Source organism: Ahaetulla prasina, chromosome 11, assembly GCF_028640845.1.
Source record: "Ahaetulla prasina isolate Xishuangbanna chromosome 11, ASM2864084v1, whole genome shotgun sequence".
NCBI lineage: Eukaryota > Metazoa > Chordata > Lepidosauria > Squamata > Colubridae > Ahaetulla > Ahaetulla prasina.
Genome location: NC_080549.1, coordinates 14900740 through 15043987, shown reverse-complemented (window position 1 = coordinate 15043987; position 143248 = coordinate 14900740). Strand labels below are relative to the sequence as shown.

The 143248-nt window shown below is 42.6% G+C and overlaps 5 protein-coding genes and 1 long non-coding RNA gene across 9 annotated transcripts in view; 4 read left to right on the top strand and 2 right to left on the bottom strand.

Annotated features, from left to right (window-relative positions):
• ZNF185 (zinc finger protein 185 with LIM domain) overlaps positions 1–24004 on the top strand; it is an 80746-nt gene extending 56742 nt beyond the window's left edge. For both annotated transcript variants that reach the window (XM_058196586.1, XM_058196585.1), the window contains 9 exons: positions 952–1053; positions 3037–3120; positions 11788–11883; positions 16077–16166; positions 16896–16964; positions 19223–19303; positions 20136–20238; positions 21356–21454; positions 22264–24004. In XM_058196586.1, the coding sequence (XP_058052569.1) occupies positions 952–1053; positions 3037–3120; positions 11788–11883; positions 16077–16166; positions 16896–16964; positions 19223–19303; positions 20136–20238; positions 21356–21454 (724 nt within the window). In that variant the 3' untranslated portion in view covers positions 22264–24004. The remainder of the gene's footprint in view (positions 1–951; positions 1054–3036; positions 3121–11787; positions 11884–16076; positions 16167–16895; positions 16965–19222; positions 19304–20135; positions 20239–21355; positions 21455–22263) is intronic.
• Positions 24005–29074: 5070 nt separating this feature from the next.
• On the top strand, positions 29075–49237 carry LOC131205037 (SLAIN motif-containing protein-like). Of its 3 annotated transcripts, none has more exons than XM_058196849.1 (10): positions 29075–29134; positions 32213–32303; positions 34234–34963; positions 36443–36576; positions 37764–37913; positions 43321–43461; positions 45636–45950; positions 46058–46195; positions 46815–47136; positions 48036–49237. In XM_058196849.1, exons 3-10 carry the CDS (start codon positions 34254–34256, stop codon positions 48088–48090), a joined length of 1965 nt encoding a protein of 654 aa, XP_058052832.1. In that variant the 5' UTR covers positions 29075–29134; positions 32213–32303; positions 34234–34253; the 3' UTR covers positions 48091–49237. The 3 variants fall into 3 exon arrangements, with proteins under 3 accessions (XP_058052832.1, XP_058052834.1, XP_058052833.1); XM_058196850.1 differs by having other exon boundaries at positions 29102–29141; XM_058196851.1 differs by lacking the exon at positions 37764–37913.
• Positions 49238–51284: 2047 nt separating this feature from the next.
• VAMP7 (vesicle associated membrane protein 7) lies at positions 51285–70632 on the bottom strand. The gene is made up of 8 exons (XM_058196852.1): positions 70527–70632; positions 61042–61200; positions 60772–60829; positions 58124–58261; positions 56568–56658; positions 55671–55738; positions 53625–53717; positions 51285–53319 (listed from the first exon to the last, which is right to left on the bottom strand). The coding sequence occupies exons 2-8, from the start codon at positions 61185–61187 to the stop codon at positions 53251–53253; spliced, it is 663 nt and encodes a 220-aa protein (XP_058052835.1). The 5' UTR covers positions 61188–61200; positions 70527–70632; the 3' UTR covers positions 51285–53250.
• Positions 70633–70868: 236 nt separating this feature from the next.
• LOC131205053 (DNA-directed RNA polymerases I and III subunit RPAC2-like) lies at positions 70869–79844 on the top strand. Its single transcript, XM_058196898.1, has 5 exons — positions 70869–71015; positions 73537–73634; positions 76025–76101; positions 77667–77749; positions 79712–79844. Exons 1-5 carry the CDS (start codon positions 70971–70973, stop codon positions 79757–79759), a joined length of 351 nt encoding a protein of 116 aa, XP_058052881.1. The 5' UTR covers positions 70869–70970; the 3' UTR covers positions 79760–79844.
• A 4122-nt stretch (positions 79845–83966) lies between these two features.
• LOC131205054 (endothelin receptor type B-like) lies at positions 83967–121805 on the bottom strand. Its single transcript, XM_058196899.1, has 10 exons — positions 121612–121805; positions 115492–116050; positions 98334–98360; position 98128; positions 96646–96745; positions 96347–96551; positions 92133–92282; positions 90139–90272; positions 87024–87132; positions 83967–85830 (listed from the first exon to the last, which is right to left on the bottom strand). Exons 2-10 carry the CDS (start codon positions 115981–115983, stop codon positions 85687–85689), a joined length of 1362 nt encoding a protein of 453 aa, XP_058052882.1. The 5' UTR covers positions 115984–116050; positions 121612–121805; the 3' UTR covers positions 83967–85686.
• LOC131205056 (uncharacterized) lies at positions 121768–135667 on the top strand. The gene is made up of 3 exons (XR_009156706.1): positions 121768–121876; positions 126159–126274; positions 134538–135667. It is a non-coding gene; the product is annotated as an uncharacterized LOC131205056 (long non-coding RNA).
• The last annotated feature ends 7581 nt before the right edge of the window (positions 135668–143248 follow it).

The window sequence follows — 143248 nt, the reverse complement described above, 5'->3', positions numbered from 1 at the left end:
TCACTCAGCAAATCTGGCTTCCCACATTGTTTTTGTTGGAAACTGGATTGGAAGGTTACGAATGGCGATTGCATGACGCCAGGATAGTGCAACCGTCATAAGTACATGCCAGTTGCCAAGCGAATTTTGATCACGTGACCGTGAAGACACTACAGCGGTTGTAAGTGTGAAAACTGGTCATAAGTCAATTGTTTTCAGTGCCGTTGTAACTTTAAACCATCATGAAATGCATGCTTGCAAGTCAAGGGCTACCAGTAATGGGTTTCAAATTTTTTTACTACCGGTTCTGGGGGTGTGGCTTGGTGAGCGTGGCAGGTGGAGGATACTGTAAAATCTCCATTGCCTCCCCACTCCAGGGGAAGGTTACTGCAAAATCTCCATTTCCTCCCAATCAGCTGGGACTTGGGAGGCAGAGAATAGATGGCGATGGAGCCAGTCAGAATTTTTTACTACCGGTCCTCCGAACTACTCAGAATTTTCACTACTGGTTCTCCAGAACTGGTCAGAACCTGCTGAAACCCACCTCTGAAGGGCTACCTGTAACACCTTGATAAACATGCCCGTCATTCCATTTGGAATGAATCCCAGAAGGCTACAAGGTAAAAAAAAAGAAAATAATAATAATGTATGACTTTTTGTGGCAGTTTAATGTTTCGCATTAATTTATGAGTGTAAATGAAAAAGCATAAAAATCTCCAATAAAATTGGAGGAAAAGGCTTGGGAACATATTCCGCAAAGTTTTTGAGGAACAGATTTGCCAATATTCTTATTTTTGTGGAGTCCTTTGTGCTCTCAGAGCTTGGTGGTTTTCATGCAGACCTTTCATTACCAAACTAGGTAACACCATCAGCACTGGTCTGATTAGCTAGGTGAGCATCAAGGACTCCGCAGTTCAACCCTGAGTTACAAATATTCTCTTCTATGGGGGGTGTTTTTTTTTTTCTTTTCAGATCTGAGCTACAGCCTGGGGAAAGTAATCTGAGCACCACTGGAGTCCAGTGTGAACTTCTAAGTATTCCCAAGAGGGAGGAATCAGATGTGGATATTTCCAGGTGAACTTTGGATTCAGTTAAAAAAGAAAAGAAAAAGAAACTGACTTGGGAATAGCAAAATGTTGTGTACAACAGATAAAGTTTTTTTAAAAAATTTATTTACATTTATATCCCGCCCTTCTCCGAAGACTCAGGGCGGCTTACATTGTGTAAGGCAATAGTCTCATCCTATTTGTATATTTATATACAAAGTCAACTTATTGCCCCCCCCCAACAATCTGGGTCCTCATTTTACCTACCTTATAAAGGATGGAAGGCTGAGTCAACCTTGGGCCTGGTGGGACTCGAGCCTGCAGTAATTGCAGGCAGCTGCTGTTAATAACAGGCTATCTTTAGGGACTAGCCTAAATATTATTTTAATTTGATATTTTAGTTTAACTTAGTTTTGATTGAATTTTAAACTGTATTAATCTATTTATAATTTTATAGTTTAGGGTTTTATATCGGTCGTTTGACCGTTTTTAGTTTTAAATTGGCCGGTTAAATATTTCATTTTAAATGTATTTTAAATTTATTGTGTACCTATGCGTTTTAATAAGGCTGTACACCGCCCTGAGTCCTTCGGGAGAAGGGCGGTCTAGAAATCTAATTAATAAAATAAAAATAATAAAATGAATAAAATCTTACAGCCTGAGCCACCCACGGTGGGTCAGGCTGTTTGCAGCAAAGTTTGCAGCAAAGGATTCCTGCTGGTTGAAATGAGGTACAATGTGATCATTTTTTGCTGCAAACTACAAGTAAAGGTAAAGGTTCCCCTCGCACATATGTGCTAGTCGTTCCCGACTCTAGGGGGCGGTGCTCATCTCTGTTTCAAAGCCGAAGCGCTGTCTGAAGACGTCTCCGTGGTCATGTGGCCAGCATGACTAAACGCTAAGGGCACACGGAATGCTGTTACCTTCCCACCAAAGGTAGTTGCGTTTCTCTACTTGTGTTTTTTACGTGCTTTTGAACTGTTAGGTTGGTAGAAGCTGGGACAAGTCACGGGAGCTGACTCCGTCACACGGCGCTAGGGATTCGAACTGCTGAACTGCCGACCTTCTGATTGACAAGCTCAGCGTCTTAGCCACTGAGCCACTGTATCCCTAAACTACAAGTAGCCCTTGCTTAATGATGGTAATTGGGACCATCTTAATGCCATCATTAAGCGAGGATCACACTGGATTGTTAAGCGATGATCCTGTGGGATCCTTCTGACTTCCTGCTGGCTTCCACATTGATTTTGCTTCTGGGAAGCCAGCCGATGGACGTGAATCACAAATTGTGTGATTGTGGGACTCTGCGGTGGTCAATTGCCAAATGCCCCAATTGCAGGGGTGAAATGCTCCCGGTTCAGACCGGATTGACTGATTTCCCTGCCCACCTCCCCATGCCCAGCTGAGCCACGCGATCATCAGAGGATTTTTTTTTTACTTTTAAAAGCATTTTTTCTTCAGGCGAAAAAATACTTTTAAAAGTAAAAAAAAAGCCTCTGATAATCGTGCAGCTCAGCTAGGATCATCAGAGGCTTTTAAAAGCATTTTTTTATAACCTCTTCAGCTGAAGAGGTTGTAGAAAAAATGCTTTTAAAAGCTTCTGGCAATCCTAGCTGAGTTACCTGATCGTCAGAGGCTTTTCTTTTCTTTTAAAAGCATTAAAAAAAAAAGTTGGCCATGCCCACCCAGTCACATTACCACCACCCCACCAAGCCACGCCCACAGAACTGGTAGTAACAAATTTTACGTTTCACTACTGCCCAATTGCAATCATATATCACAGGAGCGATGCCAATAGTCTCAGCTTCAAAGACTGGTCATAAGTACCACTTATTCCGTGTCATCATAACTTTGAACAGCCTCTGGATGAGCATCATCAAGCAAGGACTACCAGTCCTCTCTTTGGCAGGCCTTCTGATGCATCTGCCATACCTGTTTCTGCTCAAATGAGAACCACTGGAAGGGATTTTGATAGCAGAAGTAAATAGAGATTTCTTGTCTTCCTTGGCAGGTACAGTTCCTTTGTTACAGAGAGTAGAATTACCTCCCCGCAGAACCAGTACAGAGATCAGAGATCAGATGAAGATTCAGACAGGTAAGGAACTGGCTCTCAGCTCCTAACACCTTGGTGAGACACTGTGTTCTCCAGAGCAATTGTTCTGCTTTATTTTACATCCCATTAGAACTGCAGAAAAAATAATTGCTACCAACCTGCCTTCCATTGAGGACCTGTATACTGCACGAATCAAGAAGAGGGCCGTGAAAATATTTGCAGATCCTTCGCATCCTGGACATAAACTGTTTCAACTCCTACCCTCCAAACGACGCTATAGAGCACTGCACACCAGAACAACTAGACACAAGAACAGTTTTTTCCTGAAGGCCATCACTCTGCTAAACAACACTGTCAGACTATTTACTGAATCTGCACTACTATTAATCGTTTCATAGTTCCCATCACCAATCTGTTTCCACTTATGACTGTATGACTATAACTTGTTGCTGGCAATCCTTATGATTTATATTGATATATTGACCATCAATTGTGTTGTAAATGTTGTACCTTGATGAAGGTATCTTTTCTTTTATGTACACTGAGAGCATATGCACCAAGACAAATTCCTTGTGTGTCCAATCACACTTGGCCAATAAAATTCTATTCTATTCTATTCTATTCTATTCTATTCTATTCTATTCTATTCTATTCTATTCTATTCTATTCAACTCAAGGATAGCAGGTTTGGCTTTGAAATATCTTTCAAAGAATAGAATAGAATTCTTTATTGGCCAAGTGTGATTGGACAGACAAGGAATTTGTCTTTGGTGCACACGCTCTCAGTGTACATAAAAGAAAAAATACATTTTTCAAGAGTCCTAAGGTACAACACTTAATGTAGTCATAGTGTACAAATAAGCAATCAAATCATACTAGGAAACAGTCAATATAAATCTTAAGGATACCAGCAACAAGGTTATAATCATACAGTCATAAGTGGGAGGAGATGGGTGATAGGAATGATGAGAAGAATAATAGTAATAATAATGCAGACTTAGTGAATAGTTTGACAGTGTTGAGGGAATTATTTGTTTAGCGGTGTTCGGGGAAAAACTGTTCTTGTGTCCTTCAGATGGTTTTGCTGGTTAACTACCACAATAAAAATGAATAGAATAGAATAGAATAGAATAGAATAGAATAGAATAGAATAGAATTCTTTATTGGCCAAGTGTGATTGGACACACAAGGAATTTGTATTGCTCTCAGTGTACATAAAAGAAAAAATACATTCATCGAGAGTCATAAGGTACAACACTTAACGATAGTCATACTATACAAATAAGCAATCAAATCATATTAGGAAACAGTCAATATAAATCGTAAGGATACAAGCAACAAGATTACAATCATACAGTCCTAAGTGGGAGGAGATACCGTATCAGGGTATGGATGGACCATCACCTGTTGTTAATGATTGTTCCTCTCTTTCATTTCTGTGTCTCAAACTGTGTTGTCATTGGGACCCAAAATACTGAACAGAGAGAGAAACAATCTAATACATTGGAAAGCATATGTTGAATTGTGACTGTACATGATTTTAAAAACCTATTTCATCTTCCTGGTGAGGATACATTTTTCTTTTTCTTAATCCACGGTGATTCTTAGCTCATTGCAGCAAATCACCTTTATCAAATCTGACTCGATTCCATAGTTGCCTGGAATCGGTTAAAACAGGTTGTGTAGTTGTCAACCTGGAGATACAGTTCTGGGCCACATTTAGCTGCATACTCGCTTTAGGCGGGTTTAAGTTGTAGCCTGGTACAAGGTTGTGGCTTTTGCTGAGGGTGGGTTATTCTGTGTGGGTTCTCACACCAAACCCCCACTGAGGTGGGAGTTTGTTGTTGTTAGTTGCAAAGTTGTGTCCGACCCATCGTGACCCCATGGACAACGTTCCTCCAGGATTTCCTGTCCTCTACCATCCTCTGGAGTCCATTTAAGCCAGGGGTTGGCAACCTTAAACACTCAAAGAGCCACAAAGGTCCTAACAGGAAGCCCCCGTTCAATTCTGGAGCCGAACGGAAGTCCAGTTCCCCCATCATAGTCTCCTCCTAGCATGGCGTACTTTTTCCTCTGCTGAAGGGAAGTCCGGTTCCCCCACCATAGAGTCTCCTCCTAGCACGCCATCCTTTTTCCGCTACTTGTCCTAACCAAAAGCCTTATCAATTGTGGAGCTGACCAGCAACAGGGAGGCGCAGCAGATGGATGAAAAAGCCACATACGGCTCCAGAGACCCAGGTTACTGACCCGATTTAAGCTCACGACGACTGCTTCAGTGACTCCATCCAGCCACCTCCTTTTCTGTCATCCCCTTCTTCTTTTGCCCTCCATCGTTCCCAGCATTCGGCTCTTCTCCAGTGAGTCCTTCCTTCTCATTAGGTGGCCAAAGTATTTGAGTTTCATCTTCAGGATCTGGCCTTCTAAAGAGCAGTCAGGGTTGATCTCCTCTAGGACTGACTGGTTGGATCACCTTGCAATGTGAGGGACTCGCAGGAGTCTTCTCCAGCACCAGAGTTCAAAGACCTCCATTCTTTGGTGCTCAGCCTTCCTTATGGTCCAACTTTCACAGCCATACATCGCAACTGGGAAAACCATAGCCTTGACTATACGCACTTTTGTTGGCAGGGTGATGTCTCTGCTTTGGGGTGGAGGTAGCAAGTGACAAAACACATGTTGGGATGCAACAAGACATGTTTTATCATTTGGTGTCATTGCCGTTAGGAATGGACGTCTATGATCTTAACTAGAAGAAATGGAGAGATAACTTCCTTGTTGTCAAGAATGTGCTTGCTACATTGCTTGGTGGTCTGAAGTTCAGTTCCTTGATAGTCCAGCTTAAAAGCACTGGATGGCTCAGCACACTATTTTTCTATCCTTCAGTTTTATTTTAGTGGGGTTCCCTGTTCCTAGTTCTCATCTTCCTCCTTTGTTTTCTTCTCTTCTTCTTCTAGTTTAGATTTTAGATCTGCAAGGAGAGATTTCTAGATCAAACCTTGTTTCCTATTTGTATAACTTTTCAAAATGTAAGATTCTTCAACTCAATAACATCTCTGTATTAAAAAAAAGTCTTGTGGTTTCAATATATTTAAGTCTTAGTATTTCAGATTAAGTCATCTCTTTCTTTTCTTAGAGGGAATGCCTAGATTATACCAAAATCTGAAATTATTCATGGATAGAGGGTGCCAAATGTTAGAATTAAAATATATCCATGCCTTTCTGAGAGTAACACACAAAATCAGGTTTACTATTAGAAGAGCATTCACATACCTTGTGAAGTTTCACTAACAGATAATAGGAAATTATTCTACGATGCCGTTTGTCAATTGGTGCATCCTTTTTCTGGCATATTAACTTTTATGTTCCTTGTAATCAGTGCATTTGTTCTAAGCAATTTGGCTGTTGTAAGCATCAAGAGTGTTTTTCTTCTCTTGCATTGTGTTCCATGTTTGTTTCACGGTGTTCGATCCCTTTAGAACCTGAAATTAATTTTACTTTAGAGATCTTTGTTATCTTGATGATTATAGATCATGGCTTATCCTGAACAGGAGATGCCCAAAGAGCATTCTCTTTGCCAGTTGATCATAAGCATCTCCTCGTTAGAATAATTTTAATTGTGTCCTTCTTTCCTTTTGATAGAAAAACGAACCTCATGTTCACTGTCAATTGAGCTATGTTACAAGAAGTATGATAAGGCATGTTTTTAAGACTGAATGTATGGTATTTATTATGCATTGCTTATCCATCTCTCATTTCTTATTTTCTTCCCCCCCTTCCAAATTCTTCCCAATGGATTTTGGGGTTCTAGATTCCTCAGCAACCATGCTGTAGCTTTTATCTTCTTCCTCTCGAGTTCTTTTCAAATAGCCAAATATTTTTGAGTTGATATTTGAAGAATTGTTTTATACTGAACACATTTCATGAGAAGTAACTCATGAAATGGCCTACTTCCATTCCTATCACTGTTTTTTTGGAGTCTTCTAGCTCAGCCAGCAAAGCTGGCTGAGGAATTCTGGGAGTTGAAGTCCACAAGTCTTAAAGGGACCAAGGTTGGAGACCCCTGTTCTAGAGTTTGTTTTTCTTCTATAGGGTGTTTTCATTTTCTCTTTCCTTTACTATATTCTTCTTCATCGGAATTCTGAGCATATCACTTGGATGCTAGAGCCTTTGTTTTCTAATAACTAGCTCCCAAGTAGATATGGTTCGGATTGGAATCTTGGTTGCCTTTTCCATCCGTGTTAGCATCGTTAATAGTTTGTCCTTTCGCAAACTATTTGAAAATGGCTTCTTCGAACCCCAGGCAGATGTGGTGGGTTCTCCTTTCCACTCACCCTCTTTACATCTGGAGGATGCCACTTATTCCCAGATGCTTATTCCCAGAAATCTTCCATGTTTATGAATGACCTAAACTGGTAATTCATAAACTGGAAAGTAACCTTCTAACCAATTGTCCTCTTGAGAGAGAGAGAGAGAGAGAGGAACAGGATTTCTTCGGAGGGACTGACCTACTACTTTTAGCCAGGTTAGAAAACCCAATTTACAATCCTTCCTGTGTTGGACATTGGTCTCAGGATTTTTTCACATCCGGATCGCCAAGCTGGCCATTTTATCAGATCTTCAGAGTCTAGGAATGGAACAAACAGGAACAATCAACTTTACAACCACAGAATGTTGGGGTTCAACAACGGAATAGCATCCTGCTTGTACAACCAGCCGTTCCACAGCAGAAGGTAATCATCGGGGATCAAAAGAAGTGGGCCCTTCGTAGGGATGAGAAGATGGCCCAACGCTGTGGTGGGATTCAAATAGTTTAACAACCGGTTGTCTGCCATAATGACCGGCTGGGTGGGCATGGTCATGGTGGGCATGGCCAGGGATGTGTGGCAGGCAGCACTTGGCCTCCTGTACCCCCCTGGGAGCAAAAATGCACCGCACCGCCCCCGAGCCCTGTTTTGGGTCTAGTAGGCCTTCCTGCATCGTCCTGAGAGTGAAAATGGGGCACGTGGGGACTCCTGGAAGGGGCAGGGCGAGGCAGCAATTTTAACTACCGGTTCGTCCGAACTGGTTGAATCCCACCACTGGCCCAATGTCCTACTTTGGAGAGGATGTATATCTTCATAAGGCTTGGAGGGGGCTTTGTCTATTGAAAGGTCTCGTCAATCTGAACATCTGTCCAATTAAAGAATTTAGAAAAGGGAAAGCAGGAACCACCAAGAAGCTAATCGACATTTAGCAAAGGATAGCAAGCTATAGAGGCACATAAATTCTCCTGCCCCTGCCTTCCTTCTTAACATGACATCAATTGCTATTTGAGTCAGAGTCATCATTTCTAAACTTGCATTTTTACGCATCAATTAGCACTTTCAGGGTTATTATGGACATGTGGCCTCTTAGGGCATAGTAGCAGTCCTTTTGGGGTGATGGTCCTTGGATTACCTTCAGTAACAACAGGGGGAAAAATGATTTGCAAATAAAATCTGAGAACTTTGTACTTGGATATCTGGACCATTGTACCTTATTAAATTTTCAGAGTCATAAAAAGATGATGGGTCATAAATTACGTGGGTTCAGAGTTGGCTTGCTGTCAGGGTTCCGATGGATGCCCTAATTAAATCATGAGCCTCAAGCCGAGCTTCAAAAGAAATCCAGTTATTTATTAGGAGCTTTATGTCGGCATGTTCCAAGTGACCCCACATAATTTTTGACCCAATCTTGACCCTGTTTCCCCATTCCCCCCAGGGTGTGTCATCAGTCACATTTGCCAATGGAACAATTTCATGGGTTGTAGAGATCACTCCCCTCTGGCTGCTATGAATAACCCTGGGAGACAGCCTTGAGAGAGATATGTCTGGAATGTGCTTTTGTTTTTTGGCTGCCGTGCTGCTTCGCCGTTTCCCCATCCCCCTTGCCTATGGCAACTTGAGAGCAGGCCAGGGATGCATTGCAAGTTGACAGATGATTCTTCAAAAAGTGTTTGGGGACGACTAAGATCATGCTACCCCTGAATGGTAGTACAGTAGGTTAATTATAATTGCATTATAATTACAGCTGTGGTGGCGCAGTGGCTAGAATGCAGTATTGCAGACTAACTCTGCCCAATGCCAGGAGTTTGAGGTTGACTCAGCCTTCCATCCTTCCGAGGTCGGTAAAATGAGGACCCAGATTGTTGGGGGCAATAGGGTGACTCTGTCAACCACTTAGAGAGGGCTGCACTGTGAAGCAGTATATAAGTCTAAGTCTATTAATTGATACTTGTTCTTTATTGTAATTAATTTATAAAACTACTCAGAAACAGAGCAATATAAGTTATGGAAATGCATACATGCATATACAGACATGTATATGTAAGATTCTGATTTCCATCATAGGAAAAATCTGGTCAATAGCCACTCTAGAATTCTAAATTTTAGCGTTCTAGAATTTGACAGCTTTCTCTAATTTGGACATCCAGTCAGAGCAACACTGTTGAGATGCCGAGTTGCCTGCAAGAGTGCCAAATCTGGGGAAGGCATCATCATTATTATGGTTCATTGCACAGTCAGCCAGATGTTCGGTCTGGATTTGGCATTTCTGTCTAGTTATAGAGTCCTTTCCAAGGACCTGGGATAGGCAGATGTGGTTGTTTGATGGTGTTCAAGATATTGTCAAAATTCAAAATTCAATAAATAATAATAATAATTGTCGCAGGATGTAAGCTGTTCCAAGTAAAGGCAACTAGTGCAATTGACTGATGACTGAATTGGTCAATGCCGATGGTGTTCAAGTGGTGCTCCAGTTGTTTTGGGATCGCACCCAAGGTGCCTATTACTATTGGTGCCACCTAGTTAATAGTAGTAGTAGTAGTAGTAGTAGTAGTAGTAGTAGTATGCTGCCTAACGGGCAGGGACTCTAGGTGGTTTGTGATTGTTAAAAATGTTTAAAACAAAGAACATTACAAAACACAAAAATACCCGAAGACAAAGGATCAAAGAAGGCAAAGAACACAAATCCAGGAGGGAACAAGGAAAGGAAGAAGGGGGTTTCCATCCACCATGACGATGATCAGCACAGATCATCAGCAAAGATAATAAAATTCAGAAACAAAATGGTTAAGCTTTTGCGTGTTTCAACTCCTCTGATATTTATGATAACTAACGGGACAATTGTAGGCTGTGAAGAGTAATGAATGAAAAGGTTTCAAACCACACATTGTTTTAAGGTGTGTAATCTAAATGTCCAGAAGCCGATCCAGAAACAGTTGAGATTTCTAATGTCATTGTACTTTAGTAAACGACAAATCCCCAAAGTTTTAACTATCATATAAATAGGGGTGGACTTCGCATACTGTAGCAACCGGTTCGGCCAGCAGCGGAAAGATGAGCACGAGCGCATGCATGCTCGCTTGGCTCGCTCACGCGCCGTCCGTGCATGTGTGCGTCGTCAAACAACATGGCAGTTCACTCACGCGCACCATCCACGCATGTGTGCAGCGTCAAAAAACACAGCGATATAGGACGGGATTGCGCCGGGGCAGGTGGGCAGGCCCACCTGCTGGTCGCCACTACCGGTTCGCCCGAATCGGTCGGAACCAGCTGAATACCAGTTCTGCATATAAATTAAGATCTTTCTTAAAGCTCTAAAATGATCCGGCCAAGAAAAGGCTGTATTCCACGGAACTGCTGTTTTTAATTTTTTTAAAGTGTTTTCTTGAAGATTTTCCTAACAATTACAAGGTTGATCTTTGGTAAGCTCACACCTTCAGTGAAGTGTAGCAGAATGGCTTGCATTTTTTCCCCCCACATGATAAAGCCTAGCCCAGTGATAGCTAACCTTTTTGCCATTACGCGCCAAAAGCGGGGGGAGGGGGGAATGTCACGCACGTGTGTTCCCACACCCATAATTCTATGTACCCGCCCCCCCCCGTGCATGCACATGCTTCCCCCGGTTTTGGCATGCGATGGCCCGGTGGGCCCGGTAGGCCTGTTTTTCGCCCTCTCCAGGCTTCAGAGCCATTCTAGGTGCCTGAGGAGGGTGAAAACCTTCCCCCGGAGGCCCTCCAGAGGCCGGAAACAGCCCATTTGCCGACTTCTGGTCCCACCGGAAGTCAGCAAACAGGCCGTGTCTGGCTTCTGGAGGGCCTCCAGGGGGGTGGGGAAGGCCGTTTTTGCCCTCCCCAAACTCCTAGAAAGGCTCTGTAGCCTGGGGGCAGCAAAAAACAGGCCTTCCTTACCCTCACCCCTCCCCAGGCCCTCTGGAGGCAGGAAACAGTCTGTTTCCCTGCTTCCGGTGGGCCCAGTAGGCCCCGAAAGGAGCTGATCTCACGTGCCCACCAATATGGCTCCGCGTGCCACCTGTGGTACAAATGCCACAGATTCGCCATCACGGGTCTAGCCTTTGAGGGTGAGAAGAGAGAGTTCTGAATAGGAAAAAACAAACAAACCAGGATGTGCATTGTAAAAAAAGCCAAGTTTTAGTAAGTTAAAGACATTACTTTGTCTGAAACAGTAGAGCAGAGGGTTGGACTAGAAGACCTCCAGGATCCCTTCCAACGCTCTTATTCTGTTATTTTGTATTTCAACTAAGCTGAGTAATATTGAGAATAAATGTCTGGATCGTATTATTCAGAATTCTCTTTCTTGTCTGTTTATTACATCATTTCATTTGTTGTTGTGCTGTTTTTTTTTGTTGTTGTTGTTAAGACTTGAATTAACACATATCTACATTTCTTTCTAGTATGTCTTACTACCCCTTCAGAGATGCTGGGACTAGCATTCCAAAAAGCCATAGAGTGCCTTTTTATAAGAACATCTGCGACACAGAAAGTGGAAGGTAAAGATTAAGAATGTTAACTAATATGTGAATTATTAGAATTTTTTTTTTAAAAAAAAAATCAGGGCACCAAACCAATTGGGTGAGCTTGGGCCAATGGTGAAATCTGAACCGGTTTACTACCGGTTCACTGGCTGCGCATACCCTCACCATGCACCAAAGCACACAGCGGGATGATCAGCTGTGGCACACAATCTTTTTTATTTTTACTTTTAAAAGCATTTTTTCTACAACTTATAGATTGTAAAAAATGCTTTTAAAAGTAAAAAAAAAGGCTCTGACAATCACGCAGCTCAGCTGTGATCATCAGAGCCTTTGTTTATCTTTTAAAAGCATTTTTTCTACAACCTATTTGGCCGAATAGATTGTATCAAAAAAAATGCTTTTAAAAGTAAAAAAAAAAAGGCTCTGATGATCAGGCAGTTCAGCTGGGATCGTCAGAGCCCTTTTTTATCTTTTAAAAGCATTTTTTCTACAACCTATTTGGCCGAATAGATTGTATCAAAAAAAATGCTTTTAAAAGTAAAAAAAAAAAGGCTCTGATGATCAGGCAGTTCAGCTGGGATCGTCAGAGCCCTTTTTTATCTTTTAAAAGCATTTTTTACAAACTATTCGGCCGAATAGATTGTAAAAAAACTGCTTTTAAAAGTAAAAAAGAAGACTTTGACGATCGCGTGGCTCAGCTGTAATCATCAGAGCCTCTTTTTTTTAACCTTTTAAAAACATTTTTTAAAAAGAAGCAGCAAGCGGGGAAGTGGGCAACCGGGCATTGGGTGGGCATAGGCGGAGTGGAGGGTGGGGGAGGCAGGGATTTTTGCTATCGGTTCTCCAAACCACCCGCTACCATCGCTATCGGATCAGCCGATCCGGTCCGAACCTGGAGCATTTCACCCTGCCTTGGACCAGTCATTCTCTCACAGCCCCAGGAAAAAAACAGTAGTAAGCCGCTTCTGAAAACTTGCCAAGAAAACTGCAGGCGCTTGTCCAGGCAGTTGCCAGGAATCAAGACTAATTTGAATGCACCCCCCCTAAAAAGGTAACATTTCTCCTAAATTTAGGGTACCTATTTATCTACGTAACTATCCTACATGGTACGGCGGCCTAAGGAGTCTGGAGAAAAAAAAGGACTAGGGGTGATATGGTTCTAGTATTTGAGGGGCTGTCATAATGAAGGGACAGGGTGGCTCAGGGGCTAGGACGTTGAGCTTGTCAATCGAAAGGTCAGCAGCTCAGCGGTTCAAATCCCTAGTGCTGCCGTGTAACGGGGTGAGCTCCTGTTACTTGTCCCAGCTTCTGCCAACTTAGCAGTTTCGAAAGCATGTAAAAATGCAAGTAGAAAAAATAGGGACCACCTTTGGTGGGAAGGTAACAGCGTTCCGTGCGTCTTTGGTGTTGAGTCATGCCGGCCACATGACCACAAAGACGTCTTCGGACAGCGCTGGCTCTTCGGCTTTGAAACAGAGATGAGCACCGCCCCCTAGAGTCCGCAACGACTAGCACATATGTGTGAGGGAAACCTTTACCTTTTACCATAATGAAGAGAGGGGATAAAGTTATATTCCAAAGCACCAGAAGGCAAGACAAGAAACAATGGATGGAAACTGGAATTAAGGAGAAACTTCCTAATAGGGAGGCCAATTAACCAGTGGAACAGCTTGCCTTCAGAAGTTGTGGGTGCTCCATCACTAGAGGGTTTTAAGAAGAGACTGGACAACCACTTGTCTCAAATTGTACGGGGTCTCCTGCTTGAGCATGGGGTTGGACTAGACTAGAAGATCTCCAAGATCTCTAACAGCTCTATTCTGATCAAAGCCGCAGATTATTAATCTCCTGGTCCTGTTTTTACAATATCTCAAATAATCCTGTAGATGGCATCAGAGTCATTTATTCCTTGGGTGCTTTTAGTATAGATGCCTTTCCTAAAGTTTTAGAATAGAATAGAATAGAATTTTTATTGGCCACGTGTGATTGGACACACAAGGAATTTGTCTTGGTGTATATGCTCTCAGTGTACATAAAAGAAAAGATACCTTCATCAAGAATTCTAAGGTACAATACTGAATGATAGTCATAGGGTACAAATAAGAATAGAATAGAATAGAATAGAATAGAATAGAATAGAATAGAATAGAGTAGAATAGAATAGAATTTTTATTGGCCACGTGTGATTGCACACACAAGGAATTTATCTTGGTGTATATGCTCTCAGTGTACATAAAAGAAAAGATATCTTCATCAAGAGTTCTAAGGTACAATACTGAATGATAGTCATAGGGTACAAATAAAAATAGAATAGAATAGAATAGAATAGAATAGAATAGAATAGAATAGAATAGAATAGAATTTTTTATTGGCCACGTGTGATTGCACACACAAGGAATTTGTCTTGGTGTATATGCTCTCAGTGTACATAAAAAAAAGATACCTTCATCAAGAATCATAAGAAGAGAAGAGAAGAGAAGAGAAGAGAAGAGAAGAGAAGAGAAGAGAAGAGGAGAGAATTTTTTATTGGCCAAGTGTGATTGCACACACAAGGAATTTGCTCTCAGTGTACATAAAAGAAAAGATACCTTTATCAATCTCCACCATTTTGTGGGGATTCATTCATTCTACAGCAGATAAAGAAGATCCTGATCTCAGAACCTCCAGGATTTACCTGAATGAGTAGCTGCGTTGTTATCCTTGTGTTTGCTTGCACGTTGTTGACTTTTTGCAAGGAGAGAATGAAGTGAGAGGATCTTGCCTAGAAACCAAGTTTGAGTATCTGGGCGATAAACATGATATTTATCTGGGGTGAAATTCAGCAAGTTCTGACAGGTTTTGGAGAACCAGTAGCGGAAATTTTGAGTAGTTTGGAGAACCGGCAAAAACCACCTCTGGCTGGCCCCAGAGTGGGGTGGGAATGGAGATTTTGCAATATCCTTCCCCCAGGAATGGGGAGGGAATGGAGATTTTGCAATATCTTTCCCCCAGGAGTGGGAAGGGAATGGGGATTTTGCAGTATCCTTCCCCTGGAGTGGGGTGGGAATGGAGATTTTGCAGTATCCTTCCCCTGCCACGCCCACCAAGCCACACCATGCCCACCAAGCCACGCTCACAGAACCGGTAGTAAAAAAAAAAATTGAATTTGACCGCTGATATTTATGATAACATGATAACGTAACATCGGAAGTTGTGGGAGCTTCATCACTTGAGACTTTCAAGAAGGAACTGGACTGCCATTTGTCAGAAATGGTGTAGGGCCATGATGGCGAACCTATGGCACGTGTGCCACAGGTGGCACGCAGAGCCATATCGGTGGTCCCGTGAGCTCTAAAGCAGGATTTCTGGTCCCATCGGAAGTCAGCAAATGGGCAGTTTCTGGCTTCCGGAAGTGGGGTGGGGAATACTGTTTTGCCCTCCCCGGGCTCCTAGAAAGGCTCGAGCCTGGGGAGAGCAGAAAACAGGCCAACTCGGCCCACTGGGCCGTAAGCGGGGGGAAGCGCGGGGGCGGGACACATAGAATATGGGTATGGGCAAGCACGTGTGTGATTCCCCCCGCTTTTGGCACACAATGGCAAAAAGTTTAGCCATCACTAGTGTAGGCTCTCCTGCTTGAGGGGGGTGGCGGGTTGGACTAGATGACCTATAAGGTCCCTTCCAACTCTGTTTAATCTAATCTAATCTAATCTAATCTAATCATGGTTTAGGACCGGGTTATTTACGAGACCGCCTGTTGCCACTGATAGCCTCCCATCGACCTGTGCGCTCCCACAGGGTGGGCCTTCTCAGGGTGCCGTTGACCAAACAATGCCAGTTGGCGGCCCCCAGGGGGAGAGCCTTCTCTGTGGCGGCACCTGCCCTTTGGAATGAGCTGCCTCTGGGGTTGCACCAACTCCCCGACCTCCGGACCTTCAAACGCGAACTTAAGACTTTATTATTTCACCGTGCGGGACTGGCCTAAGCAAAAATTTTTAAATGAAAATTTTAATGGGTTTTATGTCGGTCTATGACCGTTTCAGTTTGATTCGGCCTACTGTAATTTGGTTTTTTAATTCTACTTTTAAATTTGTGTTTGTATTTTGTGTCGGTTTTAATATGGCTGTAAACTGCCCTGAGTCCTCCGGGAGAAGGGCGGTATAAAAAGTTAAATTATAAATAAATAAATATAAATAAATAAATATTATAAGTGTTCAAATTTCTTTCTCTTGCAGGAATTTGACTGATTCCGAGGCAAAAGATCTCCCTGCTTCCTTTGAACAGAAGAATTTTTCTAACTATGATTCAGATTCCTCGGCATCAGGGTAGCGTATACTGAAGAAAGACGGGGTGGGGTGGGGTTTGGGGTGGGGGAGAAACAGTTTCTTCTATCTGTCAGGCTGCCTCTGATTATATCTAGGAAAGAATACACCTTGACTTCATTTGTAAATAAAGAAAAGTACTTTTACTAGATACATCCGGACTGCAGCAGTATAAAGTTGGATCTGAGGCAAAATATGGCTAACATTCCATATCCCATCGTTAGTCCCTCCTTCCCCAAGAGGTCAGGCTGGTCTGGTCCAATGCCAGCTCCTTCTCGCCCCCGTGGTAATCTTCTTCTGCAGGACTCTGGCTGTAAATCATCTTAGGAATGCAATGTCCATTGAAAGCCGGCGGGCGCTCTAACATTCCTGCTGAAGTGAAACCATCAATCTCCCCTCCCTTTGATCTCATGTCAGACGACACTCTTAAAGGGCCCTCTCTACTTAACCTGAATCCATGAGCTATTTACATTACACATAAAAACCCCATTGCAATCTAACTACTGAATATCAAGTGTACAAAAGGATGTGAGAATTGGAGTGGAGGCTGACATTCGGCCCTCCTGCAACAAGGATGTTAGTCCTAGAAAAGAAAAGAGAAAAGTTAGGGTTCGTCAGGACATTTTTTATAGAATTTATAGAATTGTGCTATCTTTTCAACATACCAGATGCCACATTCCTTATTAACTTATTCGCCGCCTCTGAAATGTGTATCTCTTTTGTTCCCGTTAGCAAAGGCCTCCTCTTTGTGAAAGAATCCATCAAAAGCATGGAGCTGTCCTCCTCCCCACGTTACAACAGGTGAGATACCAAAGGCAAGGCAAGCCGGCAATTCTTTTTCCAATGCCGAAAAATCCCGCGCGACAATCAGAAGAATTTGCTTGCAATGTTCTTATTGGGCTCACACTTAGCTTTGGGTTCTCTTTATTATTTTCTCCAATTGTCTTCACATTAGTACTTTTTTGTCTTCTTCAGCATCTAAATACCATGCATGCCAATGGTCTCTCTGTGGGGGGGTCCTTGGTGGTCTTTGAGCTTGGTGGTTTTCTTTTTCTTTTCTTTTTTTATTCAAAAAGTTTTACAGAAAATTTCTCCCCCCCTTTCTCCCCCTCCCCTCCCCCCTCCCTTCACAACCCCCCTCCCCCCCCGACTTCCCGGAACGAGCACAAGGTATAGTTAAAAATAAAACAAACATATGCTAAAAAATTTCCATCCCAACTTAATTATACCCCTACAATCATCAATTCCTAACTTCCCCCGAAAACAATCAAAAATAATACATCATAATCATTCAAAAACAGTCTGATAACTCTTAGTCTGATATCTACGTTGAATATAGTCAATCCATTTTTTCCATTCCTTTAAGTATCTTTCTTGCGTATTGTCTTTCAAAAAGGCTGATATCTTCGCCATCTCAGCCAAATTGGCAACTTTCAATATCCATTCTTCTATTGTAGGTACTTCTTTTTTCTTCCAGTATTGTCCTATTAGTAATCTTGCTGCTGTTATTAGATTTAAAATCAATTTAGTCTCAATTACTGTACAGTCCGTAATAATTCCCAACAGAAAAAATTGCGGCAGAGCTTGGTGGTTTTCTTCAGAGGTTTCATTACCTAACTAGGTAATATCATCAGTGCTGGAAGGGAGTGAGAATGGAATGGAATAGAATAGAATAACAGAGTTGGAAGGGACCTTGGAGGTCTTCTAGTCCAACCCGCTGCTCAGGTAGGAAACCCTCTACCATTTCAGACAAATGGTTGCCCAATCTCTTCTTAAAAATTTTCAGTGTTGGAGCATTCACAATTTCTGGAGGCAAGTTGTTCCACTGGTTAATTGTTCTACCTGTCAGGAAATTTCTCCTTAGTTCTAGGTTGCCTCTCTCCTTGATTAGTTTCCATCCATTGCTTCTTGTCCTACCCTCAGGTGCGCTGGAAAATAACCTTATCCCTCTCTTCATTATGGCAGCCCCTGAGATATTGGAAGACTGCTATCATGTCACCCCTATTTCTTCTTTTCATTAAAGTAGACATATCCAATTCCAGCAACCGTTCTTTGTATGTTTTTTGTGGGGTAAAGGAGGAGAAGGACTTTGGGGTTCTTAATGCTGTTGGAGGTTGGTAGTTTTGTTACAGATATTTCATTACCAAACTAGATAACATCATCAGTACTAAAAAGGAGTGAGGTTTGTGGAGAGGAGGAGGAGGAGGACTATAGGGTCCCGAGTGCTCTCCGAGCTTGGTGGTTTTGTTACAGACGTTTCATTACCAAACTACGTAACATCATCAGTGCTAGAAGGGAGTGGGGATTTGCTCTTATTTTTATATCCCGGTGGCTTGCCCCATCAGAGTTAGTGGGAGCGTTCTTGGTGCTTCACCAAGTGGCCTCGCTGTCATCTTTCTGTGTTTCTGCAGAGGTAATTTATGGCAAGGGGTTAAATGCAAGCGCATGCAAAAGTAGGCAAATTGCTTTGAAGGCTTCTGGCCTTTTTCATTTTATTTTCATTTTTTAATTTATTTTTTGAATTTATATCCCGCCCTTCTCCGAAGACTCAGGGCGGCTTACATTGTGTTAAGCAATAGTCTTCATCCATTTGTATATTATATACAAAGTCAACTTTTATTGCCCCCAACAATCTGGGTCCTCATTTTACCTACCTTATAAAGGATGGAAGGCTGAGTCAACCTTGGGCCTGGTGGGACTTGAACTTGCAGTAATTGCAAGCAGCTGTGTTAATAACAGACTGCATTAGTCTGTAGAGCCACCAGAGGCCCTTTATCTTTACCCAATTCATCTTTAATTGAATATTTCCTCTTTGTCCAGCATTTTTTAATTTTGCTTTCGGATGAAATTTCTTTTCCAGAAAGACATCCTGGAATATTGCAGCATTCCATCAAACACTACGTGGTTTGTTTGTTTTTTTAATTTTTGGCTTTTCACTAATCGTGAGAAAGCACTGTTTCAGGAACGTTAAAAAAAACCCCAACAATATCTCCTGAATGTAATCAGTAATTTGCGATGTAACGATTAATAGTTAATTTCTTCACCCTTTCCTTCTCCAGTCGCAGCTTGGTTGACTTGTCTGAACTGGAGAATCCAAGCTACAGCAGTACCAGCTATCTGAATAACACATCTCCCAAAAGGTAAAGCCGACTGTTGGCTTGTTGCTCCTGTTGTGGTTTGATATAGGATCTCTTCCAAAGCAGACAAGTGCCACGCTTTCATCAACCAGGCAGAAATGGGATGGTACTGTGGTTCAACATCTTGCGAGAACCTAGCTATTGTTTTCTGTTGGGTGAATTACCCTTGGTAAGCGTTGTTGGGAAGTGTGTTCTATGGTTACAGAGATCATTTTTAATTTAGGTTTTTGTGTGTTGTGTGAATTCAGCTAATAATAACTAAGCAGAGCTTGCAAGCCTGAAATCCAGCACACACAGAATTTTATGAAGAAGTCAATGTCAGGCGCAAAAGATCAGTTCCATGCATGAAGGTCCAATTAAACTGATTTATTGCTACTTATGTCCATGCACAGGAATCTTCTCAACTAACACTTAGCAACTGGTAAGGATCAAGGGAATTCAAGGGAGCTGTTGGACTTAGTTAGTTTGTGGCTATGTAGGGATTCTAGGCTGATCCCTCTTTTGACTCCGCCCCCAGGTTTTGCTATTTCTTTTCCTATAGTTAGTGGTGTTGTTGTTTTTAAGTGGGAGGCCAAAGACAAGGTGTCCCCCTTCCAATTTCATACAAAGCAGGAGATAATGGCAGTAAGACAGTATTATTGGCGCACCTCTGTCTTCCAATACTTCACTACCAATTTTGCACCTTACTGATGGGAAGATTTGGCCATAAGAGCTCTTTGAGTTGCATGTGGTGTAGAAAGCAGTGTATCTTCTTCAACATGAAGCTGTATGAAATTAGAAGCATGTTGACCATTGTCTTTGGCCTATCGTCATCTTCCTTCCTTCCTTCTCCTAGGTCTTTGGAAGATATTTGTACTTCCTGTGGCCGAGTAATCCGCAACTGTGCCAAGATATCTATTGAGAACCTCAACATCAGCTGCCATGAATATTGCTTCAAAGTAAGGATGAGCCTGATAAATGTGGTATTCATGGAGCTATGAAGGGGCACCAGGTTGGTCTAATGGTTAAGGCACCAGGTTAGAAAGCAAGAGACCATGAGTTCAAGTCCCACCTTAACCATGGAAGCCCAGCGGGTGACTTTAGGCCAGTTACTCTCTCTGTTTCAACCCAACTCACCTCACAGGGTTATTGCTGTGGGATGTTCTGACCTAGGCTTCCCAAGAGCACGAAGCAGACTTATTGTCCTGACAAAAACCCCTTGTTATTAAGTTACTGTGAATTCCTCTCATTCACATCCAGCAAAGTCTTTCAAGGGAGAATTTACAGTCACAGACCTTATCTGGCTTGGAGAGCGGCCAGGCCGATATCTTCAAAACTTGGCAAGGAGACTCAGAGAGTCACGAACCAATTAAGCAAACTAATTGTCTCTTGCAAACTCCCCTCCTCTTTCACTCTTTATTCCCTATGGGAGGGGCCATTCACTGTCCACCTGTGGCTTTACTCCTGAGTCAACCCTTGTTCCTTAGCTGTTCCATTCTCCTGGCAGCTCTGCGCATGTGCACACTGGGAACAGGCTCCAGCTGTTCTCCTGCCCCACTGATGTCCAAAGGTAGCTGACAACTGTCAGACGGCCCTGGCCCCATCTCTGCCTCCGACGCAGAGCACTCATCAGAGCCTTCCCCAGACTCCAGGACTGGCCCATGTTCCTCCTCGCTGCCTGAGTCTGCCACCAGGTCTGCTGGCCGCTGGCGGCCCACAACGTGGGGAAAATAGGAGGAAGGCATGTTGGAATTGAGTTGAGTTCTTGATAAAAGTAATAAAGACGGGATACCAATAAATAAGTCGGGAGGAGAAAGTAGGTGGGAACCTTCACTCCTTAGCTGCATAATGGGATGTCCTCATCACCAAGTCTCACACTTTCTGTCTGACCCTCCTAAGCTTTAGCCTGTAAATTCATGCATGATCTGATTCAGTCACATGGCAAATACATTACAGATGGAACCACTGGTTGTTTATGAGTTGCCTAGCTGCAGAGCAGTATACATTTTGTATAGGCATGTAAAAGACATGTCCACAGCTAAGTAGAGGGCACCTATCTTGCTTTTTCTCTCGCAGTGCGGAATCTGCCACAAGCCAATGGGAGATCTGTTGGATCAAATCTTCATTCATCGGGATATTGTCCACTGTGATAAGTGCTACGAGAAGCTCTTTTAGGTGAGCATATTCTGCAAGGGTTAGAGATCTGGCGATATTGGAAGAGGATCCTGCCTAGAGCACAGAACGTAGAATCATAGGGCCAGGAGGGACTTTGGAGGTCTTCTAGTCCAACCCCCTGCTCAAGGCAGAAGAATTATGCCATCCAAGTCAAATGGTCGCCTAGTTTACTTTTGAAACCTCCCATGATGGAGTAGTGGTGAAATCCGAACCGGTTTACTATCGGTTTGCTGGCTGCACCACAGCTGTGATCGTCGGAGCCTTTTTTAAAAACTTTTTTAAATGCATTTTTTTTACTACCTATTTGCCCGAGCCGGTAGTAAAACAATGCTTTAAAAAAAGGAAAAAACAAGGCTCCAACAATCGCGCACCATAGCTGATCACACACACCCCGCGCGCTGTTCTATTTACCTTCCTTCCCATGCCTCCCTTTGGTGTGCACTGCATGAATGTGCACCTCACATTTGGTGCATGGTGCGGACTGCGCATGTGCGATCCAGTAGTAAAAAATGCTAAAAAGGTTTTTTTTAAAAAGTTCTGATGATCGTGCGTCGCTCAGCTGACATTTTTTACTATCAGTTTGCTGAACCAGTAGCCATTTTTACTACCGGTTTGGCCGAACCGGACCAAACTGGTAGCATTTCACCCCTGTGATGGAGCATCTACAATTCCAGGAGGCAAGCTACTCCATTGATTAAATGTTCTTGCGGTCAGAAAAGTTGTCCTTATTTCTAGGTTGGATCTTTCTTGAGCAAGCTTCTACCTGTTGCTTGTCAGCCTAGCTGTTCCCTGTCCAATTTTCTCCTTAGATCCCACGGATTGGACCGGTCTGCCCAAAGAGACGCCTACCTTCATCTGTGTTCCTGGGTTCTCCTAAGGACTCTTTGATCCAGCAAGCATCCTCTTCCCCAGCCATTCCTCCTTCCTCATCTTCAGGCAGGCCAAGTGGTTTACATTCAACAATGATGAAGTTATGTCATTGAGGATGCTACATCAGGAAGAGGATGTATTGCTGCCTGAGTTTCAACTGGCTGCATCTGGGGACTCCTCCTCAGTCTTGGTTGCTCGTCCAGGAGTCCTTCTGCCCTTCCTTCCATGATAGCACTGTGGCTTCATTCAACTTGGCCAGCAACCAATAAAACCAGGCTTTATAGCAGGAAGGAAGAGGAAACGGGATCATCTGTTTTAAAAAAAAAGAGGGAGGGAGATTCAGTCATTTTTATCAGGAACACATCTTATTCCATTTATCCCTAGGAAGTCTTTAGCCACAGCTAGGAAGCATTCAGTTCCAAGACACGTGCCTTGAATGCAAAGGGTTTTAAAATGGATGTGTAAAATGTTTTGATTCCAAAGGCATCAGGCACAAAACACCGGTGTGTGTGTGTTTTTCAGCCATTTCAGGAGGTTTTTGAGCTTGAAACACTCTAGAACAGGAATCTCCAACCTTGGCCCCTTTAAGACTTGTGGACTTCAACTCCCAGAGGGACTCTGGAGTTGAAGTCCACAAGTCTTAAAGGGACCAAGGTTGGAGACCCCTGCTCTAGAATTGTCTGAAGTAAGAATTTCGATGTTTTGCGCACCTCAAAAGTTTGCCTTCGGGAATCCCTGAGACCGAGGCCACGCATCAGGCATTGAGGTTATGTCTTCTGCAGGTTTTTTTATTTTTTTACCATGGGCTGAGGCTGATGGGATTTGGAATCCAAAGCGCCAAGGGAGTCACTATTTTGTTTTATCCTCGTTTTACCCAGAGAAGAAATTATTGAGCTAACTCAAATGTTTTTCAAACATGGCAAAACTTTTAAGATGTGTGGATTTCAACCCCCCAGAATTCCCCATCTAGCATGGAATTCTGGGAGTTGAAGTCCTCACAATTTAAAGTTCCCAAGTTTAAAGTTCCCAAATTTAAAGTTCCCACATTTGAATTCAATGGTCCAATTGTCCTATTCAGTATCAGGCAGCGTCTTGCGTCTACCGCTGCGGTATTTTTCCCTCCTGGGGAAAAATTATTTTATAAATATCATTGATTCTGTTTGAGATTATACATTCTTCATTGTTGGGAAATCAGTTATGGTTAATTTCTTAGCTATTTGTATCATATCTCTAAAGGGATAATAAGCGTATATGTGAGATAACATACTTTTTGCAATATTCTTGAGTTTTAATTCCTTTACACCTATTCTCTTCAGACTCAAGTGAAGAGACTTATGCTGAAGCTTTCAACTAGCTAGTAGCTTAATATATTTTTGTATATTAACAAAAAAATATGGAAGATATAGATATAGATATGAGGAAATATATATGATCATGTTTATGTGATGAGTATATTGGAAGTTTTAACAAACAGGAAGCAGAAGGGGAAAGATACATAGCCACACTTTCAGTCTCTGTTTTCTGCACACTATATCAATTTTAACTTGGATCATCGTTGCCTATTTCCAGATACCTGGGCAAAACAATGGGAAATAGGCTTCTCAAAGGTCAAAGCCTTTACTGTCATTGTACATATCCTGTATACACAAGGAAATTGGTTCAGCCTCTACTGGTGCAGCCCATCCAAGAATACAAGACAAGAAGAGTTAAATTCTCCCGAGTTAAAACCCTTAAATTACATGGAAAAACACTGTGGATGCTACTCTGTGTGGGAGCAGAGGCTCAACCTACAGCAGAATTAGCTTTGCATATTTTGGAAATAAATGAAGCAATACGCATTATAATCTAAAGAGGGAGAATGCTAGAACGTCTCCATTTACCCAACACTATGGTTTTATGAGATGAATATAGATGCTGCGCACAAGATTCCCTGTATTTTGTTTATGGAATATTGGGAGAGAGACGTTGAACATCTCCAAAGCCATTTTCTCTTGAATGCTGCCAAGGGAAGGTCTTCTCCATTCGATAGGAGCAACAGGTGTTGGGGAAGGTGTTTAATTCTTTTCTTGAAAGTCAAGGTAAAAAAAAACACAAAACGGGTATCAGAATTCACCTTCCCAACTGCTTGATTCCAGAACACCAACAACGCCAACAGATGTTGGCAGCTTGCTAACTGCAGCTATGTCACAATTTTCTCTCACTTGGTTCCCAATGGAGGCTTAGAAGCAGGACGCTCAGCCAAACAGGATATACTCTTTTTTCTCTTTCCCTCCTTAAGTGGTTTCCTTTGCTAAGAACGATGGTAGAAAAAAAAAATAGTTAAGAGGTGAAAAATGACATAAACTGGACCACATCCAGGGGTGGGATTTAGCCGGTTTGGGCAAACTGGTAGTTGTGACCTGTGGGTGACCCACCTGTCCCAGTGCTATGCCATCTTATTTAGCTGCATTTTTTATGCTGCGCGCAGGTGTTCGGCCTTCTGCGCAAAGCACATGAGCAGAAGGCCGCGCACGCTCACATTTCTGGTACTGGGGCGAACCAGTTGTTAAATTATGTTAAGCTCACCTTTGACCTCACCCTGTAATATTGAGATAGGAAGATTACACTCGTACAAAATGTTCCAAGACATTGAAATTTTTGTGGATGGAGAAAATCAAACAAGACAAGAATCTTTGACTGTTCCGTCGCAAAGCTGGGGGATAATATTTTGATGGCCTCCGGCAAAGTCGTATTTAGCTACATTAAATCTAATTTAATGAACAATTCCTACCTTCACAAGTATTTTTCCTCGGTGTGAAGCTATTGCCCTGCCCAACTCATCACCCTCCAGATATGTTGGACCCCTACTTCCATAATCCTCCATAGGGTTTAACTGGCTGAGAATTATGGGAACAGTAGTCTAACATTTTGGAAAGGCCTCTCAGTTGGGCAAGGCTGTTTACGAACATAAGAAAGAAAAAGAAAAGCCCAAGTCGGGTGAGGTCTGTTTTTTTTTTTTTAAGTAAATATTTATCTTCTCTGCTGATTTCCTGTTAAGGTAATTGTCCAAAGGTGGACTTTCGCAAACAGCACTTAAGAGTTTAACTAAGAAGCATGTGATATTTTAGACGGAACTGAACTGTCATTCTATTTCCTTGAGGATTTGTATCCCAGAAAGCTTTAGACAGGCATCGGTAGGTCATTACAAGAGTTTGTTTTTTTGTTTTGTTGCTGTGCTGTTTTTCTCTGCCTCTCTTTCTCTTTCTGAAGCAAATTCTAAATTGCCATGTTAGATTCTAATAAATATTCTATGTGGAAAATTGATTGGAGTTCTTCATTGAATGGTGTGATGTATTTCCCAATGCAATATTGGTTGGCATCTTAAGGAGCCAAAGAAGCCTGAGAGACATGCGTGGGTATCATCTGGGCACTGCCGAGATGCTATAAACCACTCTTCAATCAGCACAATGCTTGGATGATGTTACAAAAACACTCTGGATGACAAGAGACAGTCTGGCCAAAGACTTAAGGTTAGGTTTTTGTATTGTTGCATGTAACAAACACACAATTCCCAGTGGCACTCTCCAGGCCTGGGAATCCGTGAAGTTGGCAGTTCTAGGAATATTCAGCACACCAAGTTGAGTAAGGCTTGAAATAAACCATGGGTTCCCAGAAAAATTTGGATGTTCAGAGACTGCATAATTGTCTGCTGAAGAGGCTTTAATTAGAATTAGAACACTTAATGGAGCCTGGAGAAAATTGATTTGAATTTTATTCTCTCAGCATTCCCAAATATTTAAATTGAAGTTTTTAAAAACAAAACAAAACAAAAAAACTTATCCACAGTTGTTGAGTGACAAACAGAGGGGGAAAAGGTTACCTTCCAACACTATTTCTCTTCCAAATATTTGCTGATGGTGTTCTTGATGGGTCATAATAAGAATCATTCATTCATTCATTCATTCAATTTCTATAGCCTTCCATCTCAAACAGGTGACTTAGATCATAACTTCATGCAGATTTTGGGGGCTTTGCACCCCATCCCAATGTTGCTGAACCAGACTTCCAGCATTTCTTATTACAGACACCTCTGTTGGGGCTGCTAACAGTTCTAATTTATCCAGAAGGCCACAGGTTCAAGTCTCTCCTTGCTAGCCTCTGCAAATGCATTTTAATTTTTTATAACTTTTTACTACCCGCAGAGTGCATTTACAAAATGCGGTTTCCTTCTCCTCGTTCATTATTCTCCAAAGCACCTGAAGGCAAGAAACAATGGTTGGAAACTAATCAAAGAGAGAAACAACATTGATTGTATACAATTTCATATAGTTATTACATACTTACGGTTATATATATGCTTATATATCGTATAGTTATTTCATGCTTATGGTTATATATAATGTTGTGACAAATAAAATAAATAAAATAAAGGAGAAACTTCCTAACAGTCAGGACAATGAACCAGTGGAACTGCTTACATTCAGAAATCATGGGTGCTCCATCACTGAAGGTTTTTAAGAAGAGACTAAACCAGGGGTGTCAAACTCGATTTCATTGAAGGCCGCATTAGGGTTGTGTTTGATCTGGGGGGGGGGGCTGGCCAGCTCGACGTCACTCGTGTCAGGGGCACCAGTTCCGTTTTTGGCTGCGACAGCCTCCTGCAACCCTGTGCCAGTGAAAATGGAGCTTCTTATTCACTGGCAGTGGCACCATGGACCAGACCTTTGCTATTTCCAGGGCAGCCCCCTGGGGCAGATCTAAGCAACCTGCGGGCCGGATTCGTCCCCCAGGCCTTGAGTTTGACACCTCTGGACTAGACAGTCACTTATCTGAAATAGTATAGTGTCTCCTGGTTGAGCAGGGGGCTGGACTAGAAGATCTGCAAGGTCCCTTCCAACTGTTCTGTTCTATTCTATTCTTTGCTATTCTATTCTATTCACTATTCCATTCTCTCTTATTGCTATTCTATTCTAATTGCTATTCTATTACCTCTCTTCTCTCCTCTTCGTTGCAATTCTATTCTAATTTCACTTCCATTCTCTTTTCTCCTCCTCTCCTCTCCTCTCCTCTCCCTATTTCCTATTCTCTTCCTATTTTTTATTCTCTTTTCTTCTTCTATTCCTATTTTTATTCTATTCTATTCTATTCTTATTTCCTATTCTATTCCTATTTCCTATTCTATTCCTATTTTTTATTCTATTCTAATGTCTCCTCTCTTCTCTTCCTATTTTTTATTCTATTCTATACATTGCTATTCTATTCTAATTGCAATTCCATTCTCTTCTCCTCTTCCTATTCTCTTCCTATTTTTTATTCTCTTTTCTTCTTCTATTCCTATTTTTTATTCTATTCTATACATTGCTATTCTATTCTAATTGCAATTCCATTCTCCTCCTCTTCCTATTCTATTCCTATTTTTTATTCTATTCTCTTCTATTCCTCTTCTATTCCTCTGTAGAGCTGATCCAGCTCTACAGAGGAATTATTGAGTCTGTCATTTGCACCTCGATAACTGTCTGGTTCGGTTCTGCAACCCAACAAGAAAAACACAGACTTCAGAGGATAATTAGAACTGCAGGAAAAATAATTGCTACCAACCTGCCTTCCATTGAGGACCTGTATACTGCACGAATCAAGAGGGCCGTGAAAATATTTGCAGATCCCTCGCATCCTGGACATAAACTGTTTCAACTCCTACCCTCAAAACGACGCTATAGAGCACTGTACACCAGAACAACTAGACACAAGAACAGTTTTTTCCCAAAGGCCATCACTCTGCTAAACAAATAATTCCCTCAACACTGTCGGGCTGTTTGCTGAATCTGCACTGCTATTGGTCGTTTCATGGTTCCCATCGCCAATCTCTTTCCACTTATGACTGTATGACTATAACTTGTTGCTAGCAATCCTTATGATTTATATTGATATATTGACCATCAATTGTGTTGTAAATGTTGTACCTTGATGAACGTATCTTTTCTTTTCTTTTATGTACACTGAGAGCATATGCACCAAGACAAATTCCTTGTGTGTCCAATCACACTTGGCCAATAAAATTCTATTCTATTCTATTCTATTCTTATTTCCTATTCTCTTCTATTCCTATTTTTTATTCTCTTCTCTTCTTTCTTATTCTATTCCTATTTTGTATTCTATTCCTATTTCTTGTTCTATTCTATTCTATACTCTGCTATTCTATTCTAATTGCAATTCCATTCTCTCTTCTCTTCTTATTGCTATTCCATTCTATTCCATTCTAATTGCTATTCTATTCTCTCCTCTCTCTCCTCTCCTCATCTCTTATTCTATTTATTTTCTATTCCTTTCCATTCCATTTTCTATTCTATTCTTTATTCTGTTCCGACATCTGTGTGCATTAAACGGGCAGGCTTGGCTACAAACGGGGTTATCCAACGGAGACCAGCCAGGAAGCCGCTTTCCCACGCGCGGGAGCCCCGCGAGAAACTCCACGCGCTTCCCGCTAAAACGCTTCTCTTCTCCAGCCCGTCCGACCAGGCGCCCGCGCGCAGGCGCACTAGACCAAAAAAAAAAAACCCCACTTGCCCGAAAGAGCGGTGGGGGGGGATCTGCGACGGAGCGCGCTGGCTCCCACCCCCAACTCCCTCGCCCCGCCCCTCGCCTCCTTCCTTTTGCAGCCAATCCCCTTCCTTTCCCACGGTCCCGCCCTAAATGCAAATGACGGGCGCGAAGTTTTAGCGCCGCGGCCAATCGGGCCGCGAGAGGGGAGGCGGCTCCGCGAGCAGCCGCGGCAACAACAGAGGCGGCTCGGACTGCGGCTGCGCGTGCGCGAGGCGGCGGCGGCGGCAGCAGGTAAGAGGTGAGCGCGGGCTCCGAAGGTCGCGCGGCTCCCCTCAGGTGGGGCGTTGGGCCTGGTTTCCACACACACACACAGCCCCACACCCACACCGCCAGTCAAGCTCCCGGGCCTGGTCTTCCCCCCATCCTCGGCTTCCCTCCTTCTCGATAGGCCGTCCTTCAGCCCTTCTCGCTTTCCCTGAGTGTGTCCTGGCCTGGCCGGGCAGGTGAAGAGGCCCCCCCCCTCGGCTGACTTGGAGGGGGCTTTTCGGGCCCTGAGGCAGCTGCCCCCCCCCACCTCCTCTTTTTGCTTATTTGGGTGAATTCATGTTCCGTGTACAGAGGGTGGGTGGGACTATTGGACTAGAATTTTAAATTTTTAAATGTTTAAATTTTAAAGCTGGTTTTAAATGGGGTTTTATTATTTATATCTCTATTTTAAATATTCGGCCTATGTAATAAGTTTTTTAAATTAATGTTTTATCCTGTATATATATATGTTTTTTTAAGTGGCTGTAAACCGCCCTGAGTCCCTAGGGAGATAGGGCGGTATAAAAGTGTGAATAAATAAATAAATAAATAAATAAATAGGGTGGGGAGGGGCTTTGGTGGCTTCCTTTGCAGACCTTTCATTACCCAGCTAGGGAACCTCATCAGTGTTAGGAGGAGGAGGAGGAGGAGGAGGATGAAGACGACCACTATAGCATCCTTGGTGCTCTCTGAGCTGAGTGAATTTCTTGCAGACGTTTTATTACCCGATTACGTAACCTCATCAGTGCTAGGAGGAGGACGACGACAACTAAAGGTGCTTTCTGAGCTTGGTGATTTTCTTGCAGACGTTTCATTACCCAGCTAGGAAACCTCATCAGTGTTAGGAGGAGGAGGAGGAGGACGATGGAAACAACCACTATAGGATCCTTGGTGCTTTCTGAACTTGGTGATTTTCTTGCAGGCCTTTTTTTTTTTAATTTGCATTTATATCCTGCCCTTCTCCGAAGACTCAGGGCGGCTTACACTATGTCAAGCAATAGTCTTCATTCTATTTGTATATTTATATACAAAGTCAACTTATTGCCCCCAACAATCTGGGTCCTCATTTTATTTCATTTACCCAGCTAGGGAACCTCATCAGTGCTGCAAGAGAGGGGGCTTGAGGAGGAGGAGGAGGAGGACTGTAGGGTCCTTGGTGCTCTCTGAGCTGAGTGGATTTCTTGCAGACGTTTTATTACCCAACTAGGGAACCTCATCGGTGCTAGGAGGAGAAGGAGGACGAAGACAACTATAGGATCCTTGGTACTTTCTGAGCTTGATTGTTTTCTTGCAGGGCTTTCATTACCCAATTAGGGAACCTTATCAGTGCTGGGAGGGAGTGGGATTTTTGGAGAGGAGGAGGACTCTGGGGTTCTTGGTGCTCTCTGAGCTGAGTGGATTTCTTGCAGACTGGATGCAGAGTGGATTTCATTACCCAACTAGGAACATCATCAGTGCTGGAAGGGAGGGGGCTGGGGGCAGGGGAAGAAGAGGAGGAAGAGGAGGACTATGGGGTGCTTGGCAGGGGGCGGGGTTGAGGAGTGCTGTGGGTCCTTGGTGGTCTAGTAGCTTGTTTCCTTGCAGATGTTTCATTACCTGACTAGGTAACATCAACAGTGCTAGAAGGGAGTAGGGTGGTGCTCTCTGTTTATGGATTAATGGCTTGCCCTGCCTGTGAGCAACCCTCCCCTTCCCTTATAGTACTGATGATGTTATCTGGTTTGTTAATGAGTCATCTGCAAAAAAATAACCCAAGTTCCTAGACCACCAAGGACCCATAGTCTTCCTCCTCAAACTCCCTCTCCTCCACCACTGATGAAGTCACTTAGTTGGGTAATGAAAGGTCTGCAAGAAAACAACCTAGCCCAGAAAGCACCAAGGATCCTATAGTTGTCATCATTCTCCTCCCCCGCCCTTCCCCCCCTCCTCTGAGGTCACCTAGTTTAGATGTCTTTTATTATTAGTTAATTATTAGAAAGCGCAAAAGACTGGGCAATGAAAAGTTTGCAAGAAAATCACCAATCTTAGAGAGCACCAAGGGTCCTATAGTCCTCCTCCTCCTCAAACCCCCGCTCCAGCATTGATGAGATCACCTAGTTGGGTAATAAAAGGTCTGGAAGAAATCCGCTAAACTCAAGAGAGCACCAAGGATCCCACAGTTCAACCCTGAGCTACAAAAATTCTCTTCTGTCAGAGAGAGGGGCTTTGCTAAAACTCACATCCTCTCTAAGCAAAATGTTGTTTGTGGCTCTTTGGTTTCTCCTCAAGAGCATCTTCCCCTCTTTTTCTTTAATTTGTGGCAATCTTGTTTCTGGGTTTGCTTTCTGGGAACTCCTCTCCTGCCCTTTTTTCCCCCTGCAAAATCCTTCCCCAGGTAGGGGTGGGGTTCAGAAAAAATAAGGCTGGTTGGGACTGCATGGTCCTCCCTTCTTAAGACAGCCCAAAGGAGAGCATTGGTCCACTTTCCTTCCCCTTTCACCTATTTCTCTTGAGAAGATACTTTGTCCTACTTGGGCGGTTTTAAGAGAGAGCTCACTCTGTGCTGGTTGTCTTCATGGTCTCCTTTTTCTCTTTGCTAGGTCTGACTTTTTCCCTTTGAGATCTGGCCACTATTTTCCCTAGTTGCAGAGGGGAAGGTGTCTATGTAACAGCGTCTGGTGATAACACAGTCCAGTGTTGGTGAACCTTTTCGGCACTGAATGCTGAAACGGGAGCAGATGTGCGCGCACACAGGGGAGTGCCTGAAACGGAAGAGCAGTTCCCTGGCGCGCATGAGTGGGCCAGGAAGCTGACCTTCTGGTTTCCAACGTGCGCATTCGCATCAGTCACCTGGTCTTCTGGTTTCTGGCACGCATGCATGTGCAAAGACCAGCTGGCCGGTGCGCATGCCAGAAACCGGAAGCTCAGCTCCCCAGTGCGCACATGCGTGCCAGGGAGCTACTCTTCCGGTTTCTGGTGCTGCCATGCAGAACCTAGAAGAGCTGGCATGGACGTAGTCTCATGTATTTTTCCCCCTTTTTCTCCCTGTTGCAATGGCACTGCATACCTCCTTTTCCTCCTCAGCTCCATGCAGCTCCTGATGACTCGGGCTGTGAGGTCATCCAGTGAGACCAGGGTGGTTCTATCGCTGTGGTGGTGTTTGACAAATGTGCTGGTAAGAATTTACTCTTTGGAATGGGGTGAAGGTAACGGAGGCTAGAATGCTGCCCTTTCGGTTGCTGTTACGTTTGTTGTGGACAGGTTCTGTTGGATTGCAGCAGTCTACTTGAAATAGGATCAGAAATTGTGAAATGCAATGGTATGTTTTCATTGTATTTTTTTGTTTTAGTTGGCCTTGTAAATTGATTTAACAAAAGGGGACTGTTTTATAAAACTTGGGTTGGGCAATGTAAATTGTGTTGTATAGCATTAGACCCATTTATAGCTTTGTCTTGATGTGAAAATGAGATCTCTGAGTTGCCTTTAAAAATACGTGGCAATAAGAGAGCTTAGCATATCTGGTGAGAGATGCTACAGTTTCATTCTCAGCAATTTTCTTTTTTTAGAAAAACCCATTCCTTTACAACATTGTTATTTTCTTGTGGATGGATGCATGTTATCTGACTCAGATTATAGGGTTACTAGACTTTTTTCCAACTCATTAAGATCACATAAAACTCTCATGAGGATAGTCATTTAGTGACTAGGAATTAGATTAGAAAGATTATTGAAAGAATACTTCCTCCTCCTTTGATCTCTGAACCAAAATTATTCCGCATTATTTCTTATATTGCTGCTTACTATCTATCTATCTATCTATCTATCTATCTATCTATCTATCTATCTATCTATCTATCTATCTATCTATCTACACACACACACACACACACACACACACACACACCATATTATGAGGGGATGAACTCCCCCACTATTTTGCCTTGTAGATGGGGCACACACAAATTATATCTTGAATTTTAATGCAGGGGATGCTTAGGAATTTAAAAACTGGTTTTGTTTTGCAAGACTTGAAAACTTGAGCACAGGAATAATTTTAAATTACCAACAATATTATTTGTATTAAGTTCTACTTAGTATAGAAATGATAGAAATAGGGACCTGTGTTATTTTTGTTTTTCCTCATTTTTGGTGCACAGCATATAAGGTGGGATAATAAAATATTGATAGTGCCCTTGTTTATATCAGTCTATGTATTTGCTTTATAATTAATCAAGAAAAAAGACTCTACATGTTCTCTTTCCAGTGTCACTATTCTCTGAATGAGCATTGATCTATTGTGAAGTCTAAAACATTCTGTGTTAAAGATACTTTCCCAAACTATGATATATGTATATTTATTTTATAATGTATAGGCTGCCTAATTCTTCGGACAATGCAAAATATTTAGTTTCTGGCCTTAAGCACTAAACTGCTGCCGGTCCCGGATTTCATTTTATTTCTTATCAAAGCTTGAAGAAACAAATATATGATTGAGTAAATGGTGGGGGTGAGCCACATTTTTACAGTCTGTGTTTAATGTGAAATGCTCAGTTTTTCTTCCTTCAATATTTAATATTTCAAAAAGATAGTGTTACAAACTGCCACCATATGGAACAGCAGTTATGTTTATCTTTCAGATCTTTAATTTCTGACTCTTTCTTTTCGCATAGACTCAGACAACATTTTTCTTTGAATTTCTTTTAGATCAGTAATATTTAAGAAGGCAGAGTTGGGTATACTGTTTACTAAATGGCCTTGCCAAACAAAAACTTCTGTTGAAAGTGCTCTATGTGGCCAGGTCCGGTTGGATTTGGGAGGATTATTTACTTTACAAGTTCTCATTACATGTCAACTTACATAGTAGGTGCAGATTAGCCATATATCTCATAGCAGTCATTACAGTTACTGCTTGTACCAAAGAAGCATTGACCATGTCAAGATAGCCACTGTAAATAAAACGTACTATTCCTGCAGATAAATTGAGATTCACTAAGGCATTCTTGCTGTGTCATCATACTGAATACATTTAATTAATAGTAAAGCCGATAGTTTAAGTGTGTTCACTGTTTCTTTAATACCCATCTTCTGTGGTATCTTTTTTCTAGCAAAATTCCTCGGGGGTTCCATGAAGATGGTTGTTCCTGGGAGCACCACTGTAATTCAGCCGGACCACAACCTTGGAACGGAATTGAGCCGAAGCTCAGCAGAAAACTCAGTGATGGGTCCTGATGCACAGTCAATGGCTGATCAGGTGGGCCCTGAGCTGGAAGAAGTGAGGAAATTGCAAGAGCTTGTGAGGCGGCTTGAGCTCCAGAACCAGCAGCTGAGAACTAGAAGCCTGCGAAGTGTGCCGGAGGCCAAAATGCTGAGCCAAGCTGATGCTGGAGTGGATAATTGCAATTCCAGGTTCAACGGCATGGAAATGAATAATAGCATCAACGTACTAATGGATAAGCAGGAATTGCAAATCGTGGCGGACCTGCATTCAGCCCTGAGTAAAATAAGGTCAGAAGCAGAGGAAAGCGGCGAGTTCTTTAAAAAGGATGCGGAGGAGACCATAATACAGCACTGTTGTGAAAACAGTTCTGACCAAGAGCCCTCCGGTGCAAAGTTTGTGAGCGGTACCCAGACACAGAACAGCGATGCTAACACAAACGACGTCTCTCGTTGGGACTGCAACCCCACAGTGTTGCTAGAAGATTTCGCCGCAGGGGTTGAGTCAGTGTTGCAAATGAAGGAAGCAAACACAAACGCGGAAGAACTCTTGGATGAAACAGCTCTGGATGAAGTGGAATTACTGGAGTTAGAGAATGGCAGCGATGAAGAGGACAGCTGGTATGTATTATATGAGATTACATATTGTAGCTCTAAAAGATTCATACTAAGAGGGAATAAGGCTATAATCATATTTTCCAGAGCATATTATTATTCTGTTTCTCTTCAGTCCACTGGCCCTCAAAAACATCAGTGAGCACAGCAGAGTGACAGGAAAATGAACAGTGTGAAAGAAAGGGGATTAATTTGTAAAAAAAACAACCTATGGTCTAAAATGTTTAAGAGAAACAGAAAGGAAAACAGGTATGGGAAACCAGGAACCCTATATTTCTATTTAGAGTGCCACTTTTCTCATAAGAGATTGCCAAATGGAGTGAAGACTATTGCCAAATATAATTCCTTAAAGTATTTCTATTAGTATTACAGGTATTTGCATGATAGTTGATCTGTACACATAGCAAAATGTAAGATGTAAGGTCACCTTAAGCAACAATTCCTTAAGTAACCATTCCTTATTATAGCTCATTATTGAAAAAATAATTGGATTAGATGAGAGGATTGGATTATTGGGTTGTTTTTTTTCCTGGACAGTGGAAGATGCTTGCTAGAAGTAGGAAGGAGGCTATATTTGAAAAAGGAGCTGAGGATTTTTTAAAAAATGATTTTTTAAAAAGAATGAATAAGTTCTGCTAGGGGGATTCAAAGTTATAATTAACTCATATGAGATCCTTCAGAGGATAAGTTGCTAGGACTATTTTTGTTAAGATTGCAAATATTTACCTAAGCAGTGTATCTTGAAAAAAATTGAAGATACATTACATGTCTTACAATCATTGACCAATTATTGTTTTCCACAAATATTAAAATGTTTCTCCTGCCATTGATCACTATTTCCTTAGCAAAAAAATTATGTACAGGTGATCCTCGACTCACATCAGTTCATTTAGTGACCGTTCAAAGTTACAACAGCATTGAAAGAAAGTGACTTACGATCAGTTTTGCACACTTAGGACCATTGCAGCATCCCCATGGTCAGGTGATTAAAATCCAGACGCTTGTCAACTGATTCATATTTTGGATATAGCGTCCTGGGATCACGTGATCCCCTTTTGTAATCTTCTGACATATTACTAACATAACAACTGCAGTGATTGACTTAACAACTGTGGCAAGCAAAGTCATAAAATTGGGGCAAAACTCACTTAACAAATATCTCATTTAACAACAGAAATTTTGGGCTCCATTGTGGTTGTAAGTCGAGGACTACCTGTTTGTTAGAAAATGAAGCAGACTTACGAGAAAGTACAGCAGGATAGATAATTTCATTATCGGATGAATGACGAAATTGGGATCCATCTTAAAAATGGAAGTAATTTTGTCTGAGCCCCAAATAGTTAAAGAAGGGGAAGACTTGTTATATTACTTTCTTTGCTGTAATATTTGACATTTATTGATAAAATACTAAGGGAAGCATAGAGATACCGAAATAGTTGCTCCAATCAAGCTGTCAAGTTAAAACTTTTTATCTTCCCACTTAAGGCTGTATGTTTCTCCAAGAAAACCACCGACAGATAAAAAGGAATCTCCCCTGAAGTGGTGTAGGCAGGTGTTGGATCACCCTAGTCCTGAGACCGAGGCAGCTTGCCGTACCCTCATCAGCCGACTCGACCAAGGTAGGCCTACGTTTTGTCTTGAAAGAAGCCTTAAACGATCACCAAGGAAGCTAGTAAGATTGATTTGTTACTATTGCACTTTTAAAGTACTCAGCATATTGGAGATGATGGAGAAGACTCGAGAAAAATGAATTGGATCGTAAGATCAGTCATAACCCCTTGAAATCAGGGCCTTTTTTGCATTCACTTGATACAGATCAAGCCCAGCCTAGTGCTTAAGCGAGATATCACTGAGCTAATCACAATCATGTTATTAGACTTATATTCTGCTTATATTTTTTACGATTCAAGTTAGCCTATATCCATGATGGCAAACCTATTGCACGTGTGTCCGAAGTGGCACATGAAGCCATGTCACCTGGCACACGTGGCGTCGCCCGTTCCTCTTCCAGGTTTCTGGAGCGCATGCGATGATCCTCTGGCCTTTTTGCATGCGGCAGTGCCAGAAACTAGAAGCGCTGTTCTTCTGTTTTCCTGTGTGAGCATGTGCGCTGGCCAGCTGATTGTCGCAAGTGCGCTAGAAACCTGGAAAAGTAGCTGGCTGAAACCGGAAGTTTAGTAGCTGAAACCGGAAGTTCATTTTTGGGCGCGCTCATACACCCTGGGCTGCTCATGCACCCTGGGCTGCGGCCCAGGCACATCCGTGTACTCCCGTTTTGGCACTCGATATCTCTAAGATTGTCCAGCTGGGAAACTTACACCTGAATGTACATCCACATTCCAGGATAAGAGATGGCAAGCTATGCATTTCTTCATTGGAGAAAAATGCCATAAGATATCTTCTCATCTAGCCTGTTATTTGGGAAGCTGTAGAGAAGAACCACAGCTCATCTTTCAGAGTTCCCTTTAGCACTTCAAACCGACTCAAGTATGTCCAAGGTGAACATTGTAAAATTCACACCACAGCATATATTAGTCGGACACCTACGAGTCCCGGATGCTAAGACAGGATAGCCCATGGAGAACTAAGGATTGTCTTCATTTGTTTTAATTCCAGAGATTAATCTGTCAGCCATAATTGGAAATAGAATTTATTCGTTTGTATCATGACTCGGGGTGAGTGTGTCTGGCATGTAATGCATGCAGAAGTGGTTTGACATCCTCTCTTTCTTTCTCTCTCTCTCCTCATCTGAGTTTCTGTGTTTAATGTGGTAACAATTTGTGGCTTTTTTTGTATCTTCCTTTAGCCAGTAGGTGGAAATCCCTGTATTGCAGTCCATTGGCGTCTCCAGGTGTGAATAACTTGAATGCAGACACAGGGTCCTGTAGCAATGCACTAAACTCTCCTGGGCACTACAAATCAACTAACAAACCACTACTAACTTGCGGTAGCTCAGGTATGGCATGGCATCTGGGATACCTTTTAGAGGAATGGAGGTGGGAAATGCATGCCGAGGGAGGACAAGATACGGCCGGTTTGCTTTGTTCAGTTTAACTTGATCTAAGGCAGGGGTGTCAAACTCAATTTCATTGAGGGCCACATCAGGGCTGTAGGTGACCTTGTGGGGGCCGGCCGGGCATGGCCGACTGGGTGGGTGTGACCACCTGGGTGGGCGTGGCCAGCTTGGCGCCACTGGGTGAGCGTGGCCAGCTTGATGCCACTCCCCAAACTGCTGGCATGCTTCCTCTTCTCATTGGGTAGACTGGACTGAAGCATTGTGGGCTGGCCCCTTACACTTTCCAGGACGGCCCCACAGGCCGGATCCGACCCCATCGCATGCCGGATCAGGCCCACGGGCCTTGAGTTTGACATTCCTGATCTAAGGGCTTCTTCAATCTAATGCTTCCAGAAATCATCTTATTTAAATCGTCTTGCTTCTTTGTGCTAATTTGGTTTCCCCCCAACCCTCCAAAAGGTCTATATTATTTTTGTGATCAAGGACCATTTTCTGGCCCATCTCCTTCAGTCCCAGGACATTTGATTATCCCTTAGGAAAATGGAGAATCCTCTTGAGCATGGCATTCTTGTGTTGCTTTATGTGTGTGAAAATGTTTTAACTTGCATGCATATATCCTCTCCCACGGTTGGTGAGAATTAGCTTAATACAGGTAGTTCTCGACTTACGACCTCAATTGAGCCCATTTTTGTTGTTAAACGAAACTTTTGTTCTGTTTTTGCTCCATTTTACGACCTTTCTTGCCCCAGTTGCCAAGTGAATCACTGCAGTTGTTACGTTAGTAATACAGTTGTTAAGTGAATCAGGTTGTCCCATTGATGTGGCTTGTCAGTAGGTTGCAAAAGGGGATCACGCGACCCCAGAATACTGCAACCGTCATAAATACGAGTCATAAATCAAACGTCTGGATTTTGATCACTTGAACATGGGGATGTGGCAATGGTCGTAAGCCTGAAAAATGTCCGTAAGTCACTTTTTTCAGTGCCGTTGTAACTTTGAACGGTCACTAAATGAACTGTTGTAAGTCGAGGACTACCTGTAGTCCTAAGTCTATAATAAATAGACCTACACATTTCTTGTTTGCTTTCCCTGAAGTTTTTGAAAAGTTGGAATGACCAGTTTGCCTTGAAGATGAAACGGCTTGCAAAACTCACCTAGTTCATGTTGCTGTACAAGGAGTGGATTTGCATTTAGAACCAGCGTTTAAAAGCCAGTCGTTTATTGCATGCTTGATTTTTTTAAAATAAGGACAAACGAAATACCATTAGACCATTTTCTAAGTATTTCTTGGATATTTGGGGTGGAGAAGAGAAAACCTAGTAACAGAAGTGGTATTCAGCCGATTCAGACTGATTCACCCGAATCAGTAGCGCAAATGCTATCTCTATGCAAGTGATGGGTAACCTTTATGCCATCATGTGCCAGGAGGTGGGGGGTGGCAGAGAGGGTCACATGTGCATGTGCCCACACCCATAATTTGATGCACCCTGCCCCCCCCCATGTGCGTTTGACCCCCCCTCCCCCCCTGCTCCTGGCATGCGATGGCCTGGTAGGCCTGTTTTTCCCTCTCACCTGGCTCCAGAGCCTATGAGTCTGAGGAGGGCAAAAATGGCCTACTCCCCACCCCCCCGGCCCTCCAGAGGCCAGAAACTGCCTGTTTGTCAACTTTCGGTTGGATAGGAAGTGACATTTTTTTACTTTCCCCAACCTCCAGAGACTCCTAGAGAGGTCCTTGGGAGGCAGGAGACAGCCTGTTTCCCTACTTCTAGTGGGCCCAGAATGCCTGAAAATCAACTGGTTGGCGTGCGCATGTGCGCTGGAGCTGAGCTCGCGTGCCCACTGATATGGCTATGCGTGCCACCTATGGCACACATGCCATAGGTTCACCATCACAGCTCTATGCTATCCTATTCAGGCACGTTTTTGAGGCTGGGGGCATGCGCGGAAGGCGTGCATGCCAGCAAAGCGCATGTGTGGAAAGCTGAGTGCATGTGTGGATGAGGCGCGTGCTAGCGAAGCAAACACATGCACCTACATTTGCGAACCGGTAGGGAAAGTAAATGAAGTAACCCCTGTCTATGAAGACTAAATTACTGACATCTTATATTCTAATAAAAGACAATACTGAATCGCCTTTGTGAAGTGGAGGCTATAAGACTAACTTGTACTTGATTATTTTTGTCTTTTATTACTGGAATTTCTAGTAATCCTTTCCTTTTTCCTTTCAGTCACAGAAACTGTACCATGTTTATCTGATTTGCTGCCAGTTCAGTGTTTTACTTCCCTAAAGACAGCTCAAATAGCAATACAGAAATTACATTCAAAATGTTTTTTTTAAATTTAAACCGATTCTTTGGGAATTATGTAACAAATAATCCATTCAGAGCAACAAGTGAACCTGAAAATACAATTTTTTCATATTTAGTGCATCAATGAACTACGATATAGTATCCTCAAACTGCAACTAATGAGGGAAGGCTACATGTAGTGACTGCCTACATACCACGCAGCTTTTAATTGGTACTCTCACTTGCTCTGCAGGTCTGAAATTTGGCATCTCTTTGCAGACCTTTATCATGATTTTGACCTCAGTCATGTGAAAATTCATTTTTTGCTGAACTGGAAATTCTCCTTCCACTTGATGGAGCCACCAATGAAATTAATCAATTAGGGGACAGGGCGGAAAAGAATCCTTACAGACCTTGCTCTCAAATCCTATATTTTGCTTTCTTTCTCCTGCCAACTAAATCGGTGCATTTTCTGATGCTGTATCAAACTCGATTTCATTGAGGGCCGCATCAAAGTTGTGTTTGACCTCCGGGGAGGGGAGTGCTGGGGTGTGTGGCCAGGGTGGGCGGGGCCAGCTTGACGTGACTTGTGTCGAGTGCCTGCGGTGGTCCGAGTGTTCTGCCAGCAAAAACAGGCTCCCAATCTCCGTTTTCGGCTGGGACGGCCTCCTGCAATCCTCTGCCAGCAAAAATGGAGCGTGTGGCTTTCCCGAGCTTCGTTTTCACTGGCAGAGGGTTGCAGGAGGCCGTCCCAGCCGAAAACAGATTGGGGGCCTGTTTTCGCTGCCAGAGGTTCCACTGGCTGTCCCTTTGCTGTTTCCAGGGTGGCCCCGTGGGCCAGATCTACGTAGCCCACGGGCCTTGAGTTTGACACCCCTGCTGTATAGCAATGCAATAGTGGTGAATATCTGTATAACAATATATAGCAAAGATAATTTAATATGCTGTATTGGGGAATCCTGGGAGCTGAAGCCCACAAGTCTTAACGTTGCCAAGGTTGAGAAATTTTTCTGTACAGAGTTTTATCCAAACAGGTTGGTTTTCTAGTTTGCTTCTGTTATTTATACCATTAGCAGTTGTACATATGACCAGTAAATTAATTTTAGCGATTGGACAGGAATAACTGTAGATAGACTGGGGCTGCAGCGTGGCAGCTTTAAGTCTTTGCTCTTGATTAGCTTCTGGATCATTACCTTTCCACATGGTGGTTTGTTTTGGAAGGTAAGCTCCCATTGAAAGGAACAAGAATTTTATTTCTCCAATGAATATTAAGTGCACAGGAGGAAAAAAACCGATGATTTAAAAAAAATCAAAATTTTTAAATTTAAATCAGATTTTTTTTATCTTTAACAAATTTATTTTAATAAAATGCGGTTGGGAGTAAAAATCTATGTAAAGATAGCTTCCTATTTAAGATACATTAATAATTTAGTTTATTCAGCATGAAACAGAGCTTAGTTATTTAGCATGAGGCTGTATATTCTGCAACATTGGGACTGTCAGTGAGTCAACAGCAGGTCAGAGGAGGAGCCACTGTGGGACAGAGATGGCAGTTGCTCTTTAAAAACTATGATTTAAATCAAGTCGATTTAAATCAAGCCTTTTTTCTAGTGATTTAAATCATGATTTAAATCGACTTGATTTAAATCAAATCCACCCTGTAAGCGCAGAGCCCTCACTTTAGATTCGAATGGCAGTAAGGTCTGTTTTAATTTCCGTACCTGAGTTTTGACCTGCTCCCCTTGTTCCCTGTGAATTTACTTTTGAAAGCCATCCAAACTGTTGCTAATTCTGAGAATGGTAATCTCTCTTGTTTGATCCTACACTGCTTTTTGTAATTTTAATTGCTTTCTGAGTAACAAACATGACAGTGCTGCTTGGAAGGGAACTAAGATTGCTGTTAGTCACAAATGCTTATCTTGCTTAAACACACACGAATCTTGCCATATAATTAGCTTAGTTTCTTGTTTAATGACTAAGTGACTGCTTCTTTGAACGTGTCCAGGACTTTGTAAATAAGTAGCCTGCTTGTCTAACAATAAGAATCTGCTCTGGCCTGTCAAACAATACCCCCCCCCCACTTTATATCAAAATGACCTATAAAGTACATTGAGGGGAAGGCTAGAAACAATCAATTGTGAACTAGTAACAAGTTTACAGTACAATTTGGTGGCCAAAATATCTGGTTCTCTTGTCTTGCCTATTTTTTTTCTTAAAATAACCTCACTTTTCTTTGAAGTATTCAAACCAAAAACAATACGTTTTGCAGCAGGCTTGGGTATTATCTTAAATTCACATTCTGAATTTGAAAAGATTAATTTTCAAAAATCCTCATCCAGCTGCAGAAGAAATTGGAGAGTCATCTTGATATAATCTAAGAAGCTCCTGAAACGTGAAGAACTGATGATCCGGCAAAGCCAATGCATGTTAATATTGGCATGCGTGCTCTTCTTTAGTAGAGGATGATGACTCCTATCTTCAGCCACACAGTGTTAGGGAAGCCCTTCACTCATGGTATAAAAACTAAAACTACTTTGTAGCTAATAAAGTACGTTGACTTTGCATTCACAAACACTTCCTTCTTAGTTTTGTATTTCTGGTGCTATAGGAAATGATGTAATTATGTTTGACCTAATTTTGATGGCTCTCAGTGGCTCAATCCAAACTATTTTACAGGCCATAATCCTTTTATTTCCTTGCACGTCATAGGAACAGAGTTGCCAAAGATTTGTAGGAGGCAGCTTGGAGTAATGCCCATTCATCTGGGACATTAGGATAGGAAAGATTAACTGAAATGATGATTTTAGTAACAGAATTCTACGGTTATCATATATGGCAATATAACTTTCCTCCATGTTGAATATTGAAAGAACTCTCTCACTTTGAAATCATTGCTGGTCAATAAATTTGTTTACCTTGTAATGGTATTTGAGTACAAAACTTGGGGGGGGGGGAATGTGTGTACTACTACAGTGCTTGTACAATTGTGTATATTAAAATTGTATCTGTAGCTGCCTCACTCTCACCTTCCTTTTCCTTCTCTCCCACCTCTTTCTAAGGTTACTTGAACATGCATTCAGCTTTGAGCTCTCAGTCTTCTGTCGATAGCGAACTCAGTACCTCAGACGACTCGATTTCAATGGGCTACAAACTGCAGGACCTGACTGACGTGCAAGTTATGGCCCGCCTACAGGAAGAAAGTAGGTGAAAGCAATTTACAGTATTTCTGTCTCCACATCACCTTTTTACAGGATGATTTTTTTAAAGAAAGGGCCGTGGTGGCTCAGGCTGTAAGATAGCCTGTTATTAAAACACAGCAGCCTGCAATTACTGCAGGCTCGAATCCCACCAGGCCCAAGGTTGACTCAGCCTTCCATCCTTTATAAGGTAGGTAAAATGAGGACCCAGATTGTTGGGGGGGGCAATAAGTTGACTTTGTAAATATACAAATAGAATGAGACTATTGTCTTATACACTGTAAGCCGCCCTGAGTCTTCGGAGAAGGGCGGGATATCAATGTAAATAAAAATTAAAAAATTTAAAAAAAGAAACAAATAATGCAAAATATTATTTTCCCACTTACTGAATTTTCTCTCATTCTAACAGCCCAAGAGAACAAACAGATAGTTTCTTAGGTGGGCAATTGGGTGCCCCTGCTAGTAAATTAGGTAAAGGTTCCCCTGGCACATACGTGCTAGTCGTTCCCGACTCTAGGGGGCTGTGCTCATCTCCGTTTCAAAGCCGAAGAGTCAGCGCTGTCTGAAGACGTCTCTGTGGTCATGTGGCCAGCATGACTCAATGCCAAAGGCGCACGGAACGCTGTTACCTTCCCACTAAAAGTGGTCCCTATTTTTCTACTGGCATTTTTTACGTGCTTTCGAACTGCTAGGTTGGCAGAAGCTGGGACAAGTAACGGGAGCTCACCCTGTTACGCGGCACTAGGGATTCGAACCGCTGAACTACTGACCTTTCGATCAACAAGATCAGTGTCTTACCCACTGAGCCAACGTGTCCCTCAAATAAATTAGATTTCCCCATTTAATGATACGAAGAAACATGTCTGTTGCTGCTTTGGCTATATCTGTCTAGAAGCTGCTGCTCTTGAACTCATTGCAGCTGCTTCTGAAGTACATGCGTGTTCCAGCATAGCTTAACTATTATCTTTGGAGAATATAGCAATAGCACTTATATACCACTTCACAGTGCATTACAGCCCTCTCTGAGCAGTTTACAGAGTCAGCATATTGCCCCCAACAATCTGGAGAAGAAAAGAAATCATTTTCTTCTCCAGAGTGATAAAGAAAGAAAGAAAAAGTCTTGCTTTTAGAGCAGGTTACGTTAGATTATGGATCGTTTAGCTTTGGAATTGTACCTTTGTGAAAAAACTACAGCATCCTACAGTTTCTGGTAAACTAAGGTCATTTATAGCTCGGTATATTGCATCAAACATTTGGTTTCTTACTGATAAAATGTGTGTAAAATGAAAAAGTCATAGAATGAAAAAGTTGATTCACTGGTGTTTTCCTAAACGTCTGAGGGAGGCCCTGTGGATTTTACAATATGCTGTCACTATCAAAACACTCTGGATTGTTACTCTGCCCCAAAATGCAGATACTGGTTACGAGTGCTGAAATACACATAAACTACTTGTTCTGCAATTAACTGTCGTCTCCAGAGATGCTAAAACTAGATTGCAACCCTCATTTTGGCGCCTTTAAAATGATTGAGGCTGCAAGCAGAAAATGCTGCCGTTGCTTCGCGTGGGTTTCATTACCTTGGGTACACGTCTGATGTGGTTGCTTTCATGTTTGCTTTGCTAGCCCTTTCGTGGGTGGGAAATATTAAAATGTCATCCCAGGTATGCTAAAAACAGCTTGATCAAGAAGTAACTATGTCTTCTTGAAGACAAATTAAATCTAATTTTAATTGTTGTAATTTGGTAAAAGTTCTTTTCCTTTTCATAGGAGAGTTCAATCCGTTTATGTTCATTGACAATAATTTTATTTCTTCATCGTTTTACATATAAATGGGTCTTGTCATTCTAGTTGATATAATTTCTCGCTGTTGCTTTGCCCTTGCTCCTTCTCGTTCTGCTTTCTTTTTTCTCGGTTTCACTTTCTTGTTGTTGTCTATTTTCCCCTCCTATTTTATTATCTAGCTCCTCTCTTCTTCCTCGTTCCTCATATGAACTGAAGTGATGCTCATAGAATCCATGTGCTTTTATCTATGAAATCCAGTCTGTATCTTGTTTCATTCCAGGTGACTAATATTCCTTCAAGTATCAGCCATCTGAAATTTACACTGTAGTTGTCTTGTCAGAAATTGGTATTGCTAGAAGTAACCATGTCTTCTATTGGCCGTGGCCTTACTTCAGGTCTTCGCCAGGATTGTGCCTCCAGCTCGGCCTCCGTTTCCCGCCGCAGTTCCAGTGCCTCCCTACACTCCTTGCGCAGGGGCACCTACAGTGACCAAGATTTTGACACATACAGTTTGGAAGATGAGGACGATGACTGCTCTTTCTCCTATCACAGCAGCCACAGATACTCTCCATCCCCACTCAGCTCGCCGCGGTGTCAGTCTCCGTCCACAAACGCAGATTATGGGAGGGCCACAAACACCCGAATTCGGCCCCCGCGGAGGACGGTGCAGAGCCCGATGCAAGATAGGCTGAAGTATTCTTCGAACGAAGGTAGCGTGCTCCCGTTTCCGAATCTCGCCCGGGTTTTTTTAAACCAGTAGGTAGATAGCAGCAGTTGGGATTTTGTTTTTCAATTCTTGCTATGTTATCCTTCACAGAGGAACTGCGTCACAGTATGCCGAACCTGGCTAGGACCGGTCTGCGATCTTTGGAGTCAGTAAGAAATAGCCGGAGCTTGGACTCAGATTTACAGATTCCCAGTAGTCGGCTCTCTAGAATCCACCAGGAATCCGTCAGTAAGTTGGCTTCTTCCTTTCGGAGTCTTCCATGACATTTCAGTTGGTGTGATGACCAGCGTAGGAAAGATAGCATGTTGTTTGAGAGATCTTAGTCTGCCACAAGTTTTAATGGGGCTGCGCATTTCCTGAAGTGATGGTTTTAAGTCTGGAAGTTATTTGGGAACCTTCTTTGTTTTTAGTTCAATTTCAATTCAGAATAAAGCTGGAAGAGACCTTAGAGGTCTTCTAGTCCAACCCCCTGCTCAAGCAAGAGACCCTACCATTTCAGGCGAGTGGCTGACACATTAAATGCAACTTAATTGGCACATTTATTGGCACATTAAGTACAATACCATGTTTCCCCAAAAATATAAGACGCTGTCTTATAGTTTTTGAACCCCTAAATAAGCGCTTGGCCTTATTAGAATTAGGGTCTTCACAGGAACTAGACAGGGATGCCCACTATCGCCGTTACTGTTTGTCCCATCTCTGGAAGTACTTACTAGAATCATCCGAAAGATGAACAAATAAAAGGTCTGGAAATAAAAGGTCTGGAATTTTGGATACGCTCCCCAAATTCTCCCTCATTTTATAATTATTAATACTGTCTCTGTTTTCCCCTCCCTTCTGCTTTAAGGTCTGACTCCGAATAAGCTCCGCTATTCCTCCGGTGCTGGGCAGTCCCCCCTGACAGTCCGTCAGCCTGTGAAAGCAGGCCCCTGTGCTAACAGTCTCCTAACCCCACGGCAGCCAGTAAGAGCTGCTGGGTATGCTAGTCCGGCTGGCCGAGTCCGAAAGCTACAGTCTTCCACGCTGAACCCAGGCACTTCGAGTAGCAGCAGTTCAGCGTACCGGAGCAACAGCGTGGCTACAGGAGCGAAAAGCTCTCTTCCTAAAAATAAAGCATCGGTGGCAGGAGCATCCACTCTGAAGAGCAAGTTGAGCCAGCCAGCCAAGAGGTGAGAGACCTAAAAGCTCGTACAGAGGGTGTACAGGTAGTCCTTGACTTACAACAGTTCCTTTAGTGACGGTTTGCAACGGCACTGGAAAAAGTTGACTCCTGGCCATTTTTCACCCTTTCGACCATTGCAGCATCTCCATGGTCATGTGATCAAAATTCAGGCGCTTGGCAATTGGTTTGTATTTATGACAGTTGCGGTGTCCCAGGGTGATGCGATCAGTTTTTGTGACCTGATGAGCAAACTTGTTGGGGAAGCCAGATTCACTTCACAGCTTAACAGTTGTAATGATTCACTTAACAGCTGTGGCAAGAAAAGTCATCCAATGGGGCAAAACTCAACAGATGTCTCACTTAGCAACAGAAACGTTGAGCTCAAGTTGTGGTCGTAAGTCAAGGACTACCTGTATTTGGATTGCAGTCTAAATGCCTGACTTCGCCAACAGCATTGATCTCAAGTGCCTTTTCCGGCTCCCAGATTGCTAAGAAACGGAGCCAACCAAGCAAGTCAGAGAAAGACACCAGCTGAAAGCTGGAAAGATTTCCCTTAATTGTAAAAGGATCCCCCCACTTCCTCTTTCCCAGTTTCAGACTGGGAGGAGAGCACAGGGTTGCCCCTGTGATGCATTTCGGAGGAGCAGTTGAGAGTAACAATCAACTTGACTTGCATCTATAAAACTGTAGGATTGCTCCTTTAAAAACTTTACACCCTCCCTAGTTTTAGTCTGCAGCGATCTAACAGACTGCGAGCCAAACCAAATAGCAGAAGATACTTGCTTATTAGATAAATATTTTTTTGTTAAGACTAGTAACAGATAATAAGTTAAGTCTCCTGTCACCTGAGTACTGTTTATTAAAGCATTGTGTAAATAAAATGTCGGTCTGTGTACATCCCAACAGATATCCAAAGGCCAACATACCTGTGGATGACTCTTGGAAAGATGGATGTTACTGAACCAAACCAAAAAAAAGGAGAATAATGAACAATGACTTGCTTGTTGGGTTATGTAACTGGACAACAGCCCAGCTGGCTGGGCAGGAGGACATGCTTCAGGCCTCCATTTCCTCCATGCTTGACAAACTGGAATGATGAATTTGGGACATTTGCTTTTGCTTTTGTCTTGACAATGGACCTTGATGGCTGTTTTTTGTTTGGTTTTGTTTTGTTCCTGCTATTCTCGTCTTACTGCTGACCCTCGATTACGGTAGTTCTTGTGCCTGAAGGTACAGGTGTGGCCCGAGGCACACATTTGAAGATTCGTTCATGGTACACAGCGAGGAAGGAGAAGAGCACGGAATGGCGCTCCTGCGGCAATGAGACATTTTTGAGTCTGTGGGGTGGGTTGTTTTTTTCTTCCTCTTTGCAAAAGGCAGCTAGATAAGGTAAACATAATTAGAAATGACTGTTTCTTATGTAACTTGGTGTAACTTAAAACTTTTTTAGGAAAATTCAGAGGGTTTGTTTTTTTTTACTTGCCCTGAACAGGTATCTTCACTACTTTTATTATTACAGAACTTGAAAAGGTTTTTTTTACAGAAAAAAAAAACAATAGCTATAGCGTGCATCATCTGTCACAGGAGAATGTCTTAAAAGCTTGGTATCCCCGTTGTCTCCAAGACTTGTTTATGTGCTGTTGCCTGCAGGCTGATAATGTGAGGTCTTATGTACCCATTTGCTCTCTTCCTTTTTATCTTTTAGCTAGGCACATTTTCGTGTGGCTCGTAGCAACACCTTTGCCGGCTAAAAAAAAAAAAAATGCACTTGGAAGTGTTTTGATCGTCACTTAATTCCTTGATACTAAAATCTACCTTTCTGCTTTTGTACAAGTCTTTTCTACTGTCCAGGGGAGTTGGTTTTTTTTTTGGTGATGGGGGGCCGGGGGGGGGGGGGAGGCAGGGAGGTTTGTTTTTGGATGAAGGAATTTGTTTTTTTAAATGAAATCTGTGGCGTTTCTTGGAGTTTGCCAAATGCAAGAATACAATCATACCTGGGAATGCAAACTGGCCCGTCTGCCAACCCTACTTCTTGCCACCAATGTGACTTGATATTGTAGTTAATAAATGTGAAGGGGGCTAGTGCTACCTTGTCTTTAGTAGCAAAATTTGCATCCTGCTGGCTTTCTTTACGTAAGACAGAAACACGGATAGTCCTCGACTTAACAACGGTTCACTTAGTGACTGTTCACAGTTAACGGTGGCACTGAAAAAAGTGATGGATGACCATTTGTCACACTTAAAAACTGTTGCAGCATCTCCATGGTCACATAATCAAAATTCAGACATTCGGCAATTGACTCATATTTATGACGGTTGCGGTCACCTTTTGTGACCTTCTGACAAGCAAAGTTTCAATGGCGAAGCCAGATTCATTTAACAACCATGTTGTTAACAACTGCAGTGATTCACTTCACAAATGTGAATCATTTTGTTTGTGTAACAAATCACTTTGTGTAACAAAGTCGTAAAAACTCACGTAACAAATGCCTCACTTAGCAATAGAAATTTTGGGCTCAGTTAAGGTCATAAGTCAAGGACGACCTGTAGTAGACACCAGGATGGATAAAAATAGATGATTTTTTTTAAAAAAAATCAAAAAAAGGATTTTTTTGATTTAAATAATTTTTAAAAATTTAAATTGGATTTTTTTTATTTTTATCAAATTTATTTTTGTTTAAGATACATAAGTAATTTAATTTATTCAGCATGGAATGGAACTTAGTTATGTAGCATGAGGCTGTATATTCAGCAACATTGGGACTGTCGGTAAGTCAACAGCGGGTCGGGAGTATTTATTATTTATTTATTTATTTATTTATTATTTAGACTTTTATACCGCCCTTCTCCCGAAGGACTCAGGACGGTGTACAGCCAAATTAAAATATACAATCTACAATATTAAAACAACAAATTAAAATAACATATTATATAACGGCCGAAAAATTTAAAAATTTAAATGTAAAACCGTCCAATTGACCCCAATAAAACATAGTACCCCAATTTAAAATTATTAAAATTCAGATTTCAGAATTTAAAAGTTAAAAATTAAGAATTAAGCCAGTCCCGCTTGGATGAATAAATACGTTTTCAATTCACGGCGAAAGGTCCGAAGGTCAGGGAGTAGCAGACATGACTGCTGCTCTTTAAAAATTATGATTTAAATCGTTAATTTAAATCAAGCCTTTTTTACTAGTGATTTAAATCAAACCCGCCCTGTTAAGACACTATCCTGAAACAATGTTTTCTCTCAAACAAGATTCATTATGAAGATGTTGGGAGAAAAATAATACACTGACACTTAGCAAATGCATCAGTAATGCTTTGATATAGTTAAAGCCGAGGCAGTGCCCCATAAAAACACACAATGAGAATTCATGAAGCAATTTTAAGCTTTCCTGTTAGTCATTTGCCAAATGAATGAATACTTGGTACAGTTGGACAGTTTGTATTTGTTTCCTGGCCATTGGGCTAAGTGGTTTTCTTTTTGACCCAGAAATGTTAATAACACTTAATTGTAGCCAGATGGACTTAATAAGTAGGTATAACTACTACTTGCTTGAAATGCTTTGTGAATGAGCTCACTGGTCATCACCTGCAATAGAATGGAGACTTTAAACAAGAATGGTTATACAACCTCTGCTTGCTTTTTTATCCTGCCATCCTTCCTGAAATAACAGCTGAAACTTAAGAGATGGACCAGCTGGTACTCGGAGTGTTTTCAAAGGGTCATCAGACAGTAGAAGTTAAGTCAGACAATGTGTAAACAGATGTTGAACAGGCACACCATAAAATGTTTTTGCCCAATCAGAACGCATCCTGAAAAAATGGCTATTAAATTAGAAGTATTACTGGGTGTTTACTTGTAAAATAAAGGCTGGCTGGAATTTGATTTCAGATTTTCAAAGCATTCTGTAAACACACAACACCAGAGATGGGCTGCTATCGGTTCGCCTGAACCGGTAGTTTCAACCAGCAACTGGACCCACCCATCCACTCTGGCGCTATCCTGCCCTATATAATCGCCATGTTTTTGATGCCGCATGCGCTCTCACATTTTTGGTTCTTGGCGAACCGGTTGTTACAGTATGTGACGTCCACCTCTGCTTAACATAATTTTGTTTAACCAAATACAAGGTTATGGGCAAAATTATATTTATTTTTATTTATTTGCATTTATATCCCACCCTTCTCCGAAGACTCAGGGCGGCTTACACTATGTTAGCAATAATCTTCATCCTATTTGTATATTTATATACAAAGTCAACTTATTGCCCCCAACAATCTGGGTCCTCATTTTACCTACCTTATAAAGGATGGAAGGCTGAGTCAACCTTAGACCTAGTGGGACTAGAACCTGCAGTAATTGCAAGCAGCTGTGTTAATAACAGACTGTCTTAGCAGTCTGAGCCACAGAGGCCCCATATCACTTTGGACCACTTTTATATTTCGCCCTGGGGGTAATACATCTATCCAGTTTGGTGGCAATGGTCCTGAAATTGCTTGCCACTGCTGCCTTCCGACATTCCCATTCTAGCTGATGGAGTCTCCAATCCAAGTACTGTACAACCTGCCACAACCTCAGCAGTCAAGCTCAAAGAGCTACTGCCACCACATGAAGCTCATAGCAATGTGGAAGTTCTTCGATAAGAGCTCAGCATAAGCTTTGAAATAAATCCACTGATTTCATTTTTCTACTTTTCGGATCCCGGTTTCTCCAGGATTTAAAAAAAAGCAGTGTAGCTGTCAAGAAGGTATTTGACGAGAAAAAAAACCAATATCAATTGTCTGCAGTTAAGTACATTTATTTAAAGAGATTTAAATTTATTTTACAATAATGCATCAGTGCATCATTTTATTAAAAGAGGAGGAAGCAGTTTACATAAAGGCATTCAAAATGATAGAAAATTAACCACTGCTATTGACATTTCTTTTTTAAAACATGCACAGTTAATTCAGTGTTGGCTTGTTCCTGCAAAGACATTTGAAGGGGAAGACCATGACTTGTAGGAAACAAGGATAGGTGCACCAGTTTTACTCTCTGCAGTATGCTGAGGAGAGCGAGCAGAGACTCCTTGGAAAACTAGGATGAGATCATAAAATGCCAACAACTGGGTGAAGATTTAAGAATCTCCCTATTTTAAGATTTGTCCTTTACATTATGCACGAATGGGAAGGGGGAGGTTTAAAGTCTTTCACAAGTAATTTACGGCAGTTTGAGATTAAAAATTGGTTTTCAAATACTTCATGCTTCTCTATAACTTTTCCCTTGGAAATCAGTAGCTTGGGGAGAAATCCCACTCGGATAACACCTGCCTCTTGTGTTTTTTGAGCTAGGCCACAATTGCTCCACCATGCTCAAAAGAGAAGAGGGCAGTCACTAAATCTTGCACAGGGCGTGATCCTTTGGAGGCGCTAAAACATCTTTTAGACACACCTCGGGAGTTGAAGCCAGAGCGAAGTACCATACAGTTGGAAAGGACATTCCAAACCAGGCGAGAAGACGAACCCAAGACACAAAAAAAATTACGAAATAGCAGCAATGTTTACAGCAACGTTAATACTATACATTTACCAGTCGCTCAAGTTGCAAAGCAGAACCTCTTCACTCGCCCGGCGAAAGGGCTGCAAAAGGAAGCTTCGAAGGGAGAAAAAGCCACAGCCTGTCATGAGTTTTAAGAAAGGCACTGCAGGAAAAAGCTGTTTTTAGTAAAAAAAAAAAAAAGCTGATCGCATCTCTGGGCCGGGTCTGTGAACAAGAACTCGGTTCGACTTCAGCGGTCACCACTCACCTCTTCCCAACCCCACTAAGGTCTACGGGGCCTTCAGCTCCCCCCAACCTGCTCCACCAAGTAAAGTGCAAAGCATGAGGATGCAAATACTTAAAAGATACCTCCCGTTGGTCCATTGCCCTCCACTCTCCCTTCACCGGAAGTCCTGCTGTTTCGGGAGAGAAAAACATCCACTGGGTTTTTGAAGGAGCATACCTTACAAGGTGATAAGGCAAAAAAGACTCTTGAGTGTCCTGGAAGGATGAAGAGTGTGAAAAGTCCACAATTTCGATGACATACATTCCTGTGCGCGCGTTGTGTGCTTTCATGGGATGGATTGGCTCGGGCGGCTATTTCTTCACGCAGATTGGCCAGGAGAGACCCCCGCAGGCAGCTGACACAATGATGTAAATGATGACCTGGGGTGGGTGGGGGGAGAGAAAGAAAACATTTAGTGACTTTAGCGTCCTCCGCGTATCGCTGCAGGAAGAAAATCCGTAGGGCTAGTCGCCTGAGCGTGCAACTGCACTGCAGCAGAAAAGCCGCCTATTTTTCCACGTTCAAATGGATGTCCTTCCCGTAAGGGGAATAGATCTCTTGCGGCCCATTAATTCATTGATAGGCCCAGCACAAGGATAAAAGGACATAAGATTTCCCTTTTATAGCCACGCAGAGTTCTTCCCCTTCGTATCGGGGGAGGAAAAAAAACCCCCCACAAACTTACGATGGATATGATGGCAACTATGATGGTGAGCTTGAGGTTCTTCATGCACATTGCTCGGGCCAAGTTCCTACTGGTTGTTTTGAAAGTGACGGACTGGAAGGGGAAAAAGCACAGGAGAGGATTGAATGCGGACCGCACCCAACATTTCAACAGCCTATTTGGGAGACATTATCAGTTCCTCCCCACCAAAGGGATCCCTGTGTTAACTGTTGTTTTAATTCATATTTTCAGTGATCATCTGGAATGCCTTTTCAATTTTTTTTTAAGTCTCCTATCCAAATACCGTATTTTTTCGGAGTATAAGACACACTTTTTCCCCCCTCCTAAAAGAGGCTGAAAATTTGGGTGCGCCTTATACTCCAAATGTAGACCCGCCCAACCGCCGGCCCCCACCCTTTGGTCTCCGCGCGTCCTCTTCCTGGCTGCAGAGATTGCCACCGACAATGGCTTGTGTTTTTGGGCTCCGTGTGTCGCGTTTTCAGCCTCCAAAGGCTCCATTTGAGAGCCCTTCAAGGCTGCGGGGATCGCCAAAGCATATCGCTGCCAATTGCCGCCTGAAAACGCAACACGTCTGGAGGCTGAAAACGCTACACGCAATGCCCAAAACCCAGAACAGCTGCTGCCTTCTCTTATCCCTTCTGTGCTTTGCCTGCTATTCTAATTGCTGCTCCCTCCGACGATCAGCTGTGCTTTCGAAGCTGTTTTTTAGCCCCAACCTCAAAACCATGTTTTGAGCGAACTAATGTGCTGAAGCTGACCAGGGTAAGCACTAACCAGATGAATACCTGGTAGCCAGAATTCCCACCACCACCACCTATTTTCCTCCCCAAAAACCAAGGTGCGTCTTATACTCCAAAAAATACGGTACTATATTTGACCTTCAAGATCACAGCAGAAGTAACCACACTGCCCTCTGCTGGTAGGTTCTTGACTAGGCTTTGCTGACATTCAGAACACAGGTAGTCCTCACTTAATGCAGGGGTCTGCAAACTTGGCTCTTTTAAGACTTGTGGACCTCAACTCCCAGAAGAGTTGAAGTCCACAAGTCTTAAAAGAGCCAAGTTTGCAGACCCCTGACTTAAGGACTTTAATTGGGACAACTCACTAATCTGCATGGTCATCAAGCAAAATATCACGTGACTGCCTAACAGCAGCAGTCCTGGCAATCCTACGCAGTTCCTAGGGAGAAACCTAGGAATGGTTTCAAGCCATCCAGGACAATGGATCCAAGCCATTGTCAGAAGGCAAAGGACTGTTCTCACTTCAACCCCTCTGCCCCATCTCTCTCCTTTTGGGCTGCCCTGTCTGCCACCAGACCGGGTGCTGTGAGGCATGAGGGGCAGTTATAAATGCAGACAGACCCAAATGTTGTTCACGTGAGTGCAGGGAAATGCAACAGCTAGGACTACAAGGACTGGTTGTAAGTTCATTCAGCAGTCATAACTTCAAACGGTTGCTGACTGAATGGACGTTAAGCGAGGAATACCCGTATTCCCAATTGCTGATTTTTATAGGCAATGTTATTCCCAAGAAACAGCTGCCTTTGCCGATGCTAGACTGGTTAATTTCTTTCTGCGAGGTCAGAAGATTGCCAACCAGCACATCGGTGGTAGTATTCAGCCGGGGTAGCGATGGCTGCGGGAGGCTCCACCCACCCACCCAGACGTTATCACGTCCCGTTTTTGAGGCTCTGCACATGCGCAGAAGGTCCTGCGCACGCACAGAGGTGGGGCGTGCGCTCACATTTGTGAACTGGTCGCGAAGGTAAGTGAATACCAGCCCTGCAGCACATGTTAATTTTGCTCTGCAAAGAGAAATATTTGGCTAGGTAAATAGAATGCTAATGAAGAAACATCTGGCTTTACTGTCTCAAATACCAACTTTAGAAGACGCTTTCCAAAACAATGTGCTCTACTTTTTAAAATGCAGCTGGTTCGAGACGACTTGCCTTGTATTCATCTCCCCCCCCCCCCACCAATCCTGCAGGCCTCTCCCTTAAGACACAGCTGATCCTAAAGAAGTCACCCCACCATCTTCAGAACTTACCGAATCCACAAGATTTTCTGTTTTGTCTATCAGCAGTTCCAGCTTTTCTCCTCTTTGAGCGACGAGATCTTGGGATGAAAGGGAGAGCAATTGTAAGAATCCCAATGGAGCAGCAGCCCTCCCACAGCGTTTCCCTAAATCACAGAAACTGAATAATAGCATTGTACTGTCTTCTGTTTCTGGCCCAGGTACTTGATTTAATTATATTTGGAGCAGGTTCCTTAATTAAGAGTTTGGGAGTCTGAGGCATCCCTTAGAAGCTCATAGAGGATCCAGCAGATTGGGAATCTAAGATACCCCTGTGGGTATCAAGCAGGAACAGAAGAAAAGTAACGCAAATTACTTTTGTTCCACCCAATCTTTTTTCCCCCTAAATAAGTTGAAATGCAGTCCACCCGCTTCCTGTCCCTTTCCCGCTAAGTATCATCTTGTGCCATATCCGTCATCGGACATTGGCGATCATGTTGGCGATCCTATTTTTACCAACAGCTGCACGGAAAAATGCTGCTGAGTTTTGTCCAAACCAGTCCCTTAGATTTGTAAGCCATGGTGTTTTTCTTCTGCCTGGACCTTGTTTGCCTTCAATCTTTCCCTGGAAGATTAAGTGAAGTATGGCATATTTTTCCAGGTGTCGCATCCCATGTCCGAAATATTCTAATTTTTGTTTTTTAATGGCTTTGATGGCTTTCCCAGGCGGCTTATCACCACCTCATTTTTGATTTTATCAACCCAGCTTCTACGTAACAGCCGCCTGTAAATCCACATTTCAGATGCTTCTAGTTCTCTTCAAGTGGCTTTCCGTCAGAGACCAACTCTCCACTCCACAAAGCATCATCCCTTTGCCAAATACATCTACAGTGGTGTCTAGGGGTTCAAATACACCTTTGTCACCCGTACCTATATTACGGACCATGATCCCTTTGAGTTCGTCCACCTGAGCCTGGGTCTCTACCATCTGGTCAGGACCTTTGTTCTCAGAGTGATATTTCTAAATGGAAGAAGAACAGAGGAAAACTAAATGCTTCAGAAAACCAAAGATCTGAATAAGCAGCAGAGACGAAACTTGGGGAGGGTATTTGTAAACCAGGTCTAGCTAAACAAGCAAACAAAAACCCTAACTGTATAATGGTGCAATCTGGCGATGCACCAGCACAACAAAGCATCCAGGAAATAAAATAAAATTCTGTTTTGTTGTTGTTGTTGCCGTAAGTGACATTTGCACAGAGACCTGAATCGCCATAGTGGCTAGATGACCTAAGTACCATATTTTTCAGAGTATAAGACACACCATTTTTCCCCAAAAAAGAGGGTTAAAATCTGGGTGCATCTTATACTCCGAATGTAGCCCTGTCCAGCTTCTCAAAGGAGGTTTCAGAGGCTGAAAAAAGCATCAGAAATGAAGCTTCAGAAAAGAAGCCTCCAAACAGAGCTTCAGAAAAGAAGCCTCCAAACAGAGCTTCAGAAAAGAAGCTCCCAAACAGAGCTTTAGAGGCTTTTTTTCTGAAGCTGTTTCAAAAGTTTCAGAGGCAGAAAAAAAAGCAAAAAAAAACCCCAAGGCACAGAGCTCACAACCAAGGAACCTGTTGCTAAAATTCACCTCTGGGAACAGCTGATTGGGGGTATTCCCGGAGGCCGATCCAGCTGCCAATCAGCTTTTTTCTTATTTTCCTCCCCAAAAACTAAGGTGCGTCTTATACTTCGGTGTGTCTTATACTCCAAAAAAATACGGTAAGTTTAGAAGCCTGGAAAGAGAGCATTGAAGGAAGGCAGGATAGAAGTCCTCAACAGCTACAAAGCTACCTTGTAGAACAGAGGTGTCAAACTCCATCCCATCGTGGGCCATGTGTTTGCAATTGGGGGGGCTGGGGGGCGTGGCCTGGTAGTTGTGGCCAACTGGGTGGGGTGGGCCAGGGTTGGGGTGCCACAGGCCAGTCCTTCGCTGTCTCCAGGACAGTTGCAGGACAACTCTGGGCCTATCATGAACCAGATCTGGTCTGCGGGCCGCATTTCGACACCCCTGTTGTAGAATATTGAGCAGAGTTGGAGACAACTGAATGATGGTTCAACTTTAAACAGCAATACCCGTTCGGCAGCAGAAACAGCAAATGGTGAGCTCATCTTCGCGTACAAGTGTTTTAAGTAAACTAAAATAATCAACAATTCCTTCCGTTTTATGGTTTCTGACATAGTCAGCCTTGCCCTTTTCAAGGAAAGCTACAAGGATCCTATTTAGGATGAGCGTACCCGTTTTCCTATGAGCGGTTTTAAAAGAGGCAACAACAATAACGCAACCTCAAAAACCATCCTCCTGGGCTTAAAGACAACTGACCACCCGGTTTTAACTCAACACAGCCTGTCATCGGAAGATTAGAAGGTCAACGTTCAGCTCCAGAAGAGGCAGGTGTGCTTCCCCCAAAAGGAAGGATCTTCGCAACGACGGCACAGGATCTCACCAGCTGCGCGGCCAAAACACTGGAGAACTCGCTGTTCATGGCGTAGGGCAGTGCGGTCTGTGCTCGAGATCCATAGGTGGTTTGAAACCTCTTCTTAATTTCGTTCAGAAACGTGAAAGCCCGGGAACGCTCGAAGTTCTGAAAAGAGAGAACAAACAGACAAGTGTTCAATGGAACACGAACATAGCTTGGGACGCTATCCAGCCCTTGCTTATCAATGGAGACCGAGTGGAGCAAGTGGCCAGTTTTAAGTTTCTGGGTGTTATCATAGAAGAGAAGCTGACCTGGGGCGCTCACATTGCACTGGTCAAAAGGGCCCAGCAGAGATTATACTACCTGGGACTTCTCAGGAAACAACAACTGAATGAAAAACTGCTGGTGGCCTTCTACCGCTGCACCATAGAGAATATTTTAACTTACTGCACTTGTGTATGGTTTGCCAATTGCATCAGGATAGATAGGACAGCGCTCCAGAGGGTCAACGTCATTGTCCAGAGGGTCATTGTTTGCCGTCTCCCCTCCTTGGAGCTCCCACTGCCTTAAGAAAGTTCAAAACGTGCTTAAAGATCCATCTCATTCTGGCACCCTTTTTTTTTTGAACTATTACCATCTGGCAGACGGTACCGGTCAATACTTGTTTATTCAAGTGGGACTGGCTTAACTTTTTAACTTTTTAAATTTTTTGAATTTTAATAATTTTAACTGGAGTATTTTATTTTTGGGGTCAAATTTGACGGTTTTAATTTTCGGCCAATTATATAATATGTTATTTTAACTGTTGTTTTAATTTGTATATTGCACTGTTTTAATCTGGCTGTACACCGCCCTGAGTCCTTCGAGAGAAGGGCGGTATAAAAATCTAAATAATAAATAAAAATAAAATAAATAAAAACAAGGACAAATAAGCTGAAAAACAGCTTCTATCCCAGGGCAATAACCATATTGAATTCTATGGTATAGTGCAATATCAGGTTTTCAATTTCAATTATATAGAATGTAAAGGATGTATATCTGTGTTTTTATTTTTATAATTATAATGTACACTGAAGAGGGCATTTAATTTCATTGTACGATGTGCAATGACAGTAAAGTAAAGTAAATTAAGCTAAACTAAACTATTTTCTGCAGAAAGATAAAGTAGACAGTGAATGACTAGAAAGGACAGAAATAGATCTAAGAACTGTATCTAAGCAGGAAGTAGCAGGGACAGATAATGAAGTTATTAATGTCAGAACTGCCACCTTTCACCTGCGTTTCACGCTTGCTATCTCCCAGTCTGAATTCTGCGGGGAGGGAGTGGGATCAGGGGGTAAGACCAACGACTCACCTTCTAGAGACACAATGGCAGCCGGACCTTCAGCACGGGAATCTACTTTGATGCATGCTTGCTATTGGCTGCCATAGTAACGGGGAGGAGAGGGCACGGCATTAGAGTTGGGGAAGTGAGCTGGTGAGGTGTAGTCCCATGTGAACTAAAAGGGAGGGTTGCTCTCAAGAATTACTATATCGCTGAGCAGTTATTTACACCCTTGACAAGGCCAACTGTCCTGGAACTTCAGATGGGCGAAATACCTGAAGGTGAGCTTCACACATTATCATACTGGACGTTGATTAGACACTCAGCAAGGGTCCCAGGAGTTGGGGGTGCGGTGTTGGGAAAACTTTCAACCTGTAACCTTTGCGTGGTTTGAATCACATCTTGCCTTGCTTTCGCTGCGATCATTTCAAACTCAATAAAAGTACTCCTTCTCTCTCTCAATGGAGTTGGGGTTTGTTTTTTTCTTGGGTTTTGAACAGAGGCAGGCCTGACAGACAATTTCAAGGTCACCCAGCTGGGAACCGCATGCAGCTCCCCACCACCCAGTCTTAAGCGGAAGAGACCGTTCAAATGATTGGACAATGGGGGGAACCAGCAATGCGAAGGGACAAGGGGGAAAAAAGTTAACAGGGAAAGCTTTGTTGAGTGAAACTCAATTCTAGCTTTGCTATACTGTAACCCACTTGGCCTTTAGTAAAGTAAACCTTTCACACCAAATTGAGTCAAGGGTCATCCTTGCTTAAGGGACCGAGACTGAAATTACTCTGCTAACAGCAAAGCCGTTTTCAGTCCGCCATTGTTTCTTGGAAGGAAATATACTCATCACAACGAAAGGATACAAAAACAGACATTTTCAGCACAGCCATATCCCAAGGGTAAAAGTAAAGGTTCCCCTTGCACATATGTGCTAGTCGTTCCCGACTCTAGGGGGCGGTGCTCATCTCAGTTTCAAAGCCGAAGAGCCAGCGCTATCCGAAGACATCTCCACGGTCTTGTGGCCGGCATGACTCAACGCCAAAGGCGCACGGAACGCTGTTACCTTCCCACCAAAGGTGGTCCCTATTTTTTCTACTTGCATTTTTTACGTGACTTTGAATTGCTAGGTTGGCAGAAGCTGGGACGTAACGGGAGCTCATTCCGTTACGTAGAACTAGGGATTCGAACCGCTGACCTTTCGATCGACAAGCTCAGCGTCTTAGCCACTAAGCTACCGCGTCCCCTTATCCCAAGGGTATACCACGGTATTTGCCTGTTTCCAGCAACCCACCTTTAGAGAGAGTAAAATTTTACCAGTTTTGCAATTCCCCATGGCAGCTTTCTCAGTACTTACATCATCTGTGATGCAGAGGTATATAATCCGGTCCTGACAGATGTAGTGGAACAGGTAACTGAGGGGAAAACAAGACACCAAATACATTTTCTGAGTCGTGGTATAAGCATTCCAAGATTATTTGCACATCAGATGAAACGGACATGCAAACCCTTCTCTTTCCTGCTCTCCTCCCCGGCCCAGCAGCCCAATGGCTCTTTTCATTTCACCCTGTTATCGGGTTTCCGTCGATTTTTGTTCTTTCCTTTCCTTTCCCCAGAAAATACTCACTTTCCGTGCGAGTAAGTGAGCTTGTTGTTTTCGGAAGGTATCTTGGCCAGGATCTGCTCGGTAACCTCCAGGAAGTTCCCTCCACACCATGCATGCTTGGCCAGGATGGTGGAGCCCCGGGCTACAACAGCAAACAGGATCGCCATAGCTGGAGGCTGGCTGTGGGGACAGGAGACACAGAATGAAGATGCTTCTTCACAGATCAAAGCAGGACTGCAGCGTAAGACAGTAACACAAGCCTACTTCTTGAAAAAGCTTACCACTACCTTAGCTGAACCTCTAAGCACATGTTGTGGTCCGCCAGCAGCCTGCGGAGTTGGCAACGGAGTCAGACAGCGATGAGGCTGAGGAAGAACGTGGGCCAGTCCTGGAGGCTGGGGAAAGCCCGGATGTGGGCTCTCGTCAGAGGCAGAGATGGGGCCAGGGCTATCGGGGAGTGATGTGCGGACTCCAGAGCCTCCAGAGGCTGATAGTAGTGAGGCAGAGGAACAGGAGGAGCCTGTTCCTAATGCACGTATGAGAAGAGCTGCCAGAAGGCAAGAGCAGCTCAAGCAAAGAGGACGACTCGGGAGTAGGACCAAGAGATGATTGGCCCCTCCCATAAGGCTTAAAAGACCAGCAACGGCGTTTGGGCTTTTTGCCGGAAAACAACGTTGATAGCTTTGTCTTGTTGCATTTGTTTTGTATTGGTTCTTCTGAATTTTTGCCAAGAAAGGCAGTTTGCCTAATTGGATCAAGGTTGGAGATAGGACTGAGGAATTGTGTTGCTTTAATTTAGTTGGACTACGCTGAGAATTAATTCTCAGCTGTTCTAATAAAGTTTGTTTGTTTTTACACTGACTTGAGTTTCCTACTACCTACTTGGGCCTGGGTCACAACAGCATGAGGTATCTTTCAGAACCAGCTCCTTGCCCAGCTTATGGTCATTAGCCACGGTCCTATCTGTTTTTTAAAAGGGAGACCCTAGTCTAGTAGAAAATTACAGACCAATCTCACTGTCTTGCGTCACCTGTAAAGTCATGGAATCAATCATAAACCAATCCATCACCCTCCACTTAGAAACAAACAACCTCCTTTCTAATAAGCAGTTCGGTTTCAGAAAAAAAATCTGTCCTGTAATCTGCAACTCCTACACTGCAGAAACATTTGGACCGCTCATCTTGACCAGGGTGAAGCGATAGATGCAATTTACATAGACTTCTGCAAAGCCTTTGATTCAGTGGTACACAACAAGCTACTGCTGAAATTTAGTTGTTACGGCATCTCTGGACCCCTGCACAAGTAGATAGCCACATTCCGGTCAAACAGGCAGCCAATGGTCAAAATAGGGAGGGCCCTATCAAATCCAGTACCAGTTAATAGCGGCGTCCCCCAAGGCAGTGTCTTAGGACTCACACTTGTTCTGCTTTATATCAACAGCACTGGTTACTTGTGGCCTTCCGGGTGCGCTTCAAGGTTCTGGTAACTATCTTCAAAGCACTCCATGGCATAGGGCCGGGTTATTTACGGGACCGTCTGCTGCTACCGAATACCTCTCACCGACCCGTGCACTCTCACGAGAGGGACTCCTCAGGGTGCCATCGGCCAGGCAGTGCCGGCTGGCGACACCCAGGGGAAGGGCCTTCTCTGTGGGGGCCCCCACCCTCTGGAACGAACTTCCCCCAGGACTCCGCCAACTTCCTGACCTTCGAACCTTCCGCCGTGAGCTTAAAATATATCTATTTATTTGCGCAGGACTGGACTAGATTTTTAAATTTAAATTGGTTTTAATGGGGATTTTATTATGTATATTGTTATTTTTAATTATTCGGCCATTTGTAATAAGTTTTTTAATGGATGTTTTATTTTGTATTTATATGTATATTTTTATCTGGCTGTGAACCGCCCTGAGTCCCTAGGGAGATAGGGCGGTATGAAAATACGAAAAATAAATAAATAAATAAATAAACAACCTATGTGATCACATTAAAGGCAACTGTGTCCTCTTCGCCGATGACGTAAAATTATTTAACACCACCAACAATGCTGATTTATGTGTATTTTCTTCCTTTGTTTATGTTCATACTTATACTTGCTACCTTGTACATGTTTGACAAAGAAATAAATAAATAGGTACCTGCCCCTATCATGTATACAGCTGGAAAAGGCAAAAACAACCCTATGCAGAAATTCTATGAGAAGACCAATTTTCCTCCCCAATTTTCAAAATCCATGGAAAAGCACAGTCCTATTCGACTATAATCAACAGGCTCATTTTAAATATGCTTCTGTCTTATCAGTGACTTGTAAAGGCATCTAAAACATGTGCACTCCCAAAAGATACAGTAGCCCTTGACTTATAACCATTCATTTAGTGACCGTCAAAGTTACGACAGCATGGAGAAAAAGTGACATGTTTTTTGCACTTACAACTGTTGCAGCATCCCCACAGTTATGTATCAAAATTCAGATGCTAGGCAACTGACTCATATTTATGACGGTTGCAGCGCCCCAGGGTCGTGTGATCGCCTCGGGCGACCTTCTGACCAGCCAAGTCAATGGGGAAGCCAGATTCAGAGATTCGCTTAACGGTGGCAGGAAAGGGGGCAAAACTCACTTCACCACCAGTTTTGGTGAGCAATAGAAACGCCAGGCTCAATTGTGGACGTAAATCGAGGTTATGAACAGGTCTTGCAGGATACACTGCATTGCTGGAATAAGTAGAGAGGAGAGGAGAAGAAGTAGATAATTAAACTGGCAGCTGCTTCAACTGAAATGCAGGCCGGAGATCAAAGTATAAGGCAATGTCCTAACAGGTACATTCCACTCTTGTCTGTTTTGGTTACATGCCATGTCAGTGGCAGCAACAGTAGCTCTGAATGTCCACGTTCTCTACAAGAGGTCAGATCACTCCTTCAAGTAATCTAAGAGCAGCTGCCACATTGCTTTAAAGGACAATTTTAGCCACAGGCCATTACATGAGATTTACAAGAGGGCAAGATGCAAGATTATCTAGTCCCATGATGGTTAACCTATGGCACACGTGCTGGAAATGGCACGCAAGCCATCTCTCCGGGCATGCCAACCATCGCCCGTTGCTCTTCGAGGTTCCGAAACTGGAACAGCAGCTCCCTGGCGCACATATGTGCGCTGGGAAGTTGAGCTTTCAGTTTCTGGTGCACGCATCCACGCCAGTCAGCTAGTCTTCGCGCGCATGCGCGGCAGAAACTGGAAGACCAGGTGACTGGTGCGCATGTGCACGCCAGAAACCGGAAGCTCAGCTACCTGGCACGCATGCTACTCTTCCGGTTTCCGGTGCTCCTTCGTGTGCGCACCAGGGAGTTGCGTTTCTGGTTTCCGGAGCTCCCCCACGCGCTCCCATTTCAGCACTCAGTGCTGAAAAGATTCGCCAACCCTGATCTAGTCAGTGTTCACTGAGTTAATATTATTAAAATACTTGTTCATGTTAAGGGGAGAAATTCCCTTTAAAACTGACCGCCCTGTTCCTCAAGTGTTGATTTTTCGGTTTTACGACTGTGATGACTAAAGTAGCTACACAAACATCTTCGGATGTGGATAACGTAACTAGTAACAGTTATCTTTGTCTTTACAGGGCCAGCAGGTTGGACCTGTTTACCTGGCCAAGTGAATATAAGAGATAATTAACAAAGCAGGGGTCTCCTACCCCTGGTCCTTGGACTGGTACCGGTCCACGCAAACAACAAAGCCACATCCACGGGATGCAGGCAACCCACAAAACCATGCCTCCCCTCTGGTCCGTGGAAAAAAAAAAACTCCCTCCATAGAACCAGTCTCTGGTACCCAAAAGGCTGGAGGCCACTGCCATAAGGCAGATGCTCAGTCTGGGAACAACAATACGTACAGATTCCCTAGTAGGGACCTGGTGGTTATCTCCCATCATTGTTTCAAATCTTAGGCCTATAACCGTGAAGTCGTATTACCTAGGAAAGGGGCTCTCCCATGGTCCATTTGCAGCCCATTGTACCGTGAAATGAACGCAAAGTTTCTAAGGGCTTATCGGATCTAAAATCATGCAAGAAAAAGAAAACGTAATCTCTCAATTCCACAGGGTAATTCAATACGAAGTACATCCATGCACGGGAAAAAAATATTGCTGCGGTTAAGTCACCGAATGTAGATTTCCAGATCTTCAAAAACTTTGGTTAACCAGAGATTTACCCTCACTCAAGTGTACTTCATTAACCTGCTGTAATTAATTCAAACTCATGAGTGGCCAAATCTTTTTTTAAAAACTTTTTATTGTTTTATTGTGATACACAATCTGATAAACACACAACATACAACATATAAATGTCTCCTATTTTTAAACAACGTTTCTTAGTGGTCTTCTTTCGCTTTTATACCTCCCCCCCCAATATCTCATTTATTATTTTATTTTCTTTCTTATCCCATTTTCTTTATATTAAATTATCTAATACTAATAGCTTTATTTTTCTACATTCTTATATATTTATTATTTACATATTGTGCATTTCTAATTTCTCCCCTTTATTTTTTTCCCTTTATTTCTAGTCTCAAGCCATTCGTACCATTTGTTCCAGATTATATAATAATCTGTCTCTTCTTTCTCTTTAATTTCTTTTGTTAACTTTTTTTTTTAATTTGAATTTATATCCCGCCCTTCTCCGAAGATTCAGGGCGGCTTACATTGTGTTAAGCAATAGTCTTCATTCTATTTGTATATTTATATACAAAGACAACTTTTATTGCCCCCAACAATCTGGGTCCTCATTTTACCTACCTTATAAAGGATGGAAGGCTGAGTCAGCCTTGGGCCTGGTGGGACTTGAACTTGCAGTAATTACAAGCAGCTGTGTTAATAACAGACAGACTTAGCCTGCTGAGCCACCAGAGGCACATTCTAAAACTTTCCCTATTACTTCTTCATCTGTTGATGTCTTTTCCTGTTTCCAATTTTGTGCGTAAGTTATTCGTGCAGCTGTTATAATGTGTAAGATCAGATATTTTACAATATGTAAAATAAAATGAGTGGCCAAATCTTATTCTGCTACAGAATAAGGCACTGCAGTGGAAGAAATACAGGTGTGTGTGGGGAGGGGGAAGTGGGGAACAGTGAAAGAATAAACTGCACTATCGGCTTCCATTCCACTTGCCAGTTCCTTCCTAAAAGATAACAGCATTACAACATGCTCAGGAACCACAAGATGAGTTCTTACACATGTCATCCAAATGCTTGGCTTTTTCAGGCTTCCCAGCATAATAGATCAGAGCCCGTTTGCACAACAATATCTCACATATTTGAAATTGTTGCCGTCATCCTGTAAACGTTTAGCAAAGCTGTGTTCCATTTATTTTCTACTCTCTTTTTTTTGGCATACATTTCTGGAAGGGAGTTAGAAAGCCATCACCTGTTGCTGAAGGTGACTAAGCAAAAAAATGTTTTTTCTTCCTTACTTTGACCAAACTTTTTAATGCCTTCCTTACATTGCTGGTTCTATTTGCTTTCATTTTATACCCAACCTGAGCACCAAACTTGTGTTCTTATCTAAATAAGACAATATTCACTCTGTGGAACAAAAGGAGCAATGTGGTTGTTCCTTGAATGTTGCAAACTTTTCCAAAATAAATCCTAGCTGACTCCTCTTCCGAAGGAAAAAAAAAAAAAACTTTCCCTGAGATCTCTCTGTCCCGAAAAATACAGTGAAGAACATGATCTCACTACTATTTTATCAACCCATATCCGTCCCTTTTATCTTGGTGAAAAAAAACTGCAGAAAATTGCAAATTCTGCTCTTCTTCCCCCAATGATGTGCTTTTGATCCCACCCCCTGCAAAACCCCAACCACCTTTTCTATAAAGCTTGCAATTATAACGTAATTGTTATGTTTACTTATTTTATTATTTTTATTTTATTTTTTTTATTTTTTTATTTATTTATTTATATAAATATTTATATTTATATAATTTATATAAATAAAATTTATATAATTTATATAATTTATATAAATAAAAATTATTTATAATTTTATTATTTATTTTATTATTTATTAATTTATTATTATTTTATTTTATTTTATTATGTTAACATAATAAAATAACATAATATAACATCTTTTCTTTTATGTACACTGAGAGCATATGCACCAAGACAAATTCCTTGTGTGTCCAATCACACTTGGCCAATAAAAAATTCTATTCTATTCTATTCTATAACAACATACCATACCATACCATACCAGAGTTGGAAGGGACTTTGGAGGTCTTCTAGTCCAACCCCCTGCCCACGCAGGAAACCCTACACCATTTCAGACAAATGGTTATCCAGCATTTTCTTTAAAAAATCCAGTTTTGGAGCATTCACAACTTCTGCAGGCAAGTTGTTCCACTTATTGACTCTTCTAACTGTCAGGAAATTTCTCCTTAGTTCTAAGTTGCTTCTCTCCTTGATTAGTTTCCACCATTATCATCACTTAAAACAGGGGTCTCCAACCTTGGCAACTGTAAGCCTGGAGGACTTCAACTCCCAGAATTCTTTTTTGGGAGTTTTGGGAGTTGAAGTCCTCCAGGCTTACAGTTGTCTAGGTTGGAACCCCTGGCTTAAAATCACATCCTTACTGAATAGATCTAGGTAGCCTGAAAAAACAGAACCTTCTTTCCCTCCCTCAGGTCAGATTTGACTACAAGACCTTCTGCACCAAGACCAGCTTTCTCATGTTGTGCAAAATGCTACAACTGACCTCCTCCCCAAAACAAACAAACACGTAAGTCATTATGAACATTGTAAGTAATCGCTTTATGTCAACTTTCTTCAATCTGCCACACTTTAGTTGCAGTTGCTTTTGGATTAAAAGGTAAAAGATTTGATGCATAATTTATTAATTATTAAACTTATATGTCACTTGTGCGCCACAACTCTAGAAGGAAGTGAAAAATGAAGTTAAATACAGCAGAAGAATGAAAGATGGTATTGACGATGGGCTGGATGGAAGAGAGTGAAGGGGTCTCCTTCTGTTGTGACCCAGGCCCAAGTAGGTAGTAGTAGGAAAATAGGTAGTAGGAAATAGGTAGGTAATAGGTAGTAGGTAATAGGTAGTCAGTCAGTGAAAAAACAAACAAACTTTATTTGAACAGATAGATAGGGAATAGATAGTGAGTGAGTAGTGAGTGAGTAGGTAGGGAGAGAGTTAGAGAGAGATAGGGAGAGACTGATTGCTTGGATTATTGTAATGCTCTCTACATGGGGCTCCCCTTGAAGTGCACTCGAAGGCTTCAGTTAGTCCAGAATGCAGCTGCGCGGGTGATGGAGGGAGTGTCGCGTACCTCCCATGTAACACCTCTCCTGCGCAGACTGCACTGGCTACCTGTGGCTTTTCGGGTGCACTTTAAGGTTTTGGTTATGACCTTTAAAGCGCTCCATGGCTTAGGGCCTGGGTACTTACGGGACCGTCTGCTGTTACCATATGCCTCCCACCGACCCGTACGCTCTCACAGAGAGGGACTTCTCAGGGTGCCGTCCGCCAAGCAGTGTCGGCTGGCGGCCCCCAGGGGAAGGTCCTTCTCTGTGGGGGCTCCCACACTCTGGAACGAACTTCCCCCGGGTCTGCGCCAAATACCTGACCTTCGGACCTTTCGCCGCGAACTGAAGACACATCTTTTTATTCGCGCGGGGCTGGCTTAAATTTTATGGATTTTATAGTTTTTATTATTAATTTTAAATGGGGTTTTAGTTTCTATATTTTTTAAATTTTTAGGCAAATTATAATAAGTTTTTTAATCTTGCATTTTATATAATATTGTCTTGTCTGTTTTTATTTGCGTCCTTCGGGAGAAGGGCGGTATAAAAATCAAATAAATGAAATGAATGAAATGAAATGATAGATTAGATAGATAAAGTAGGTAGGGAGAGAGGGGGGGAGACATAGAGATATAGATAGATGCAGATGATAAATGATATAGACAGATAAGTGATAGACGGATAGCTATGGACAGATGATAAATGATAGGTATCTAGACATGGATACATTTTTTGGATATAGATCTGGATATATAGATATATCTATATATGGATAGATCTACATTTTTATCCCCCGACATACCTATTAAAAATGTAATACTAACAACAGCCCAACTCACTTCCCATGCTTCTTGTGGTGGGGAAAACACGATAGAACATTATGGATGTTCGCTGCCTCGAGTCAATGATTCCACAGTAAAGCAATACATTTCTTTTTTTTTATAAAAGTGAAATAAATCAACAAACAGTAATAGTAATAATAATAAAACAATAATAAAATATAATAATAATAAAATAACAACAACAACAACAACCTAGGACGCTGGCAGCAACCCGTATAAACCATTAGCACCAGTCAATGGTATTTGTGATGTATTTTTGAATGATTAGTTGACTGAGTTTCATGTTTAATGAATAAATAATAATAATAATGATGATGATGATAATAATAATAATAAGAAGAAGAATAGGAAGAAGAAGAAGAGGAGGAGGAAGAAGAAGAAGAGGAAGGAGGAGGAGGAGGAGGAGAAGAAGAGGAAGAAGAAGAAGAAGAGGAAGAAGAAGGAGGAGGAGGAGGAGAAGGCTAAGAAGAAGAGAGGAGGAGGAGGAGAAGAAGAGAGGAAGAGGCAGAAGAGGAGAAGAAGAGAGGAGGAAGACAAGAAGAAAAGAGAGGAAGAGGAGGAAGGAGAAGGAGAAGGAGAAAAAGAAGAAGAAAGGAGGAGGAGGACAAGAAGAAGAAGAGAGGAAGAGGAAGACAAGAAGAAGAAGAGAGGAAGAGGAGGAAGGAGAAGGAGAAGGAGAAAAAGAAGAAGAAAGGAGGAGGAGGAGAAGAAGAAGAAGAGAGGAAGAGGAACACAAGAAGAAGAAGAAAGGAAGAGGAGGAGAAGGAGAAGAAGGGCAGCAACCCGTATCAACCATTAGCACAGTCAATGGTATTTATGACACATTTTTAAATGTTCGGTTGACTGAGTTTCATGTTTAATGAAAATAATATTATTAATAACAACAACAACAATAATAATAATAAAAAAATTTTTAAAAAACCCAGGACAGCCCTGGGCCCCGTGTGCCAAGCCAGCCTGCCTCCATGGGAGGCCAAGAGCTCTGGCTGAAAGGACGAAGCAAGCGAGACCCCGCAAGGGCAGGGCGGGGAAGGGTTCTCGTTGGGTGAGGGGGGGGATCCGGATTCAAGCCCCTTCCTCGGCCAGGGAAATCGTTTTGGGGGGCGGAGGGGCGTCCTACTTCGCAGGGAGGTTGTTAGGGGTTGGGGGCAAAGCGGGGTCTAAGTCTGCTCTTGGGGGTGATGGGGGGGGTCAGGCCTCCCCAGCGTTGCCATGGCGACAGGGCGTCGACCTGCCGACCGTTGCCGCCTCGTCCAGGGGCGGCAGGAGGGCTTGAAATCGACCCAGAGGACCGGACCCCCCCCAACCCCCCCGACGGCGCCCCCTCCTCAGCTCCGGCTAGGCGCAGGCGCGGAAGGTACCCTTACCTTGCTGGGCGCCCCGCCGGGAGACCCGTTTCGCCGCCCCTCCCCCCCCCGCTCGGTTCTCCGTTCGCGTCTTTCGCCGAAGAAAACCAAGGCCACGTGAGCTTCCGCCGCAAGGCCGCCAAGGTTTCTGGGAAACAGAGTCCGGCCTCAAAGCGACGGAAGCCCGAGGCGGGACCCGCGTTGCTTGCTGGGAGGCGTAGTTCTTTCGCGCGGAGGGAAAAAGGGAAGTGAAGGCGGAAGTAGACACCGATTGGACGATTGGGAGGAAAGAAAGAAAAAAAAACTCGCGCCCGGGGTGGCTTTTTAACCTCTTCATTGCCGAGGCGTTTCCCCCAGAAACGCTTCTTATTTGAAAGCAAGGTTGGGGGGTGGGGGGGAACGGATTCCTGACTTGAAGACTACGATTCCCTGCATCCCCTGCGCTCCACAGCGCATGCGGGAAAGATGGGAGACGAAGAGGAGAAGCAGCAGCCGCGCGTGCTGCAGATGGTAAGCCCGGGCGGAGGGCAGCGCCCTTCTCGGCTAGCAGGCAGAAATCCAGCAGGTGAAGCCTAAAGCCAATGAGCAACCACCCATTAATCATAATTAGTGGAAACTGCTGCAGAATCAATCTATCCGTCCATCCATCCATTCCCTGTATCTCTCTCATGTCTGTCTGTCTGTCTTTTTATCTATCTAACTAGCTAGCTATCTTCTCTTTCTATCTCTCTCTCTCTCTCTCTCTCCCCACCTACCCACCCACCTATCACCTGTATCTCTCATATCTGTCGCTGTCTGTCCATCCATCCATCCATCACCTCTATTTCTCTCATGTCTGTCTGTCTTTTTATCTATCTAACTAGCTAGCTATCTTCCCATCTATCTATCTATCTATCTATCTATCTATCTATCTATCTACCTACCTACCTACCTACCTACCTACCCATCTACCTATCACCTGTATCGCTCATATTTTATTTATTTATTGATTTATTTTGTCACAACATTATATACAGGAACATATATTGAAAGGGGAAAAAATAGGACAGGAACGGTAGGCACTTTTGTGCACTTATGCACACCCCTTATAGTATATAAGTATATAGTATGTAAGTATATATATATATATAAGTATATTAGTATATAGTGTATATAGTGTATCTGTCTCCGTCTATCTTTCTAGCTAGCTAGCTAGCTATCCCCCCCTCTATATCTATCTATCTATCTATCTATCTATCTATCTATCTATCTATCTATCTATCTATCTACCCACCCACCCACCCACCCACCTATCACCTGCATCTCTCATATCTGTCTCTGTCTATCTTGCTAGCTAGCTAGCTAGCCCCCCCCTCTTTCTCTCTCTCTCTTTATATTTATCTATCTATCTAAATATCTATCTAAATATCTATCTACCTACCCAGGTACCTATCACCTGTATCGCTCATATCTGTCTGTCTGTCTATCTTTCTATCTATCTAGCTAGCTAGCTATCCCCCCCTCTCTTTCTCTCTCTCTCTCTCTCTCTCTCTTTATTTACCTACCCATCCACCTATCACCTGTTTCTCTCATATCTGTCTCTGTCCATCCATCCATCCATCCATCCATCCATCCATCCATCCATCCATCACTTCTATCTCTCTCATGTCTGTCTGTCTGTCTACCTACCCACCCACCCACCTACCTATCACCTCTATCTCTCTCATGTTTGTCTGCCTGTCTACCTACCTACCTACCTACCTACCTACCTACCTACCTACCTACCTATCCACCCCACCCCATCACCTCTATCTCTCATGTCTGTCTGTCCATCCATCCATCACTCTTTCATGTCTGTCTGTCTGTCTGTCTATCTACCTACCCACCCACCCACCTTTCACCTCTATCTCTCTCATATCTGTCTCTCTATCCATCCATACATACATCCATACATACATACATACATACATCACCTCTATCTTTCTCCTGTCTGTCTGCCTGCCTGCCTGCCTGCCTATCTTATCTGTCTGTCTATCTATCTATCTATCTATCTATCTATCTATCTATCTATCTATCTATCTAATCACGTCTATCTCTCTCCTATTTCTGTCTATCTGTCTGTATCCATCCATTCATCACCTCTTTCTCTCATGTCTGTCTGTCTGTCTGTCTCTTTCTCTCTCTCTCTGCTCCTGGGTCTTTTAAGGGCTAATGTATCAGGTGGAAAACTATCAGTTGAAGCTTCCATCTTGGCTTTTTAGTTATTCAAAAGCCACCCTCCTCGCCATCCTCACAATTAGCAATTGCCAGGGCTACTAAGCAAGGGTTTTTTTTTAATTTAAATTGATTTTTTTTATTATTTTTATCAAATTTATTTTAATAAAATGCTTTTGGAGTAAAAAATCTAATTAAATATCGTTTTCTATTCAAGACACATTAATTTAGTTTATTCCGCATGAAACGGAGCTTAGTTATGTAGCATGAGGCTGTATATTCTGTAACATTGGGACTGTCGGTGAGTCAGGGCCTCTGTGGCTCAGACTGCTAATGCAGTCTGTTATTAACAGCAGCTGCCTGCAATTACTGCAGGTTCAAGTCCCACCAGGCCCAAGGTTGACTCAGCCTTCCATCCTTTATAAGGTAGGTAAAATGAGGACCCAGATTGTTGGGGGGGCAATGAGTTGACTTTGTAAATATACAAATAGAATGAGACTATTGCCTTACACACTGTAAGCCACCCTGAGTCTTCGGAGAAGGGCGGGATATAAATGTAAAAAAAAAAAAAAAGTCAACAGCAGGTCAGAGGAGGAGCCGCTGCGGGACAGAGATGGCAGTTGCTCTTTAAAAATTACGATTTAAATCGACTTGATTTAAATCAGATCTCCCTGTGGGGAAAGTATGGATGGATATAGAGGATTAAGTAGAAGAAAGGAAAAGTGTTCCGCCCTCTAACACAGGTGTGCTGCCCTCAAGCCCTTTTTGCTCGAAGAAACCCCACCTTTTACCTTCCAGCTTTTGATTTATTTATTTTTTCTCTTCCTCTTGTCTGTAGGTACGAGCTGAGGGATCGGATAAGAGCTGTGTCACGTTTGTGCTCAACAATGAAGATCACACTCTTGGCAATTCTTTGAGATACATGATTATGAAAAAGTAAATATAAGGTCCTGTTGCAGGGTGGATGCCAACTTTTCTTATTTGGTGGGAGCAATGCTTTTATTTTGAAGACAAGAAGCATACAGGGCCAGTCTTATAACACCTCTTTACAACTCTTTTAAAGCTGAGATTCTGCAAAACTAATATGAAATTGCACACCATACTTGTATTTTGTTTAAGGCGGCTGAGTATGCTCTGTGCAGACTTTTAAAGCACCTTTTAGCCTCAGTTCCAAAGCAATTGCCAAAACCCTACCTCATAAGCTCCTTATAGCCATTTGGAGACAATGATATACTGTATTTTCTGGAGTATAAGACACACCTTAGTTTTTGGGGAGGAAAATAAGAAAAAAGACGATTGGCAGGTGGATCGGCCTCCCGGAATACCCCCAATCGGCTGTTTCCAGAGGTGAATTTTAGCAACAGTTCCTTGGTTGTGATTTCTGTGCCTTGCTTTTTTTGGCTTTTTTTTTTCTGCCTCTGAAACTTTGTTTCAGAAAAAAGTTTTTTTCCTGTCTCTGAAAGCCTCCGAAACAGCTTCAGAAAAAAAGCCTCTGAAGCTCTGTTTGGGGGACTTTTTTCTGAAGTTCTGTTTGGGGGCTTCTTTTCTGATGCTTCATTTCTGATGCTTTTTTTCAGCCCCTGAAAGCTGGCCGGGGCTACATTCGGAGTATAAGACGCACCCAGATTTTTACCCTCTTTTTTGGGGGAAAAAGGTGCGTCTTATACTCCGAAAAATATGGTGCTTGATGCTTAGCAGGAAACGGTGGTTTGCTTAAGTATGGTTAATTTAAAAGTTAGGTGGATTTCTACCATGCATCAAATCACACAATAGCCTTGTATAAGGGACTAAGGCGAGATACGCAACCATCCTTTTATATGAATCTGAACATCTTAATAGTATTTAGACAAAGGAGGTGATTGTTGACGGTCTCTGATAACTTAGCTTCAACACTGATAGGAGGTTGGAGATGGGTACTCATCATCTCTACTTCTGAAGAAGTAACTGACATTGGCCAAAATGACTTCAGTCAATTTTACAACGCCGGCTTATGCGTTGATTTGCGATTACAATTTCACAATGGATTGATGTTTTCTTTTTGTCACATCAGGCCTCACACAAAAATCAGTGTCCCAGGAAAATTTGGTAGGACATCTGAATGGAAGCGTGTTCCGTTGTCCATTAGAACAGAACAGAATAGAATAGAATAGAATAGAATAGAATAGAATAGAATAGAATAGAATAGAATAGAATAGAATAGAATAGAATAGAATAGAATTACAGAGTTGGAAGGGACCTTGGAGGTCTTCTAGTCCAACCCTCTGCTTAGGCGGAAACCCTACACCACTTCAGACAAATGGTTATCCAACATCTTCTTAAAAACATCCAGTGTTGGAGCATTCACAACTTCTGGAAGCAAACTGTTCCACTGATTGATTGTTCTAACTGTCAGGAAATTTCTCCTTAGTTCTAAGTTGCTTCTCTCCTTGATTAGAAGCATCTATTATATATACATACATACATGCATACATACATACATTAGATAGCATATATCCATTTGAGTACTAAATGTACAGCCAAACCTTTCCTGGTGTATGATTTTCAGAGCATCAGACAAACAGAGAACTGTTGTGACCTAGGCCCAAGTAGTTATTACCAGACACAATCAGTCCTAAACAAACATATTTTATTAGAATAGGAAACCCTACACCACTTCAGACAAATGGTTATCCAATCTCTTCTTAAAAACTTCCAGTGTTGGAGGATTTACAACTTCTGGAGGCAAGTTGTTCCACTGATTCATTGTTCTAACTGTCAACCTGTTCTAACTTAGTCCAGATTAAGTCCTTCAGCCTTATCACAAACCTTTGTCTTCTTTGGCACCCTGCCAAAGGCGTTTCTTAGCAAGAAGCCCACAAAGGTCAGAAACAGGAGACAAGAAACAAGAATCTTGGGTTCCTACAAAGAACCCAAGATCCACTGCTGTTCTTTTAAGCCTTATGGGAAGAGCCAATCATCTCCTGGCCTTACTCCTGAGTTGTCCTTTTTTTCTTTAGCTGCTCTTGCCTTCTGGCAGCTCTTCGCATGTGTGCAGTAGGAACAGGCTTCTCCTGTTCCTCTGCCTCTCTGCTGTCTGCCTCTGGAGGCTCCGGAGTCTGCGCATCGCTCCCAGATAGCCCTGGCCTCATCTCTGCCTCTGATGCAGAGCCCTCGTGCGGGCCTTCCCCTGATTCCAGGACTGACCCAATGTCCTCCCCAGCCTCCTCACTGTCCGACTCCGCTGCCAGCTTCACAGGCTGCTGGTGGACCACAACAAGGACATCCTTTGATATTTTTTTTATTCTCCCCTCTGCCTCTATCACAATCTTCTCTTTCTTTCCCTGCAGCCCTGAAGTTGAGTTTTGTGGTTACAGCATCACCCATCCCTCGGAAAGCAAAATCAACTTTCGCATCCAGACCAGAGGTGAGAGCACCCAGCTCTACTTTCCCAGAGGGCCCGACGGAATGGGCCGGCCAGCTTCTTCCTTTCATGAGAAACCTCGTGCCTGCTTTTTCAGCTCATGAGCTCCATCGCCCCAGGGGGAAGCTTATCTTTCCAGAAGGATGACAGGTCACCGTCCAGTGAAGGGCAAGAGGGGAGCGATTAATTTGCCGTTAAACCACAGCACGAGGATTGTGTCTATAATTTATAAACAGTTGTGTAGAAAGTTCAGCTCTGGTATAGCTAATTCTCTTTTGGCCTCCTGATTGCACTACAGTAGTGGCCAAAATTGTGGAAACCTTCTGGGAAAAGTGTATTTTCTAAAACTAGCTAATAACACCACTTTTTTTTTTAGTAGTACCATAAAATTATATATCGATGGAAAGATAATTTAATCAAGAACGTAATGCGATAACTTTTATGAAGGATTTGCTATTAGAATAGCAGTTAGAGTGTAAAGAAGAAAAGTGAAACACGTAGAATAAACGAGATATACAAAAATGATCAACATGTCAGTTAATCTTTAGTTGGGTAACCTTTAGCGTGAATGACGGCCTTACGCCACCTTCCCATGGAGTGAACCAAGTCTTTTCGTTCTGTAGCTGTCATAATGTGAAACCAAGACTGAAGGATTGCTTCTATTAACTGGGTTTTATTGCTGGGTCGCTTCTGACTAACAAGTTTCTTTAGTTGGCTCCATAGATTTTCCATTGGGTTAAGGTCTGGGCTATTCTCAGGCCATTCCAGCAGTGGAATATGATTATTTTGAAATTCCCCCCCAAAAGTGGTGTTATTAGCCATCAAACCTCAAAAATACACTTTTCCCAAAAGGTTTCCACAATTTTGGCCACTACTGTATGTCAACATTTCAACTCTCTTTCCCCCCCCCCCCATTTCTGTTACAAGGCAAAGCAGATCTCTTTTAAGTTTTGCAGAGATTTAAGGAATCCTTCCCTCTTTAAAATGAAAAACACTTTGAATGTCCCTGCCCACCTCAGAAATTGATTCTTTCCTCACCCAGTGTAGCCTTTGGCATGTCACTCGGAGTCTCAAACCAAGAGAAATTTTGCATCATGACTTAGAATGCAAGAGATTGGCTAAGAGACTCGGGGATGGATAGTTCCCAAGTAAATCCTGCTTCTGGTATGAATTTAACAACCCACTCCAAACCCGAGATGGTTCCCATCAAGTTTAACAGAGAATATTGCTGTAAAGTCTAGCCTCTCCTCCGCGTTCAAGAAAGTAAAGACTCTTGAAACTTTGGTATTTCAAAAGGAACCTTTTACTGAACTCGAGTGATAGCAAGACGAAAGAAAAGCAGACTCTGAATTCCGTCAAGCAATACAGTTGGGATAAAGGAATTAGAAACCCTTCCCTTCGGTCCAATGTGGATTCAGCCAATCCGCAAGTGTGGAGATGTTATTGTAATGGCCGTCCTGAGAACTTGAAGTCAGAACTTAGCCACTCAGCCATCGCGGCCCTTTTCTGATGATGTGAGCAGCATACAAATAATATAAATAAAATTGATCTTTTCTCTGATCGCACAGGAGGCCTACCTGCTATAGACGCGTTCCAGAAGGGACTGGAAGACCTTATGGGTGTCTGTCAACACGTGCTTAACACGTTTGAGGTGAGTCACAGCAATTTGCCCTGCAGAGAAGTATCTAACTTCTAGATAAAGGAAATGCAGAAGGCTGCGGGTAAAACCAAGGCCAAGTCCTGAGGTTTCAAATGGAGCAGGGAGTAAAGAATTCTGATATGGAACATCTTGAAAACCCCAAACTGGGGTCGTTGGATAGTGATAATACGGATTGTCAAAGTCAGCACTATGAGATAAGCAGGAGTGGCCACGATAGCTTTTAGGTTTGTATATACATAGCACGTTATAACATGCTTGGAGTGGTTTACAATGTAGAAGTATTGTTTCTATGTTTTTCCTAACAATCTGGGTCCAGAACACAGTAGAGTGGAGTGGAGTGGAGTGGAGTGGAGTGGAGTGGAGAGGAGAGGAGAGGAGAGGAGAGGAGAGGAGAGGAGAGGAGAGGAGAGGAGAGGAGAGGAGAGAATAGAGCTGGAAGGGACCTTAGAGGTCTTCTATTCCAGCCCCCTGCTCAAGCAGGAGAACCTATACTATTTCAGATAAGTGGCTGTCTAGACCCGTGATGGTGAACCTATAGCACGTGAGCCACAGCTGGCGTGCAGAGCCCTCTCTGTGAGCACGTGAGCCGTCGCCCAGCTCAGATGCACCATATATGCACACGCGAGAGCCTCCCGCCAGCCACCTAATTTTTGGCATGCACAGGGGTGGCGGGGCGCATGCGGGAGACGTGCGTGCATGTGTAGGGGGGGGCACGCATATGCAGGGGAGGAGTTTTGTGTGCAGGGGTGGGGGATGTGATGGAAGGCAAGTCGGGTGCAGCATGCCCTCCCGCAGCCCGATTTTGGGCCCAGGAGGCTGCAGGGAGGCCTGCTAGATCCAAAACGGGGCATGAGGGGTGTGATCTGCCCCACCCATGGCCTGTTTTGGGGCCCAGGAGGCTGCAGGGAGGCCTGCTAGACCCGAAACCGGGCGGGGGAGTCACACGCGCATACTTGGGGTGGGCTGAGATCACGTGGCGGAGTCGCGTGCGCATGCGTGGGGGGGGGTCATGCACATATGTGCAGGGTGTGTGTGCATTGCATTATGGGTACCGGCCCGTATGCGCTTTCGGCGCATGACGAGAAAAAGCTTAGCCATCACTGGTCTAGGCTCTTCTTAAAAGCCTCCAGTGATGGAACGCCCACAATTTCTGAAGACAAAGCTGTTCCATTGGTTAATTGTCCTTCACTGTTAGGAAGTTTCTCCTTAATTCCAGGTTGCTTCTCTCTTTCATTAGTTTCCAACCTTTGTTTCTTGGCCTGTGCTCCGGGGCCTTGGAAAATAAGTTGAACCCCCTCCCCCCCTCTTCTTTGCGGCAGCCCCTCAAATACTGGAACACTGCTATCATGTTGCCCCTAGTCCGTCCTTTCTCTAGACTGGCCATACCCAATTCCGTGGTGCTTCCAGATGCCCCTGCAAAGAGCCTTGGTTCCATTCCAAAGGAGCCTAGAATCGGACTCACCTGAACCGTGAGAAGGGCGGCAATAAATAAATAAATAAATAAATGAGGGGATCTTAATCAAGCCTTTATTGGTGGCCATTACCATTCTGGGATGGTGTAAAAATAGGTAAAGGTAAAGGTTCCCCTCGCACATACGTGCTAGTCGTTCCCGACTCTAGGGGGCGGTGCTCATCTCCGTTTCAAAGCCGAAGAGCCAGCGCTGTCCAAAGATGTCTCCGTGGTCATGTGGCCGTCATGACTCAACGCCAAAGGCGCACGGAACGCTGTTCCCTTCCCACCAAAGGTGGTTCCTATTTTTCCTACTTGCATTTGGTACGTGCTTTCGAACTGCTAGGTTGGCAGAAGCTGGGACAAGTCACGGGAGCTCACCCCGTTAGGTGTAACAATAGACATCCATTAATCAAGGGACTGGACTAACTGACTTTTGCTGAAGTGCTTATCTTTGATTCTGTGGCCCCAAAATTCAAGACTTCCTTTGTTTTCTATTGCAGGCAAGTGTAGAAGAGTACAAGACCATGAACGATGTGAAAATGGAGTAGTATGTCGACACCCGCCAAATGGATAAACCTCTGCACACAGCAACGGGTTTGGGGACTATGAGTTATTAAAAAGACATTTTGTTTTGTTTTTTTAAAAACACTCTTTCTCTAAAGCCCCGGGAGATGGGATCCACATTCTTCCTTTAGAGTTTTAACGCATCTACCGTCAGGGAGCAGCGAGTATCCTACATTAATACGGCAGGGTTTTTTTTATTCCATGGTACCTCTTCTAGATCATCAGGTTTGTGATGGGCACAAAGGGTATATTTTCAGCTGATGGGTTCAACCGAGTTTGAAATTTCGTGGGTTTTTTTTAAAAGCTATTCAGAATTAGCTGTGTTGGGATGTTCCCCTCAAAGCCGTTGAGGGTTAAGGTGGCCATACTAATAAAAAGGCATCTGAAAGGACATGCGGAGGGGGAAGACCGGAATGCTCTACTTCTGGTAAACTAGCTTCTGACACTGGTGACATCTGAGATTCTGGGAATGGTCGTCTCACCCTCTTCCAGTACTAAAATATGTCTCCTGTTTTGGTTGCCATAATACAAGGAGAATGTTACTGTGCAATCCGTTATAATTCCCAAAAGGAAAAATTGTACAGTGACTGAGATTAAATTGATTTTGAACTTAATAACAGCAGCAAGGTTGTTGATTGGACAATATTGGAAGAAAAAAGAGTTACCTACAATAGAAGAATGGATATTGAAAGTTACTAACTTGGCTGAGATAGCTAAAATCTCAGCCTTTTTGAAAGACAATACGCAGGAAAGTTATTTAATTGAATGGAAAAAATGGATTGATTATTTTTTTTTATTTTTTTATTTGCATTTATACTCCGCCCTTCTCCGAAGACTCAGGGCGGCTTACACTATGTTAGCAATAGTCTTCATCCATTTGTATATTATATACAAAGTCAACTTATTGCCCCCAACAATCTGGGTCCTCATTTACAAAACAGATATTAGATTAAGAGATATCAGATTGACTTTGAATAATTAGGATGTATTATTTTATATAATGGGGGGGTTAGGAAATGAAAAGATTTGGATGAGGTTAATTGGATTAGAAGGGAAAATTTTATTCTATGTTTGGTTTATGTATAACAATACCTTGTGATTGACCCGGGAAGCTGGGGGGCGGTGAAGGGAGAGGGGAAGGGGATTTTGCGGGGGGGAAGGGGGAAGGGGGGAAAATGTTTTTGTTTGTTAAAACTTTTTCAATTTAAAAAAAAATACAAGGAGAATGTTGAGGAGCTGGAATAGGGGTGGCAAACTCGATTTCACTGAGGGCCGCATCAGGGTTGTGGTTGACCTCAGGGGGCCGGCTGGGCGTGATCGGCCGAGTGGGTGGGCGTGGCCAGCTTTGACGCCACTCCAGGGGTGAAATCCAGCAGGTTCTGGAGAACCGGTAGCAGAAATTTTGAGTAGTTCGGAGAACCAGCAAATACCACCTCTGGCTGGCCCCAGAGTGGGGAGGGAATGGGGATTTTACAGTATCCTTCCTCCAGGAGTGGGGTGGAAATAGAGATTTTGCAGTATCCTTCCCCTGCCACGCCCACCAAGCCACGCCCACAGAACCGGTAGTAAAAAAAAAATTGAATTTCGCCACTCCCCCAAACTGCTGGCATATTTCCTCTTTGCACTAGGTAGACCAGCCAAAGCCACATTGGCCCAGTGTTTCCTCTTCATATTGGGTAGACTGGGCCGAAGTCACGTGAGCCGGCCCCTTACAGTTTCCAGGATGGCCTCACGGGTCGGATCCAACCACATTGCGGACCGGATCCGGCCTGTGGGCCTTGTGTTTGACACCCCTGAGCTGAAGAGAGTGTAGAGAAGACAAGGTGACAAGGGACAATCTTACGAAGAGAAGTTCAGAGAAATGACTACAGGCAGATCTCGACTTACCACCACAGTTGAGCCCAAAATTTCGCTTGTGAGTTTTGCCTCAGTTTACAATCCGTTTTGCCACGGTTGTTAAACAGATCCCTGCAGTTAAGTCAGTAACAGGGTTATTAAGCGAATCTGGCTTCCCCATTGACTTTGCTTTGTCAGAAGGTGTTGTGCCTCGCCCGCCCTCCTCTCCTCAGCCGGGCCCTTCCCTCCTCCTGCTGGGCCTGCTATCAGATTCAGAGTCTGATAATGAAGAGGAAGGCCTGGCATGCCTCCAGCCCCCAGCCACCATGCCTGGACAGAATGTCAGGAATGAACAAACAAACCTCACTCCTACAGCGTGTGAGCACGAAGCCAGCCACGTGCTAGAATTGCCGGCAGCAGATCCGGAGGAAGGGAATTTACAGTGGACGGATCCCCGTTTCCGGAGAATTGAGAGGCGACGTCAGCAGAAGGAAGGGAGGGGCAGGCCTGGATAAATGCTGAGTCATTGAGCCACACCCCATGGCCTATATAAAGGATCTGCTTTTTGGCATTCTTTGAGTCAAGCAAAGTCTCATCTGGTTTGCTGAAGTCACAACTTGGACACCTGTCTGCCTGAGAAATCTGAAAGGAATTTGGCAAAGCTGCAGAGGCTTTGTGGCCACGCTTGATACAGACTTCCCAGACCCGGTCGTCGGAGCGGGAGGGGGACATGACAAAAGGTTGCAAAAGGGGATCTCGTCTCTCTCTCACACACACAGGCATGCACACAGGATGCAGCCCGTCATAAATACAAATCGGGCGTCTCAATTTTGATCCCATGGCCGAGGGCAGCAATGGTTGCGAGTGTGAAAAACGGTCATCGTAAGTTACCTTTTTTTTTTTTTGTGCCGTCGTAACTGAACGGTCACCAAATGGCCTGTCGTAAGTTGAGGGCTACCTGTATGTCCAGCCTAAGGAAGAGCTGGTAAAAGAGGAGACTTGGTAGCAGTCTTCTACAACTTGAAGGCTTCTCACAGGGAAGAGGGTGTGGACATACGTTCTGTTGTGCCCAAGGGAAGGACATGAAGAGTGGGTGGAAGCTTAAGAGAAAGAGATTGAGACTTGAAATAAGGAGGGATTTCTTAACCATGAGAGCTGTTAAGCAGGAGTAGCCTGCTTCGGTGGTGCTCCATGTGTGGAGGAGGTAATCAATCAAGCTTTATTATGACCAACAATCGGGTTGGACAGCCATAGGTCTGGGATGGTGGGTGGATTCCTGCTCTGGGCAAGGAGAGAATAGAATAGAATAGAATAGAATAGAATAGAATAGAATAGAATAGAATAGAATAGAATAGAATAGAATAGAATAGAATAGAAGGAATGGAGTGGAGTGGAGTAGAGAAGAGTAGAGTAGAAGTAGAATAGAATTAGAATAGAATAGAATAGAATAGAATAGAATAGAATAGAATAGAATAGAATAGAATAGAATAGAATAGAATAGAATAGAAGGAATGGAGTGGAGTAGAATTAGAATAGAATAGAATAGAAGGAATGGAGTGGAGTAGAGAAGAGTAGAGTAGAATTAGAATAGAATTAGAATAGAATAGAATAGAATAGAAGGAATGGAGTGGAGTGGAGTAGAGAAGAGTAGAGTAGAAGTAGAATAGAATAGAATTAGAATAGAATAGAATGGAGTGGAGAAGAGAAGAGTAGAGTAGAATTAGAATAGAATAGAAGGAATGGAGTGGAGTAGAAATAGAATAGAATAGAATAGAAGGAATGGAGTGGAGTAGAGAAGAGTAGAGTAGAAGTAGAATAGAATAGAATTAGAATAGAATAGAATGGAGTGGAGTAGAGAAGAGTAGAGTAGAATTAGAATAGAATAGAATTAGAATAGAATAGAAGGAATGGAGTGGAGTAGAATTAGAATAGAATAGAATTAGAATAGAATAGAAGGAATGGAGTGGAGTAGAGAAGAGTAGAAGTAGAATAGAATAGAATAGAATAGAATAGAATAGAATAGAAGGAATGGAGTGGAGTAGAGAAGAGTAGAATTAGAATAGAATAGAAATAGGAATAGAATAGAATAGAAGGAATGGATTGGAATAGAATAGAATAGAATAGAAGGAATGGAGTGGAGTAGAGAAGAGTAGAGTAGAATTAGAATAGAATAGAATTAGAATAGAATTAGAATAGAATAGAATAGAAGGAATGGAGTGGAGTAGAATTAGATTAGAATAGAATAGAATAGAATAGAATTTTTTATTGGCCAAGTGATTGGACACACAAGGAATTTGTCTTTGGTGCATACGCTCTCAGTGTACATAAAATAAAAGATACGTTCATCAAGAATCATAAAGTACAACACTTAATGATAGTCATAGGATACAAATAAGCAATCAGGAAACAATATCAATATAAATCGTAAGGATACAAGCAACAAAGTTACAGTCATACAGTCATAAGTGGAAGGAGATGGGTGATGGGAACGATGAGAAGATTAATAGTAGTGCAGATTTAGTAAATAGTTTGACAGTGTTGAGGGGATTATTATTTAGCAGAGTGATGGTGTTGGGGAAAAACTGTTCATGTATCTAGTTGCTCTGGTGTGCAATGCTCTATAGAATCATTTTGAGGGTAGGAGTTGAAACAGTTTATGTCCAGGATGTGAGGGATCTGTAAATATTTTCACAGCCCTCTTTTTGACTCATGCAGTATACAGGTCCTCCATGGAAGGTAGGTTGGGTAGCCATTGTTTTTGAAAGCAAAGGGTAGGGGTGAGGGATAAAGATAGAAATATTAGCAAGATCCAAAACAGAGGCAACTTAGATGCATTCCTGAGCATCTCATCTTTCAGGATCTGCTGTAGTATCCTAAGCAGAGAAATCTTTCTAAATAGGAGAGTACAATATAATACATATAATCAGCTCATAGGTTGATTATAATACATATAATCAGCTCATAGGTTGGCAACTTACTAGAATATCTGCGCTAAGAGACTGGGATGTACATATATACATACATACATACATGTTTCTGGAGTGGTAAAATGTAGGGAATTCTGTAAAATATTGCAATGTTGCTCTCAGGATTCATGACATTGGGGGCCAGAGGCACTCACTCTCCTCTCTCAAACAGGACTTTTGTTTGGATTTGGTGTCACTTTGAACTTGAGGATACAGTTGGCCAGATTCAGATTCCACTATGTTGAAAGTTGTGGTGGCTGACGGTGTATCACGGTGATAAATCCACCCGTGTTGTTGGTTTTGGGTTTTGTTAACTTGGATTCTACCAAAGCAAGATTCCACCAACTATTAGTGAGTCCGGCATCAAAGTTGGATTTATATGAGTCTTGCTCTAGATCTGTGATGGCAAACCTATAGCACACGTCGCGTACCCAAAGTGGCACGCGGAGCCATGTCGCCTGGCATGTGTGATGTCCCCCATTCCTCTTCTGGGTTTCTGGCGTGCGTGCGTGACGATCGGCTGGCCTTTTTGCTAGCGGCAGTGCCAGAAACTGGAAGAGCTGGTCTTCCATTTTCCTGCGTGAACATGCGTACCGGTCAGCTGATTATCGCATGTGCATGCACGCCAGAAACCTGGAAGAGTAGCTGACTGGTGCACATGTGCGTGCCAGGAACTGGAAGTTCATTTTCAGGCATGCGCCCTGGGCAGATCCTCTTCCGGGTTGCGGCCCAGACAAGCGTGCGCTTGCATGCTCCCTTTTTTGGCACTCGGTGCCAAAAAGGCTCACCATCACTGCTCTAGATCTTCAGCTTCCTGGTGACGTGTTCTTCTAAGGAAATCTCAAGTTTATTATCCCCTAGAACAGGGGTCTGCAAACTTGGCTCTTTTAAGACTTGTGGACTTCAACACCCAGAGGCTGAGGAACTAAGCTAAAAAGCAGGGATTTTTGAAAGGGCTGTGACTGAAGACAGATGATTGAGATCAAGGCTCAGCTGTGGGGAAGAAGAAAATTGAATTCAAGAGGAATACCCCAAACCAAGGTCCCGTATCCAAGAAGTCCCATCTTGGAATTCCAACCAAATGTCCTCGTCTTCTTTCTTCCTGGGTCTTAAGTTGAACTGCACTTGTTACTCAGGCGAGAACTGCTCCGGTCGAGTTCCTGCCCGTTGGCTTTCCATTTTCCCATAGATCCCTTGTCGTCTGTTGGGAGGATGCCAAGGGCTGGCCGTTGGCACCAGCAACAAAGGCAGGACTAGGAGAAACAAAACAGAGATAAAGAGTCATTTAGGGCAGGATTGGCGAGACCGCACAGGCTTCTGAGCGGTGCTGGTTCCTTTGTCCTTACCTGGTACTGGAAGAGAATAAGTTGAGATTGACAGATCACAAGCATCATCATCAATCACCGATGGAAGTTTGTCTCATTCTTCCTGGCTCAGGATAGGCCAAGAAGTCACTAATTGTAGCAGTGCTTTCTACACTCTTGTGTCCTCCAGAATTAGGTCATAACAGTGGTGAAATGCTCCAAAGTCTGCTACCGCTTCACTGCACGTGCACATACTGGCTGAGGATCTCTGGGAGTTGAAGTCCACAAGTTTTAAAGGGACCAAAGTTGGAGACCCCTGCTCTAGCCAGAATTTCTCTCCCTTTCCCTCCCTCCCCCCGTCTCTCTCTGCTAAAGAGAAGTTCCCTGAAGATGGGTTCCCGCATGAGGCTGAAAGCTTGGAAGACAAAACCTCTGGTCCCGGTGACTGACCCAGATTGGACCCTGAAACTGTTGTGTCTGCGCCCCCTGAGCCGGGCCCCCTGCCAGAAAGTGACTTGGAAAGTGAGGGGGAAGGGCCATCAGGACTTACCTCTGGAGCACCGGCTTCCCTGGCTCAGCTCCAGGAGCCAGAGGCAAGCCAGGTGGAGGAGATAACGAGCCCTCCGTCCCCTGACTCTTTTCCCCCCCCGCAGGCCATGCCTCCAGATCCGGCTGATGGCAATCAGGCCTGGCTGGACCCTACGTTTTGTAGGCAGGAGAGGCTGGAACAACAGAAGTAAGGGTGGGGCAGGCCTAGGAAGTGCTGAGTCATGGAGCCACATCCCACAGAATATAAAAGCAGCAAGGGCTGCTATATCCTTTCGTGGCAAGCAAATCAACTGCTTAACTAGAGCTGAAATACTGTTTGTTCCTAGTTGACTCATCGGCATCAAGGGAGATAACAGAGACACTTGGCAGATGCTTGCTAGTTTGCTGCCAGAGCTGATAGTTGCCGGCTAATTAAGTCATCGCTCAGACTGAGGCGAGGGGGACAGAACAGAAACATTATCCTGGGACACATATATTTGCCTTCTTTCGTGAGAAGTAATAATAGCAAAATGTTTCTCTCTATTTTTGGTGCCTCAGTTCATCATATCCTCCCTCCCTCCCATCACATGCCATCTTTTCGTCAACTCTCTTACCTGAAAGCAGTTCTTAAATTTCCGGCTAACAAAATAGAGAGCCACAGGGTTGATGCAGGAATTGAGAGAGGCCATGTTGATGCCAAAGTAATCCATAACCAGAAGGAAACTGGATGGAAGGAGACGGGAAAGAATCATCATGTAGAACATTAAGATGAAGCAAAAGAACTTCTTCAAGGACAAAAGTCAACTCTTGATGACTCCAAGAATATATCCAGCACTTTTCTTGACTCACTCCCCTTTCACTCCTCTTTTATTCCCTCTGGGAGGGGCCATTCATCATCCATCTGTGGCCTTACTCCCAAGTCGACCCTTGTTTTTTAGCTGTTCCCTTCGTCTGGCAACTCTGCGCATGCACACATTGGGAAAAGGCTCCAGCTGTTCGTCTGCCTCACTGATGTCTGACTCCAAAGGCAGCTGATAACTGGCATACGGCCCAGGCCCCCTCTCTGCCTCCAACGCAGAGCTGTTCTGTCCCCTCATCAGAGCCTTCCCCAGACTCCAGGACTGGCCCAAGTTCCTCCTCAACCTCCTCACTGTCCAAATCTGCTGCTATCTCTGCTGGCCGCTGGCGGGCCACAACGCTAACTAGGATTTAACCTGCTTAGCTTTCTCTATTAGTAGATCTGAGGTCAAGTTGTTTCTTTTCTTTGAAAATTATTTTAGTTCAAGCCAAATCCAGATTATCCAAAGGATTGCTTATGCCCAGGTTAGTTTATGGCTTGACTGTTGCAAGGCACTCTCCATGGAGCCGCCCTTGAAGATCACCTGGAAGCCCCAACTGGTTCAGGATACAGTAATGTGACCAGTTGTGGGCATGCCTTGGTATAGCCATGTAACATTTATCTTCACTGGTTGCCAGGTTACTTCTAGTTGCAATTTGAAGTGCTGGTTGTTACTTATAAAGCTGTACATGGCACAGGGCTTGATTACTTGGAGCACACCAGAGGTGGGTTTCAGCAGGTTCTGACCAGTTCTGGAGAACCGGTAATAAAAATTTTGAGTTGTTCGGGCCTCTGTGGCCCAGACTGGTAAGACAGTCTGTTATTAACAGCACTGCTTGCAATTACTGCAGGTTCAAGTCCCACCAGGCCCAAGGTTGACTCAACCTTCCATCCTTTATAAGGTAGGTAAAATGAGGACCCAGATTGTTGGGGGCAATAAAAGTTGACTTTGTATATAATATACAAATGGATGAAGACTATTGCTTGACATAGTGTAAGCCGCCCTGAGTCTTCGGAGTCTTCGGAGAAGGGCAGGATATAAATGCAAAAAAAAAAAAAAAAAACGGTAGTAAAAATTCTGACTGGCTCCACCCCCATCTATTTTCTGCCTCCCAAGTTCCAGCTGATCAGGAGGAAATGGGGATTTTACAGTATCTTTCCCCTGGTTTGGGATGGGAATGGAGATTTTACAGTATCCTTTCCCTGCCACGCCCACCAAGCCACCCCCACCAAGCCATGCCATGCCCACCAAACCACACCCACAGAACCGGTAGTAAAAAAAATTGACACCCCCCCGGAGCACACCTCTCCTCCATAGTATCTACCCAGCTAATTTGATCTTGTAGAGTTGATGCATTCTGGGACTGTTCAATTAAACCAGGGCTCTCCAGAAATGGCAACTTTAAGACTTGTGGACCTCAACTCCCAGAATTCCCCTGACTGGCTGAGGAATTCTGGGAGTTGACGTCCACAAGTCTTAAAGTTTGCACATTTGGAGACCCCTAAATTAAATCAACCCTCTGCTTATCTCACAGAAAGAGCTTCCTGAAACAGGGCCTCTGTGGCTCAGACTGGTAAGACAGTCTGTTATTAACAGCAGCTGCCTGCAATTACTGCAGGTTCAAGTCCCACCAGGCCCAAGGTTGACTCAGCCTTCCATCCTTTATAAGGTGGGTAAAATGAGGACCCAGATTGTTGGGGGCAATAAGTTGACTTTGTATATAATATACAAATGGATGAAGACTATTGCTTGACATAGCCGCCCTGAGTCTTCGGAGAAGGGAGGGATATAAATGTAAATTTAAAAAAAACAACATACCAGAATACCTTTGTGAAAGGATCTACAATCATGGTGATTAGTACTACATTTTCTACATTGTTTGGGAGTGTCCTGTGTCCTGATGATGCCAGATGGACTTCCATGATCAAAATCAATAGTTAGATCTGCCTGAATACTTGGTATTTTGGGGAAAAGCCATTAAAATCTTGACAATGGTTTGTACCAAGCTTCTTTAGAGGTTCATCACTCCTTCACAGTCCTACCTCAAGACTTTACATCAGGAGTGAAATGCTCCCAGTTTGGACCGGATCACCCGATCCGGTAGCAATTGCGGCGGGTGGTTCGGAGAACTGGTAGCAAAAATCCCTGCCCCCCCCTCCACGCCCAGCTGAGCCGCGCGATCATCAGAGGGTTTTTTAAATTTTATTTTTAAAAAGCATTTTTTCTTCGGCCGAAAAAATGCTTTTAAAAGTAAAAAAAAAAAGCCTCTGATGATCAGAGGCTCAGCTGGGATTGTCAGAACCTTTTCAAAGCATTTTTTCTACAAGCTCTTGAACCGAAGAGGCTGTAAAAAAAAAAAAAAGCTTTTAAAGGGTTCTGCCGATCAGGCAACTCAGCTGGGATCGTCAGAATCCTTTCAAAGCCTTTTTTCCTCTGGCGATCCCAGCTGAGTTGCCTGATCATCACAGGCTTTTAAAAGCATTTTTTTAAAAAACCTCTTCGGCCGAAGAGGTTGTAGAAAAAATGTTTTTAAAAGTAAAAAAAAAAAAAAAGTTGGCCATGCCCACCCAGTCACATTACCCCTCCCCACCAAGCCACACCCACGGAACCGGTAGTAACAAATTTTACATTTCACCCCTGCTTTTACATTGCTGTTATCAAAGGAGCTTTGTTCATAGCTGTCTTGCTTAAAATTTTATGGAGCTTTTTAATGGATGTTATCGTGAAGGTCCCAGCTGGGGTGGAAAGGTGGCACAGCCATAATTGAATCAATACCCTTAACAATCAATAAGTGAAGCAAAAGGACTAATTGTCAAAACCGTTCGGATTATTTTTTTTTAAAAAAAAGTCTCAACCATCACCGCAAGGCATTTCTGCGCATTGATCTCACCTAAGCAGCTCGCATCTGTCCACATCTTGTTGGTTATAGATGGTTTTCTTAAGGATCCTGCTGAGATGAAGAGGAAGCCAGCAAAGGGCAAATATGACCACTAGACAGAATACCGTCTTGGCCACTTCTCGACGCTGGAAAAGACACGTGTGATCATTGAAACGAATAGGAGAAGATCAGAAAAAAAGGGGAACGATTTTTCTCATACTTCATTCCATCCTCTCCTCTCTAATGTTTAGGTCAGACCTGATGAGCTTTAGCCTTTTCCTGTTTCCCACTTATTTTCTTCTTGCTTCATCTATTTGGGTTGCGGTTGTCTTAAATTGCTGTTTAACCATCATTAAGAATCACAAGATGAATGTCAGTTTTGGAAGGCAATTTTCTTTTTGCTTCTTACCTGCCAAATATTTTCGCTGGGAAAGTTGGGAGTGGGGGTTGTTGTTGGAGCGGGAGAAAATTAGTCATAACAACATTCCATTTTCAAGGACATCCTGCGTCTGATGGAGACTGCCTGAAGATTGTATCCAATTGAGTTAATTGGACAATGTGATGAACTTGTGGGTGTGGGGCAGGGCTGAGCACTTAACTGGGTGTGGAAAACCTGGACGCTTTCAATTTCGAGTTTTCCCAGCTGTGCCAACACGACATCTCTAATAAATTGGAACTTTGAGGAACCTCAAGCCTCAGAGCTTTATTTCGTTGGGGGTGTTCCTTAGAACCCTGACAATGAGATGAATAGGCAGAGGTGGCATTCAGCCAGTTTGGACTTGTTCGCCCGAACTGGTAGCAGAAATTGCAAGTGGTTGCCCATCTGCCCCAGCTCTTTGTCATCCTATTTAGGCACATTTTTGAGGCTGGGCATATGCGCGGAAGGCACGCACACCACGTGCATGCACAGAAGGCTGGGTTCATGTGTGAATAGGGCGCACGCTAACATTTGTGAACCGGTCATGCTAATCTTCTCTGTATCTATAAATGTACAATTATGAAATGATAGATTGGGTACAATGGAAAAGAAACTGAAAAGAAAGCATAGAATCTTAGAAAATTGGAGTTGCTCGATTACCAAACAAGGGAAAAATTACACAACAAAGAAGAAAGAAAGAAGAGAAGAACAGTGGGTAAGATAGAGGAGGTGAAGGAGAGAGAGGGATGGAAGGAAGGGGAAGGAGAGGAAGATAGGATACTGGAGAAGAGTAGGGGAGAAGGTGAGAAAGGAGGGAAAGAAGGAGTGGGGGAGAGGAAGGGGAAGGAGGAAGGAGAGGAGGAGGAAGAAGGTAGGAAAGACGAGGAGGGAGGGAGGGAAAAGAGGTTTGTTGTGAAATGAAGGGAAATAATAAATAAAATAATAAAATAAAATAAAAATAAATAAAATAAAATAAATAAAATGAAATGATGAAATGAAATCAAATTAAATTAAATTAAATCAAATCAAATATATGTGACCCTAGACAATTCCTCTTCAGTCAATGCAACCCAGGCAAACCAAAAGATTGTACAACCATGATTTAGGTAAAGGTAAAGGTTCCCCTGGCACATATGTACTAGTCATTCCCGACTCTAGGGGACGGTGCTCATCTTTGTTTCAAAGCCGAAGAGCCAGCGCTGTCCGAAGACGTCTCTGTGGTCATGTGGCCGGCATGACTCAACGCCAAAGGCGCACAGAACGCTGCTCCCTTCCCACCAAAGGTGGTCCCGATTTTCCTACTTGCATTTTTTACGTGCTTTCGAACTGCTAGGTTGGCAGAAGCTGGGACAAGTAACAGGAGCTCACCCCGTTATGCGGCACCAGGGATTCGAACCGCCGAACTGCCGACCTTTCGGTTGACAAGCTCAGCATCTTAGCCACTGAGCCACTGCATCTAAACTATGATTTAGATGGACAATTATGGAACAGTGGCAGGAAACAGAATGATAGAGTAAGGAAACCTCCCCCCGTCATGTGTTTAGCCGAAGATGAAAGTCTGCTCGATCTTAGTTATGGAGGATCTCACCCGCTTCATGTGATCGTTGAGGGCCAACCTCATGCCATTGCTCTTGCTCAGCATCTCACAAGACATGAGGGAGTAGAAGACCCCAGTGCAGGCCAAAGGCAGGCAGAAGTAAAATCCGAAGAGCCACCAGTCTTTCACATCCTTGTAAAACTGTAGAAAGAGAATAAGAAAGAAACAACTTGTTGTGATCCAGGCCAAAGTAGGTAGTAGGAAACTCAGTCCGTGGGGAAAAAAAAACTTTATTCAAACAGCTGAGATTTACTTCATTCCCAGCGTCGTTCAACTCAAATTAAAACAAATTCCTCCCAACACAAATTCCTCAGTCCTATCGCAAACCTTGGTCCAATTAGGTAAACTGCCAAAGGCCTTTCTTGGCAAACATTCAGAAGTTACAAAAATAAATGCAAGACTTAGATGAAGCAGAAGATGAAACTACCAACGTTGTTTTCTGGCAAAGCCCAAACGCTGTTACTGGTCTGTTTTAAGCCTTATGGGAGGGGCCAATCATGTCTTGGCCTTACTCCCGAGTTGTCCTTTTTACTTGAGCTGCTCTTGCCTTCTGGCAGCTCTTCTCATGCGTGCATTAGGAAGAGGCTCTTCCTGTTCCTCTGCCTCACTACTGTCAACCTCTGGAAGCTCTGGAGTCCACACCTCACTCCCCGATGTCCCTGGCCTCATCTCAGCCTCATCGCTGTCTGACTCCATTACCAGCTTCACAGGCTGCTGGCAGAGCACAACACAACTTTGAGGAATGGCATCAGTGGTGGTTTTCAGCTGGTTCTATCCAGTTCAGGCGAACTGGTAGCAGCAGCTGCAGGAGGCTCCGCCCACCCGCCTGGACGTCGTCACATCCCATTTTTGATGTTCTGCATATACACACGAGCTCACATTTGTGAACCTGTAGCGAAGGTAAGTGAATACCACCCCTGAATGAAATGCACCAACAAGCTCACTTGCCTGCAAGAATTTGGAATTAGGTGCTGTGCTAAGCAGTGTCGTGTAATTGTTTCAAGTTTGATGTCTGTGTGAACCAGCAAGGTCTGGCTTCTTAAAGAAACCATAGTTAAACAATCCAGTGATTGCTATGTTGTGGGAATTCAGCCTCCTCCTTCTTTTAACCATGATATTCAAATGTCAGACTACTGCAAGTTCTGGACTGCAGGATATCTACCCAAGCTAACTCAGAGTAAATAAAGATAGGCTTGTTCTAATCTAGAGAGTGCTTTTGTCTGCTTTTTCTGTATTGTTGATTTCACAGATTTCACAAGAATCCTTATTCTCAGAGATTTTGCCCCCCAGAGCTGTAGGGAGTAGAAGCTCTTCTTGCCCATATCTCTCTATGGTGTTCTTTCTATTTCCAAATTTGGGGCGTCATACAGGCATATTTTATATTCATTGTTTTTTTAAGGGATGTTAGCTCTTCATTCAGATTCTGGCTTACAAAACATATTTGCCAAGCAATCATACATGGAAAACTTTGACTTAGATGTGTTGTTTTATTACTTTACTTTTTTGTAACAGGTTTTCTATAGCTCTCTCCTCTCCTCTCCTCTCCTCTCCTCTCCTCTCCTCTCCTCTCCTCTCCTCTCCTCCCTCCCTCCCTCCCTCCCTCCTCCTCCTCTCCTCTCCTCTCCTCTCCCTCTTTCCTTCCTTCTTTCCTGTCTCCTCTCCTCTCCCTCCCCTCCCGCCCTCCCTTGATCATAAAAAAGTCATTTCAACTTCATAAAGTCATCCGAAGGGAAATGAGATTAAGGAAGGCATCCTATCTCTTTGTCTTCATATTCTGGTATAAAGTCACTTCCTGGCCATCATTTTCCTCCGACCATCCCAGCTTTAGTCATTCAAAGGTCTCCTGATTCTCTCAAAGATTTCCTTTTTCCTTCCCCCATGTACATTTGGAACTACCATCCGCCAAAAGTTGAGCTTCCTCTGCTGAGCGTCTCCAAACTCGTGCCTTCCGTATAAACTGGGATTATGGCTCCCAGTTTTCGCAACCAATCCTGGAGCGTAGTAAACCCAACAGAGTTAGGGAGCACCAGAATGGAAAAGGCTGAAAAATAAAGAGGTTGGGCAAAATGACTGATGTACCAAAATGAAATAAAGCATCCAGGCAACTATTGGGACTTCCACCTACTCCCAACTAGCTGGAGCTTGTCCATTCAAAGTAGGGAAGAGAGATATATTTCAAACAGTGGTGGGTTCCAATTTTTTTTACTACCGGTTCTGTGGGCATGGCTTATTTTGTGGGCGTAGCTTGGTGGTCATGTGATGGTGGGTGTGGCTTGGTGGGCGTGTGACTGTGTGTGGGTGCTTGGTGGCCGTTTGGGTGGGTGTTGCTGGTTGGTCATGTGACTGGGTGGGCATGGCTGGTTGGTCATTTGGGTCAAAGACCTCAACGAGATACAATTTCCCTGTCTATTTATTTACTACTACTTAACATGCAAAATATATTATTTAATCCTATGTATATATGCCATATGTGTACATACATATTACACAGTATATAGAGTGTGTATAGGCACACACAAAAAGATACATTATCTACTATATATACTGTATGTGTATGTACGCGCACACACACACACACACAGCTCTTCTAAAACTATACACGTTCAACCTCACTTACTACATCTGGAGAAACACACCCAGAGTTCACTTCCTGCCACACATTTAACTATAACTGTTGTGTTCAGCGAGCCGCATTGAGAAATAGAGGCGGTCTCCTATTGGTTAAGACGCATGGCAGCCCCGTGCGTGGGAATCCTTATTGTGTTGATTGGCTCGTCCTGTTTGACAGCTTTGTCATGTCCCACTCCTCCGCTGACGGCCGGGTCAGGGAAATCCGAATCAAGCGTGCCTCTGCAGCTCTGCCAAAGTCCTAGCAAAGTCCTCAAGGCAGGCAGGAGACCAGAAAGTGACTTCAGCAAGATATGTTTAGACTTTGCCTGACTCAGAGAATGCCAGAAAGCAGGTCCTTTATATAGGCCATGGGGTGTGGCTCCATGACTCAGCACTTATCCAGGCCTGCCCCTCCCTTCCTTCTGTTGCCTCCGCCTATCAAGTCTTCTGACACGAGGGTCACTCCAATCGGCAGCTGTTGGTAATAGACCTTCCTCAGGCTCACATGCTGTGGAGGAGGGGGAGGGGTCTAGTTGCTCCGTTTGCCTGGGCATGGAGCCAGGGCTGGGGGCTGGAGGTGCTTCCTCCTCTTCAGCCTGTCTGGGCATGGAGCCAGGGCTGGGGCCGGGAGGCATACTAGAACATTCCTCCGTGTTCGGAAGCAGATAAGAAGACCCCGGCTGAGGTGAGATTGGACGAGACACAACAAGCTTGATATGTAAGAGCTGCCAAACGCAAGGTCTGTGCCGGGTTTTCCAAGTTCGTGTTATTCATTAAAGGTTGCTTACCAATACGCTTGTAGTCACCTCAGTCATTCTTCGATTCCAATACACATCAATAACTACTGTACATTTAGAAGATTACACATGCCGTCAGAGGAAGAAAAGAGGATAGGATAGCAGAGATTCTGTGGGGCAAGGCTGAGGGAGAGAAGTGGAGAGGAGAGGCCGATCATAACTACTTATTAATTTTCAAGCTGTAAGTGTTGATTTATCAAGCCCAATCACATAGCTTCATAGTGGAGCACGGGTATTTAGCTAGTTATTGTATATAAAGAAGTTCCTTCTACAAATGAATCCTACTGAATTATTTCTATCTCTAAAAAGAGTGCAGAGAAGAGCAACAAAGATGATTAGGGGATTGGAGGCTAAAACATATAAAGAACGGTTGCAGGAACTTGGTATGTCTAGTTTAATGAAAAGAAGGACTAGGGGAGACATGATAGCAGTCTTCCAATATCTCAGGGGTTGCCACAAAGAAGAGGGAGTCAAACTATTCTTCAAAGCACCTGAAAGCAGGACAAGTAGCAATGGTTGGAAACTAATCAAGGAGAGAAGCAACTTAGAACTAAGGAGAAATTTCCTGACAGTTAGAACAATCAATAAGTGGAACAACTTGCCTGCAGAAGTTGTGAATGCTCCAACACTGGAAATGTTTAAGAAGTTGGGTAGCCATTTGTCTGAAATGGTGTAGGGTTTCCTGCCTAAGCAGGGGATTGGATCAGAAGACCTTCAAGGTCCCTTCCAACTCTGTTATTATGTCATGTTATTTAGTTGCGGGCTGGTTGGATTGCTGCAAACGCTTGACAAACCCACCGTCATAAAGCTGGACTTTTGCTCAGGGGCCAGCAAACAAACCCAATAGGTCTGTTCGCGGTAATTCAGGTCCACCAAGTCGAAAGCAATGGCTTCTGGGATAGCCAGGATGATGGCCACAGCCCAAATGAAGGTCACTTCCACCGCCTTCCACATGGGGATTCCAATGCCCTGGATCCGGCTCCAGGAAGCCACAGCTCGGTACCTAGAGGAGAAACGAAAGAGGAGGCACCATTTGCAAGAGGAAAAGGTTATTCAGTAAAAAACAACAACAGGAAACGCTCCGAAGAGTTGATTACCTGTCTATGCTGAGAGCACAAAGGCTGAGGACAGTGATGCCAACAGAGGCCTTCTGTATGAATGGCACCAGTTTGCAGATCTGCACCCCGAAAGGCCAATCTTCTGCAAGAATAACAATACCATTTATGGACTACAAATAAGAGAACCCTTTTCCAACAGTGATCATTGCATGATTGACTTCCATCTTAATATACGTTGTGACTTTAACCATCATATCAATAGCATTCCCATTTACAACTTCAAAAAAGCCAATTATGACTCTATAAACAATGATCTTTCATTTCTAGACTGGCAAAATCTGTTCTCAACCTGTATAACTGCTGAAGACCACTATAGAGTTTTTCTACTCGAAATCAACAGAGTCATCGAACTATATGTACCACTAACTACCATCAAGATTAGGAAAAGCAAACTACCCATATCAATAAAAAAGCTTCAATCTAAAAAGATCCTCTGGAAAAGAAAACAAAGGGCTATGTAGCTAATTTTAAAAACGCTACAGAACTATATGCAACCAAATAAAACTGAATGCACAAATTACCACACCAAGCAAGAAGAGGATCTTCTGCACAAATTCCAGTCGTGCCTTCTATAATTTTGTCAACAACAAGCTTGATATGTAAGAGCTGCCAAACGCAAGGTCCGTGCCGGGTTTTCCAAGTTCGTGTTATTCATTAAAGGTTGCTTACCAATACGCTCGTAGTCGCCTCAGTCATTCTTCGATTCCAATACACATCAATAACTACTGTACATTTAGAAGATTACACATGCCGTCAGAGGAAGAAAATGGGATAGGATAGCAGAGATTCTGTGGGGCAAGGCTGAGGGAGAGAAGTGGAGAGGAGAGGCCGATCATAACTACTCATTAATTTTCAAGCTGTAAGTGTTCGTTTATCAAGCCCGATCACATAGTTTCATAGTGGAGCTCGGGTATTTAGCTAGTTATTGTATATAAAGAAGTTCCTTCTACAAATGAATCCTACTGAATTATTTCTATCTCTAGAAAGAGTGCAGAGAAGAGCAACAAAGATGATTAGGGGACTGGAGGCTAAAATGTATGTAGAAAGGTTGCAGGAACTTGGTATGTCTAGTTTAATGAAAAGAAGGACTAGGGGAGACATGATAGCAGTCTTCCAATATCTCAGGGGTTGCCACAAAGAAGAGGGAGTCAAACTATTCTCCAAAGCACCTGAAAGCAGGACAAGTAGCAATGGTTGGAAACTAATCAAGGAGAGAAGCAACTTAGAACTAAGGAGAAATTTCCTGACAGTTAGAACAATCAATAAGTGGAACAACTTGCTTGCAGAAGTTGTGAATGCTCCAACACTGGAAATGTTTAAGAAGTTGGGTAGCCATTTGTCTGAAATGGTGTAGGGTTTCCTGCCTAAGCAGGGGGTTGGATCAGAAGACCTTCAAGGTCCCTTCCAACTCTGTTATTATGTCATGTTATTTAGTTGCGGGCTGGTTGGATTGCTGCAAACGCTTGACAAACCCACCGTCATAAAGCTGGACTTTTGCTCAGGGGCCAGCAAACAAACCCAATAGGTCTGTTCATGTAATTCAGGTCCACCAAGTCGAAAGCAATGGCTTCTGGGATAGGATAGCAGAGATTCTGTGGGGCAAGGCTGAGGACAGTGATGCCAACAGAGGCCTTCTGTATGAATGGCACCAGTTTGCAGATCTGCACCCCGAAAGGCCAATCTTCTGCAAGAAGCTGGGAAGAAAAACAAAGGAGAGAAAACCTCAGCATTACTTCTCCATAATGAGCCGAAGTGGCGCCATGTTTAGAGTGCGGTACTGCAGGCTACTTCTGCTGCCTGCCGGCTGCCTGCAATTTGGCAGTTCAAATTTCACCAGACCCAAGACTGACTCAGCCTTCCATAACTTCTGAGGTTGATAAAATGAGGACCCAGATTCTTGGGGGCAAGAGGCTGACTCTGAAACTGCTTAGAGAGGGCTGTAAAGTACAGTGAAGCAGTATATAAGTCTACATGGTATAGCTTCCTTCCTTCCTTCCTTCCTTCTTTCCTTCCTTCCTTCCTCCCTCCCTCCCTCCCTCCTTCCCTTCCCTTCCCTTCCCTTCCCTTCCCTATCCATCCATCCATCCATCCCAGCTCAAGGTTGACTCAGCCTTCCATCCTTCCGAGGTGGGTAAAACGAGGGCCCAGATTATTGGGGACAATATGCTGACTCTGTAAACCACTTAGAGAGGACTGTAAAAGCACTGTGAAGCGATATATAAGTCTACTTGCTATACCTACCTTTCTTCCTCCCTCCCTCCCTCCCTCCCTCCCTCCCTCCCTCCCTCCCTCCCTCCCTTCCCTTCCCTTCCCTATCCATCCATCCATCCATCCATCCATCCATCCATCCCAGCTCAAGGTTGACTCAGCTTTCCATCCTTCTGAGGTGGATTAAACGAGGACCCAGATTCTTGGGAGAATATGCTAACTCTGTAAACTGCTTAGGAAGGTCTGTAAAGCACTATGAAGAGATATATAAGTGCTATTTAGATAACATTTGCTATCTAACCCATGGTGGCACAGTGGTTGGAATGTAGCATTGCAGGCTAATTCTGCTGACTGCCAGCAGTTTGGACCTCACTGGCTCAAGGTTAATTCAGCCTTTCAGCCTTCCGAGGTCAGTAAAATGAGGACCCTGACTGTTGGGGGCAACAGGCTGACTCAGTAAACTGCTTAGAGGGGGCTATAAAACACTGTGAAGTGGCATATAAGTCTAAGTCCTATTACTATTGCTATTGCTATAATGGAAGATTCTCAGGAGAATGTTGGGGTATTTGTGTAATAGAGACATTCCAGCCAAATAAGATTTTGGGAAGTACAGGTAGTCCTTGATGTATGACCGCAATTGAGCCCAAAATTTCTGCTGCTCTGTGAAACGGTTGTTAAATGAGTTTTGCCCCATTTTACCACCTGTCTTGCCACAGCTGTTCAGTAAATTACTGTGGTTGTTGTTACGTTAGTAACACGGTTGTTAAGTGAATCTGGCTACTTACGCTAGCGTACGGTTGTTAAATGAATTTTGCCCCATTTTACGACCTGTCTTGCCACGGTTGTTAAGTGAATTGCTGCGGTCGTTACGTTAGTAACACGGCTGTTAAGTGAATCTCGCTTCTCCATGGACTTTGCTTGTCAGAAGCTCACCGAAAAGTGATCACATGACCCCAGGACACTGCAACCGTCATAAATATGAGCCAGTCGCCAATTGTCTGAATTTTGGGGGGATGCTGCAACAGTTGGATGAAAACCGATCATAAGCCACTTTTTTTCACTGCTATCGTAGCTTTGAAAGTTAAATGACCTGTCGTAAGTCGAGGACTATCTGTATAGTCTCTCCAGAATCATCATCATGTATTAAAATGCGTCCCTGACTTCCAGCAACTCGGGGCGGTTAAGCTTGCTGGCTTTATATTTTTATTTAGAATCCATCTATATATTACATCTGTATGAGATAATAAAAACAATCACTATCATTAAAACAAGACATATTGTAGGAGTTGACCAGGCAGAGCTCAAGGGTGGAGTCAAGCACATCATCAGTTTGGAATCTCTAAATCCTCATAATAGACCTACTGTACTTTTCGGAGTATAAGATACACTCCCCCACACCCAAAAAAAGAGGGTGGAAATGTTGCTGCGTCTTATACATCAAATACAGCCATTTTTGGTCTCCCGAAGCCATGCCCCGCGTGTCCCGTTTTTGCAAAACACGGGCCCATTTTTTGCAAAAGCAGGGGGCGCAGAGGCTTTGGGAGGGCTGCAGAGTGCTCCTGGGGGCTGGGGAGAGCAAAAACTTTTTTTTCTTGCTTACCTCTTTGAAATCTTGTTGCGTCTTATACACCAGTGCGTCTTATAGTCCAAAAAATACGGTAAATCTCTCCCTCTCTCTCTCCTCCCCCCCCAAAAAAATCTGTTGACTCTTATCTGGTGCTAATTTGCCTTGACTGTTACTAATTAAGATTCTTGTTGGGAAGGAAGCATGAAATAAACCAATAGTATCTTTTGAACAATTAGGATGATTAAAGACTTGGAGACTAAAATGTGTGAAAAAGGATTGTAGGAATTAGATATGGCTAATCTAGAAAAGAAGGACTGGCGGAGGTGGGGAGGGACATGATAGCAGGGTTCCAATACCTCAGGAGCTGCCACAAAGAAGAGGGAGTCAAGCTATTCTCCAAAGCACCTGAGGGCAGGACTAGAAGCAATGGGTGGAAACTAATCAAGGAGAGAAGCAACTTAGAACTAAGGAGAAATTTCCTAACAATGAGAACAATTAACCAGTGGGCCAGCTTACCCCTTAGAAGTTGTGGGTGCTTCACCATTGGAGGTTTTTAAGAAGAGATTAGACCGACACCTGTCTGAAATGGTATAGGGCAGAGGTGGGTTTCAGCAGGTTCTGGCCAGTTCTGGAGAACCGGTAGCGGAACTTTTGAGTAGTTCGGAGAACTGGTAGTAAAAATTCTGACTGGCCCCACCTCCATCTATTCTCTGCCTCTCAAGTCCCAGCTGATCGGGAGGAAATGGGGATTTTTTCAGTAACCTTCCCCTGGAGTGGGGTGGGAATGAAGATTTTACAGTATCCTTCCCCTGCCACGCCCACCAAGTCACACCCACAGAACCAGTAGTAAAAATTTTTTGAAACCCACCACTGGTATAGGGTCTCCTGCTTGAGCAAGGGGTTGGACTAGTTGACCTCCAGAGGACTCTTCCAGCTTTATTCTGATTGTTTGAGGCAAACCATTTATGTACCATATACACACTCTCTTCTATCCTGGTTCTTGACTTTTTGCACCTGATCCATATCTTTAAAAAAACGCTAAGAGCAAGAGAAGTGGGAAGTTAAGATCAAAACTGCCAGGTGTCCCTTAAAACGGGGATTTATTTATTTATTTGTTGAATTTATATTGCTGCCTATTCGCCCATGGCGACTGAAGGCGGCTTACAGGATATAAAAACCACATTTAAAAACAGTACAAGCTAATTTTTTAAAAAAATCAAATAAATTAATGTAATAAAATCACCCCCCACCTCCCGCCCCAGTGACAGCCAATCGCATGAGCCATTTAATGGGCTCCATCCCACTCTGGGTTCCAAAGGCCCACTGGCAGAACCAGGTCTTCAGCGTCTTCCAGAAGAGGGTTAGAGTTGGGACCATTCTAATCTCTGGGGGAATGATGTTCCAGAGACAGGGAGCCACCACAGAGAAGTCCCTTCTTCTGGGTCGCACCAGGTCAGGATGAAATGCTCCTGGTTCGGACCGGATCGCCCGATCCGGTAGTGATGGCGGGTGGTGGTTCGGAGAACTGGTAGCAAAAATCCCTGCCCCCCCTTCCCACCATGCCCAGCTGAGCCGCACAATCATCAGAGGCTTATATATATATTTGTTCGTTTTCTCCGTGTAAAATTGAAGTGTCTTGGCGATGACGAAGTCTCATTCGTCATCTTCAGGCTTCAGCTTCGTGCTTCTGGGAGCAATGTGCCTGAAGATGACGAATGAGACTGAAATGTCGCCAAGACACTCTAATTTTACACGGAGAAAACCCTAAACTAAAGACTCTATATATATATATATATATATATATATATATATATATATATATATATATATATATATATATATATATATATATATATATAAAAGCATTTTCCTTTGGCCAAAAAAATGGTAACATCGCCCAAAATTGTGAAGATTATTCTGTAAGCATTAATGGCCATTGGGCTGTCTTGCAGATTGGAGTTTTAATAGATGTTTCTTTCTTTCTTTCTTTCTTTTTTTTAATGCTGTGCGAGATTGGATGGCAGTCCTTTGTGTAAACTGATTTTTTTTAAAAAAATAAATAATTGTAGACTGCCAAGGAGTCTGAAATCATGTGGTATATACATTGATGTATATGAGTCATTATATATGATGTAAATTGCGTGATTGAGATTAGACTGAGAAGCATTTGTAACATGTGGAATGGTTCCAAATAATGCTTATGATAAGGTGAATGAGGAATGAGTAAAGAACCCCAGATTTAATAAGTGTAAACAGGATTTATAAAGACTCAATAAATGTTTATTTCCTTCTTTAAAACGCTAAGAGCAAGAGAAGTGGGAAGTTAAGATCAAAACTGCCAGGTGTCCCTTAAAACGGGGATTTATTTATTTATTTGTTGAATTTATATTGCTGCCTATTCGCCCATGGCGACTCAAGGCGGCTTACAGGATATAAAAACCACATTTAAAAACAGTACAAGCTAATTTTTAAAAAAAATCAAATAAATTAATGTAATAAAATCACCCCCCACCTCCCGCCCCAGTGACAGCCAATCACACGAGCCATTTAATGGGCTCCATCCCACTCTGGGTTCCAAAGGCCCGCTGGCAGAACCAGGTCTTCAGCGTCTTCCAGAAGAGGGTTAGAGTTGGGACCATTCTAATCTCTGGGGGAATGATGTTCCAGAGAGAGGGAGCCACCACAGAGAAGTCCCTTCTTCTGGGTCGCACCAGGTCAGGATGAAATGCTCCCGGTTCGGACCGGATCGCCCGATCCGGTAGTGATGGCGGGTGGTGGTTCGGAGAACTGGTAGCAAAAATCCCTGCCCCCCTTCCCACCATGCCCAGCTGAGCCGCACGATCATCAGAGGTTTATATATATATTTGTTTTCTGAGGTTTTCACGGGTGTTTAGGTCATCTTTGGTTGTCGCTCCGATTAGAGTGTCTATCATTTCGACGAAGTCTCATTCGTCATCTTCAGGCTTCAGCTTCGTGCTTCTGGGAGCAATGTGCCTGAAGATGACGAATGAGACTTCGCCGAAATGTCGCCAAGACACTTCTAATTTTACACGGAGAAAACCCGAACAACCAAAGACCTACATATATATATATATATATATATTTATTTTCTGAGGTTTTCACGGGTGTTTGTATATAGGTCTTTGGTTGTTGCCTGGTTTTCTGTGAAAATTGAAGTGTCTTGGCGACATTGACGAAGTCTCATTCGTCATCTTCAGGCTTCAGCTTCGTGCTTCTGGGAGCAATGTGCCTGAAGATGACGAATGAGACTTCGCCGAAATGTCGCCAAGACACTTCTAATTTTACACGGAGAAAACCCGAACAACCAAAGACCTACATATATATATATATATATATATATATATATATATATATATATATATATATATATATATATATATATATATATATAAAAGCATTTTCCTTCGGCCAAAAAAATGGTAACATCGCCCAAAATTGTGAAGATTATTCTGTAAGCATTAATGGCCATTGGGCTGTCTTGCAGATTGGAGTTTTAATAGATGTTTCTTTCTTTCTTTCTTTCTTTTTTTTAATGCTGTGCGAGATTGGATGGCAGTCCTTTGTGTAAACTGATTTTTTTTAAAAAAATAAATAATTGTAGACTGCCAAGGAGTCTGAAATCATGTGGTATATACATTGATGTATATGAGTCATTGTACATGATGTAAATTGAGTGATTGAGATTAGACTGAGAAGCATTTGTAACATGTGGAATGGTTCCAAATAATGCTTATGATAAGGTGAATGAGGAATGAGTAAAGAACCCCAGATTTAATAAGTGTAAACAGGATTTATAAAGACTCAATAAATGTTTATTTCCTTCTTTAAAAACGCCATATAAATTACATTAAGAAATGTTTGCGGTAGGAAACTTAAATCATTAAAGACCGCTTTATTTTAAATTTAACTGAAAGTAGAATTTCCTGGTGGGTCAGTGGCTAAGACACTGAGCTTTTTGATCAGAAAATACAGGTCTCCTGCGTAAGGAAGGGGTTGGACTAGATGACCTCCAAGGTCCTTTCCAACTCTGTTACTGTTATTGTATGCGTTTTGGTTGGGTTTTTTTTCTTGCTTGCATGAAGAATTAACAACTGGAATAATTCAAGTAAAGAGGCAAAAAGAATATTGACTGTGATCAGTTTCTATTGAGTAACGAAAAAGTTTTTTCCCCTCTTTATGTTTTGAACACTTTGTTCAAATTTCAGAACCGTTGTTTTTCCACACTAGATATTACAGTCTTGTGATTCACTGGTGTGATGAAAGATGAATGACAAAGATTATCCCAATTTTAAAATCTTGATGACCTTCTAACTGTACTTCCACAGCTAAAATATGCCTGGAACCCGCACTGTATATTAGACATTAATACAATTGAGCGAGTCCAGAGATATTTCACGAGAAGAGTCCTCCATTCCTCTAATCACAATAGAATCCCTTACACCACCAGGCTTGAAGTTTTGGGCTTAGACAATTTACAACTACGCCGCCTTCGGTCTGACCTAAGCATAGTACACAAAATTATCTGCTACAATGTCCTGCTTGTCAATGACTACTTCGGCTTCAACTACAACAATACACAAGCACACAATAGATACAAACTCAAGGTAAACCGCTCCAAACTCAATCGCAGAAAATACTTCAGCAACAGAGTGGTCAATGGCTGGAATGCAGTACCTGACTCTGTGGTTTCATCCCCATACCCCATTTAGCCAATTCTATAACACCAAATCTTTCTAATCAACATAACCAAGATCAAAGTTTCATTTTTTTTTTCACAAGCACAAATTCCAGAAGTGATATCCAAATGAGAACATATTTTCCTCTTTAAATAAAGTCATCAATTTAACCGTTCCTGTTTTATCTTCCTTGCTATGGAAATAATGTGTGTTTCTATTTGCACCTAGACATCTCTGTGAACTGTTTTTTTTTTTTTAATTTGCATTTATATCCCGCCCTTCTCCGAAGACTCAGGGTGGCTTACACTATGTTAAGCAATAGTCTTCATCCATTTGTATATTATATACAAAGTCAATTTTTATTGCCCCCAACAATCTGGGTCCTCATTTTACCTACCTTATAAAGGATGGAAGGCTGAGTCAACCTTGGGCCTGGTGGGACTTGAACCTGCAGTAATTGCAAGCAGCTGTGTTGATAACAGACTGTCTTAGCAGTCTGAGCCACCAGAGGCCCTGTTTTTATTCCCTATTTTTATTTACAAAATGTATTGTATTCTTTCAAATTCTTTGGGCAACCTCTTTATTTGTGATCAGTATGTAGCAATGTTTCTTACAGTTGGGATATTGACGAGGTCTCAAATATTAGGAAAATAAATATCTAATAATTACATGGTTTTCTTAATATTTTTCCACAAGTACAGACTACCATTTTTTCCCCCCCAATCAGTCAAGGGTTGATCCACTGGCTTGTCACCTGAATCTGACACGGTGGGCTGAGAGAGTGACTAGTCCAGGCTCACCCAGTCAGTTTTCATGCCTAATATAGAACTAGAACTCACAGTCTCCCAATGATTGGCTCAAAGTCACCCAGCTCCCTAAGGCGGAATTGGAACTCAGAGTCTCCTGGATTCTAGCCATGTTCCTTAATGACACTAAACCAAACTGCTTCTCATCCAGAAATTTCCTGACAGTTAGAACAATTAATCAGTGGAACAACTTGCTTCCTTTAGCTGTGGCTGCTCCAACACTAGATGCTTTTAAGAAGAGATTGGAGAACCATTTGTTTGAAATGGTGTAGGGCAGGCACCTCCAACCTGGCCCCACTTTCACATAACTTTCACCTCCTCTGGGCTGTTCGCTCTTGCATCTTGTTCTTTACCGACCTTTGGGAGAATAGGCTTTGATCTAAAAAGAATACAAATTCAGACGGATGGGCAAAGATTGCCCACCCTAGATTAGATAATACTTTGCTGCATTGGCCAATTGTCTAGTTGGGTGTAAATCAATCTCTAAGTGCCTAAGTTATCAGTGGCTTTTCCCCACCTCTTCATTGCATCTTTAAGTGGAAAGCGCTCTCTTTGTTGTTGTTAGTTGGGAAGTCGTGTCCGACCCATCGCGACCCCATGGACAACATTCCTCCAGGCCTTCCTGTCCTCTACCATCCTCTGAAGTCCATTTAAATTCATGCCTACTGCTTCAGTGACTCCATCCAGCCACCTCGTTCTCTGTCATCCCCTTCTTCTTTTGCCCTCAATCTTTCCCAGCATTCGGCTCTTCTCCAGTGAGTCCTTCTTTCTCATTAGGTGGCCAAAGTATTTCAGTTTCCTCTTCAGGATCTGGCCTTCTAAAGAGCAGTCAGGGTTGATCTCCTCCTTGTTTGTTCGCCTTGCAGTCCAAGGGACTCGCAGGAGTCTTCTCCAGCACCATAGTTCAAAAGCCTCAATTCTTTGGCACTCAGCCTTTCTTATGGTCCAACCTTCACAGCCATACATTGCAACTGGGAAAACCATAGCTTTGACTATACGCACTTTTGTTGGCAGGGTGATGTCTCTGCTTTTTAGTACGCTGTCTAGATTTGCCATAGCTTTCCTCCCCAGGAGCAATTTCTTGGCTGTAGTCCCCATCTGCGGTGATCTTGGAGCCCAGGAAAATAAAATCTGTCACTACCTCCATTTCTTCACCATCTATCTGCCAGGAATTGAAAGGGACGGATGCCATGATTTTTGTTTTCTTAATGTTGAGTTTCAAGCCAACATTTGCACTCTCCTCCTTCACCTGCATCAAGAGACTCTTTAGTTCCTCTTCGCTTTCTGCCATTAGAGTGGTATTATCTACATATCTGAGGTTGTTGATATTTCTTCTGGCAATCTTAATTCCAATTTTTGATTCATCTAGCCCCGCCTTTCTCATGATGTGTTCTGCATATAAATTAAATAAGCAGGGTGATAGTATACAGCCTACAAAGTGCTCTCTAACCCTAAGCAAACCTGAGAAGATCAGGATCATTGGACAGGAATCAGGGGTGAAATCCAGCAGGTTCTGACAGGTTCTGGAGAACCGGTAGCAGAAATTTTGAGCAGTTTGGAGAACCGGTAGCGGAAATTTTGAGTAGTTTGGAGAACCATGAAATACCACCTCTGGCTGGTCCCAGAGTGGGATGGGAATGAGGATTTTGCAATATCCTTCTCCCAGGAGTGGGGAGGGAATGGGGATTTTGCAGTATCCTTTCCCTGCCATGCCCACCAAGCCATGCCCACAGAACCGGTAGCAAAAAAAATTTGGATTTCCCCACTGACAGGAATGCATTGTTTTGAAATGAATTGCTGCAGATGCTTGTTAAGTATACTGTGTGTTATTGTCATGGGGTTCCTGAAGATGGAAATAATTGAAATTAGGAACATGGAATAACCATGTTATTGTAACTCCTAACTTCTTCAAACCACGTACCTTGGTTTTCGTTTACATGAAAGCTGGGACATGATCAGTGAAGTAAAGACAAGGCTAGAAAAAGCTCGAACCGCATTCTTCAAAATGGAAAAGGTCTTCTGCAGTCACGACATAAGCCTAAGACTGAAATCTGACCAGGAGGCTGGTCAGATGTTATGTCTTTTCTATTACCGCATCTAAAGGAACGCGGTGGCTTAGTGGGTAAGAGACGCTGAGCTTGTCAATCGAAAGGTCGGCAGTTCGGCGGTTCAAATCCCTAGTGCTGCCGCGTAACGGGGTGAGCTCCCATGACTTGTCCCAGCTTCTGCCAACCCAGCAGTTTGAAAACACGTAAAAAATGCAAGTAGAAAAATCGGGACCACCTTTGGTGGGAAGGGAACAGCATTCTGTGTGCCTTTGGCGTTGAGTCATGCCGGCCACATGACCACGGAGACGTGTTTGGACAGCGCTGGCCCTTCGGCTTTGAAATGGAGATGAGCACCGCCCCCTAGAGTCAGGAACGACTAGCACATATGTGTGATGGGAACCTTTACCTTCACCTTATCCTGCTCTACCGCGTGGAGAGTTGGTCTCTTGACAGAAAGCCACTTGAAGAAACTAGAAGCATTTGAAATGTGGATTTACAGATGGCTGTTACGTGTGAGCTGGGTTGACAAAATCACAAATGAGGAGATGATAAGCTACCTGGGAAAGCCAAGGGAGATCATCAAAACCATTAAAAAGCGGAAGTTAGACTATTTTGGACATGTGATGCGACACCCAGAAAAATACGGCATCCTTCACTTAATCCTCCAGAGAAAGATTGAAGGCAAAAGAGGTCCAGGCAGAAGAAGAAGAACATCATCATGGCTTCAAAACCTAAGGGACTGGTTTGGACACAACTCAGCAGCACTTTTTCATGTGGCTGTTGACAAAAATAGGATTGCCAATTGATCACCAACGTCTGATGACGGGTATGGCACAACAACAAGAAGAAGAATTTCAAATATTCCTCATTCTCCACCTCCTTTTAAAAATATTTAAAACTGGTAATGCTGAACACTCTGTTCTTTTTCTTTTGCAGAGCAAAGTTGTGGGAGTAATAGCAAGAGCACTTAGACCAATGGTGGGATTCAAGTAATTTAACAACCAGTTCTTTGCCATAGTGATTCCTTCCAACAACCAGTTTGCCAAACTGCTCAGAAAGTTAACAACTGGTTCTCCAGAAGTGGTGCGAACTGGCTGAATCCCACCACTGACTTAGACTTATATACCACTTCATAGTGCTTTTACAGCCCTCTCTAAGCGGTTTACAGAGTCAGCCTATTGCCCCCAACAATCTGGGTCCTCATTTTACCCACCTCAGAAGGATGGAAGGCTGAGTCAACCTTGAGCTGGTCAGGATTGAACTGCTGGCTGTGGCCAGAGGAAGGAAAGAAAAAAGGAAGAGAGGGAGGGAGGGAGGGAGGAAGGAAGGACAAAAGCACTTATATACCACTTCACAGTGCTTTGACAGCCCTCTCTAAGCGGTTTTACAGAGTCAGCCTATTGCCTCCAACAATCTGGGTCCTCATTTTACCCACCTCAGAAGGATGGAAGGCTGAGTCAACCTTGAGCTGGTCAGGACTGAACTGCTGGCTGTGGGCAGAGGAAGGAAAGAAAAAAGGAAGGGAGGGAGGGAGGACAACAGCACTTATATACCACTTCACAGTGCTTTGACAGCCCTCTCTAAGCGGTTTTACAGAGTCAGCCTATTGCCTCCAACAATCTGGGTCCTCATTTTACCCACCTCGGAAGGATGGAAAGCTGAGTCAACCTTGAGCCTGGTGGGATTTGAACTGCCAAAATTGCAGGCAGCTGACAATCAGCAGAAGTAGCCTGCAGTACCGCACTCTAACCACTGCACCACCGAGGCTCATCATGACCAAAGTCAGTAGGAGAACAGTGTTACAGCTGGGAGGCTAATTCCAGGCAAAAGGTGAGAGGGATGTCAGTATCTCTCTGTCAATATATAAGGGTTCATGAATTGGAATAAAGGTAAAGGTAAAGGTTTCCCTCGCACATACGTGCTAGTCGTTGCCGACTCTAGGAGGCAGTGCTCATCTCCATTTCAAAGCCGAAGAGCCAGTGCTGTCCAAAGACGTCTCCGTGGTCATGTGGCTGGCATGACTCAATGCCAAAGGCGCACGGAACGCTGTTACCTTCCCACCAAAGGTGGTCCCTATTTTTTCTACTTGCATTTTTACGTGCTTTCGAAACTGCTAAGTTGGCAGAAGCTGGGACAAGTAACAGGAGCTCACCCTGTTACATGGCAGCACTAAGGATTCGAACCGCTGAGCTGCCGACCTTTCAATAGACAAGCTCAACGTCCTAGCCCCTGAGCCACCGCGTCCCAGGGGAAGGATACTGTAAAATCTCCATTCCCTCCCCACTCCAGGGGAAGGTTACTGTAAAATCTCCATTCCCACCCCACTCCAGGGGAAGGTTACTGCAAAATCCCCATTTCCTATCGATCAGCTGGGACTCAGGAGGCTGAGATATAGATGGGGGCGGGACCAATGAGAAGAGATATTTATCTGTTCTCCGAACTACTCAAAATTTCCACTCCTGGTTCTCCAGAACTGGTCAGAACCTGCTGAAACCCACCTCTGATTTGAATCCTATATATCCTCCACAAGGGCATTTCCAGATTGAACTAAATCGGGTCTTCTCTAAAGTCCAACTGCTATAGGACATATATCTTCACAGACACCAAGTTAGAGAAGATTGCTCTTAGTACACCACTTGTTGGAGTTCTTGCCAAGTTAACTTCTGATTACGTTCAAAGGAGATGATTGTGTAAAAAAATAAATAAATCCCAAACAGAAATATCTGGGAAGGAGGAGTACGTAAAACAATTATGTTTCCCAGATATTTGGGCCCCGAGGCCTCCCATTTAGTCACATTTCACTGCCTATATGACATCTGATCATAACTTCTGGTTCTTGAGCTACAGAACAATAGCTCTACTGTTCCTTCTGCTGCAATGCTCAACAACTTGGCGGAAAAAAATAATACTGTAGTAGGAGGTATGCTCCACGTTTCCATTCTGATGTTAGCAATGACTTTCAGTTCGCCTTATCCTTCTACATGCAAGTTTTCTGATCTGTGAAGTAGGTAGTTTAGTTTATTTATTTATTTATTTTATTTTATTCGATTTTTATACTGCCCTTCTCCCGAAGGACTCAGGGCGGTGTACAGCCAGATAATAAAAAAACCCACAATATAAACATTAAAACAGAATGTTTTAGTTGTTTACTTTACTTTATTTTACTTTACTTTACTTTACTTTACTTTACTTTACTTTACTTTATTGTCATTGCACATGGTACAACGAAATTAAAGTCCCTCTTCAGTGTACATTATAACTATAAAAATAAAAACACAGATATACATCCTTTACATTCTATATAATTGAAATTGAAAACCTGATATTGCACTATACCGTAGAATTCAATATGGTTATTGCCCTGGGATAGAAGCTGTTTTTCAGCCTATTTGTCCTTGTTTTCATTATCCGGTACCGTCTGCCAGATAGTAGTAGTTCAAAAGAAAAAAAAAAAGGAGTGCCCAGGATGAGATGGGTCTTTAAGAATGTGTTTTGAACTTTCTTAAGGCAGCGGGAGTTTATAAAGCTCTTCCAAAGAGGGAAGAGGGCGACCAATGATCCTCTGGGCAATGACATTGACCCTCTGGAGTGCTGTCCTATCTGCCCCGGTGCAATTGGCAAACCATACACAGGTGCAATAAGTTAAAATACAGTGCAGCGGTAGAAGGCCACCAGCAGTTTTTCATTCACTTGTTGTTTCCTGAGAAGTCTCAGGTAGTATAATCTCTCCTGGGCCCTTTTGACCAGTGCTGCAATGTGAGCGCCCCAGGTCAGCTTCTCTTCTATGATAACACCCAGAAACGTAAAACTGGCCACTTGCTCCACTCGGTCTCCAAGGGCTGGATGCAGTGGTGAAAGTCAATTTTTTTTACTACTGGTTTTGTGGGCATGGTTTGGTGGACGTGGTGTGGCTTGGTGGGCGTGGCAGGGGAAGGATACTGTAAAATCTCCATTCCTTCCCCACTCCAGGGGAAGGTTACTGTAAAATCTCCATTCCCACCCCACTCCAGGGGAAGGTTACTGCAAAATCCCCATTTCCTATCGATCATCTGGGACTCAGGAGGCTGAGATATAGATGGGGGCGGGACCAATGAGAAGAAATATTTATCTGTTCTCCGAACTACTCAAAATTTCCACTCCTGGTTCTCCAGAACTGGTCAGAACCTGCTGAAACCCACCTCTGATTTGAATCCTATATATCCTCCACAAGGGCATTTCCAGATTGAACTAAATCGGGTCTTCTCTAAAGTCCAACTGCTATAGGACATATATCTTCACAGACACCAAGTTAGAGAAGATTGCTCTTAGTACACCACTTGTTGGAGTCCTTGCCAAGTTAACTTCTGATTATGTTCAAAGGAGATGATTGTGTAAAAAAAAAAAAAATCCCAAACAGAAATATCTGGGAAGGAGGAGTACGTAAAACAATTATGTTTCCCAGATATTTGGGCCCCGAGGCCTCCCATTTAGTCACATTTCACTGCCTATATGACATCTGATCATAACTTCTGGTTCTTGAGCTACAGAACAATAACTCTACTGTTCCTTCTGCTGCAATGCTCTACAGCTTGGCGGAAAAAAATAATACTGTAGTAGGAGGTATGCTCCACGTTTCCATTCTGATGTTAGCAATGACTTTCAGTTCGCCTTATCCTTCTACATGCAAGTTTTCTGATCTGTGAAGTAGGTAGTTTAGTTTATTTATTTTTTTATTTTATTTTATTCGATTTTTATACCGCCCTTCTCCCGAAGGACTCAGGGCGGTGTACAGCCAGATAATAAAAAACCCCACAATATAAACATTAAAACAGAATGTTTTAGTTGTTTACTTTACTTTATTTTACTTTACTTTACTTTACTTTACTTTATTGTCATTGCACATGGTACAACGAAATGAAAGTCCCTCTTCAGTATACATTATAACTATAAAAATAAAAACACAGATATACATCCTTTACATTCTATATAATTGAAATTGAAAACCTGATATTGCACTATACCGTAGAATTCAATATGGTTATTGCCCTGGGATAGAAGCTGTTTTTCAGCCTATTTGTCCTTGTTTTCATTATCCGGTACCGTCTGCCAGATGGTAGTAGTTCAAAAAAAAAAAAAAAAAAAGGAGTGCCCAGGATGAGATGGGTCTTTAAGAATGTGTTTTGAACTTTCTTAAGGCAGCGGGAGTTTATAAAGCTCTTCCAAAGAGGGAAGAGGGCGACCAATGATCCTCTGGGCAATGACATTGACCCTCTGGAGCACTGTCCTATCTGTCCCGGTGCAATTGGCAAACCATACACAGGTGCAATAAGTTAAAATACAGTGCAGCGGTAGAAGGCCACCAGCAGTTTTTCATTCAGTTGTTGTTTCCTGAGAAGTCTCAGGTAGTATAATCTCTCCTGGGCCCTTTTGACCAGTGCTGCAATGTGAGCGCCCCAGGTCAGCTTCTCTTCTATGATAACACCCAGAAACGTAAAACTGGCCACTTGCTCCACTCGGTCTCCAAGGGCTGGATGCAGTGGTGAAAGTCAATTTTTTTTACTACTGGTTTTGTGGGCATGGTTTGGTGGACGTGGTGTGGCTTGGTGGGCATGGCAGGGAAAGGATACTGCAAAATCTCCATTCCCTCCCCACTCCTGGGGTAAGGATATTGGAAAATCTCTATTCTCTCCCCACTCCTGGAGGAAGGATATTGCAAAATCCTCATTCCCTCCCCACTCTGGGGCCAGCCAGAGGTAGTTCTCCGAACTACTCAAAATTTCCGCTACCGGTTCTCCAGAACCTGTCAGAACCTGCTGGATTTACCCCTGCTGGATGTCTGATCTATTCCTTCTATAGGAATTATATTTCTCAGGTGACAGGAGCAGAATGTTTTCAGTACCCCACCAGAAAGATAGTTTCAGCCCATAGAAATCCTACCCTATCTTTCATAGCCATATTTGTCACTTTCATAGAATCGTAGGGTTGGAAGGGACCCTGATGGTCTTCTACTTCAACCCTCTGCTCAAGGCAGGAGTCCTTATACCATCCTGGACAACCTTTTCTTGAAAACCTCCTGGAATGGATCACCCACAACTCCAGGATGTCCCATTGATTAATCATTCATACTGCCAGCAAATTCCTCCTTAGTTCCATGTTAGAACTAAGTTCAACTCTGATGAGTTTCCATTCATTGCTTCTTATCCTGCACTCAGATACAATGGAGAATAAATCAGAAGAACAGAATAACAAAGTTGGAAGGGACCTTGGAGATCTTCTAGTCCAACCCACTGCTTAGTCAGGAAGCCCTATATCATTGCGGACAAATGGTTCTTAAAAACCTCCAGTGTTGGAGCGCCCACAATCTCTGGAAGCAAGTTGTTTCATTGATTATTATTATTATTATTATTTATTGAATTTCTAGACCGCCCTTCTCCCGAAGGACTCAGGGCGGTGTACAGCCAGGCTAAAAAACATACACAATATACAATTTAAAAACTAAATTAAGAAACTTATTACACAATTGGCTGAGAAATTAAAATATTTAAAATCTAAAAACCCCAATTTAAAACATAAATAGAATTTAAAATTTAAAAACTAAACAGTTTAAAAAAGTTAAGCTAGCCCCGCGCGAATAAACAAATATGTTTTCAATTCGCGGCGAAAGGTCCGAAGGTCAGGTATTTGGCGTAAACCAGGGGGAAGTTCATTCCAAAGAGTAGGAGCCCCCACAGAGAAGGATCTTCCCCTGGGGGCCGCCAGCCGACATTGTTTGGCATTGTTTGGATTGATTGTTCTATCAGGAAATTTCTCCTTAATCCTAGGTTGGTTCTCTCCTTAGTTAATTTCCTTCCATTGGTTCTTGTCCAGCCTTCAGGTGCTTTGGAAAATAGGTTGACCCCCCCTCTTCTTTGTAGCAGCCCCTCAAATATTGGAACAATTGCTCTCATGTCACCCCTAATCAATGTTCTCTTCCCTGTGACAACCCTTTAAGTGGTGGAAAATGACTATTAGATCTCCCCTAAGCCTTTTCTTCATCAGGCTAGACATATACACCCCCCTTTCTTTCAGTTGGACTGTACCATTTCAAACTATAGGTCCCAGAAGTAGCAGAACTTGCCAGGTTAGATGGCTAGTTCTCTGAAAAGGACCATTGGCATCTCTGCTATTCAGACAAATTTTCAACTGCCTTTAATAACATCTGATCAACTTCTGACTGTTGAGCTACAGAACCATAACTAACGATCACTTGACATCATGGATCAGATTGGGAATTTTTTGCAGCTACTACATGGATGGTGCCAATTACTATGGACTCTTCCTGGCTGCATCCCAAGCAGATGCATCTTTTTACATCACACATGTGCTACCACTACCAACCTTATATTTGAGCATCTGTTGACTTCATCTCGTTGATCAGTCAAGTGGAGCTGGCTTTGAAAGGAAGGGTGCCATAGCAACGTGATAAACCCAGTTGAATAGCAATGGTAAGTTATAAGTAGATGAATAAAATAAATAAATACCTTATAGACATTTACGGGCAAAGCAATGAGGATGTAGAAGAGGTCTCCAAGAGCAAGGCTGGCAATGAGGACATTGGGCCCATTTCTCATGCACTTATTCTTATAGATGATCCTTAGCAGGGTGGAATTTCCAATGATACCCACTATGAAGATAGTACAAGAGACAAATGTGTTGATGTACTTGAAGGCTTCCCGGATTTCTGTTCGCTTCGAACACATGACTGGTAGAGGAGCTTGTGGGATGGCACGTCCAGAAAAAGCCTTTGATTTGTTGGAAGGGACTTTATGATCTGGGAAGACACCTGCTTGGATAATTTTGAAAGTTGGATCTTCTCCCAGAATCTCCAAAGATATGGTGCTGTCTTTGAAGCTGTTGGCCGTCTGGCTGGAGACACCCAAGATCAGGCAGGAGGCCAACACTAGAGCAATGAGATGTCTACCCATGGGGAAGCCAAGGTCAAAAACCCACACAGTTTTGTGTGTGTTGAGCATTGCAGTGTTAACGATGTCTCCTAAGATGTCCTATTCTCATCTGCAGGTGGAAGACACCTACAAGAATCTGGATAACACGAGAGAAAATTTAAAAAGTGATATTAGTATAAGCATGATTTTCTTTTCATTTGATTATTGTTTGTAGAGAATAAGGATAAGCAACCCACACAGCCCATGGTTCTTATATACTCCCTGTTTGAGTCTCTTCTACAATTGCCATACAAATTTGCCATTAAAAATGATGAATTAAACCCTAGGGTTGCAGATAAATAGGTATCTGCTTCTGTAGCTTCTAGAGGACAAGAAGTAAACTTAAAAAAAAAATAGAACATGTGGCATTCCAAGTTAAAAGGAAAATGTTAGAATTGACAGATGGCAAGGTGATGTTTAAGGTTCCTGGAGCAAATAGCAAGCTGGGCATGCACCATCTTACAAGTGTCATTTCCTCCTTTTGATAGAATAGACCCTTATGGATCTACCAATGGAAACTACATAAGATATGGGGAAGAACTAAAGCCCTTCCCTCCAATGTCACTAGGAGCATCTGTTGTACCAATGAAGGTGGAAGCAAGACCATAGAATAGAATAGAATAGAATAGAATAGAATAGAATAGAATAGAATAGAATAGAATAGAATAGAATTAGAGTAGAGTAGAGTAGAGTAGAGTAGAGTAGAGTAGAAGAGAAGAGAATTAGAGTAGAGTAGATTAGAGTAGAATAGAATAGAATTAGAGTAGAGTAGAGTAGAATAGAATAGAATAGAATTAGAGTAGAGTAGAATAGAGTAGAGTAGAATAGAATAGAATAGAATAGAATAGAATTGAATTGAATTCTTTATTGACCAAGTGTGATTGGACACACAAGGAATTTGTCTTGGGTGCACATGCTCTCTGTGTACATAAAAAGACAAGGTACATTTGTCAAGAGTCATAAGGTACAACACTTAATGATAGTCATAGGGTACAAAAACACTCAAATCATATTAGGAAACAATCAATATCAATATATATTGTGAGGATACAAGCAACAAAGTTACAGTCATGGAGTCGTAAGTGGGAGGAGATGGGTGATAGGAACGATGAGAAGACTAATAGTAATAGTAATGCAGACTTAGTGAATAGTTTGACAGTGTTGAGGGAATTATTTGTTTAGCAGAGTGATGGCGTTCGGGGGAAAAAAAACCATCTGTTGAACTAGCAGCTCTGTTTTTCCTTTTCTTGCTTCTGTTCCAACTAATGAAATGGTACTTAAGAAGGTTGTCACAGAGAGCTACGTTTAGCACTTGCATGTCAGTAATGTTCCTCAAGAACTCAACATCGTGAGCTTCCATTACATTTTTACTTTGTAATGGGAAAGAAAAGGCCATTCTTTAATAACAACAGGTAGCCCAAAGGCAAGCAACCTATTTCCCCTTTAATAATTATTTGGTTGCAGTACTGCATTCTAACCACTGCGCCACCAGAGCCGTGGTTAGAATGCAGTATTGCAGGCTAACGCAGTGCTCACTCTAGGAGTTTGCTTCTGAATGGCTCAAGGTTGACTCAAACTTCCATCCTTCCGAGGTTGGTAAAATAAGGACCCAGATTTTTGGGGGCAATATGCTGACTCTGTAAACTGCGTAGAGAGTGCTGTAGAGCACTGTGAAGATAATAATAATAATAATAATAATAATAATAATAATAATAATAATAATAATAACAACAACAACAACAACAACAACAACAACAACAACAGAGTTGGAAGGGACCTTGGAGGCCTTCTAGTCCAACCCCCTGCCCAGGCAGGAAACCCTACACCATCTCAGACAGATGGTTATCCAACATCATCTTAAAAATTTCCAGTGTTGGGGCATTTACAACTTCTGCAGGCAAGTTGTTCCACTTATTAATTGTTCTAAGTAATAAGACTTAGTAATAGACTTAATAATAGATTTAGTAATGTCTAAGTGCTATTGCTATAGAAGAGCCATAGTGGCGCCGTAGTTAGAATGCAGTATTGCAGGCTCTGCCCACAGCCAGTAGTTCACTTCTGACCGGCTCAAGGTTGACTCAGCCTTCTATCCTTCCGAGGTGGATAAAATGAGGACCCAGATTGTTGGGGGCAAGATGCTGGCTCTGTAAACCACAGAGAGTGAAGTGATATAGAAGTCTAAATGCTGTTGCTATTTCAAATCCCATCAGCCACAGTCAGCATGTCTGATGGCAAGGGCTTATAAAAATTATACTATGTATGGGATATTAAGTTCCCGATTCCTAATATCTAGTTGGGTTTGATTAAGGCATGATATCATGAAAATATGTTGAAGTTAGTTCAGAATGTGGGAGGTCAAAACGAGGGAGGTTGTCTCAGTAATTAGAAGGAAGAAACATCTTTTAGCTAAACATGAAGTCATTGGGACTTTAAATTTTATCCGAACAGTAAATTAAGTTAAATTACATTTCAGTTCTATCTATCCACATACTTTCTGATTTACACTAACAGCTTGGTGGATTGCAAGTGGCTGAATCTGATACGTAATGTTATTTCTTGTTTTGTGCAAATGCAGAGTAAATTTTTAAACATGTTTTAAAGATATACACATATATACACATCAGAGGTGGGTTTCAGCAGGTTCTGACCAGTTCTGGAGAACCGGTAACGGAAATTTTGAGTAGTTCGGAGAACCGGTAGTAAAAATTCTGACTGGCCCTGCCCCAATTTATTCTCTGCCTCCCAAGTCCCAGTTGATGGGACAGAAATGTGGATTTTGCAGTATCCTTCCCCCAGATTGGGGACGGAATGGAGATTTTACAGTATCCTTCCCCTGCCACGCCCACCAAGCCACACCCACAGAACCAATAGTAAAAAAAATTGAAACCCACCACTGATACATATATACAAATATACACATAGACACACAACTCCAGGTGGCAGACATATCCAACACACTTTCCTTCTCCTATTTTCCCCACAACAACAACCCTCTGGGGGCGTGTTGGGCGGAGAGAAATTGACTGGCCTAAAGTCACCCAGCTGGCTTTCATGCCTAAGGCAGGACTAGAATTCCCAGTCACCTGGTTTTAGGCCAGCACTTCAATCACTGCACCAAACTGGCTCTCCATTGCGAAATAAAAGACAAAGTAGTTCTTTTGAAAGCAGTAAGTTGCTTGGAAACGGAAATTCATTATTAATGCTTAGTAATGTAGCATTTCCTTACATACGATAATTCCTTCCGCAAAATGATTGCTGTACAATTGCTTTCTTGTTCTATTTACAAAACTTTTTAAAAAACAGATCCTGGATCCCAACTCATAATTTAATTGCAAGATTAGTGAATAATGAAAAGGAATGAACTTCAAGATTAAAGGAATAATGGGGGGAAAAATGCGACGAGTGTATTAAAATAGGATCCCCTGCCTTGAAACACCAGTCCATGAAAATGTCAGATGCAAGAACCGCTGTTGGGCTGTGAGCCATCAAAACTTCAGTCTGAAGAGTTACAAACATTTCATCACTTGACCAAATGAAACTGGAAACCATTAAAATACACATAAACCATCATAGCTTAAATTCATGACACCGAAACGTTAACATGCTAAAATGAAGCTTTTATTGAAATATTTCTGAATCAATAAATAGAGCTGTCTGGCTTCTATAGCTTAATAATTCTCAGATGCATTCAGCGTCTCTGATGGTGATTCTGTATTTTCCATAACTTCCCCATCCTGGACAGCTCAAGTGATTTGGCAGTTGGCTTCCAGGTTCCACAACCGGGAAGATTTGTACCTACAAGAGTGGCCAGAATTGTAGAAACCTTTTGGGAAAAGTGTATTTTTGAGGTTTGATGGCTAATAACACCACTTTTTTTGGAGTTTCAAGATAATCCTATTCCACTGCTGGAATGGCCTGGGAATAGCCCAGACCTTCACCCAATTATAAATCGATGGAGCCGACTAAAGAAACTTGTTAGTCAGAAGCGACCCAGCAATAAAACACAGTTAATAGAAGCCATCATTCAATCTTGGTTGAACTCAAAGACTTGGTTCACTCCATGGGAAGACGTTGTAAGGCATTGTAATTCATGCTAAAGGTTACCCAACTAAGTATTAACTGACATGGTAATAATTTCCAATTAATATCCAATTAATATAGTTTCCAATTACTATCCAATTAATATAATTTCCAATTAATATCCAATTAATATAGTTATTACATAATTATGCTTCCATATCGTATAGTTATTTTCATGCTTATGCTTATATATACTGTTGTGACAAATAAATAAAATAAATAAATAAAAATTAATTTTTGTATATCTCATTTTTTCTACGTTTTTCACTTTTCTTCTTTATAATGTAACTGCTCTTCTAATAGCAAATCCTTCATAAAAGTTATTGCATTACGTTCTTGATTAAATTCTCTTTCCATTGATATATAATTTTATGGTACTACTCCCCAAAAAAGTGGAGTTATTAGCTAGTTTTAGAAAATATACTTTTCCCAACAGGTTTCCACAATTTTGGCTACTACTGTACCTGTTTATAGCTTGTAAATATAGGATCCAGTTCTCACCCATTTGTGTTCCCCAATTGTTTAAACCTAGCTTTCATTGAGTATACCTCAAAAATGTAAGATGAAGAAAGAACTTGAGATCAATGCAATTTACAAAGAAGCATCCCACTTGAATACAGCTCATCTGTATGGAATCCACACTGCATATCGGACATAAATACAATTGAGAGAGTCCAGTGATATTTTATGAGCAGAGTCCTCTACCCTCAATAAAATACCATATGCCACCAGACTTCAAATTTTGAGCTTAGACAACTTAGAACTATGCTGCCTTTGGTCTGACCTAAGCGTAGTACACAAATTTATCTGCCACAATGTCCTATTTGTCAATGACTACTTCAGCTTCAACTACAACAATACACAAGCAAATAATAGATACAAACTCAAGGTTAACCACTCCAGACTTGATTGCAGAAAATACGACTTCAGCAACAGAGTGGTCAATGCCTGGAATGCACTACCTGACTCTGTAGTCTCTTCTCCAACCCCCCAAAACTTTAAGCTTAAACTGTCTACTGTTGACCTCACCCCATTCCTAAGAGGTCTGCATAAGTGCACCAGTGTGCCTACTGTCCCTGTCCTAATGTCCCTTTTTACTCCTTTTCATGTATTGAAATTATGTTTATCTTATATATGCTTGACAAAATAAATAAATGAAATAAAAATAAGATGCATGGGCTTCAATGCTCATAAATTCCTCAGCCCACCCAGTGGCTGGGGAATTCCTGGGTGTTAAAAGTCCACACATTTTGAAGTTGTCAATGTTGAAAAACACTGCTCTAGTCATTTTCTCCAGATTCATCTGCTCTGCCGCTTCCTTTCTTCCTTTAATTCCCAACAACTTTCCCCCACTATTTTAAGAACAGCCATTTCCAAACAATCCCTGTTTTGTACACATAATCCAAAAATGATGGTCCAGATATCACCAAAACACTGATCATCAAAACAGATATCCAAAATCTGAGCAAACAACCATTTGTCATCGTCATCTTGCATGCATCGGAACCGTAGCTAGATGCCATCTTCTCCTACCTTGATGCATACAACTTGTTTATGTTCGAATTCCCATTTTATTACCTCAGCTGACTGGTCAAAGGAAGGAATAATCCTTGTGTTGTGGTCCTACACGCCAGATTTCCCTTTCAGCAAAATTAGCTCTTCCGGTGCCGCTTGCTGGTTAGAGGTGTTTAGAACCAAGAGCCTTCCTAAATCTGGTGCCACAAAGAAGATGCAGCCGGAGAGGCTAAATTCAGTTGGCTGAAATCGTTTCTTCAAGGATGAACAGTTCTTATTTAGGGGCTACAGCCTATAACACGAGACCAGAGGAAATGGGACAGACAGGGTAAGTTTTGTCATGTGGGAGGAGGAGAAGAACACAAACAAGTTACATGCTTCAGGCAAGGGGAAGGTGGAGGAGGGAGCAGTTATGGGCAGAGGGATCTTATGTTCAGGAAGCAGATCCCAAAATGCAAGGGCATTCTGATATTCATCAATGGATTATTGATACATGTTTTGCCTCTCAATGTTTCAGTTGGGATCTTTGTTTTTTTGTTTTGTTTTTATTAATAATTTTTATTCAGCATTTACATCTTTAGCATCTTTGTTACATTTTCATAGCTTTCCAATACCGGCATCTTTGGTAATATCTATTTTATCTTTTAACCGACTATATACACATACATTTTATATAATATATAATATAATAAAACAACAGAGTTGGAAGGGACCTTGGAGGCCTTCTAGTCCAATCCGTACCAAGGGCCGTGGTAGCTCAGGCTGTTAGAAGCCTGTTATTAGAACACAGCAGCCTGCAATTACTGCAGGTTCAAGCCCGGCCCAAGGTTGACTCAGCCTTCCATCCTTTATAAGGTAGGTAAAATGAGGACCCAGATTGTTGCGGGGGCAATAAATTGACTTTGTAAATATACAAATAGAATGAGACTATTGCCTTATACACTGTAAGCCGCCCTGAGTCTTCGGAGAAGAGCGGGATATAAATGTAAATAAAATTTAAAAAAAAAAACCTGCCCAGGCAGGAAACCCTACACCATCTCAGGCAGATGGTTATCCAACATTTTCTTAAAAATTTCCGATGTTGGAGCATTCACAACTTCTGCAGGCAAGTTGTTCCACTTATTAATTATTCTAACTGTCAGGAAATTTCTCCTTAGTTCTAAGTTGCTTCTTTCCTTGATGAGTTTCCACCCATTGCTTCTTGTTCTACCCTCAGGTGCTTTGGAGAACAGCCCGACTCCCTCTTCTTTGTGGCAGCCCCTGAGATATTGGAACACTGCTATCATGTCTCCCCTAGTCCTTCTTTTTTATTAAACTAGACATACCCAGTTCCTGCAACCGTTCTTCATATGTTTTAGCCTCCAGTCCCCTAATCATCTTTGTTGCTCTTCTCTGCACTCTTTCTAGAGTCTCAACATCTTTTTTACATCGTGGCGACCAAAACTGAATGCATTATGCCAAGTGTGGCCTTACCAAGGCATTATAAAGTGGCACTAACACTTCACGTGATCTTGATTCTATCCCTCTGTTTATGCAGCTCAGAACTGAGTTGGCTTTTTTAGCAACTGCTGCACACTGCTGGCTCATATCTAAATGGTTATCCACTAGGACTCCAAGATCCCTCTCACAGGTACTACTGTTGAGCAAGGTACCACATACACGGTACCTGTGCATTTTGTTTTTTTGGCCTAAATGTAGAACCTTACTTTTTTCACCGTTGAATTTCATTTTGTTAGATAGCGCCCAATGTTCAAGTCTGTCAAGATCTTTCTGTAACTTGAGTCTATCTTCTGGAGTGTTGGCTATTCCTGCCAGCTTGGTGTCATCTGCAAATTTGATGAGTTCCCCATCTATCCCCTCGTCCAAGTCATTGATGAAGATGTTGAAGAGTACTGGGCCTAAAGCAGAGCCTTGGGGTACTCCACTGCATACTTCCATCCATGTGGATGTAGTTCCGTTGAGGACTACACGTTGAGTGCGGTTGGTCAGCCAGTTACGAATCCATCTGGTGGTGGTGCTGTCTAACCCACATTTTTCTACTTTATCTAGTAGTAGGTTATGGTCTACTTTATCAAATGCTTTACTGAAGTCCAAGTAAATTATTGGATTAAAAACATTAATTTTAGATTCTTTCTCCAACCAGTTATACCATCTATTCCATGTTTCGTAATAAATCATTTTCCTCTCGGTCTTTTAATTCCATTGTTTATCTGCTTCTGCACATTCTAGCACCTTTTTTATAATCATCGTATTTGATGGAGCAAATCTTTGTTTCCAATTTTGTGCAAATGAAATTCTGGCGGCCGTAATTATGTAAAGTATGAGGTACTAAATTTCTTTTCTAATCTTCTCTTTTATAATTCCCAATAAAAATAATTCGGGTTTCATAGCAATTTTTTCCCCTGTCATTTCCTCTAGCCATTTTTGGATATTTAACCAATATGCCTGTGCTTTGGGGCATGTCCACCACATATGGACATATGTCCCGTGTTGATGGTTGCATTTCCAGCAATTTGGTGCATTTTTTGGGGGATATCTTGGCCAATCTCGCCGGGGGTAAATGCCACCTATAAAACATTTTGTAAATGTTTTCTTTATAGGCGGCCAACAATGTCATCTTATAATTTGTTCCCCATAATTTTTCCCAATACTCTAATTCAATATTATACCCAGAAATTTTTGCCCAAATTATCATTGTTTCCTTTACCATTTCCTCCTCCATTTATGCACTCTCAATTGGGATCTTTGTTATTGTTGTCTTCTGATAAAAGATCAAGTGTTGTTTTGTTCATGAGATAATCTTCTGTTTTTTCCACTCTCTCTCTCTCTCTGTCCTTATTTCCCCCCCGTTTCCTTCTGTTCTGGTGTATAGCGTTAACCCCAATTTCGACTATCAATGAGATAAAATGTTGAAAAAAAAAACACAAGTGCAAACCAAAGAAGCCAATAAATCTTGCAACTAAACACTGCTTATAAGAAGGAGTGTAAAATAGAGCTTTATGGGGATATGGGGAGAAAAACAGGAATTGTGCTTCTCACCAACATTTCAGGATCCCATTTTGGCATGTCAAGTTTTACTTGAAAACTCTTTCTGCAGATATTTTTATAATGTTATATAATAATAATAATAATAATAATAATAATAATAATAATAATAATAATAATAATAATAATAATAATAATAATAATAATAATAATAATAATAGTGTTTTGGAACACAATACCCCGGATATCATGATTGTGGAAAAGAAAAAAGTGTGGATAGTCAAAATTGCTATACCTGGTGACAGCAGAATCGATGAGAAACAACTTGAAAAAGTCACCAGATATCAAGATTTGAGAATCAAATTGCAGAGACTCTGGCATAAACCAATGCAGGTGGTTCCAGTGGTACTCGGCACACTGGGAGCTGTGCCTAAAGACCTAGGCAAGCACTTAAAAGCAATTGGCATTGACAAGACCACCACTGGTCAGCTGCAGAAGGCCACCTTACTGGGATCTGCTCGCATAATTCGCCGATACATCACGCAGTCCTAAACGCTTGGGAAGTGTTCGACTAGTGATCTGTAATATGAAATCCAGCATAGTTATCTCGTTTGCTGTGTATACTATCATTTTGTGTAAATAAAACAACAACAACAACAACAACAACAACAACAACAACAACAACAACAGAGTTGGAAGGGACCTTGGAGGTCTTCTAGTCCAACCCCCTGCCCAGGCAGGAAACCCTACACCATTTCAGACAAATGATTATCCAACATTTTCTTAAAAATTTCCAGTGTTGGAGCATTCACAACTTTTCCAGGCAAATTGTTCTACTGGTTAATTGTTCTAACTGTGAGGAAATTTCTCCTTAGTTCTAAGTTGCTTCTCTCCTTGATTAGTTTCCACCCATTGCTTCTTGTTCTACGCTCAGGTGCTTTGGAGAATAGTTTGACTCCCTCTTCTTTATGGCAACCCCTGAGATATTGGAACACTGCTCTCATGTCTCCCCTAATCCTTCTTTTCGTTAAACTAGACATACCGAGTTCCTGCAACTGTTCTTCATGTGTTTTAGCCCCAGTCCCCTAATGCTCTTTGTTGCTCTTCTCTTCCCTCTTTCTAGAGTCTCAATATCTTTTCTACATTGTGGCGACCAAAACTGAATGCAATATTCCAAGTGTGGCCTTACCAAGTCATTATAAAGTGGTATTAACACTTCACGTGATCTTGATTCTTGATGCCCATGTATCTTTTTTTTTTTTGCAAAGAATCAGGACTACACGATATACCATATTTTTCGGAGTATAAGATGCTCCTTAGTTTTTGGGGAGGAAATTAAGAAAAAAGGTGATTGGCAGGTGGATTAGCCTCCCAGAATACCCCCAATCAACCATTCCCAGAGGTGAATTTTAGCAACAGGTTCCTCGGTTGTGAGCAATGTGCCTTGCTTTTTTTTTTTTTTTTTTGCTTTTTTTTCTGCCTCTGAAACTTCTGAAACTCCGTTTCTGAAAAAAACTTTTTTTTCTGTCTCTGAAAGCCTCTGAAACAGCTTCAGGAAAAAAAAGCCTCTGAAGCTCTCTTTGGGGACTTCTTTTCTGAAGCTTCATTTCTGATGCTTTTTTCAGCCTCTGAAACCTCCGTTTGGGAAGCTGGGCGGGGCTACATTCGGAGTATAAGACGCATCCCTCTATTTTGGGGAAAAAAGGTGCATCTTACAATCCAAAAAATACGGTAATTCCAGGTAAGTTGATTTAGTGCTCATGCTTATACACACAAATCTGGTCAAATAACGGTCAGCACTAAACTGGCCCTAGATAAGTTAGTAGAATGCAATCGATGTTGGGCTTGTGGCAACATAACGATTCCAGGCTGATTCCACTCTTGACTCTGCCCTGGGTTCTACCCAGTGGTGGGATTCAGCCAGTTCGCACCACTTCGGCAGAACCGGTTGTTAACTTTCTGAGCAGTTTGGCAAACTGGTTATTGGAAGAAATCATTAGGGCAGAGAACCAGTTGTTAAATTACTTGAATCCCACCACTGGTTCTACCACACTTTCTCCTGTACCTTTGTAGGAATTTTCCCCTGATATACATTTATCCATATACCATATTTTTTGGACTATAAGATGCACCTAGATTTTGAAGAGGAAAACAAGGAAAAAAATAGTTTTTTGCCTCCACGCGTCCTGTTTTTGCCCTCCCCGGCCCCCAGGAGCACTCTGCAGGCCTCCCAAACCCTCTGCATGTCCTGTTTTTGGTCTCCCCAGCCCCCCAGAAGCACTCTGCAGGCCTCCCAAACCCTCTGTGAGTTCCGATTTTGCCAAAAATGGGTCAGTTTTCACAAAAAATGTTTTCAGTTTTCAGGTCCGCACACGGTTTGGTCTCACTAGTGTTCCCGGAACACAATCCAACATAGAGATACTGCCATTATCACAGAACCTCCCACAATCGCTCTCCTGACCACCAGGTACAATTGCATGTTTCCCTCCTTTGGGGCAAACGTTTCTTACCTGGGCCAGTGCACTAGGTTACCTGGTCCTGGGCCTTCAGTTGTTTACTGTCTCTCCCTCTTCCTCCTTTGATTTTGTGGACCATAGTTATCAATTTAGTTTGGCTCGGAGCCTGCAATTGGAGGCCAATTCTCAGATAACTCTAGGCAGTTGAAATCAACAGGTGCGCTCCCAGATTCACTGAGAAAAGCCCTCAAAAAAGCCTTGAGGCCCACGCTGGGCACCAAGATTGTGAGATATAAAATCCCCAAATGGTATACTCACAATGCGAAGACGAGTCTGGTTCACAATTCCAAGGTTTAGTTCAAAAAGCATTTGCAAAGGCGGCCTCCAAGTCTCTTCCCAAGTGGACTGAATACAGGGAGAGCAAAGCACAATATTCAATCCATACATTTCATACCCTCTTCACAATGCACGCCATGCCTAAGAAACTCCCCCGGCTAACCCCCTTATTCTACTAGGTCCATAATGGTGAACCTATGACACGTGTGCCTGTTGTGGCTCCCACCCCCGAACCTGGCCCCATGCCCAAAAGTGCCTTGGAGCCGGGCCTGCTGCCAGAAAGTGACTCGGAGCCGGGCCTGCTGCCAGAAAGTGATTTGGACAGTGAGGGGGAAGGGCCATCAGGACTTACCTCGGAAGCACCGGCCTCCCTGGATCAGCTCCAGGAGCCAGAAGCAGGCCAAGCGAAAGAGATAACGAGGCCTCCTTCCCCTGACTCTTTCCCCCCCAGGCCACGCCCGCAGACCCAGCTGACAGCAATCAGGCTTGGCTCAGTTCCAGGTTTTGTAGGCAGGAGAGAAGGGAACAACAGAAGCAGGGGAGGGGCAGGCCTAGGAAGTGCTGAGTCATGGAGCCACACCCCACAGGATATAAAAGGAAGCAAGAGCTGGTGTGTCTCTTTGTATCAAGCAAATCCACGGATTGACTAGAGCTGACGGTTGTGACTCACCAGTGTCTTGGCAGCTAACAAGGGCTCTTGGCAGACGCTGGCTCTTTTGCTGCCAGAGCTGATAAGAGCCAGCTAATTAAGCCATCGTTCGGATGGAGGCAAGGAGGACATAACAGTGCCACCTGTGGCATGCAGAGCCCTGTCTGCAGGCACACGAGCCATCGGCCAGCTCAGCTCCACTGCACATGCATGCTCGCTTCCCACTGTCCAGCTGATTTTCAGGTCTGCCCTGCAAGCGGGAAATACCCCACCACCACCATGCATGGGGAACTTCTTTCTCCTCACTTTCTGTTGCCTGTGCCTTCCCAGATCTCCAGAGATTCCTCTCCCAGCACTGTTTTGGGAGGCGAGGCTTCTCCCCTCCCAGCCATTTTGGGAGGCAAAGGCTCCCCCCCTCCTGACCATTTTGGAGGCTTTCCCCCCCTCCCAGCCCTTTTGGGAGGCAAAGGCTCCCCCCCTCCTGACCATTTTGGAGGCTTTCCCCCCCTCCCAGCCATTTTGGAGGCTCCCCCACAGGCATTTTGGGAGGCAAAGGCTTCCCCACTCTCCCAGCCAGTTTGGAGGCTTCCCCCCCCAGCCGATTTGGAGGCTCCCCCCCAGGCATTTTGGGAGGCAAAGGCTTCCCCACTCTCCCAGCCAGTTTGGAGGCTTCCCCCCCAGCCGATTTGGAGGCTCCCCAGGCATTTTGGGAGGCAAAGGCTTCCCACTCCCCAGCCAGTTTGAGGCTTCCAGCTGTTTTGGAGGCTCCCCCCAGGCATTTTGCGAGGCAAAGGCTTCCCCACTCTCCCAGCCAGTTTGGAGGCTTTTTCCCTCCTCCCAGGCATTTTGGGAGGCAAAGGCTTCTCCCCTCAACCCAGTGCTGTTTTGGAATGTGAGGCCAAAAGTGGGGGGGGTCACTTGTGCATGCACGGGGGGAGGGGGTGCATGCGCGCATGGGGGGTTGTGTGCATTTGCAGGGGCATGTGGGAGGGGCATTGCATTATGGGTGTGGGCACGCGCGCACACACACACACACACACACACACACTTTTGGCACCCGACGAAAAAAAAGGTTAGCTATCATTGTACTAGATCATTTCTTTAAGTCGTTCCATCTTCTGAAGGATCATCATGACATTTTCTCTGGGGGAGCAGATATCTTGTTTACTAGTAGCTTCCTCCTGGGCGGCTGTCCCTATTTAACTGAATTGTGGCCTTGACTTGGGCGTATGTTCCTGTTTTTCAAGAGATATTTTTAGCAAGTCATCATGTACTGTTTTACTGAGTACCGCCTGTAGTAAGTTTGGCAATAATAAGAACATCATCGATTTTTATACATTTGACACACTTTATAAAAGAGTAACTTATTATTCATTTCCTTCAGTGCCACACCAAAATGTTGTCGAATGGTGTCATTTGTGATGTGGTCAAGAAGGGAGATGCCCGACATCCAACGGAGCATTCGCATTTCCATGGCATGGAGATAGCTTTTGGTCCTTGTTGTTGCTGCCCAGCATTCACGTGCCATACAGTGTAACATACACTCCATCGAAATATGCTACCCAAAGCCTTTACACATTTTGCAGCATAAGCATTCCAGCTCCTCAGCATTGGTTATGATTGCTGTGTGCATAGAATTACCATTAATTGCCGGCAGTGGTGAAATCCAATTTTTTTTACTATAGGTTCTATGGGTGTGGCTTGGTGGGCGTGGTGTAGCTTGATGGGCGTGGCAGGGGAAGGCTACTGCAAAATCTGCATTCCCACCCCACTCCTGGGGAAAGGATATTGCAAAATCTGCATTCCCACCCCACTCTGGACCCAGCCAGAGGTGGTATTTGCTGGTTCTCCGGACTGCTCAAAATTTCTGCTACCGGTTCTCCAGAACCTGCTGGATTTCACCCCTGATTGCCGGTGGTCCTAGCATTTATAATCCAGACCATCTGCAAATCACAAGGTTGAACCTCTAGCTGGTGATCTGCCGGCTCCTATTCTGAGACTGGACCAAGCAATAAATATTTCATAAACATTTTGCCAAGGGGACTTTATATGCCAAGTATTTTTTGCCAAGAACAATATCTGTCTTTTGGTGAATGATTATAAATCTATCTTGCTCTTTGCTGGAAATATTTTTTAATGGTTTTACAAAATGTTTGGAATTTAGGATGCAAAGCAAATACGATTTTTCTTGTATTCCTAGGTCTATCCTTGGAGTAATTCAAATAAAATCTAAGATATTGCACATCAACGACATTGCATACAATTCTGATGATTAGATATTGTCATCATCATCACTATAGCCCTTTTCATCATCACCATGATCAATGTATTATTATTATTATCATCTCTTTTATTCAGTAAACTTGAAACTCAGTCAACTGATCATTTAAAAATGTGTCACAAATACAATTGACTGGTGCTAATGGTTAATACGGGTTGCTGTACGATGTTCCGAGTAGTGCAGTTTTTTGCAGTTCCGCTAATATTATTGCAGGAAGCTGCAATTTTTTGACGTATCTTATAAAATTCTTGGACATGATACTAAGTGCTCCGATGACAATGTTTCATCCATAGCCATGTAGTTTCGATGGCCAGGTCACGATATTTCATGATTTTTTCCAGTTCTTTTTCTTTGACTCTGGCATTTCTGGTACCGCAATGTCGATAAATTGTACATTTTGGTTTTCGACAACTGTGATATCTGGTGTGTTGTGTTCAAGTGACAATCCATCTGTATTTGAAAGTCCCACAAGATCGTCACCTTCTCATTTTCTATAACTTTTTCCATTTTATGTTCCCATGACTTTTTGAATATAGGCAAGTCATATTTTTTACATAATGCCCAGTGGATTAATTTAGCAACTCGGTCGTGTCTAGCTTTGTAATCATTTTGTGCGATTTTATTGCATTCACATATTAAATGTGAAACAGTTTCAATTTTGTTGTTGCAAAGTCGGCAGTTCGGATTGTCAGTGGGTTTTTGTATCTTTGCTTTCATGGCATTAGTTTGTAGTGCTTGTTCCTGAGCAGCGAGTATTAAACCTTCCGTTTCTTTCTTGATGGTTCCCATCTTAAGTCATGCCCATCTAAATTGTCATCACATTTTCCTTCAATGTTTTTCAAGTGCTGTCCATGCAAAGCTTCGGTTTTCCATCTATTTAATCTGTCGTCCAGTTTTTTCCTTATATTCTGCCTTTGTTTCTGTTGTTTTTATAATGTTCTCCGTTTTTACAGCCTGCAGCAATTTTTCTGTACTTTGGTTCACATAATCATTCAAACTTCGTTTTTCTTCTTCCACAGTTTGATGGATTTGCAATAGCCCTCTGTCCCCTATTTTTCTTGGCAGGTACAACCTGTCGATGTCATTTCATGGATGTAAAGCGTGGTACATATTCAAAAGTTTGTGTGTTTTCTGGTCCAAGTTTTCTAGTTCAGCCAAAGTCCAGTTGATGATTCCAGCTGAATAGCTTATTACTGGAACTGCCCATGTATTAATGCCTTTAATTATGTTTCCAGCATTCAGCTTCGACTTTAATATTTTGTGGACCTTTTTGATGTATTCCTTTTGCTTTGACTCTTTGACTTTTCAATTCAAGATGTTATCTGCTTCCAATATGCCTAGGTATTTGTAACCATCAACCTTTGCTATGTTTCCATTTCCCAGTTCTATTCCTTCTATTTTTTCCATTTTTCTTTGCTGCATGGATAATATAGCACATTTTTCAAGTCCAAAGTTCATTTTGATGTTGCTGCTGAACAGCTGAACTGTGTTGAGTATTGATTTAAGTTCAGTGGGGCTTTTCGCATACATTTTTAAGTCATCCATGTATAGTAGATGGTTTATCTTGCCATGTTGGCTTGAGCTTTGTGTTTTGTGTTTCATAGGATTATTGTCAGTGGAATTAATGCAATGTTGAACAGTAGTGGTGAAAGTCAGTCCCCCTGGAAGATTCCTCATCTGATGTTGACTTCACCAATGTTCTCCCCATTTGCTGTTAGAACCGTTTTCCATTTTTGCATATTTGCTTTCAAAAATGTACAAATATTTTTGCTGATTTCAAAGTTTCAAACCTTCTTTGCTTGTTTTGCAACCATGTCAGTTGTTATTTATTACAACATTTTCCATGTTGTTTCGTGTTGTTTGTTGTTGAATATCTTTGATCCAGGAGGCAGTTTTGTTGTGCTCCACTGGGTTTTCCCACAGTTCTTTCCAAAAAGAAAGAACTGGGCCTCTGGTGGCTCAGCAGACTAAGTCTGTCAAAAATGTACAAATATTTTTGCTGATTTCAAAGTTTCAAACCTTCTTTGCTTGCTTTGCAACCATGTCAGTTGTTATTTATTACAACATTTAATAGCTGCAAACAGCTATTAACACAGCTGCTTGCAATTACTGCAAGTTCAAGTCCCACCAGGCCCAAGGTTGACTCAGCCTTCCATCCTTTATAAGGTAGGTAAAATGAGGACCCAGATTGTTGGGGGCAATAAAAGTTGACTTTGTATATAATATACAAATGGATGAAGACTATTGCTTAACACAGTGTAAGCCTCCCTGAGTCTTCGGAGAAGGGCGGGATATAAATTCAAATAAAATTTAAAAAAAAGTTCAAAGTTTTTTCTTTACATGAGTGAACATCATCATCATCATCATCATCATCATCAATTATTATTATTATTATTATTATTATTATTATTATTATTATTATTATTATTATTATTATTATTATTATTATTATCATCAATTGAAATCAAGATGAGAGGTAGTTTGGTGTAGTGGTTAAGGCATCAGGCTAGAATCTGGGAGACCATGAGTTATCGCCTTTAAGCGCGAGCTCAAGACTTTCTTATTTCATCGAGCAGGGCTGGCCTAATGGGAATTTTAATGGGGTTTTATAGGATTTTTATAATTTTTTATTTTATTATTTTTAACTTTTTAGCCAAATTGAATTAGATTTTTAGTGATATACTGTTTTAATTGTTGTGTTACTGTTTTATTCTGGCTGTACACCGCCCTGAGTCTTTGGAGAAGGGCAGTATAAAAATATAAATAATTAATAAATAATAAATATAAATAATAAATAGTCCTGTCTCAGACACAAAGTCAACTGGGTGAAGCTGAGCCAGTCCATCTTGTTCAGCCCTAGGGAGAAGGCAATGGCAAATCAATTCTGAAAAACCTTGCTAGGAAAACTACAGAAAGTTGTCCAGACAATATGTGACAATCGGACACAACTGACCGAATTGAAAAAAAAATATCAAAGATAGACCAAGGTGGATTAAAATGGATTAACAAATCCAAGAAAATTGGATGCTTTTCTTAGCCTGTACAGTTTACGCTTTGAATTACTATTGATCTTGAATAAAAAGTAGATTAACGCATTGACAGGAATACACTACCATTTATAAACCATTTCCTGATTGGTAAAGACCCCCCCCCAAAAAAAAATAGGGGAAAAATTTATCCCAGCAATAATGTATCCCAATCATCCATCAGATGGTGTGTCTTATTGCATTATATGGTTTGAGCATTAAGACAGCACATAGTTAGTTGCTTCTTAAGGCAGATGTCTGTTGTGTTTTGAATTGGGTGTTTTTTTGGGAATGGACCGAAAGCAAATTAGATCTGTTAAGCCTAGCAGATTCTTAATACCACTATGGTTACAGTTTTGAGATAAGGGGGGAGATGCTGCTGAAAACCATTCCTTTTTTTCTTAAATTTTGGTACCATGATTTTGGAGGAACCTGAGCAGCGGTTAGAAATAAGTTCTGGACCAAGTGATATTTGCTGGCCGCATTTTTCAGTCTAAATCTCAAATTTTGCTCTCTACATGGGGCTCCCCTTGAAGAGCACCCGGAGGCTCCAGTTAGTCCAGAATGCAGCTGCGCGGGTGATAGAGGGAGCTGTTCGAAGCTCCCACATAACACCTATCCTGCGCAGGCAGCACTGGCTGCCTGTGATCTTCCGGGTGCACTTCAAGGTGTTGGTTACCACCTTTAAAGCGCTCCATGGCTTAGGACCGGGTTACTTACGGGACTGCCTACTGCCACCGTGTGCCTCCCACCGATCCGTGTGCTCTCACAGAGAGGGACTCCTTAGGGTGCCGTCAGCCAAGCAATGCTGGCTGGCGGCCCCCAGGGGAAGAGCCTTCTCTGTGGGGGCTCCCACCCTATGGAACGAGCTTCCCACAGGACTCTGACAGCTTCCTGACCTTCGGACCTTTCGCCGCGAACTTAAGACATATCTATTTTCTTGCGCAGGACTGGTCTAAAATTTTAAAATTTTAGATGATTTTATGGGTTTTTTAATTTATAAGTTTTTTAGCGTTTTGAAATGTATTTTAATTAGTTGGGCCAAATTTAAATAAGTTTTTTAGTTATTGTTTTTAATTTGTATTGCATATGTTTTGATTGTATTGTATGTGTCTTGATTGTTGTTTTATTTGGCTGAGTCCTTCGGGAGAAGGGCGGTATACAAATTAAAATATTATTATTATTATTATTAATTTTGTAAATGGTTTTGAAAAAAAAATTGAGGAATGTTGAGTAGCTCAAATTTTTACTTCCAGGTGCTGGGAATTCCTCTTACCTGGGTCTTATCTACAATCAACCACATCATATCTATCTACAAACAGTGTATTTACAGTTTCACGGCACAAGAGAATTCTCCTAGATTCCATGCAAACATTTCTTATCTAGAAATCCTATTTATTTCCGTATGGCAACATAAACCCTTTTTTTGGTGGTGGCTAAGATCTTTATCAGGTAAACTATCCGAAGGAAGGAGCTTGCAAATTGTCTTGAAAAATATTTTGGAAAATATTCTGGGATACCAGTAACATAAGACCCATACCCATTGACATACAGAATATAAAATAATATAATATACAGGAATAGAATAGAATAGAATAGAATAGAATAGAATAGAATAGAATAGAATAGAATAGAATAGAATAGAATTTTTATTGGCCAAGTGTGATTGGACACACAAGGAATTTGTCTTTGGTGCATATGCTCTCACTGTACATAAAAGAAAAGATACCTTCATCAAGCTACAACATTTACAATACTTAATGATAGTCATAGGGTACTAATTTAACACTTAATGATACAACACCGAATGATAGTCATAGGCTACAAATAAGCAATCAGGAAACAATCAATATCAGCATAAATCGTAAGGATACAAGCAACAAAATTATAGTCATAAGTGGACTTCTAACAGAATTGGAAGGGACCTTGGAGGTCTTCTAATCCAATCCGTTGCTTAAGCTGGAGACCATTCTGGACAAAAGGCTGCATAAACAGAGGGGTAAAATCAAGATCATGTGAAATGTTAATACCACGTTATAATGCCTTGGCAAGGCCACACTTGGAATACTGCATTCAGTTTTGGTCACCACGATGTAAAAAAGATGTGGAGACTCTAGAAAGAGTGCAGAGAAGAGCAACAAAAATGATTAGGGGACTGGAGGCTAATACATATAAAGAATGGTTGCTGGAACTGGATATGTCTAGTCTTATGAAAACAAGGACCAGGGGAGACATGATAGCAGTCTTCCAATATTTGAGGGGCTGCCACAGAGAGGAGGGGGTCAAACTATTTTCCAAAGCACCTGAAGGCCAGACAAGGAATATTGGATGGAAACTGATCAAGGAGAGATTCAACCTGGAAATAAAGAGACATTTTCTGACAGAGCAATCAACCCATGGAACAGAAGTTGCCTTCGAAAGTTGTGGGGGTACCCACAAAGATTGGACTGCCATTTGTCAGAAATGGTGTAAGGTCTCCTGTTTGAGCGGTGGGTTGGACTAGATGACTGTCGTGTTCCACTCCCCCTGGGAAGTCTGTATCAAGCGTGGCCACGAAGCCTCTGCAGCTTTGCCAAATTCCTGTCAGAGTTCTCAGGGCAGGCAGGAATCCAAGGTGTGACTTCAGCAAACCAGATGTGACTTTGCTTGACTCAAATTGCTTGACTCAAGCTGGTCTTTTATATAGGCCATGGGGTGTGGCTCCATGACTCAGCACTTATCCAGGCCTGCCCCTCCCTTCCTTTTGCTGACATCGCCTCTCCATTCTCCGGAAGCGGGGATCCGTCCACTGTGACTTTCCGTCCTCCTGATCTGCTGCCGGCAATTCTAGCACGTGGCTGGCTTCGTGCTCACACGCTGTAGAAGGGAGGTTTGTTTGCTCATTCCTGACATTCTGTCCGGGCATGGTGCCAGGGTTGGGGGCTGGAGGCATGCCAAGCCGTTCCTCTTCATTATCAGCCTCTGACTCAGATAGCAGGAGATGGGAGGGGCCCGACTGAGGAGAGGAGGGCGGGTGAGGCACAACAATGACTTACAAGGTTCCTTCCAACTCTGTTAATCTGTTAATCATATTTTAGAAGCAATCTACTATCCAGATGATGGTTGATCAACAATGGGAAAAAGGTAGGGTAGAATCCCTCCAACTTTTTTTGTTTGCCTGTCCCATGAAATCTACCACTTTGGCCTCGTATCAGATAAATGAAGAGAAAACTGACAACAGAACTGTAATGTTCAACCACCAGTGGAAGAATTTTTCAACCTTAGAACCTTCTGTCATTGATCAGAAAGGGGCTTCGTCAGAACAAAGGAAGTTCAAAGCCAGCTCAGAATGAATGATGGCTGAGTTATAATTCATCAAAAGGTTCTGTTCCAATTCCTGAAATTGTGCTGGTATAAAAGTTCATTTCTTTCTTTCTCTTTTTTTAAAAAAAAATCATGTCTCATGAGAATTGGCTTATTATCCAATACCAAGATAATTGGACTATCAACAATTGTTTGATGAGTAATCAGGATTAACAATATGCTTTTCCCTGATCGTGTTTTCTTCATTTCTTTTTGTTTCGTTTCCCTAATTTACAGTTGCCTATCACCACCACTATACTTAGAGATACTTATAATCTAGTGGAAAAAAGAATAATTTATGCACCTGATGACATGGACTTTCATAATACATGGGCCAGACAATCAAGAAATTGCAATAATTTTCATGTTTATAAAACACAAGCCGAATATAACCAATTTTTTTTAAAATGGCTTTTGACAAGTCTGATTTTTAGAATGGTTAAGTCGCAAATGAGTAAAAAAAATATCTAAGATTTATATTAAAGTACGCAGTACAAATCTTATAAATAAGAAATCAAGAAATGTCTGCCGAAAAATAAAAAATAAATGGTACAGTATCTAAACTGATGTTCAGGTGTGTATGAAAGATACAGATGTTCTATGTTTGAAATTAGGAATAGCAGCATCAAAACTGGTGCTTTCTATCGTTTGTCCATTTCTCATAACAAGAAGGGATGAAGCATGTCTGGAACTCTTAACTTAGATCAAATTTGCAGGTTGTTTCCCCTTTCCAACTATGTTTAAATATATTCAACTGAACAGTGAGAACAATTAACCAGAAAAACTGCTTGCTTTCAGAAGTTTTGGGTGCTTCATCACTTGAGGCTTTTAAGAAGATACTGAACAACCACTGATAGATACAAAATAGATACAAAATAGAGTCTGATTTTTTTTTATTTTTCTTTTATTTTTTTCTGATTTTTTTTCCTGATTTTTGATTTTTTTGATGATTTGCAGAAAATATGACTTCAGTAACAGAGTTGTTAATGCCTGGAATGCACTACCTGACTCTGTGGTCTCTTCTCAAAGTCCCCAAAGCTTTAACCAAAAACTGTCTACTATTGACCTCACCCCTTTCCTAAGAGGTCTATAAGGGGTGTGCATAAGAGCGCAAATGTGCCTACCGTTCCTGTTCTAATGTTCCCTTTGATTGTATCCAATTTATATAGTTATTACATGCTTATACTCATATATATGCTTATATGTCGTATAGTTGCTTCATGCTTATGCTTATATATGCTGTTATGACAAATAAAATAAAAAAAATAAGAGTCCATTCAGCAGGGGTTGGACTGGAAGTCCTCCAAGATCCCTTCCTTCTACTCTACTCTACTCTAGTCTATTCTTCTCTACTCTAATCTACTCTAGTCTACTCCATAATTCTATTCTATTCTATTCTATTCTATTCTATTCTATTCTATTCTATTCTATTCCATTCCACTCCACTCCACTCCACTCCACTCCACTCCACTCCACTCCACGCCTTCTATTCTATTCTATTCTATTCTATTCTATTCTATTCTATTCTATTCTATTCTATTCTATTTTATAATTCTATTCTACTCTACTCCACTCCACTCCACTCCACTCCATTCCATTCTCTTTCAGAGACCTTTTCAGCTTTTTGCATTAAATGCAACATGGTCCAATTGACAACCAGGTGCAGTGATTATGAATGTTTTGGGAGGTCAGAGTTTATGTGTGTGCGACCTCTAAGATGGGTGATTTCTCAATTTTAATAGGCAGCCATCAACACCCCACTCAACATCTAAAAAGCCACATATAACAGGCACCATATAAATTCCACACACCGAACAGCTCAAAGCACAATTTTGCTAAAAAAGATGGACTCCTGTACGAGTTCAAAATCTTGGAAGACAAAACTACTGGTTCCCTTTGACCGACCAGTTTTAATTTCTGTTGGTTTCTCGTTTTTTCCATCGATAGGTTTGGTTTCTTCCATTCCTGTACTAGTAAGTCTTTAAACGTTCACACAAAACTGCGTGCTTCTTTCGTGTTCTTTCTTTCAAAGAAAGAAAGAAATTGCCTCCAGAAATTGTGGCTGCTCCAACTCTGGAGGTTTTTAAGAAGAGGTTGGAGAACCATTTGTCTGAAATGGTGTAGGGTTTCCTACATTAGCAAAGAGGTGGACTAGAAGACCTCCAAGGTCCCTTCCAAGTCTGTTATTCTTTTTCCCAGGCAAATTTTTTTATTTTCCATAATAATTCCCACAATTTGACCAGTGTACAATACAATCACTTATCCAACAATCGATCCTATACTCAAATTATGCTCAATCAGGCCAAGTCTGTTATTCTATTCTGTTTTGCATCTGACCTGATATCCATAGCAGTGGTGAAATCCAAAATTTTTTTAATACCGGTTCTGTGGGCGTGGCTTGGTGGGTGTGGTGTGGCTTGGTGGGCATGGCTTGGTGGGCATGGCAGGGAAGGATACTGCAAAAGGGCAGTGCATAAGAGCACAAAAGTGCCTACTGTTCCTGTCCTATTGTTTCCTTTTATTATTTTTTTTTTTTTTTTTTGTTCAAAAAGTTTTTATTAGTCAAAAAAAGGTTTATACAAATACATATCAGGTATGGTAAATTTTCATTTTTCTTATCTAAAATAAAATTTTACTCAAATTTTTAACACATACAACAGCCATAAGGCAAGCAGGTGACACAGTAGCTAAGTTTGCAAATTTTAAATACGTAATAAAGAAGAGTCAAGAATAAACAGAATATCATACAAAAGAGAATAAGGAAAACCAACACAATCCCAAATATCTTTATCACTTCCTAGTTTTGGATCTCAGAACTCTGGGTTCAGCCTGACCCAACTCCAGGGCGCAACAGCGGCAGCCGCTTCAGCCCCATGATCTATAACCTCCCTTCTTCAATTCCTGGGTCATCTGATTCCAGGAAGGCTTTGTGTTCCTCCACATAGGCCGTAGCCTCCAATTGTACTGATTTTTTCGTAATGCCCTCCCGGAAAATCATCAATCCTCTGGCATCAGCCATCTGAAGCCCACTCCTTCTGGTACAATTTGCTTGACAAAAATAATATTTCTTTCTTTTTCACGCACCTGTCTGGGAATCTGCCTCAGAATGGCTATCTCCTGCCCCTGTAAATCAGTGCCCCACTCCTATGTTTTCTAAGAATTTCATCTCGTCTCTCTTCTCACAAATTTGACATGAACCTCTCTGGGAACTGCATGCGTGCGTGCATATTGCGAATTAACTCTATAAACTCGATCCACATCCCAATTCATGAAATCAACACCTCTCCCAAGAAATTCTCCCAACAATTTAGTCACAACATCTCTCAAGTCTTCTTGGTCCACTTCTTCCAAATTTTGAAACCTAAGGAAATAAGACATTTTATCCATCTGTAGTTCAAGCACAGCATTGCCTGTCGCCTCCTCTCTTTTCTGCACTGCCCGCATTGCACCCTCCAGACCTTCCACTTTCTGCTTGTTTTCTGCTGAGACTTGTTGAGTATCCTTTAAATCCTTTTGGATAGTCACAATTTCTGCTCTTATTTCCGTTTGGCCTCTTTGCAAATCATCCAGTTTCTTGTCCATATTGGATAACTTTTCCAGAATTCTCCATCTCTCCAGCAGTTGGTCTCTGACCTTTGCCATTTGAAAAAAAAGAATCAAAATCCTCAGGCAAGCACAGTATCCTTGTAATTTCCTCCGGATCCACCAGGGGCACTCACAGGAGCAACGAGTCCAGAGTACAGTTAGTCAACCAGGAAGTCAAGGGAAGTGATGTCATCAAAATTCTCATAGTGAAGGCGGAAGCTGGACGCCACCACTGTTCCCCAGAAGGAGGGGGCCTCAAACCTTCCCTCCTAAAAGCCACATATAACAGGCACCATATAAATTCCACACACCGAACAGCTCAAAGCACAATTTTGCTAAAAAAGATGGACTCCTGTACGAGTTCAAAATCTTGGAAGACAAAACTACTGGTTCCCTTTGACCGACCAGTTTTAATTTCTGTTGGTTTCTCGTTTTTTCCATCGATAGGTTTGGTTTCTTCCATTCCTGTACTAGTAAGTCTTTAAACGTTCACACAAAACTGCGTGCTTCTTTCGTGTTCTTTCTTTCAATGGAACAACTTGCCTCCAGAAATTGTGGCTGCTCCAACTCTGGAGGTTTTTAAGAGGTTGGAGAACCATTTGTCTGAAATGGTGTAGGGTTTCCTACATTAGCAAAGAGGTGGACTAGAAGACCTCCAAGGTCCCTTCCAAGTCTGTTATTCTTTTTCCCAGGCAAATTTTTTTATTTTCCATAATAATTCCCACAATTTGACCAGTGTACAATACAATCACTTATCCAACAATCGATCCTATACTCAAATTATGCTCAATCAGGCCAAGTCTGTTATTCTGTTCTGTTTTGCATCTGACCTGATATCCATAGCAGTGGTGAAATCCAAATTTTTTTTAATACCGGTTCTGTGGGCGTGGCTTGGTGGGTGTGGTGTGGCTTGGTGGGCATGGCTTGGTGGGCATGGCAGGGAAGGATACTGCAAAAGGGCAGTGCATAAGAGCACAAAAGTGCCTACTGTTCCTGTCCTATTGTTTCCTTTTATTATTTTTTTTTTTTTTTTTTTGTTCAAAAAGTTTTTATTAGTCAAAAAAAGGTTTATACAAATACATATCAGGTATGGTAAATTTTCATTTTTCTTATCTAAAATAAGAATTTTACTCAAATTTTTTAACACATACAACAGCCATAAGGCAAGCAGGTGACACGAAGTAGCAAAGTTTGCAAATTTTAAATACGTAATAAAGAAGAGTCAAGAATAAACAGAATATCATACAAAAGAGAATAAGGAAAACCAACACAATCCCAAATATCTTTATCACTTCCTAGTTTTGGATCTCAGAACTCTGGGTTCAGCCTGACCCAACTCCAGGGCCGCAACAGCGCCAGCCGCTTCAGCCCCATGATCTATAACCTCCCCTTCTTCAATTCCTGGGTCATCTGATTCCAGGAAGGCTTTGTGTTCCTCCACATAGGCCGTAGCCTCCGCAATTGTACTGATTTTTTTCGTAATGCCCTCCCGGAAAATCATCAATCCTCTGGCATCAGCCATCTGAAGCCCACTCCTTCTGGTACAATTTGCTTGACAAAATAATATTTCTTTCTTTCTTTTTCACGTACCTGTCTGGGAATCTGCCTCAGAATGGCTATCTCCTGCCCCTGTAAATCAGTGCCCCACTCCTATGTTTTCTAAGAATTTCATCTCTCGTCTCTCTTCTCACAAATTTGACATGAACCTCTCTGGGAACTGCATGCGTGCATATTGCAATTAACTCTATAAACTCGATCCACATCCCAATTCATGAAATCAACACTTCTCCCAAGAAATTCTCCCAACAATTTAGTGAGAACATCTGGCAACTCTTGTTGCTCCACATCTTCCAAATTTTGAAACGTAAGGAGATCACTCATTTTATGCAACAGTAGTCCTGGCACAGGATTGCCTCTCGGCGCCTCTCTTTTCTGCACTGCCCTCATGTCACGCTCCAGACCTTCCACTTTCTGCTTGTTTTCTGCTGAGACTTGTTGAGTATCCTTTAAATCCTTTTGGATAGTCACAATTTCTACTCTTATTTCCGTTTGGCCTCTTTGCAAATCATCCAGTTTCTTGTCCATATTGGATAACTTTTCCAGAATTCTCTCCATCTCTCCAGCACTTGGTCTCTGACCTTTTGCCATCTGAAAAAAAAGAATCAAAATCCTCAGGCAAGCACAGTATCCTTGTAATTTCCTCCGGATCCACCAGGGGCACTCACAGGAGCAACGAGTCCAGAGTACAGTTAGTCAACCAGGAAGTCAAGGGAAGTGATGTCATCAAAATTCTCATAGTGAAGGCGGAAGCTGGACGCCACCACTGTTCCCCAGAAGGAGGGGGCCTCAAACCTTCCCTCCTAAATTTCTCCATCACCTCTTCTCTCCAGAGCTCCACAAAACCGTAATCTTCTTATTTTAAGTTCTCCTCTCTCCAAAATAACTCGTGCTCCTTCCAACCGCAGGGGAGAGAAACCCCCGCACCGGAGCACTCCACCACGCCACCGATATTCCCTTCCTTCTCCTCCTCAATTCTTCTCCGTGCCCTGTTCACCACCAGGCTGCTGCAGTTATAAATCCAATGCCCCGTGTCATCACAGCGCCCAGGCGACGACCAAAATAATGGCGCGGCCTGTGGCCTCCGAACCCCGCCAAGCCTAGGACGCGCCAGCATCGGTCCCCACAGTCCTGTATGTCGGCTGGGAGACCCTGGCGAGCCGTCTGCACGGCAGGTGTCCTTTCGAACACCTGGCTTGGTCGGCGGCGGCCGGATTCGGGCGCTGGAGGCAGGAGAAACCTTCCAGACGTCCGTTGCCGCTGGATACCGGAAGTCGTCTCTTGTTTCCTTTTATTATATATACACTTATATGTTGTATAGTTGTTTCATGCTTATGCTTATATATACAGTTGTGACAAAATAAAATTAAAAAAATCCACATTCCCACCCCACTCCAGGGGAAGGATATTGCAAAAATCTCCATTCCCACCCCACTCTGGGGCCAGCCAGAGGTGGTATTTGCTGGTTCTCCGAACTACTCAA

Bases quoted from the DNA above. Each gene is read 5' to 3' on its own strand.
- LOC131205037 (XM_058196849.1), top strand. From the start codon at position 34,254: ATGAAGATGGTTGTTCCTGGGAGCACCACTGTAATTCAGCCGGACCAC. The intron at 46,196-46,814 runs GTAAGTTGGCTT...TTCTGCTTTAAG, and splicing joins AATCCACCAGGAATCCGTCA to GTCTGACTCCGAATAAGCTC. The intron at 47,137-48,035 runs GTGAGAGACCTA...ACATCCCAACAG, and splicing joins TTGAGCCAGCCAGCCAAGAG to ATATCCAAAGGCCAACATAC.
- VAMP7 (XM_058196852.1), bottom strand. From the start codon at position 61,187: ATGGCGATCCTGTTTGCTGTTGTAGCCCGGGGCTCCACCATCCTGGCC. The intron at 55,739-56,567 runs GTACGGGTGACA...TTTCATCCCAAG, and splicing joins GATCATGGTCCGTAATATAG to ATCTCGTCGCTCAAAGAGGA. The intron at 53,320-53,624 runs GTAAGTTTGTGG...CACCCACCCCAG, and splicing joins TAGTTGCCATCATATCCATC to GTCATCATTTACATCATTGT.
- LOC131205053 (XM_058196898.1), top strand. From the start codon at position 70,971: ATGGGAGACGAAGAGGAGAAGCAGCAGCCGCGCGTGCTGCAGATG. The intron at 73,635-76,024 runs GTAAATATAAGG...CTTTCCCTGCAG, and splicing joins AGATACATGATTATGAAAAA to CCCTGAAGTTGAGTTTTGTG. The intron at 77,750-79,711 runs GTGAGTCACAGC...TTTCTATTGCAG, and splicing joins ACGTGCTTAACACGTTTGAG to GCAAGTGTAGAAGAGTACAA.
- LOC131205054 (XM_058196899.1), bottom strand. From the start codon at position 115,983: ATGCTCAACACACACAAAACTGTGTGGGTTTTTGACCTTGGCTTCCCC. The intron at 92,283-96,346 runs GTGGGTTTGTCA...CTCTTTCTACAG, and splicing joins AAAAGTCCAGCTTTATGACG to TTTTACAAGGATGTGAAAGA. The intron at 85,831-87,023 runs GTAAGAGAGTTG...TGTTTCTCCTAG, and splicing joins AATTTAAGAACTGCTTTCAG to TCCTGCCTTTGTTGCTGGTG.